This window comes from Lepidochelys olivacea (genome assembly GCF_965140295.1).
Source record: "Lepidochelys olivacea isolate rLepOli2 genome assembly, chromosome: 2".
NCBI classification, from domain to species: Eukaryota; Metazoa; Chordata; order Testudines; family Cheloniidae; genus Lepidochelys; species Lepidochelys olivacea.
In genome coordinates, this window is record NC_140412.1 from 262222684 (window position 1) to 262366862 (window position 144179).

General features: G+C 42.6%; 1 protein-coding gene across 9 annotated transcripts; it reads left to right on the plus strand.

The window, feature by feature from the left end:
* The first annotated feature begins 36306 nt into the window (after positions 1-36306).
* On the plus strand, positions 36307-118646 carry NKTR (natural killer cell triggering receptor). 9 transcript variants are annotated; one of them, XM_084619187.1, is made up of 17 exons: positions 36307-36371; positions 41044-41138; positions 65666-65740; positions 69151-69258; positions 71296-71340; positions 73242-73329; positions 83289-83318; positions 85250-85395; positions 90033-90255; positions 90978-91136; positions 94326-94413; positions 98793-98938; positions 107771-110731; positions 111010-111105; positions 111784-111843; positions 112517-112615; positions 116053-118645. In XM_084619187.1, the coding sequence occupies exons 2-17, from the start codon at positions 41081-41083 to the stop codon at positions 116129-116131; spliced, it is 4461 nt and encodes a 1486-aa protein (XP_084475313.1). In that variant the 5' UTR covers positions 36307-36371; positions 41044-41080; the 3' UTR covers positions 116132-118645. The 9 variants fall into 9 exon arrangements, with proteins under 9 accessions (XP_084475313.1, XP_084475312.1, XP_084475308.1 ...); XM_084619186.1 differs by lacking the exon at positions 36307-36371 and adding an exon at positions 37919-38271; XM_084619182.1 differs by lacking the exon at positions 36307-36371 and having other exon boundaries at positions 112520-112615; positions 116053-118646.
* The last annotated feature ends 25533 nt before the right edge of the window (positions 118647-144179 follow it).

A 144179-nucleotide genomic window follows, 5' to 3' on the forward strand; every position in this document is an offset into this window, starting at 1 on the left:
CTGGCTATTGCATTCCTCAATTTCAATTTTAAGCTATGCGTACCTTTTGCTGTGCTCTATTACGAGTAACTGTATTTCACTAGTGGGTAAGAGTAATTTCTACATAAATTGAACCACATCTTGAGAAGGGCTGTGTCCCCACCCCTGCCATCAAGATCAATGAGAATTGAAGATTAAAAGGAGGATATTAATATAACAGGCATCATGAAAACTTGGTGGAATAAAGATAATCAATGGGGCACAGTAATACCAGGGTACAAAATATATAGGAATGACAGAAGGTTGTGCTGGTGGAGGAGTGGCATAAAGAAAGCATAGAATCAAATAAAGTAAAAATCTTAAATGAATCAAACTTTGCCATAGAGTCTCTATGGATAGAAATTCCATCCTTGAACAATAAGAGTATAGCAGTAGGAATATACTACTGACCACCTGACTGATGGTGGTTGTGAAATCCTCAGGGAGATATGAGAGGCTACCAAAGCGGACAATGCAATAATAATGGGGGATTTCAACTATCCTCATATTGAGTGGACACATGTCACCTCAGAAGGGATTCAGAGGTATAATTTCTAGACACCAGTAATGACTGCTTCTTTGAGCAGCTAGTCCTGGAGCCCACAAGGGGAGAGGCAATTTTTTATTTAGTCCTAAGTGGAACACAGGATTTGGTTCAAGAGGTGAATATAGCTGAACCACTTGGTAACAGTGACCATCATTAAATTAAATTGAATGTCCTTGGTGGGGAGGAATACGAAAGTAACCCAACACAGTAGCATTTATCTTCTAAAAAGGGAAACTACACAAAAATGAGGAAGCTAGTTAAACAGAAATTAAAAGGAACAGTCACAAGAGTAAAATGCCTGCAAGCTGCATGGAAACTATTAAAAAACATCAAAATAGAAGTTCAAACTAAATGTATATTCCAAATTAAAAAAAAAAGCAGAGGACCAAAAAAAATACCATAGCTAAACAGAGTAAAATGTGATTAGAGGCAAAAAGTCAAATCCAAGAGAGGAAAATAGGAGCATAAACTCTGGCAAGTCAAGTGTAAAAGTATAAGGGAGGCCAAGAAAGAATTTGAAGAGCAACTACCCAAAGACACACCAAAGGGAAAAAAACAAACACACACCACAGCAAAAAATGTTTTAAGTACATCAGAAGCAGGATGCCTGCCAAACAATCAGTGGGGGCATTGGACTACATTGGCCACTTAGGTGCTAAAGGAGCACTCAAGGAAGACAAAGGTATTGTGAAAAAAAAAACCTAAATGAATTATTTGCATTGGTTTTCTCCCCCACATCTGCTGCAGTGATCTCCATATTCAAGCCATTCATTTTAGGTAACAAACCTGAGGAACTGCCCCAAATTGACTTGAGGTGTCAGTAGAGGAGGTTCTGGATAAAACTGATTAAACAAACAGTAATAAGTTACCAGGACCAGAGGGTATTCACCCAAGAGTTCTGAAGGAACTCAAATTACATTGCAGAATTATGAGCGGTCATATGTAATCTATTGCTTAAATTAGCCTTTGTAACAGATGACTGGAGGATAGCTAATGTAATGCTGATTTAAAAAAAAAAATACTACAGAGGCAATCCTGGCAATTACAGCCTGGTAAACCTAACTTCAGGCCCAGGCAAATTGGTTGAAACTATAGTAAAGGGGCGGGGGGAGAACCCCCACACACACAATGAGGAGTCGTTGTGGCACCTTAGAGAGACTAACAAATTTGGTCATAAGCTTTTGTGGGCTATAACCCACTTCATCAGATTCGTGGAGTGGAAAAAAAAAAAGTAGGTAGGTATAAATATACAGCACATGAAAAGATGGGAGTTGCCTTACCATGCGGGGTGGTCAGTGGTAACAAGGCCAATTCAATCATGGTGGATGTAGCCCATTCCCAACAGTTGACAAGGAGGTTGAGTATCAGAGGGAAAAGTTTTTGTAGTGACCCAGCCACTCCCAGTCTTTATTCAGGCCTAATTTGATAGTGTGAAGTTTACAAATTAATTCCAGTTCTGCAGTTTCATTGAAGTCTGTTTTTGAAGGTTTTTTTTTTTGTTGAAGAATGGCCACTTTTAAGTCTGTTACTGAGTGTCCAGGGAGATCGAAGTGCTCTCCTACTGGTTTTTGAAGGTTACAATTCTTGATGTCCGATTTATGTCCATTTATTCTTTTGCATAGAGACTGTCTGGTTTGGCCAATGTACGTGGCAGAGGGGCACTGCTGGCATATCACATTGGTAGATGTGCAGGTGAACAAGCCCCTCTTGGTGTAGCTGATGTGGTTAGATCCTATGATGGTGTCCCTTGAATAGATATGCAGACAGTTGGCAGTGGGGTTTGTTGTAGGGCTTGGTTCCTGGGTTAGTGTTTGTTGTGTGTTGTGTAGTTGCTGGTGAGTGCTTACAGACAGCCCCTCAACCTGAAGCAAATAAGGGCTGGCCTGTCTCCCAAGATCTGAGAGCGAGGGATTGTCTTTCAGGATAGGTTGTAGATCCTTGATGATGCGTTGGAGAGGTTTTAGTTGGGGGCTGTAGGCGATGGCTAGTGGCGCTCTGTTACTTTTTGTTGGGCCTGTCCTGTAGTAGATGACATCTGGGTACCCTTCTGGCTCTGTCAATCTGTTTCTTCACTTCCCCAAGTGGGTATTGTAATTTTAAGAACGCTTGACAGAGATCCTGGGGGTATTGGTCTCTCTCTGAGGGATTGGAGCAAATACGGTTGTATCTTAGGGCTTGGCTGTAGACAATGGATCATGTGGTGTGGTCTGGATGAAAGCTGGAGGCATGTAGGTAAGTATAGCGGTCAGTAGGTTTCTGGTATAGGGTAGTGTTTATGTGACCATTGCTTATTTGCACTGTAGTGTCCAGGAAGTGGATCTCTTGAGTGGACTGGTCCAGGCTGAGGTTGATAGTGGGGTGGAAATTGAGGAAATCCACCAGGATTTCAACAAGGGCCCCCTTTCCATGAGTCCAGATAATGAAGATGTCAATGTAGCACAAGTAGAGTAGGGGCACTAGAGCTGAGGAAGTGTTGTTCTAAGTTAGCCATAAAAATGTTGGCATACTGTAGGGTCATGCGGGTACCCATAGCAGTGCTGCTGACTTGAAGATAGAATGGTCCCCAAATCTGAAATAGTTGTGGGTGAGGACAAAATGTCACAAAGCTCAGCCACCAGGTTTGCCATGACGTTATCGGGGATACTGTTTCTGACGGCTTGTAGTCCATCTTTGTGTGGAATGTTGGTGTAGGGGGCTTCTACATCCATAATGCCTAGGATGATGTTTTCTGGAAGATCACCAATGGATTGTAGTTTCCTCAGGAAGTCAGTGGGGGGTCTCAAAGATAGCTGGGAGTGCTGGTAGCGTAGGGCCTGAGGAGGGAGTCTACATAGCCAGACAATCCTGCTGTCAGGGTGCCAATGCCTGAAGTGATGGGGCGCCCTGGATTTCCAGCTTTAAGTAATCAGACACATAGATGAACATATGTTGGCAAGAGTCAACTCAGTTTTTCAAAAGGGAAATCATGCCTCACTAACTATTAGATCATGTGTCTCCTTTCTGGGGTTTTATAAAACTTAAAGCATTATCTTACGATTATTAGTAGCATAATTCAACAACTCAATCTTATAAGGTTTTTTTTTTTAATATTGCTTACACATTTGGCATCCAAAATAGAAACAAAAGTAGTAACACTGCAGTTTTACAAACCCAAAACAACATTGCCCATTTAACTCCATTTTATGCTGTTACCTGACATACAACATTATACCAAGCACACATTTGAAATCTTTTTTCTACAGCCTTTTATACTTTTACTAAAACAATTTTACACTTTTGCGCAAGCATACCTTTTACAGTCTAGTTAACTGTTCTATTTGGTCTAGCGTGCCTTGATTCATTTGTATTTTCATATCCCAATCTGTATCATTTCACTTTATTTTCCTCAAATTTGGCAATGTTGATCTAGGGTAAGTCAAAGGTTTTAGTTATCTGAGGGTGGCATTGATATTGTTTGTACTGGAAATGAGTTATATCTTCACGAGTCTATTACATTCCTTGGTCCATAGGCCAGGTTATTACTGTATGACCCTTTTTCTTTCGATACCTGCATGCGTTGGTTTAATTCCTACCAACCCTTTTTTTTAAAAAATTGTAAATTTATGGTGAGGTTACCTCCTTTTTAATCCAAATTTCCATTTCCTTCTGTGATAAAGGTGCCCTGTTCTTACTGTTTCCATTTCACTTTGGGTATTCACCAAAATCTATTTCCTTCTGGTTTTATTTTCCAGGTGCAGGCATATATTACCTGGTACACTTTGTTGTGAGTGTTTTGCATTAATACTGTGTGATGCCTTAGTTTTCCTACATGTTGCACCAATGCTTAGGTGGTAGGAACAAGGGCGTGTGACTTGCTAAGGCCCTTGAGGACAGGTTAAGCTACTCCAGTTGCCTGCATGTAAGCTATAGAAGGTGCTCTTCATAACCTAAAACCTAGGAGGGGGGATGTGACCAGGTGACACTTTCCCTGGGAAGGGAGCCAAAGACCAGGAGGAGGAGCAATGTTGGAGGTCGGGTCACTAGAAGCTGGACAGTCTGTGGTTGGGAAAGAGGCAGGGAGTCCAAGATGGATTTGGCTAAAAGTTACCAATTCCCATGCCAACCCGTCTGTTCCACCTTGTGTACCTGTTAATTAATAACCCCCTCGTTTCACAATGTTGGCTGAGAGTTAGGGCTGACTATGGAGTTGAAGCTCAGGGCCAGTTAGCTTCCCCAGGAGCCACACCCAGGCAGACTCACTGCAAGGATGCCAAATGCCCAGAGGTCAGACACAGGAATGCCAAGAGCACTTAGGCTTTTTTGCCCTGGCAACAGTGTGAGGGGAGGCATATCTTACCAGGGTTTTGACTGGCTTTTTAGAGAGCATTAGCCTGCTGACTGTGACAGACTGTTGATTATCTACTCCTTAGGGACTAAGATTACAGAAATCTTAAATTTAGATTTGTTGTATGTATACACACTGAGAGATTACAATCTGGAATTAACCATTTTATATGTTTAGGAACATTGTGATGTTTGTGTGTTGATTTGGTGACATTAACTCATGGGGACAATATGTAATACATGGAAGGATAAACATATGAGGTATAGCATCTTAAAGCACATTTATGTTAGGGTACTTTTGTTTGGACACTTTAAATACAGATGTATTACCATACCCCAGTAAACATGTGTTATGTGCACCAGTTACATTTTTATTGACACATTTTCGTATGCTTAGTGATATCATACAATTTTACAGTTGATTCTGTATTTATGGCTGGAATTTTAATTTTATTTTTAAACTAAACCCCTTGAATTCTATATTCTTGGGGTGCTTTTTCCTGATGGTGTGTCTTAGGGGTTTCTTTATGTGGGTCCCACAAATCCCCAATTTTGTTAATTGCTTGGGATATGTTGTCCCCCAATGCATATGCACCATTTATTACACTTGAGGTCCCAAACACCTTTTGTTAGTGGATTATATTCCCTCTTAACTACTAAAGAGGGTTTTCCTGAAGGTTCTTGCCACCGTTTTGCAAGAACATCTTAGATGTTAATCCCTGTACCCACACAGAAATACATGCCTTATTGGTACATGAAGTGTCCACATTCCCCCCGAGTGTTTTTTATGGCCTCCAAGGGAATGACAGATTCTGTTACCACAGAGTTCCAGGTTTCCCCATCTTCTACAGTTTTCCTTCTTATCCCCTTTACTGAGTTTAGCAACTTGATATTCCTTTGAGTTGTGGAGAGTTTTTATACTGGAAAATAAGTTACCTGGATACAATTTTTTTATTCTTTTACTTTGCTTTCTTTTAGCCTTTTCCCCCCTTTGATCCTAGTGAAATAAATGTTGCTAGAGTAATCAGGGAAACAACTCTAACATGACTTTTGTACAGGACTTTCACAGGTTGGCTTCAAGTTGTTGCCCACAGTAAAACTTACTCTGGCTAGGAATTTGATTAAATCTGCACTGTTATCTATCCCAATACTGGAACAGCGGACCCTCGCTAGAGCACACATCGCTATAGCACGCATTTGCTTATAGTGTGGTTGTGGCGATGGATCCCAAGTTTAAATTGGGATCCCTGGTAACCTGGCCCCTGCTATAGCATGGTCCCCGTGTTAATGCAGTACTGCACATGGATCCTGAACCCCACATTCTAGTGAGGGTCTGGTGAATTTAGACTTTCCAAAAGTCTCTTTAAAAACTTTCCCGTCCTCAGAGAATTAAGCCTGGAGGCCACTTTCAGATTATGAGATTTTCCTATACTGATAGTATATCAAAAGCAGGAAGCCTACTACACAACCTGTGAGGCCACTGGGTAATTAAGGTTTCCTTAGCACCTTGGAACACCCAAGAAGAATGAAGCCAATATAGAAGAACTAAAGAAATTTGCATTCATCTTTACAGGTAAGAAATTCTAGTAAAGATTAGTTTACTAGAATTCTTTCAAAGGACTAACAAGGATATAGAACCCTTATTGAAGGTTTTTAGGCAAGGTGAGCTGTTATAGGATGAGAGAGAAAGTCCTTTATGGATCAATAACTGATCAAGAGAGGAGACAAAAGGCAAAAATAACTTATTAATTTTCAGAATGGAGAGAGTTAAACAGTGGTATTTCCAGGGCGTCTGTACTGGGAAAAGGCAGTACTGTTAAATGATCTACATATAAAAAGGCAAACAATGAAGTGGCAAATTTTTGCCAATGATTTAAAATTTTAAGATAGTCAAGTCCAAAACAGACTTTAACGAGTTGCAAAGGAATCTTACAAAACTAGGTGACTAAGCAGATGAAATTCAATACTGACAAATGCAAAGTAATGAATATTGAAAAAACATAATTCCAACTATACATATAAAAGAATGGGGTCTAAATTAGCTGCTAGCATCCAAAAGAAAAGAGGTTCTGGAATCATTGTGTATAGATCCCTAAAAACAGCCATAACTAAAAAAACACTACAGGAAAAAAATAATCAAGGGTCTGGAACAACTTTATATAAGAAAAGATTAACAAGACTAGGACTTTCCAACTTGGAAAACTAAAAGGGGAATACAATAGAGGTCTATGAAATCCTGACTGTTGTTGAGAAAGAAAGTTATTTACTTCCCTGATTTCCCTGAGCAAATACAGCATGTTTTGAAGGTGCCTTTAGGAGTGCTACGGAAAAGGAGAGTGAACTACTCGTGCTGCAGTGGGGGCCATATACATGTCTATTGAAATTATTTGGAATGCATGTGTGACAGAGAGGTCTGCTCCTTTATAAGCCAGGTGGACTTGAGTCAGGCAGCCCTGTCCTTAAGGTGGAACCCTTTTAAGAACAGGTGTTTAGGTTTAGTAGAGGGGGATCATCAGACCCAGCTGAGAAGGGGTCAGAACTCAGCTGGTGGGGAAGGGAGAGCTACAGCTACAGTGCAGGTTGGCTCCTGTGACAGGCCCTGTAGCAGAGTTTGAGAGAAGACTTGGTCTCCCAAGTGGATAGACTGTGGGATGATTGGGGAAGAACTACGAGAAGCAGAGAGGCTCCGGCAAGGAAGCTCCAGGGAAAAGTAGCTGTTGGATTTATGCTGAACTGTTGAATTTTGGGATTTCCTGAAGATCATTTGTGCAACCAGTAAATGGTTCCCTGAAGAAAGGGCCTGAACAGACTCTAGGTCTGGTGTTAATGGGCTGGGGATTATCTTTTTCTGTAAGGTGGGAAACGATTGGTCACGTAATCCGGCAGTTCTGCCCAGAGACAAGAGAGTATATAAGTTCCTCACAGCCTATAGGGTGCTGTCCATCATGGTGGCAGCAGTGTCCACATCGGTCATCAGTAGTCGTGAGCAGTCTCCCAGAGGCAACACATCAACTCATCTCTACTTACCTGAGATTGAGGGATTGTGGTTCAGCAGCCGATCTGATCCATGTTCCTCCTGTGCACATCACCAGGCACAGCAGAAGGTCTGGTTGCTCCATCGCACTAGAGCTGAGGTAAGTGGTCAGACACGACCCTCCCTCCATGACTGAGGTTTCATCTGTAATGTCTAGATTTCTTGACTGTTAGTCCATGACATCTGTAAAGGCTAGAGGGCCTAGGTTTCATGCCCTTGATTCCAAACCACCGAGTATTCTTTACTTACCTGTACCTAATAAACTGTCTTTTTGTTCACCTTTAATCTTGTTGTTCTGTTTCACTGAGACTATAGGTGACAGACCTTAATCAGGGATCATCTGAATTTCCATCATTAGCAGGGGTCCTTTAATACCCTCCCTTTAATTCCCTTTTTCCCCTAACAGTATGTCGTCATGATTTGAAAAGGAGGCAACTCCTCATTACTCACAGTGCCATCCCACAATGCCCCACACTGACAGTTAAATCAGTGCAAGCACTCCCGGTGAGGACCCGCACCGCTGACACAAGGAGTATAGCGTAGACATGCAAAAGCAGTTTAATTACTGTGGTAGCTGTAAGTCTATGTAACTTAGGTCAGCTTAATTTTGTAGTTTAGACTTGCTCTTGGTGTAAGGGACCATCTATCACAAAGATTCTCACCATACAGGTGAGCCTAATCAGAGTACCCAAGGGGACTGTCTGTGACTCCATGTTTAGGCAGTTATAGTGCCTGAGGAGTTTACACTTAATAATTGATTGGTGAAATCTAAGTAGAGCTCACAACCAATTTGGGGTTTGTGCCCTTGTCCATAACAGTCTGACCTGAGGTTGGTACTTACATTCTTGAATCACTGCAGGACACCTTGACACTAACCACACTTTTAGACTTGGCTATAATAAAAATGACTGAAGTTTGAATATGAGCCATCGACATAATCCTCATTGACTAGTGGTTTTGCTTTGTTTGAAAAACAAATTAGTTTTGATTTAACACAATTACAATAGTTAGAAATTGCATGAAGGCAATATCTTCTATACTCCACAGGCTACGTAGTTCCAGATATTTTCTCTTACCTTTTTTCCCCCCAATCTTTCTTTAAAAGAGATTGTGTTCATACATCATTAAGTATATTCAGTTAAATTTACTAAAAAGTCAAGACATGCAAATGTTATAGTTCTGATAATGTAAATCAGCATAGTGCCTAGAGCTACACCAATTTACACCAGCATAGAATCTGACCCAGTGCAGGCTATTCCTTTCTTCTGTAAAGTTTAGTTAAGACGTTATGTTTTATAAACCTAATCCAAAGCCCAATGAAGTCAATGGACAGTGTCCTATTGACTCAGTGGGTGTTGGATTAGGCCCTTATGGTATATTATCTCAGTTCCCTCTAAGGAGAGAAGCAAGTGCTGTGGGTGCCAATAGGAAAATGGGAATTCCCCCTTACAAATGGCATAAAGTCCCTATTTCTAGCCCTGCAGAGCCATGAAATATTAGACTTCAAAAGCATGACATTGATGTAGGGAACACCTGACTCTGGCCCAGGACTGATTCTTGCCTGTCTTGGTCCTTGAACAGGTGTAATTTTGGGAGGAAATTCCATAGGTGTGAGAAGGAGAGCAAGAGTATAACTGGCTTCAGAAAAGAACTAGATAAGTTAAAGGGTAGTCCATCAATGGCTATTAGTCAAGATGGTCAGGGATGCAACCCTAAACCACTGACTGCCAGAAGCCTGGAATAGAAGACCGGGATGGATCACTCCAAAATTGCCCTGATTTGTCTACTCTCTCTGAAGTGCTGATACTGGCCACTGTCAAAGACAGGCTACTGGGTAAGGACCATGGTCTGACCCACTTTGGCAGCTTTTAGGTTTTTTTGTTTTTTAAAAGGGCACCTATTTGAAGCTCCTCATGGGCTTTGAGCATTAGAACAAGTGGCTGGAAGATGGATTAACAGGTAGAGTTCAGGTGAGACAGTCAAAGATTAGTGATAAATGTATTTATCACATGGATATCATCTCTGTATATTACATAGGTAGCTAGGTAGTAGACATAATTTCAAATATATCAAAGCATTGTGACAAAGTTCCTCCTCTACTTTGGTGGGTCTTGCGCTTATTGGCAGATTTGCTCGCCTTGGAGCTTCACAGCAGCCCTCAGCTTGGCCGTTTTTCTGAACCCACAATCCAGTTTGACGACTGTGTCTGACCAGGAGTTGGGAGGTTTGGGGTGGGGGTGGGGGAAACCCAGGCCCGCCCTCTACTCAGGGTTCTAGCCCAGGGCCCTGTGAAATGCAGCTGTCTAGAGTGCCTCCTAGAACAGCTGTGTGACAGTTACAACTCCCTGGGCTACTTCCCCATGGCCTCCTCCCAACACCTTCTTTATTCTCACCATAGGACCTTCCTCCTGGTGTCTGATAATGCTTGTACTCCTCAGTCCTCCAACAGTCTGTGTTCTCACTTTCAGTTCTTAGTGCCTCTTGCTCCCAGCTCCTCACATGCGCACCACAAACTGAAGTGAGCTCCTTTTTAAACCCAGGTGCCCTGATTAGCCTGCCTTAATTGATTCTAACAGCTTCTTGATAGGCTAATTAGAACACCTGCAGCCAGTCTGTCTTACTTGTCTCCTGAAGGTTCCCTGGGTAAGGTACCTACTTAACCTGGGGCTAATATATCTGCCTTCTATTACTCTCCTGTAGCCATCTGGCCTGACCCTGTCACAGTATGTAAGGCCTCAATCCCACAAAGACTTGCACACAAGCTTAATGTTATGCATTGAAAATAGTTCTCTTCAAATCACTAGGACTACTCACGGTGTGTAAAGTTAAGCATGTGTCAGGCTTTGCGGGATTAGGACCTAATTCTAGGTCTTTCAGAAATGACATGATGTTGAAAGTGTGCATTACTGACCTTACCTGAAACTTTGTGCTGATGTTCTCCTAGTAATGATGGAGCATTCATAAATTCTAAGATCAGAAGGGACCATTGTGATCTAGTCTGACCTCCTGGAGGAGCTAGGGTAAATTCAGGTTCTAGGTCTTCAACAGGTCTTTCAGCAGCTCCCATCTTTCTTTCCCATGCTGCCATTTGAGATACCCAGAGCTAAGGCTATTGTAAGAAAAAGGATTAAGAGACTGGAAGCGTGCATACATTGGATGCAGGAGACATTTGTTGAGTGCTGTGGTCTGACAGACAAGCACAAATACCGAGGCCAGTGCCTGATCGTATTACAATGATCATTTCTGGTCATATTCCCTTCACCATTACTTCCCAAAACATCGTTTGAGACCAACCACAAAATAAAGGAGCTGGATCTGCATATTTTCCACAATCTGGAGATTTGGCATATCAGTTTCTTAACCTGTTGGATAGCCATTTGTTATTTTATTATTTTTACAGCAACCAAAAGTTTTCTAGGTGCTCTATGGAACACAAAGACAGACCCAATCCTTGTCCCAAAAATTTAACCTAAGGCCTTAATCCTGCAAACACTTACAAACTCGCTTAACTTTATTTATTTGAGTAGTCGCACTGAAGTCAATGGATCTATTCACAGACAGAATAAAGTTACTTATGTGCATAAGCATTTACAGAATCAGGGGCTAATTTTAGACAGGATGCAGCAAGTAAAATTAATAAGTTCTGCAGTTACTTGATCCACTGAGGCATGTTGAGTAAGAAATTATTAAATATATGCTAGATCTTCTTGCATATGGTTTGTTTTCTGGATTTACCTGGATTGTTTCCATGAGCCTATTCCCAGTGCTTAATTTGTAATTAAAGAGATGCCATGGCTCAAGCAATTTTTTTTTATGTTCATAACTGATACAGCAAGCCCAGAGATGCCAGGGCTATGAAGTGCCAAGTCTAGAGGTAGCAGGGCTCAGCCCTGGCACAAATTAAGCCCTGCCTGTTCCTCTATCACAACATATTATTTAAACCCTGCTGCTGCAAAGCCTATACAATGTCCATATCCGGGATATTTTGTGAATCTCTCATCTCTGATTTAATGAGAAATTTGTCCCATTGATACAGGATGTTACCTTACAGCTCATTTCCCCTCTCCTTCCCCATTTTATGTGATGGTTCTTTCAAACAGAAAGTTAGGTATTCCATATTACTGATTTGGAAAGACGTACTAGTCACCTGACGATGCATCTTGGACCAATGTAAAAGTCTAGTTAGTGGACTGGATCAGATCCATGGTCCATATAGTCCCATATCCTGTCTTCAACAGTGGCCAGTACCAAATGCTTCAGAGGTGATCCATAGTAGGCAGATGTGGGATAACCTGTCTCCCATGAAGGATTCATTCTAACTTTTCATTCATGAACAGCAAATGCAGACACTCTGTGCTCCCTGTTTGTTCTTCCACTTCCCATTTAACGAAGTGAGACTAGACACACACCACCTATATCAACTTACTTCTCAGTACACCCCCTTATTTTTAACCCTCTACCATCTCCTTTAGTCTAGGACTCTCAGATGAACATCTGTTTGGAATATTTTAGCAGCTGTGAGCACTGTATGCACTACATTTTAAAAATACATACTTGTGAGCAATGACCCAGCCATCGTTTGTTAGTATTGATCATCCAATTCGAAGTTACTTAGTTTGTGAACACAATGCCATATGGAAGACAGAGGAAACAGCAAAATATAGAAATCTCTGCTTTCCAGCCCAGACCCAACTCCTCTCTTCCCATCTGACAGTGGCAAAGTCCTCTGATCTAGGGGTAAAGGACTAAATCCAGTTCCTCTACTGGTTGGCCCTTTTAGAAGGGTTTGACTCCCAACCAAAAATCACATTTATCTTCCGCAATAAATTACATTGTTTGTTACAATGTAAGGGCACAGAACAAACAGGTTTCCCTGGCAGTTTAAGTGAACATAAGTTACGTTTACCAGCTTGGTTAACTGCAGTATAATAAAATCAAGCATGCTATGTCAGTTAGCTTTATCAGCATCAACAAGCTGTAATATTGGTTTTTGAGGCTTTGTGTGAAGTTAGTCTGAAAAAAAAAAAAATAATCTTGAGTCACCAGACATCTAGGGATCTCTATGACTTGTTTGAAGAAAAGAAGAATGTGCCTCATTCTTTCCCCACGAAAACCTCAAGATTTTTCCAAGGTGCCTTGAAGCATCTCTCAGCAGAGGTAACACCTCTGGGAGGAATGGCCCAGTCCATACTGTGACCTGGAAAGTGATATCGTAACAACCAGGGTGAAAAACAGATGCCTAAAATGGCTCTTGTCCAGTTTTCACGATGCAAAGCAGCAACCATTGCTAGGACTCTTTGAAGCTCTGCTTCTTTGTCCACCGTGGATGGGGATTTTTCTTTCCTCCGTTGCCCAAATCATGCTACACACACTAGGCCTGGCTCCTACCCCAACTGGTAATCTTGCCTTCTGTGCCAACCACTGGGTGTCACTGCCCACAGCCAGGTTCATGACAGATGGTGCCTTCTGTTATAGTACTGGTATTTTTGCTTCTTACACACTTCTGACCATGATTGCTTCCTGATCTGGCTTTTTGGAAGGCCTAAAGCATGTACACTTTGCTACTTTGTACCAGCATGGAACACTATAATTAAAAGGAGGTTGCAGTGACCTTGGTTCCCAGGCATCCGAGTGTCCCCCGCAGCACTGTTAGATAGCTCTCTACTGACCGAATGCATTTAGACATTATCTGTCTCCTCCACAGCCAAAAAGCTCTCTCAGTTGGTTTCAGAAAGCTGTCTGTTTCTAATGTTAACTTTCCTCCACCTGGACTCAGGGCAATCTGTTCCCACTCGTCTCCAGAAAGACTCAAACTGGCGACGCTAATAGTACAAAACCAGTGTTCTATAGAGCTGTGTAGAAGATTATAAGATTTTACACTCATTTAGCACCTTCCTTCCTAAAAGATCTTAGCGCTTAGATCTCCTGGAGAGAAACAACTTCTCTTAAATGCAGTCTCATTTGTAATACAACAGTGCACAAAAAACACTTTAGGACTGGAAGTGAACAAACAAACATGTCCAGTTAAAATTGCGGAGGGAATTCCAATAAGCAGAATGTTGTTACTCACATTGGAATCTGGCAAGGACACCAGAGCAAGCATCCCTATCTGTCTGAGGCTATTTGACAAACATAAGCATTCATTAACTTGTGCATCCCATCTGAAAGATGGCACCTCTGGCTGCTCCCCCTGACACCATGCTGGGGCACTGCTTCAGTAGAGACTCATTGAGAAGAGCATCCCCCTGTTGAATCATCAACCCCCCTTTGAGTTTCCTTGGAGGTCTGCTTTACAAGCACCATCCTTGTTTGTTAGCTTGTACAAGTTAACAGAGTCCCTGCCTATGCTGGAATGTCTCTAAATAGAAGAAATGATTTGACGCAGTGAAAAGACAAAATCCTCTTGCAGCCTTTTATCTACGTTTCACTCAAGAATCAATGTGTGGTGCTTTTATCTGAAGCATTGCAGGAAGTAAACATACACAGGCTGTCAGACACATGGGTCTTTTCAACAGCAGTTCAGCAGACTTTAGCTCAATCCTGCAAAGTACTCTCAACTCCCAGTGCAGCAGCCCCTTAAAGGAAAAAGCTTTAGTTTAACAATTGCAGTGGCCGCTCTGACTGATCAACTGAATTGCAGTCCAGTTTACAACTACTGTTACCCTTATGGAATAGGTGTGTCATTTTTACAATTTCCAGATAAGGTGTCTGAAATTAGACCATGCTCCAGCTGTCAGGGAGAGAAAAGAGAGGGGGTTACGTGGCTCATTCCTGGACTTAAGCTCGAAAATTTGAATCCTAAGTGCTCAAAAACAGATATGAAAAAAAAGAACCCAGCATTTATCATTGTTAAAGTGTCATGATTTTTAAGCCAATCTCACGATTTACTGGGATCTGTCTTGTGAGTTTTAAACACTTGGGGCTGTCAATACTGACAGTGAACATTGGGAGAGGGTATGCAGAGTTCAGGGGACTCATCTCTTTTATGAGAATCAGTTTGCCACCTTCTTTGCTGGGGGGAAAAAAGGAGCAGCTTTACAGCAGGTTTTACCATCTGCACAAAGTGACATCTTAATAAGACGATGTGAAAGGAACTAGTTCCTGGGAGCTGGGCATTACACCCTACACGCGTTACCCACAATACTCTAGCAAATGAGTTTCCTGACGCAAATGCTCATGGAATCAACAAACAGACTATGCACAGAGTGAAATTTTCGTGGCTCAAGACTCCCCATATCACTTATGTAAGGGCTCCTTGGAAGATCTGCCTGCTGAGTAGCCACACAGGGGAACGTGCACACCCTCTGCATGCTACAGAAGTGTTCTCCATGCCTACACCTAACAGAAGGCCACTTTGTGGGTACTAGGCTGGGATGGGCCAAGGAAATGACCACAAATCTACACTTACATGGCTCATGCAGCTTCAGCATCACATGCAAGCATGCAGTTCCTGTGAGCTGGAACAGCAGTGGAGGACTCCTCAGTCTTCCTGCACAGAGCCCAGGTATTTGGGACCTAAGTTCCCTCTAAGCTGCGCATCCAGAAATAAGAGTCGAGGTCACACAGTCAAGGTACAGACCCAATACCTCTGACCTGTATGTCTAATCAAAACCAGCCAACCTAGTTCAGTGTTTGGATATCAAATACCAACAATTAGCTGTTCATGAGCAATATACAGCCTGAGACTGATTTTCAGAAAATCTTCTCCCAATCATTTCAAACAAAGCAAAATGGAAAAAAAATCTCAAAGCCCCACAAATAGAAAATGAGAATACACCCATTGAATTCAGCATTTGCTTTGCTCAAACTTTTCTATGTGCTGCCCTAATTACCATGTGTCCCACACTAAGTTTTCATATTAGTTCTGGAGTTCTCCCGTTTGATTGTGCTTGTTCAGGACTCTTCCTTTGAGTGGTTTGTTCCCTAAGGATGCTGCAAAGGTGCACAATCATTTGTTTGATCCTTTATTTTGCTGTAACTGGGACAGAGAAATGATGTGCAGAGAGAAGTTTAGTGAGTCTGTGGCACAGTTCCAGTTCAACAAATGCAAGGAAGCAGAAAATCTTCTCTAATAGTAAGTGTCATCATGCAGCTGTTAGGGGACAAATCTCCTATGGAGGGAGCCTTTGAGGAAGCAGAAAGATTGATTTAGTACTCTGGCAAAGGAGAGAGTGGGAAGAAACTGGTAGGATAAACCAGAAAGAGGATACAAAGTGAGGTATAGGCAGATGTTTTAGTGGGTGAGCAATTGTTTTTAGTACATACATTGGTGTCAATTATGGGACATATTCTCTCATTTACATTGCAGTAGGAATTTGACCCAATGGTGTGCCACCACCAGGGAATCTGGTGCCTTGTCAACTCCAGGAGGCTGAGTCCTATCTGGAAAACATCCGAATCTGAACAAATAATGGGCCCGATCCAAGGATTATTGAAGTTGATGGAAAGACTCCGGTTGACCTCAGTGAGTGTTGATCAAAACTTTGGCCAGGATGTTTAGATCAGACTTAGCCATGACAACATCCGATTCTGAAAACATACTTTAAACCTGCTTCTCTTGTACTGAATGCAGATGCTGGCTACTGACATTCAAGCTCAGTTTAAAAGAATGTGGGGAAAATAGCCAAGGAACTGAATATTCCTGGCTTCCTCCTACAAATAAATCACTGGCTAGATAATTTAAATTTGGACTTTTTTTGCACGTAGGGAAGCTATTTATCTTAGCCTTGGTACAGCAAACATGTCTCCCACTCCTAAAATAAATGCACATAACTTAGAAGTTGGTGAAGTCTCTGCAACAGAAAGATATCGGAACATGTTTAGAATATGTGATTAAGGCTTTGGGACATTGTTCACTTGAATAAATGAAACACCGTAGAGGCAAAGTCTATTCAACTTCAGGATATATACAGTCTGATATTGTATTTATTTTTATTGCTGTTCCACCATTATATCATTCAGACACATCTAGTGACATCAAGTTTTACAGATCTGGCTATATAGTATGATTCCAGTTGACACTGATAACTAGATGGCTGAATTTCCACACGGTTTGTTCTTTAATACACCGTTAGCACTTCATTTATCACTGGTAATAGTAAAAAGTCTATTTATTCATTATTCCTCTCACAAGGACTAGTGGGTACCTCCAGATAAATGTTTTCCAGCATAACCAAGACTGCCTGTAGGGGACTATAACGCAGCTAATATCTCAATTGATCTATAATCACCTTTACAGAATAGCAGCATTTATCTTTGACTGACAGAGGCACACTACTCAATCAGGATACCTTTTTGAAGTGTATGCAAAAGGCACAGGTTACCTTCAGCTCTGTGTTTATACTTGAGTCACTAGCTCTTATTGATGCTACAGAAATTATAGCCAAATAAAGGATCCAGGCCATGGGATTTTTCACTTATTACCAGCTGAATTATGATAAACCCATGGGTTAACACATGGTTAGGGCCAATATCTTTCCTCAGTTACACCAGTGTATACCTGGATTTACACCAAGGAAACTGAAAGTCCCTTCTTGCAATATCAAAGGTCCAGTCCTGCTCCATATGTGGCAAATCCTCATCCTACTGAAGTCAAAGGGAGTTTTATCATTAACTTCAGTGGGAGCAGAATCAGATCTATGTGCATAGTGCAAAAAAATAGTTACAATTAGAAACCTCATTACTTAGAAAATTGCCTCCATACTGTAATTTGATTAGAGTGAAAGATGCTGTAGCTACTGCCATAGAAAATGCAATTCTATGTAAAAAGTACATTTGCAATAGATTTTAAAAGCCTTAGCAATTATTGCTCATTTATAACAAATGCAGTCTGCGGAAGGAGACTGGCAGGATTGATTACAATTTCTTTGGCATTATTAGCATTGCGCTATGTTGGAACAAACCCACAGAAGCCCAGACTACATTTCAGATGCTGACTCTTAAGTTGGTTGCATATATTTTGGGATCCAGAATTTACAGTGTCAAGTAAATACCAGTCATCTTATCTTCCCATTTAGATTTTATTTTCAGCTTCTGCTTAATCAGACAAATTGTTCCTATGCACGGACATAAACAGGTTCTCACTAGAGCATGTTGCCAATTTTATGTTTTTCTGCCCCCCAAAAGGATCTTTTAGTATCAAATTAAGTGCAGTCAAGGCTTCTGAACTCCCTGAATGAGTATTTTGCTATTGCTGCAAAATATAGAAATTTTCATTCCCAAACAGATCAATACAGTATCCTGCCTCTGACAGTGGCCATTGTTGAATGCTTCAGAAGACCCTATAACAGGGGTTCTCAAACTGGGGGTCAGGACCCCTCAGGGGGTCACCAGGTTATCACATGGGGGGGTCACAAGCTGTCAGCCTCCACCCCAACCCTGCTTTGCCTCCAGCATTTATAATGGTGTTAAATATATTTAAAAGTGGTTTTAATTTATAAGGGGGGGCATCACACTCAGAGGCTTGCTACGTGAAAGGGGTCACCAGTACAAAAGTTTGAGAACCACTGCCCAATAGCCTCCCTGCACACACACTTTCCACACCTAATTGTGTTCACTCCCTATAGCAAAACAAAGACTCACCAGTGCAGCACCTCCTGCTGGTTGTCTTGGGAATTAGCTCTTCCAACCCAAAGCACCCTCTGCAGGCCAGTGTCTCACCTGTCACTAGCCCCCCCATGTCCCTCCCAGACTCCAGTCCCCCTTTACCTTGAGGTGCTAACCCCTGGCAGTGCCCCCACACTCTGGGTCTCCCCTCCCCAAGGGAACCCCCAACCCTATAAACCCACCTTGCCTCAGTGGCTACTGCCAGTCATCATCTAACCCCCACTCCCTGGGGCAGACTGCAGTCTGTAATGGCCACACATCATTGGCAATGGGGTAGGACCAGCTGCCTCTGCCTATTCCCAGGCTACACCTTTGTAGCCCTAGTACCTTTTCTGGCCTTTAGCAAGGCCTGCAGCCTAGGACATTTTCCAGGCTGGAGCTCCCCAGCCCTTGCCCAGCTTTGCTTCACTTTAGCACCTTGCTTCCCCCAACAGCTAGCCCTTCCCACTCCAAAGCTAGAATAAAGCTCCTACAGCTTCTGGCCCACAGCCTTCTTATAAGGGCCAGCAGGGCCCTGATTAAGCCAGCCACACCTGTGGTCAGGTACATAGTCAGCTTCCCCCAGCTGTTCTTAATCCCTTTTCCCAACCACAGCCCTCTCCAGGGCTGCTTTTACTATTGGCTCTCCCAGGCTGTTTTAACCCCTTCAGGGCCGGAGCGGGGTGACCAGCCCGCTCCACTCCCAAACAATGGAAAACACACACACCCCATAGAATCATAGAAGATTAGGGTTGGAAGAGACATCAGGAGGTCATCTAGTCCAACCCCTGCTCAAAGCAGGACCAACACCAACCATCCGATGAAGTGAGCTGTAGCTCACGAAAGCTTATGCTCAAATAAATGTGTTCGTCTCTAAGGTGCCACAAGTCCTCCTGTTCTTTTTGCAGATACAGACTAACACGGCTGCTCCTCTGAAACCATCTGATTGTTCACTCCCAAACAATGGAGGAGAATAGGCGCATACACACACACGCTCTCTCTCTCTCCATATCTAATTGTTCACTCCAAAACAATGGAGGAGAACACACACACACTGTGCAGAATCATAGAAACGAAGGACTGGAAGGGACCCTGATAGGTCATCTAGTCCAGTCGCCTGCATGAACACACACACGCGCACTCTGCTTACAATTGTTCACTCCCAAACAATGGGATCATACAACAAACAACAATAGGAGCATACAACAAACTGATTATAATTAAACACTAGTCTTATTTATTCATATTATTATTATTAATAATGATAACTACTACTGTCAAATGGTTGCACACTTCACTGCTTCTGTTGGACAAGTTCACTGCACATGCCATGGGCTTCTAGTATTCCTCCATTCCCCCCAGAAGCTCTCTGTATGCGACCCTCCCCTCCTTCTCTAGTTCAGAGTCTCCCTGCAACTCTTTTCCCCTGATCCATCATGCCAGGGGCTCTTGCATGTATGTGTCTCCCCCCTCATGCATCATTATTATTATTTTTTTCCTGTCTGGGAGATGTCACTCTGGTGCCAACATTTGAAACTGTCTTGGTAGGATGGACAGAACTTGAGATGGGGCAGGGTATTGTTATGCTGGAAGGTATTGCTGGCGGATATCAACTTGTTCTTTGATCTGTGGATAATTACATCCAATTATTATTTATTTATTGCAGTAGTGCCAGTCAAACTCTATGCATCTACGAATGTACAAGGCCAGAAGAGTCTAATAGGTCATCTAGTTTGACCTCCTATCACAGGCTAACAACTTTTGCTCAGTTACCCCTATATTGAGCCCAATAACTTGTGTTTGGCTAAAGCATATCTCCCAGAAAGGAATCCAGGCTTGACTTCAAGATATCAAGAATGGAGAAACCATCACTTCCCTTAGGAGTTTGTTTCAATGGTTAATCATCCTCACTGTTAAAAAATGGTGCTTTATTTCTGATTTGAATTTGTCTGGCTTCATCTCCCAGCCATCAGTTCTTGTTCTGCCTTTCTCTGCTATGTTAAATTGCTCTTTAGTACCCAGTACTTTCCCCCTGAAGGTATGCCATCAAGTCACATCTCAGTCTTCTTTCTGATGACCTGTAGGTTAAGCTCTTTAAGCATCTCACAGTAAGTCTTCTTCTACAGCCTTTGAATCGTTTTTGTGGCTGTTTTCTGTACCATCTCTAATTTCTCAACATCCTTTTTAAAATGTGGACTCCAGAATGGTACGCAGTAATCCAGTATCAGTCTCACCCATGCCATCTACAGAGGTACAATCACATCCCCGTTTCTACTCCCTGATCCCCTGCTTATACATCCAAGGATTGCATTAGCCCTTTTTGCCACAGTATAACACCGGGTGCTCATGTTCAGTTGCTTGTCCACTATGAACCCTAAATCCTTTTAATAGTTTCTGCTTTACGGGATACAGTCACCCATTCTGTAGATATGACCTGCTTTCCTTGTTCCTAGATGTATAGGTTTGCACTGGGTTTATGAAAATGCATTTTGTTTGAATGGGCCCAGCTTATCAAGTGATTCAGATCGCTCTGTATGACTGACCTGTATTCATCATTACTTACCATTCTGCCAGTCTTTGACCTAGTGGAACGCCACTAAATACCTTCCACAATACCTGTGGAACGCCACTAAAAACACCCTCATTCGATTATGATTCCCCACTGAGGACTACTTTCTGAGCTGTCAGTTAGCCCATTTTTAATCCATTTAACTTTACTGATATTGTATAGGGCTAACTTTTGTATCAGAATGTCATGCAATACTAAGTCAAATGACTTACAAAACTCTAAGTATATCACATCTGTGCTGTTCTTTTTCAATCAAACTTGTAATCTCACCAAAGAATGAAATCAGGTTTGTGTGACAAAATCTATTTTTCATAAAACCATGTTGACTGGCATTAATTATATTCCTATCCTTTAACTCTTTATCACTTGGATCCTGTATCAGTTCTTCCATTATTGTGTCTGTGATTGATGTCAACCTAGCCAACCAATAGTTATCCAGGTCATCTTGCTTGCTCTTTTTGAATATAAGCACAACATTAGAACTCTTCCAGTCTGTTGGAATTTCTCCTGTATTCGAAGGTTTATTAAAAATTAACATCAGCGGGCTGGAGATCTCTTCAGCCACCTCTTTTTGGACTTGTAGCAGGGTTGGCTGCCATCAGAGCGCCCCCTCATGACCAGACATCTCTGTGGAGCCATGTGGCTCCTCAAGCAAACTCAGACTCAAAAAGCAATTCAAACAATGCCCAGAAGGGTCTCATTTATTTATTCCTCAGGTGCCTAATGGCCCTCTAGTTCAGTGTCTCTCCCAGTAGTGCAACACAAAGTCTTTCAAAACAAAACACAAACTCATGCAGTCTTCACCCCAGTTTCAACTGGGCATAGCCCCATCTTCCCTGAGGGCCTGCCAGTCTCTCCCCTACTTCTTGGGCAAGCTCTCTCCTTGTAGGCCCATCTCACGTCCCAACCTGAAATGAGTACCCCTGCCATTGACCACCATAAATATTACACACTTCCTTTATGTCCAGTGACTCCATGGCCAGAACGTGTTATTTTTATACATCCAGGAAACAGGGGTGGAAGATGTAAAATGGATACACCTCCCACATATTTTAAATTTTACAAACTACATATTGCTTGCAACCTGCCTGGCCCCATGTAAGAAATGATTCAGTTAAATTATAAGGCACACATTTGATTATGCCAGGATCTGGTGGGAGGCATATTTCATAGACACAGAAACTGTAGAGGCAAGAGGGACCCAGTGGGAACCGTACTGGGTGGCACTGGAGCTGGGAATCTCCCTATGGAATCCTGCAGACATTATTAATATATCTGTAAATACTGTACTTGATTCACTGAATAATAATAATGTTTCTCAATAAATTGCTTGCAGCATATATGGCGCTAAATTTGTTTTGCAATTAACTCAGGGAATAGGAGAAATAAAGAGGGGGGGAATGGACAAGACTGTTACACATCACACTGATTAATAATTGATAATAATGGAGAAGAAAATGTGCAAAGCTAAAGGTCCTGGACACTAGGCACCACGTGAATTAATAATTCAACTGTGCCAATTATAACTGCTATTCCTAGATGGACAGGGATTCCTAAAGAGTTGGTGTATGTTAAAAGCATGCATACAATAGAGAGTGGGACATATAAACAGCAGTATCCCAGAGTGAAGATGGCAACACAAGGAGGAAATAAAATAAACACAGCCTGCTGTAAACAAATGGTTTACAGATGGTTCTGTGAATTCTTGGCAAGATGAACTTGACCACAAGCAAGAGAGATTGGGTTCGACTAGTCAAAGAGAGTGAAAAGGTGGTAAGGCTCAGAAACAAAGTATGTGTTCTGGGATACCACAACTTTTCAGTGGGGAAAAACACCATGATAGGGAAGTCTGGATGGATTTTGTCTGAACCTCATGTCCCTGACTTGGATAGGAACCAAAGTTGTCTTCTGTCTTTACATGAACCCGGACCCCATTGTGCTAGGTGCTGTACAAACAGAGAACCAAAAGATGGTCCCTTGCTCAAAAATCTTACATTCTAAATATAAGAAAAGAGACAACAGCTGGACATAAAGAGACAGACTGGGGAATTCAAGGAAACAATGAGACAAACTGTCTAATCCTGTTTTGAGAATAAATTAATGCTCACTTGTGTTGTCGCTCTGTGGCACACATCACTCCCACAGGTTTAAAGTTATTAATCTTCATAATATCCTGTGGCACTGAGTTTCACAGGTTAATTATATATGGTATAAAATAATCTCTCTTTTGATCTGTTCATCCACAGGACAGTAAAAGCAAGGGCAACAACAATGCGAGCTTCCCCCATAAAAGTGCTTCAGCCCTGACATAGCCTCCTGATATCAGATAGCATTATTGTTTCTATTCTCTCTCTCTTCTGTGATTCCCAATTAGTGGCCATGGTGGTAATGGTTTTTGTGACATGGACAATTGTCCACTAAGATCTGGGGAAAGACCAGCAAACTCATGTTATACAGTCCACTGAATAGTTGTCAGTAATAACTTACAGACACTTGAGCTTGATTTGAATCAGCTGCCTAGGGTTGACAGATTTTATTTTCTCTTACCAACCCCAAGTTTGGTGTCACTGAAGGTGACATTCAAGTGCCTTTCTGCATCTTGGTTGCTCAGGTGGAATGTGGAGACAGCTGTTTTTTGAGGGTTTGGTTGGAATCACAATAACCAACGCATTCCTCCAGTTTTTTTCAGATCTTCTGTGATGATGCATTCCTCTTGGGTGAAAGTGCTCGTTGGGATGGCGAGCATAAAATCATCTGCATATCCAAGTTTCCATTCCCAGCTCGCTGATATAAATATTAAATAGTGATGGTGCCAAGACAGATCCCTGTGGGAGCCCATTATTCAATAGACAAGACTTGCAGGTCTGTTAAATGTACACAAAACTTGTGGTTGGTGAGCATAACTGTCAGTAGGAGCAATGTTGTTCTGCACCACACTATTTTCAACACCTTCAGAAACAGGCTGTTCTGCCAAACTGAGTCATATGCCAAGGACAGGTCCACATACGCTGCAACTGTTTTGAGCCCACCTTGATAGCCGGTTTTGGTATGGGTCATCAGTGCAATTATCTAATCACAGGTGCTTTGTTCTGGTCTAAACCTGGATTGCTCTTTAGGGATGTGGGCATGAGGATTTCCAAAAATATCTTGGAAAGGTTGGCTTGTAGCCAACATATAACGAAGACCACCACCAACATAAAGGTTAGGAACAATATTATCCACAAATTAGCTCGTACCAGTTGAGGACCAGATACTCACACCTTGTGGACAACCACATTGGCCTCGTCTTCTCAGTAGATGAATATTGCATGCCAGTATGAGCAGGTAGCATACGTATTAAACTTGTCCACATCCAACTGGACACTACTATGACAATTGTATATGACATGGTCTATACTGGCAATTTGACTTCCCATCCTCATACATATCTTACAACCATCCCTCAGAAGAGAAGCAGCAATAATATGAGAATATGACTGTGAGATAATGAACCAGGACGTGCCCATCTACAAAGATATCTGACCACTTCTGTGATGCCACCTTAAGTCCAGTCTAGTTAGCAGCCAGAGCTCTTAAAACCTTAGAACAACTATCAAAAGACAAGAGATGGAGACTGCAGGAAAACAGCAGGGTCAAGAATCAAGACCTGATCACAGATCCTATAGACCAACCACCTGGCTTCACCAAGCCATGTAAAATATGGATCATAGAGAACCACATCAGAACCTCGTACAGATGCTGCAATTACCTACTGTTGTTGGTAGTCCATCGCTGCTGCTGCTGCTGCTGCTGATATTGTCGCAGTTCTCATATATGGCTACGCAAATGATTCCGCAGTCCGAACCCTGATGCACAGAGTCAGCCGCACTGAGGGCATGGGCAGTCTGTATCTATGATGTTTGAGGATGCAGATCTGTGGTGCCTTCCACGTGCAGCCTGGAGATGATTTTGTCGATCCTGCTCAAACTTGTCACATGCTGATCTTGTCAGAGACCGCCAGTGAGTCCTGTTCTGAGCCATTTGCTCAAGTTCTTTCAGATTGATGCCAGGCCACTGGAGACTGCTCTTCAGATTATCTTTGAAGTGCTTATATGGACAACCCTTCTTTCTTTTGCCCTGACTCAGCTCCCCATACAGGATCTATTTTAGGAGATGGTGGTCTTCCATTCTGATGACATGTCAGGTCCACGTAAGTTGTGCTCTCCATAACATTTTGTTGAGTTTCCTCTCTCAAGGACCTTAATATTGGTCACTCTGTCCTGCCAACGAATGCTCGTTACTGAGCGGAGGGGAGCGCATGTGAAATTGCTCAAGCTGTTTAGTGTGACATCTATAAAAAGTCCACATCTCAGATCCATACAGGAGAGAACTTAGAAGCACAGCACTGTAGATCTTCAATTTGGTGGAGAGACAGATGTTGTGTCAGTTAAGAACTTTTGTTCGGAGTCGGCCAAGGGCCTGGCTGGCTTTACTAATTCTGGAGGAAATTTCCTTATCAAGGGAACCATCACTCGAGATGGTACTGCCCAAATACTTGAACTGATTTACATTTTAAACTGTGTGCCTTGGATGAAGAGGGCTGGCACTGGGGCATTGGAATGAGGTACTGGTTGGAACAAGACCTCTGTCTTCCCAAGACTGATGGTGAGGCCAAAGAGCTGGGATACTTTAGAAAATCTATCAACGATGACCTGAAGGTCGTCATGTCTATGGGCCATCAAGGTGCAGTCATCCGCAAAAAGTGCCTCGACGAGAAATCTCTCCAGTGTCTTGGTCTTAGCACTGAGTCTTTGAAGCTCAAAGAGGGAGCCATTGAGTCGGTAGTGGATGTATATCCCCTGATCCAAGTCCCTTGTTGCGTGTCTGAGGACACAGGCAAAGAACAAGTTGAACAGCACTGGAGCAAGTATGCAGCCTTGCTTCTCTCCATTCAAGATTTTGAATGCATCAGAAAAGTCACTGTGGAACAGATGGATGATTTGTATGAATCTTCTTGGGCAGCCCAGTTTATGTAGAATAGCCCATAGACCCTCTCTGTTGACCATATCAAAAGCTTTGGTCAAATCGATGAAAACTGCATAGAGGTCCATGTTCTGCTCTAAACATTTTTTCTGGACCTCCCTTATGACAAAGATCATGTCCATAGTACTATGACCTGGTCTGAAACCACACTGCACTTCTGGCAGAATCTCCTCAGATATGTTTGCGATGAGTCTGTTCAGTAGAATGTGAGCTAGAATTTTGCCTGTTGTACAGAGGAGAACAATGCCTCTGTACTTTCCACAGTTAGCTTTGCTGCATTTGTTTTTGAACAGTGATACAATAATAGCATCTTTGAAGTCCTGTGGCATTTCTTCTTCCTCCTAAATGCTACTCAAGATGTCATGAAACACCTCAATAGCCTTTGGGCCTGATCCTTTATACAATTTTGCTGGAATATCATCCTTTCCAGATGCTTTGCCAGAGTTCAGTTTTTTGATGGCTTTTATAACTTCTTCAACTGATGGAGGGAGATCAAGATCCTCTTTGATGGGTTTCTCAGGTAAATGATCAAGGACATGCTGATTGACCGTGGATATCTATTGAGTAGACTATTGAAGTGTTCAGCCCATCTCCATATGATTCCCTCCTTGTCTTTGATGAGGGTTGTGTCATCTGCTGACTTCAAGAGGGCTGTGCCAGAATTAGATGGTCCGTAGGCTGCTTTGAGAGAGTCAAAGAACATCTTTGCATTGTTTTTTTCTGTGTAATGCTGGACTTCTGCAGCTTTTCTCTTCCACCACTCAAACTGCATTCTCCTTAGTTCAGACTAGGCTTTGCACTGTAGTACTTAAACCTATCTTTCTGTGAGATGGAAGTGAGTTTATTCTGCTATTCACCAAATGCTTTCTTCTTGTCACTTAGGAGTTTGGAGATGTCCTTGTTGTTCTCATCAAACCATCCTGGTGTATCCTTTTCTTTGGCCCCAGAACTGATTTAGCTGTGTCAATAATCGCGTTTCAGCTGTTTCCATTTTTCTGTTGGGTTGCCGGTGATTGGCAGGCATGAAAGAAGCTTGTCATCAAGTGACTGCTGAAAGTGTGCCTGATAGTTGGAGTGCTTGAGCTTTGCTATGCTGAAGGCTGTTCTATTAAGTTTGGGACACATGTGCTGTGAAGAGTCTATATGCAGGTTCAGCATTGCTCTTACCAATTTGTGGTCTGTCCAGCATTCCACACCAAATATAGCTCTGGTAATTCTGACATCGCGGATGTCTCATTGGCAGGTGATAACATAGTCAATCAAGTGCCATTGGTTGGAGTGTGGGTGCATCCATGTCATTTTATATTTATAATTTTGCCTAAAGATAGTGTTAGTGATGAGCAGACTGTGTTCTACACATTTACGCAAGAGGAGGAGTCCATTGCTGTTTATCTCTGCCACTCCATTTCATCCTATCACGCCTCTCCAGTCACTACTGTCTCTACCAATCCTAGTGTTAAAGTCTCCCAGCAGGATGAGCTTGTCATATGCAGGAGTTGATCTGATGATGGAGTCCAGGTCAGAGTAGAATTGCTCCTTGCTTTCCTCTGTGCTGGACAGTGTAGGTGCACAGGCACTGATGATAGTGACATGCCGTAGAGGATTCAGGGGAAATCGAAGTTTCATGAGCCATTCGTTCAGGCCAATAGACAGGTCAGGAAGTTGTTTCAGAAGTGAAGGTCTTATTGAAAATCTGACTCCATGGATCCTTTCTTCATCCTCTGCTTTTTCTTTCCAAAAGAAATTTTAATTGCTTCCTAGCTCACTGATGGAAACTTCTCTAGCCAATCTAGTCTCTTGCAGTGCAGCAATATCAATATTATAGTGGACAAGTTCTCTGGAGACAAGAGCTGTTCTTCTCTCAGGCCTTTGTGCATTGCCTCCATCCACAAGAGTGTGGACATTCCATGCTCCCAGAGTGAGTCTTTTCTTCTTTATTAAAAAAAGAAAAGGAGTACTTGTGGCACCTTAGAGACTAACCAATTTATTTGAGCATAAGCTTTCGTGAGCTACAGCTCACTTCATCGGATGCATACTGTGGAAACTGCAGAAGACATTATATAAACAGAGACCATGAAACAATACCTCCTCCCACCCCACTCTCCTGCTGGTAATAGCTTATCTAAAGTGATCACTCTCCCTTAGATAAGCTATTACCAGCAGGAGAGTGGGGTGGGAGGAGGTATTGTTTCATGGTCTCTGTGTATATAATGTCTTCTGCAGTTTCCACAGTATGCATCCGATGAAGTGAGCTGTAGCTCACGAAAGCTCATGCTCAAATAAATTGGTTAGTCTCTAAGGTGCCACAAGTACTCCTTTTCTTTTTGTGAATACAGACTAACACGGCTGTTACTCTGAAACCGTTCTTCTTTATTGTTTTTCAACCGCTGTAGGATGATCTGCCAGCCATGGTAGTCTGGCCAGATGTTATGGGGCAGGCAATGTTTTGGGCACCTTTTCTAGGCCCGTCCCTTAAAAAGGGTGAGCAGTGCTATCCTAAAAAGGGCTGCTCAGTAATCTAGGATGCTGATGAACGTCTCTGCTGCCCTGGGGACAGAGCTGAATGGCCTAAGGCCGCCTATGTGCAGGATTGTGGCTACAACTGCCAGTTCATCTTCATCTGTTGCTTTTCCAGGCCCCCATCGCCACAGGACTTGAATTAATGATAAAATGATGATGATGATGAGATTTGATAAGATGTTAATAGGATGAGAGTTGGGAGAAAATCTGTGCAGGAAACTTTTGAGTGAGAAAACCGTTGCACACTCTCTCGGCTGTGGAAGTCAGATTCCAGCAGCATGAAGAATCGTTATGGCTGGGGACTTCCTTAGCTGCAGTGGGTAACCAGGACATCTTCCATGCCTTGTCATGCTCTACACGCGCCACAGCATGTTGCTGAACCACCTACATGGCCATTGAATCACAAATTGATTTCCCCCACCCTGTCTACCAGAACAGTCTTCACATGCTAGAAAAAGGCAGTTTCCCTATCTCGCTAAGGGCAAAAGACCCATCAGCTGCCCTCATGGTGTATGAGGTATATGGGGGATATGTGGGAAAGGTAGCACCTCTGTTGGAGGAACCTGTCATGCTCCTTAGGGATTAGTTCATCTGCTTTGGCCCTCACCTACACCCAGCTCTCACCTGTGGCTCCAAGTAGCTGTTTGCATAGGACAGTGGCCACACCCTGGTAAACTGCTTCAATGAGTGGGCTAAACCAGGTGAGGATAGCCAATATAATTACCTACTACACAAATGGAAAATGAAGGACAACTGAATATGACAATGTGGAGAAGACATCCAAACCATGGAACATCTAGTGAACTCTAAGATCCTTGTCTGGATGGACAGCCTTGATTCATTCCATGTCAACAGAAACCGCAGATTAGATGAAAGAAAAGGAGTACTTGTGGCACCTTAGAGACTAACAAATTTATTTGAGCATAAGCTTTCGTGAGCTACAGCTCACTTCATTGCCACAAGTACTCCTTTTCTTTTTGCGAATACAGACTAACACGGCTGCTACTCTGAAACAGATTAGATGATAAACCTGGATGTTGACTTTTAATGTTGCTTTTCAAATTGCCGTATGAAAGAAAGAAAGAGCCAACCCCAAAGTCATTTAGTTTCCTTTAAAATTCTGAACTCCTAAAACAAGAGCTGGCAAGGATATTTTTAATTAAGTTCCTTTTCATTATTTGAATTTGCTTAATGGATAACTGCCTGCTGGCTTTTTGCTCTTAACTGCTTGTTTGCTCAGTAGCGAAGCATTTGCTAATTAAAGTACTTTTTAAGTTATTCTGCACTGCAATATTATCATTCCAGAAAGAAGAAATTAAAAAACTGGTTTTGCATGACTAAACAATTAAGGGCAACACACTGAATTCTGCTTTGATCTTCTTTGTTATGCAAGTTTTCAGATTTAGCTATGAAACTTCTACTCCTATTGTCCGGTATGTTCTCTCCTTGGTATTCTGTACTTTCACTGGGCCTCACTGAGAGTTCTAGGTCAGTTCCTCACTTGGTGCAGATCGACTTAGTTCCACTGAATTCAATGAAGCTATATTGATTGATATCAGATGAGGATCTGGCCTTTTATGTGTAGAGCAGCTACAGAATATGCAGTTATGAACCAGCCTCATATACATGATTTGGGCCCTACACAGATACATTTCAGGTATTGTAAGGCCATGTCCAAACATTTCCTTGTCTGCCCTATGTAGCTAAGAAGCACTCCAAGTGCAAATTCTATATGGATCATTATGCGGCATCCAATAAACAAACCACAAGCACAGTAGGCTCAGAGAAGTCTGTGTAATACCACATATAATTCAGTAAAGTTATCTAACTGCAATGGAAAATTTAAGAGCAAGCACTATTTGACAAGTTGCTGTTCTTTTTAAATTTAACACAATGCTTTTTTTGTACAAAATTTCCAAAAAGATGGAAAAAATTCCAGAAACTAAAACTATTTAGCTACCCTCCTGCGGTCATATCTAAATCAATGGTCACCAGATCAAAGGCACTTCCTACAATGAGGAATAGCTTTCAAATTTAAACCTACTAACCCCAGCTGTTTTGGCTGCACAGCTGTTCAATAAATGGTGGAAAGGTATGTATTATAATGGGGAAAGTGTAATTTTTGCACCCTCCTTTTCTCAAAAATAGCTGAACCGAGTTTGTTCAATCTCTCAAAAAAATTCACCTTCAAGCACATTTGCCAGTGGGACTACTCTTGTGCATGGGTGTTTGCAGGACTGGGGCCTAAGCCTGGAAAATTTCAACCAGAAATTTAATGTTTCAGGAATTTATGACAAACAAAAACAAGATTTATAGCACAGACAATTATGCAGCCTTATCTGTAGAGATGAACCACTGAGTGTACTCTCTTCCTCTAGGAGCCTGGCCCTGTGCCCATTGAAATCAATAGGGCCCCGGGCTTTGTTACTAATTTCAGTGGGCACAGGATCAGACCCTAATTCAACTAAAGCAGCATCTGCAGTAGCATCTAGCATTGGAATAACATGAACAAATAATTATTTGCAACTGGTGTACATATTTCATGATCTGGTTCAAAAGAATGGCCTCAAAACTGCTTAGCAAACTTTTTTCTTCATGTAACATATTTTCCTCCACTGAGCTGCATATTTATCAGCTTCTGTCCTAGATTTGATTATGAGAGTTCATTTCTCAGAGCACCAGACCTTCTTAATTTAGTTCTTTATTCAAGTAATTGGGGCTTGACATTTTTTTTTTTTAATGGCTGGAAATCCTTTGCTACCTGTATTAAGAATAATTAGCATATTTCCAAGTCTTTTATGTGTGTGTTTTTAATTTGTTTGTTTGCTCTTAGCCAAGACTTCAAGTTCGAATAAAATTGGAAGATCAGATAATGTAGGAAGGGAGAAATGAATTAGTACAGATGTACTTCAGTTATGAAGAAAAGAATAATACCCAGTGATGTTTGTTACTTTAGGAAGATAAAGGAAAGCAAAGTGATCGGGGTTCCGATCCTGGTTCAGCCACAGATTTCCTGTGTGACCTGGGGCAAGGCATTTAATCACTCTGTATCTCAGTTCTCCATCTATAATACTGGGGTAATATTGCTTCCCTACCTCACTGGGATTGTTGTGCAGATAGATCCATTAGGGCCAGATTTATCATATTTACTCATGTTTAGTGAAATGATACTTTGCAAGTAGCCCCAATGGTCTTACAAACCTGTAAAAGTACACAACAATTGAATCCCCAGTGGGACTACAGTGCATAGTAATGTATCACTAAACATGAGACAAGATGAAAAAATCTGATTTTTTGTTTAGTGAGGTGCTCAGAAATAGTGGTGAAGGCCATAAAGCCTGTACATAACCAAAATCCAACAAATTCTGTCACACTTTTATTTTTGACTTCTAAAGTATCTTTTTGTTTCCATCTTGCCACTGTTCACTCCTAGTATGTTTGTTATCTAAAGTTGCTAGGAGATTTCTGAACCCTCCTCTCCAATGTGAACTTCAAAACAGTTCTCATCTTCAGGCTAGATTCTACAATGGGCTCTCATTTGTGCTACCTTTGAAGAGCATATGGAAGGGGGTCACCAAGTGCGAAGGCAAAAGCTCATCTCTCAGATGGTGTGGTTATTACTGTGAGTATATTTCATCAGTGCTCAGAGCTCTGCCCTGGTTACTTCTTTCTGGGTGCAATACAAGGTGTTGGTCACTGTAAGAATAGGAATCAAGATACTGTGATGCATGTGACTGTACAGATGAAATGATGGAATAAATATGGGAGTCTATGCTTATACCTACATTTAGTCTCTGAGCATTCCCATTATGAAGCAGCTCTTTCTGGACGTATGAGTGGGCTGATACGGGAACACACAAAGAGAGGACTAAGAAGATAAGAGTTGGCAGTGGGGTTTAGTAACAGCATAGTATATAAACGTAGGGCCTGTCTAGACTCGGGAAACTTGCACTGGTGTAACTACACCAGTCAAATCCCTAACGTGAACACAGTGTTTTGGGTATAAAACAGGGCTTGTAACCTACTGGAATAAGGTGCATCAGTAGAAGCTTCATCTTGTACTTGTGCAGAGCACTTACACAGGGCTTTGCACACGTACAGCTATGTTGGTACAACTCACCCTCCCCTCTCCCCACATTGACAAGATCATAGATCTCATAGGAAAACATTAGGAACAATACAAGCAATGATACATTCAGGGCATGCTGTATTTTTGGTGCATGGATGGTAATGATTTGTAAAAGTGCTTATTCTTCCCAAATAAACAGCCATAGACAAAGAATAAGGGACTCAACTGGCTCTATTTTACACCAACAAGGCATGATCCTCACGCAGGCAACAGTGGCAGCCCACTCATTTAGGGGAAAAGCCCCTTGCAATGGATGAGAGGAAATGACACGTTTCATGACACTGCATGCATGTGTCCTCTTCCCAGATCTACTATTAATTCCCTAGTGAGCATCATATTGACCAACGTTTTCAAATTAATTTCAGGGAGATTTGTGGTGGTACTTAATTTGCTAATAAGTTCAAGAAGGAAAGACAATCCCATGTGCTTCCTGGCCTCCCTTGAGGATGGCGGGGAAGGGGGGAGGGGAACTAGCTAGGAACCTGTTTAATAATCTGAAGAACTCCCTGGGACATTCTATACCTTGGGGGAGCATGCTGTAATCTCCCTATTCCTCATTTTCATATAATCTTGATCTTACGTATAAAGCACGCCTTGTAAGGTATCATGGGAAAGGTTATGATCTGCTAAAAGTCATTTCTCTATCCATAGATGTATATCATTAATGCATATGAAGTTATGAGAATTGTGTAGTATGGTTATCACTAAAACATGCTGTAAATTGGGGGAATCAGCCAGATATTAGGTCCCCAAAGGCAACAGCAAGGAAAGTAACCAAAGCCCAGGCCAGGTGTCAAACAACCCATCAACAGCCATTGTCCAGCAAGGGAGCTACAATGCAATGGCTCACCTGCATGAGGCCATACCAGGGGAATTGCTCAACCTTACTTGGAGAGACTCAGTAATGCTCACCTGACTCTGAACGGGTTGTGGGGCAAAGCCAAGAGGGAGGAAAGGACCTGATAAAAGGAAGAGATGTTTGCTGTGCTCTTCCTCTCTCTTCCACCTCCATCTACAGGCTGGACCACACCAAGCAACTGAAGTGCTGATCAAAGGGGAGAGCCTGACTAAAGAGCAACCAGCCAGCCTGTGGTGAGAAGCATCTAAGTTTGTAAGGACACTGAAAGTGTTAAGATCAGCTTAGAATGCATTTTGTTTTTATTTCATTTGACCAAATCTGACTTGTTATTCTTTGACTTATAATAACTTAAAATCTATCTTTCATAGTTAATAAATTTGTTTATTCTACCTGAAGCCGTGTGTTTGGTTTGAAGCATGGTAGAGACTCCCCTGGGGATAACAAGCCTGGTACATATCAATTTCTTTGTTGAATTCACAAACTCATAAGCTTGCAGTGTCCAGCAGACATAACTGGACACTGCAAGATGGAAGTTCCTAGGGTTGTGTCTGGGACCGGAGATATTGGCTAGTGTCATTCAGTTGCAAGTAGCTGGGAGCAGCTTACATGCCAGAGGCTGTGCGTGACCAGCCCAGGAGTGGGGGTTCTCATAGCAGAGCAGGGTAAGGCTAGCTCCCAGAGTCAAGAATTGGAGTGACCTAGCAGATCACCAGGCCAGATAGAACCAGAGGGGAACGTCACACTCTCCCTCCTCTCCCCTCCCCACCATTAGTGTGAATTGAAACAGAGTGGTAATAGCTGGGTATACAGGACTGACCCTTGGCCTGGGGCACGGACAAAATGGAGGGAGAGGGGGGCAAAGTACAGGCTTTACTCTGTCTCTATGTACATGTGTCTCATGGGCGGGGGAGGGCTGCTGGGCAAAGTAGCTAGTGCAGTGCCCGAGACAGAAGGCTGGACCAGCGGGGGGAGGGAGGGAGGGGTGAGCCTGGCAGTGCAGGGTTGCATGGGAATGGGAAGAGGACAGTAAGTCAGCCAGCTGTAATTATTGGGGTTACTCTGTACCCCAACCCCCTAGAGTGTCAGTAGTATGCCCAGTGTATTGCGTCTTGGAGGCAAACACTGCAGGTGGTTCAGCAGCTTGGTCTTACAGACACTAGCCCTGGTGGATCCCAATTATCACTCAGACACATGGCTGAAGGAAAGGTTTTTACTAGGGGTGGCAGGACAGGGAACGTTGCAGACACCCCAGATACAGAGGTTTAAACAGCTACAGTTCAAAGTGAGCAAGAACAATTCCAGACTGGGCTCAGGCCAGCCCAAGGGAGAGTCAGGGCTCTCCAGGCCTAGAGCTTGGGGTATCCTCTCCAGTCCAGTCTCTATTCAACGTTTGTGGGTTTCCAAGCCAGGCTTTAGTGTCTCTGCTTTGGGTCCTTTGCAGTGCTTCCCTGCCCAGCTGCTGCTGCTCCCCCATAAGACCCACACAGACCTGTACGTGGCTGTGATGGCCTGCAGTCACACACACCCTGGTCCACATGCAGCTTTGTCCACAGTCCCCAGGGTTTCTCTACAGCTCCATGCTGCCCTATGGCTCTCACACCCAACAGAGCCTAGCTGCGCCAGGGTTCAGGACCTTACCCTTCCCTTGGCCAGGGGAAAGGGATGTGTAACAGGGAAGGGGCTGGTGTAGGTTGACCAGATAGCAACTGTGAAAAAAAGGGACAGGGGGCAATAGGCACCTATATAAGAAAAAGTCCCCAAAAACAGGACTGTCCCTATAAAAACGGGACATCTGGTCACCCTAGGCTGGCGGGAAACACAGACCCTCCTTTGCTGAGGGGATTTGCAGTCCCTGCTTTGCTGATCCATCAAGCAGTTACTGGCGTTTATGGGGCCGCTTCGGGGGTGAGGGGAGGGGGAGGAGGAAAGGGAACAAAATGATAGGGGCTGCCAGGTAAGATCGCAGCTATTGCTACCCCCACCCAATGGGCAAGGGGAGGATGGCCTGCCAGTTCCCCCAGGCACCCCCAAGTTCCCAGTGGGGGTGATGCGCCCTTCCAGCCACCACTGAGGGGGGAGGCGGGGGCCACCCCCGGAACCTTCCCGTAAGGAGGGGGCAGCAGGGCAGGGCGATCACTCCCCCCAAATGCCCATAAAGGGTGTGGGCCCTCCACCCTCGCTCCCACAGAGAAGGGGCAACAGGGAAGAATCTTACCCCCCACATCCAAATTTCCCCCCAAGGATCATAAGAGAGAAGGATCATAAGCTCACTGCCCCCCAATTTCCCCCAAAAGTGGGGGTGGAAAGAAGGGGTTGTGTTTGTAGGCGAGGAGAACGAGCCCAGGCCGGGGGAAGAGGTGGGGCACGAGAAGGGGCGGCGAGTCTGCACCAGGGGAGGGGCGCTTAGGAAACCTGCCCCCAGCCACGCCATCTCCCTTTACTGCATCTCGCCCCCGGCCCTGCCACTGCTCCCCGCAGGGGGCGGGAGCGACCCTTGGGCAGAGGCGCGCGCGCGCGCGCGGCGAGCGGCGGGGCCCGGGGGGGGGGCGAAGCGCGAGCTTGCCTCTGGCCCCGGGCGCGTGCGCAGGCAGGCCGGGCGCGGGAGCGAGCGCCGCGCCCGTGAAGAAGGAAGGGGGCGGGGACGCGCGGGAGAGGGGAGGGGAGTCAGCCCGTTAATGACGTTTGGGGCCGGTGGCTCCGGCTGTGGCTCCTCGCACGGGCGGGGGGAGGAACCGGGGAAGGGAAACAAAGCGAAGGAGAGGCCAGGTAAGGACGCAGCTGCGGCTAATCTCCCCCTAATGGGGAGGGGAGACCTCCTAGTTCCCACGGGGTCACCCCCCTAATTGCTGGCGGGGCTCGGGCGGCCTGTTAGTTCGCACGGGGTCGCCCTTCTAGTCGCCACGGAGGGTGCGGTCCTCGCTCCCCCTTCTTGTGAGGGGGAGACAGCAGGAAAGTGCCCCCCCATTACTGTCGGGGGCGGGGTCTTCTCCAGCTCCACACATGTTCCCATGGCCGGGGGGGGGGGGGGCAGCAAGGCAGGGGCTCGCTCCCCCCGGATCCCCCTAAGGGGTGTGAGAGCAGGACAGGGTCTGGTTCTTCACTCCCCCGGAGGGAGCAGCCGGGGAAGAGCTTCCCCTGCCCCCCCCTCCCCGACACACACACACACACACCCAAACTTCCCCGAAGTGGGGGTGGGGCAGCAGGGGCAGACCGTCCCCCCCTCTCGGCCCCCAGCTTCCTCGCTCTCCCCCATCCCCAACTCCCGGGGAAGGAGGCGGGGGCAGCAGCCGGAGCCCCTCACTCTTCCTCCACAATGTCAGCGCCGACGTGGGAGCAGGACCCCCCCCCCCAAACTACTTCCCGTGACGTGGGGGCAGGAGTCGAGGGTCTTCGCCGCCCCCCCCCCCCAATTCCCATTGGCCAAGCGGTGCCTGCTCCCCGCTTCTCATTCACTGGGGTGGGCTGGGGCAGGGCTCAGGGGCCTCCCCCCCCCCCTCGCCAGGGGGAGGTGCTCGTTGTGGTTCCCAGTAAACCTTTACCGAGGGGCGGGTCCCCACTGCTGGGAGGGGAGGGGAGGGGAGGGGGCGTGCGGCGGTGACACTGTCGTTGTTTCCGGCCCTTCTGGGGGCGGGGGGCGCTGTCGGGCCGGGTGTTGGTCGAGGAGGAAAACGAGCCCTGCGGGGGCAGGGCGTGCGTGGAAGGAGCGCTGCTCGGGAGACAGCCACCCGAGCCACCTCCCTTCCTCGCCCCTGCCCTCGCGCTGCCACATCACGGGCCGGGCGGCAAACGGGACGCGGGCGTGTTCTCGCGGGATTACAGCGTGGAATCCGGGCGGGGGCGGGAGTGGGCGCGCGCGCGCGCGCGGGGGCGCGCGCAGTGCCTGTGACCCCGAGGGGACGCGGCGGAGTGGGGCCAGCCAGCCAGTTCATGTCAGCTAGATGGGGCCCACGGGGTCACTCCCTTTTTCCCAGTGGGGAGGCCTGTTCGTTCCCACGGGGTCACCCCCTAATTCCGATTGGGGGTCACCCCTCCAGTCACCACACAGAGGGAGGGTGGGAGTCCTATGGAAGAGGTATTGGGAAAAGGCCCTTCTTCCTCCCCCCACATGACACATTCCCATAGGAGGTAGTTTCAGAGTGGTAGCCCTGTTAGTCTGTATCAGCAAAAAGAAGGAGGAGTACTTGTGGCACCGAAAACACTAAATTTGTTAGTCTCTAAGGTGCCACAAGTACTCCTCGTTCTTTTTTCATAGGAGGTAGTGTCTTCCCCTAGCTCCATATGTGCTCCTATAAGGGGAGGGGCAGTAGGGCAGGGCACTCCCTCCCTCCTAAATTCCCCTGAAGGGTGTGTGGAGAAGAGTCCTGACTCTCCCTCCAACTCCCACAAGGTAGGAGCAGCAAGAAATTATTTTAACCCCCTTGTGACAGGATGTAGTCCCTAGGGGTGAGGAAGAGGCCAGAGAGACCTTGGTAGGTCTCGCCCCACATCTCCTGCCTTGTCAATCATGCATGAAAGAGGGGAAACTGCAGTGGGGACAGGGAGGAGCAAGATCGCCCTAAAGCATCAGACTGCAGGAGCTGTTGCCGATGGTGCAGAAGGAAGACTTAGGCAGGAGACCTTCTCCATGACCCCAAGAAGAGTACAGTGGATTCCCAGGGTAAGACAGGTAGGCTGAGCTTGCCACAGAGACCCAGTCAGAGCGATTTGCCCCCCAAACCCATAACTTAAGTGACTGGGTTGTTGGCAGCACTGTAGACTCGCTACCTCCCTTCTTCTGAGACCCTAGGGAGAGAGTATCCCGAAAAGTGTGGGGTGTTTGTGACTTCCATTTTGATCCCAAGCGGGAGAGAGTTAAGGAGGCTAACAAAGGGACACTCCCCCTCCCCCCCTTTGTGAATAATAGGGAAGTGGGGCTGGTGGTGTGACCACACATGTAGATAACTGGGTATGGTCAGGTTCCCTGAGTAAGGAACAATCAAGGACTCTGCTGTATCCCCCTTTCCACCATCCAAATTATTCAAAATGGGGGGAGAAGGACAGCAGTAGGGGAAGATATTAACTCCCAACATATTTAATCCCTCAAAGGGGGCAGCGAGGACAAAGCATAACCTCCCCAGAAACCCAGATTCCTTGCTCCCCCCCCCCACCCCCAATTCCTAAGGGAGAAGGAGGAGGGGTCGGCAAGCAGAACCTTCGCTCTTCCTCCGCAGTGTCTTTACCAAAGTGGGAGCAGGGTTCCCAGACTTGCCCCCTATTGCCACTGATGTGGGGACAGGAGTCTAGGGTCTTTGTTCCACCCCCAATTCCCAGTGATCTAAGTGGTGTCTGCTCCCCACTTCTAATTCACTGGGGTGGGTCAGAGGGCAGGGGCCCTCTTGGCGCCTATTTGCCAGGGAGAGGTGCTCTTTTCTGTTCAGAATAGTAAACCTTTATCTGATGCTGTGTCTTATCTGTGTACAGCACTAGTGATTGCTGTGGGGCAAAGAAGGGTGTTGCTGTGCCTGGGGTTGGCAGTGAGACAGTGTGATTGTTTCTATCCCTTCTTGGAGTGGGAGGGGTCCAGCCTGCTGGGGGAAGGGTGGTGCTTGTGTGGGGGAGAGGCGCTGACCTTGAGTGATGTCAGGTGGGACAGCACAGGAGACGGGGGTGTTTGTACATGAGGAGAATGAGCCCGTGCCAGGGGGAGCATGCAGGGCACTAGAGGGGGCAGTGTGTGTGTGAATGGGGGAGTGCTGAGTTGAAACCTGCACCAGCAATATCCATTTATTACCCCTTCCCTTTTACTGCCACATCATGGTGAGGGTGGAAAACATGAGATGGGTATTCTCACAGGATTACAGTTGGAATCTGCTCTCTCCTCTCCTGGTGTGCTCAAGGAGGAGGGAGTGGAGGGCACGGCACGTCCCTCCTGGGTACAGGTGCAGGGTGTGGTGGTGAGCCCAGTGCCTGTGATGAGAGGAGAGTGTGTGTGGAACAGTGGGGACACACAGGAGTGGGAGGTGGAAGGAGGACAGGGGGTTAAGTCATCCAGTTAATGGTGTTTGGGGCTAGTGGCTGGAGCTGCAGCTCCTCATGGGGGGGAGGGGGGAGATGGGAATAAAGTGCAGGAGCTGCCATGGAACGATGCAGCTACTGCTAATTTTGCCCGGTGGTGGAGGGAGGCCTACTAGTTCCTATGGGGTCACCCCAAATTCTCAGTGAGGCAATGTGACCATTTCAGCCAAAACTGAGGGTTGGTGCGGTCATCACCCCCACCTTCCTGCAGGGGCATGCAGAGAAATTTAACTTCGACCCCTTTCTGTAGAACCCCCTCCACCTCCAGCAGGAGCTCGCTTTTCCCTCCTCTGCTCCCCCTTGCTCCAGGAGGCGCTTGCTCTCCTCCCAGCAGCCCAGGCCGCCACCATGGGGCTGGAGAAGTTCTGTGCCGCTGATGATTATTGGGGCAGGGGCGTGTCCCTTCTTCCCTCCTCCTTCCCCTGTGCATATCCCTGCATTTCTGTAAGGGGGAGGCAGCAGGAAAGGGCCTCCCCAACTCTTCAATGACACATTCCCAAGTGGGGCAGTGTATTCCCTAAGCTCCATACACATTCCTATAAGGGGGGACAGCAAGGCAGGGGGCTCACTCCTCTCAAATTCCCCTAAAAGGTGTGTGTGGGAGGGACCTAACTCACCATCCTACCTCCTACAGAGTTGGGGCAGCAGGGAATGATCTTAACTCCCCTCCAGATTTCCCCCAAAAGGGTGCAGCAGGGTAGGAGTTGAACTCTCCCTCCAAATTCACCAAAAAAGAGGGGGATAGGGAAAGATCTTAACCCCACACACACCCAGATTCCCCCTAAAGTATGGGAAGCAGCAGGGAAGGACTTAGCATCCCCATGTACCCAGATTCCTCGCTTCCCCACCCCAAATTTCCGAGGAAGGGGCAGTAAGCAGAGTTCTCACCCATCTTTTGCAATATTTATACCAAAGTGGAGCCAGTTTCCCAAACTTGCCCTTAGTTCTGAATGATTTGGGGGCAGGAGTTTACATTCTTTGCTCCTCCGAATTTCCAGTGATCAAAAAGGAGTCTGTTCTTCCATTCCAGTTCTCTGGGGTGGGTAAGAGGGCAAGGGCCCACTTCGCTCCCTACTTGTCAGTGAGAGATACTCATCATTATTAATAATAATAAACCTTTATTTCATTTTGTCTCATCTCGTTAAAGCACGAATCATTATTGGCTGCTTTTGGAGGATGGGAGATGTGGGGTGCTGTTGTTTTCAGGATTGGAAATGATACAATGTTGTTGTTTCTGTCCCTTCTTGGGATGGGAGGGAGCCCTGGCTCAGTTTGGGGACTGTAATACAAGGACTTGACTAGAATAGGGTAGAGTCCCTCACTGGGGCGGGATCTTAAGATGTACTGCATGTCTCCTGGTTTATTCTTTCTCTTCTGTGTCAAGGTGGCAAGGAGGAGGGGGGCTGGAGCTCCCTGCTGCCATGGGGGCTCAGGACCGGCCTCAATGCTTCTTTGATATAGAAATAAATCGGGAACCAGGTAAGATTTGGGGGCTTTGTGTGACAACTATTTATTTATTTATGTTTGCTCAGTTTTCTGCTTTAGATATTGGATAGGCTCTTACCACTGATTTAGGCAATCGGCATGTTTCTTGTGGGTTTGATCAATTGTACCTAAAATACTTAATATTTCTAGTAGTTTAATATTCTTTGAAATTTGATGTTGTGTTTAGAATGTCTTTCATAGTACTGTGGAATTTTTCTTTAACCAGGTTTTTCCCTACAAGGGTTTGGTAGGGTTAATAAATGCTCAGTACTTGGAAGGTGAAAAGGACTGTATGGTATAAGTGCTAACCAGTTGAAATGAATACAAATATAGCATCATGTGTGTGTTGTTGTATCTTCAAGATTGTTTGTACAAACAAAACAAACTATAGAAAATGGATAAAACTGATGAGGGGATTGGGCAGGATGATGGAGCTTTATTTGTTACAGTTCTTAAAGGCACTTATCACTTATATGTAAGTGCCATTAGTGGATGGTCTAAAACATCTCTTCCATACCTAGCTCATGGTTCCCTATGAGAAGCAGTATAGTCTGCCAGTATTGGGAGGTCTGAGTTCCAGTCCCAGTTATGCTATGTGAGTTGCTGCACAGTCTTCACCGTCTGTCTCAATTTCCTGATCTGTAAAGTGGTAGTATTTGTGTCTACCTCACTATTATGAGAATTAATGTTTGTAAAGCACTTTGAACTTGTAAAGTGCTGTTCAAATGTTGTGTTACTACTGTTCACTGCCCCAACACACACCGAAAAATAAACATTTTAGAGGGCGATGGCTCCTTTTACTTTCAAGTTTAGACGTATCACTGAAATAAAAGTTTCTCTGTTTATACTGTCAAATTTCTGCTATACTCGGGTGTATATTGAAGCCATTTTGCTTGCTTTCACTCTTCCATAAACTCTTGCGGGGGAGGGATAGCTCAGTGGTTTGAGCCTTGGCCTGCTAAACCCAGGGTTGTGAGTTCAATCCTTGAGGGGGCTATTTAGGGTTCTGGGGAAAAAACTGGGGATTGGTCCTGCTTTGAGCAGGGGGTTGGACTAGATGACCTCCTAAGGTCCCTTCCAACCCTGATATTCTATGGTTCTTCAGGAGCAAAGATTAACTGTTTTCAATAGCTTGTTACAAGAATAAGCTCACTGCAACATAACTCACAGCTGTATTGTTAGAAGTTTATACTACTGTACATTTTCTAAACTCTGTGTCTGAATAGAAATAAAAAACAGAGCTTCAGTTGTAATACAAAAGTCACAATTCTCCACAACTTTAAAACCGCTCTTGTCATAGAATGGGAGCATTCAAAAAATCAAACTCAGAAATAGATTGTGGCGGGAAGGTTACAATTCTGCATCTTTGGTTTCCAGTCTAAATGCCAGGTTTCAGAGTAGCAGCCGTGTTACTCTGTATCCACAAAAAGAAAAGGAGTACTTGTGGCACCTTAGAGACTAACAAATTTATTTGAGCATAAGCTTTCGTGAGCTACAGCATCCGATGAAGTGAGCTGTAGCTTACGAAAGCTTATGCGCAAATAAATTTGTTAGTCTCTAAGGTGCCACAAGCACTCCTTTTCTTTTTGCAGTCTAAATGCGTTAGTTAAATGGATTTGCACAAGAAAGAAACACGATGCAATTTCCACCCAAAAACTTTTGCTTATTGATTCTAAGTTCTCTTCCCTCTTCATTTCTCCTATCCTGGGATTCTATTTTGGACCTCATCTTGTGTGTTTTGTTTTTGATCCCTTCCCCTAATTTCCCCTACCTTGTTCAGTCTTCTGATCCCAACTCCACCTGTCTCTTGTTTGCTTTCTGGCCCCGTCCTCAGCCATTTGTTTGCATCCACAAGAGGAGGTAGACTGCCAATGTGGCTGTCAAGCTAATGGAGACCTAAACTGCTGCTCCTCTCGTAGAGATTACTTCATATTGCTGGTGCAAATGGAGGAAGGTTAGGTATTAATCCATTCTCATTCAACTCAGATGTTTGGCTGCACTGAGCAGAGGTGGGGCTTTGACCTCTTTGAGTGGTATGATGTAACTTGTTCCATCTTTAAAGTTGAACAATCCTCACAACTGCACAACAATTTTAAAGCTCTGCTGTATTTATTGCGATTGGTTAATATTTTCCTGTGCAAATGCAAACCATGCTGACTTATAAATTGTGCTAACATTAAGATCAGGAATGATGTATAATGTGATTAGTCTGCACTATATATTGGTACGTAATTATTCTTTTTGAATTTATCACTTAATTGTCCTTCAGAATGTTAACCTTTTAAAATGAAAGCTAAGTCATAGACCCATAGGGTTAGAAGAGACCAAAAAGGTCATCTATTCTAACCCCCTGCCAAGATGCAAGATTTGTTGTCTCTCTAAACCCGTGGTCCCCAACCTTTCTGTGGGAATAGCATATTCCTATTTCCAGAAGACTGTGGCGGGCGCCAGACACCTTGCTGCTGAAATGCCGCCGAGAAGCGGCTGCGGCAAGAAGTGTCGCCGCAGAGAGACGGCAACGCTTCTTGGCGGCATTTCGGCTGGCGGTTCTCCAGCGGCCACGCTCAGCGGCGGCATTTCGGCAGCGTGGTGTCCTGCGGGTGCCCACAACTGCCCCGGCGGGCGCCATTGAGCCCACGGGCACCGCATTGGGGACTCCTGCTCTAAACCATTCAACCATACGCAACACCCTTATAAAAATGAACGACACTAGTGCTTCCTAGCAGTGAAGATCCCAATTGCAGTATTGGTGTGTGAGACTGTTATGGGCTATTATTTGAGATTAAATAAATATTGCATTTATTTCTAATACCATGTCACCCTTAGAAATCCAGTACCTATTTATTCTCTGTACCCCTTTTTATGACATTCAGAATCTGAATTAAATGTAAACTACACAGTGATGTCTGCCTGAATCTGCAGATGGCTTGAAACAATGGCTCTCAGAGATATGCACTGCCCTGCCTTGTTCATATCAGTGAGATAGTAATTCAGAAATTTGATGACTGTTTAAACGTCAACATTATCTGCTTAGCTGTGGATGATTTTAGAAAAATATCAGGTTAGTGTGCTTATTCATCATTATTGGATATAGCAGAGATGTTGGAGCAGGGTGTAGTGACACACCTAATTATTGTCAAAGGTTGCTGTGGTGGAGAGCAAGAAATCACTCCCTACCCACAAACATATATAGATATTTTAAAGTGATCTCTGCCTTTGCTGAAAACAGGGAGGATAGGATGAGAAGCATCCTTTGCATGGTACCAGAAGTCTTGGTTGCCTTCTGGGTACTAAAACCTATAATAACTTCCCAAGCTTTCCTGGGTACCCAAAGCCCCAAACTGTCCACACATTCGAAACCTTCAGCTTTCCCCTGACATATACTACAAGGCAGTTACTTATTGTCATGATAACTGCAGCAGTTTAAGATATGGGAACAGTATAAAACAAAAATTGAGTTTAATATAAAAATAAAGGATACTGTATTGATTAGTCTGGAAGGCAATGTGGTGGGGATAGAATTTGAGTGGGGTTCTCTGCCACGCTATTAGATCTATTATAGTACACAGTACATTGGTGGGAGGGCCTTGATCTCCTATTTAGATAGATAGTATGGCTCTGTACAAGTAGCTATGTCCTATTTTTATTTTAGCTACAGGATCTTGAAACGCAGCTTTTTAATCCATTTATTTGTATTGTGCTGTGTGGTGGACTTTATTAGCATGCTTTGGAAATTAGTGTTTTTTCAGTACAACCTGAAACTGTAGTTACTCAGAGTAAGTTTTCTCTGGTATGTATTTCTTTTTTTCAGTACTAATTGCAAAATAAATTGGAAATATAAGCAAGTTTGAGAAATTTGCATTTGACAGCGCAGAGAGCTGTTAATGGTGTAGTGTATTTGTTCTTGGTATACTTTTCACCTTTTTTGCAAATGTCATGGAAAAAACACTTTTTAAATAGTGCAAAATATGTATTTATAGGGACAGACTAGTTGCAATACCTGTTTTCCCAAATAGTCTGGTACCTGTTTTCCCAAATAGTCTGGTATACCAGCACATGCACAGTTGAATAACTCCATTTAACATTGTGGTGTTCTAGATTGTGTTTTAAACATGTCAAAGGTTTGCAAAGCTCTGGAAAGGAGTGTGTGTGTGGTGAGGTTTTTCTTTTTTTATACACTCACAGGTTTCAGTAACTTATATGGCAGGGCAGAGCAATGTTTCCTCTGATTTATTTTTCCCCCGAGTGGTGAATTTAAAGCTGAATAAGCCCAAACTTAATACTTATGACCACAATCCCTTCATCCTCAAGAAAACATACTGTATTTGCTATTCTTATTTGCTCTGTCTCACTTCTGCTCTCTCCCTTAAATTCTACTGAACTTTCCTTATTAATGTTCTCTTTTCTCAATCTCTCTCCCATGTGTTTTCTCTTCATTCATTCCCTCACTCATAGTATAGTATGAAAGAGATGGGATGGGGCGGTCTCCTTTACGAGCTGACTTGATAAATCTTTGGGGCAAGCACGATATCTTTCATTGTTTTATATAGAGCTTTGCTCACTGTTAGTGTTTAGTGAAAGACCATAGAGATCTGAAATGAAGCCTAAAGCAAATTGTGGTTAGGAACACAGCAGACTGAAGGCACCAAATTAATCAGAGGTTTAAGCAGAAACTAGGGCTTGGAGAAGATTGATTACTATGGTCTCCCACCTAATTTATTCAGTTATTCAGCAAAAGAGTAATTATTGACAGTCCTAATCACCTTCAGGTAGTACTCAAATACATTTATGTTTGTGGGCAGCACAGAAGACAGACACATTTATTGGGGATGGGGTTAGCGCTGAGGAAGGAAGAAGTTTTTGTGGGGCTTGAGGGAGACAATTTTTTTTTAACTAATAATTTAAATAACAAAGCTATTCATTTCTCTTAATAGAATAAATTATTGTGTAAAAAGAAAAGTAGCCACCCTTTCACTTTTATTGCAGTTTAAAATTTTTTGTTTTGGTTAAACTTTTATTCCCATGAATTTCAAACTGTGAATTTGTGATCATGCATCTTTTTTTTATTAAATAATTTAAACTTAGCTTCAAATTGTGTGTGGTCCTCAGGCTTCTGGCATCATTACACACTCAATGCAGCAGAGGTTGTATACCACTGTCTTAACATTAGGAGCCTGTACTTTATTATGAGCCTCCTATTAATGGTAGTATGAGTGTGCTGTAATTTTCCCAGTACTCTGTTTGGTCCAAAAAGGTTTTGAAAGGTGGGTAACAGGAAGATTTGCAGCTTAGATTGGATGAGGGAGTTCACTTGGAGAAATAAGCAACTAGATCCTCAACATTCTTTCTTATGTATTTATATTACTATAGCACCTAGGAGCCCTAGTGATGGACAATGACCCCCATTGTGCTGTAGGTATCAAGTGAAAGATCTGAAGGACCACCTAACTAAAACTGGCTGAAATATTCATTGCAGATTTTTTTTGTAAACAGTTCATATTTAACTAACTTATTTTTACTTGTTCAGATAGGCTTTATATGTTGTTCACAAACTGTTCATAGTAAATAATCCTTCAATATCGATAATTTGCTATTCAAGCTCTGTGGTTAGTCCCCAGAGTCGTGGCATGTTTTCTGTTCTCTAATTGGATGATCTAATATTTATAACAAGAAGAGAAGTTAAATACATTTTTGGGGTGTTAATTCAGTCCGAAAGAAGGAGGGAGCACTTCAGAAAGTTGATAGGCCTAGGAAAATTGAGGACACTAAACATTTTCTTACCTATTTTGCAAGAGAGAAAGCCTTGTATATGGCTGTGGACTCTAGGTTTAAAATGGGTTCCTTCCTGTCTCAGGGAGAGAGAAAGATAAAAGCTAAGTTTATTAGCTATCAAACAGATTTCACGTACAATTTTCGCTTGTTAAATTCATACCAGTAATTGTGTGTACATTTATGTGTATTGTCCTAGCTGTGAAGGTTGCTGTAAGATCCTTGTCTGACTCACTTATTTGCCTGCATTGGTGGGGGCTCTTTTTTTCACATTGACAAGTGGTAAAACCTGTGCAGCTTGTATGATATGTTACCAGACAGATGAGTGCTGAGGACCCCCATCTGCCCCCCGATGGATACCTAGATGTATACAAAACTGCATGATGCACAATCAGAGTAAGGTATATATTTAGATAAAGCAGGGTGAATTGTAGCATAGCTTATGTGGAAGAGAGCTGTCAGGGTCCCCTCCCCACTCTGAACTCTAGGATACAGATGTGGGGACCCGCATGAAAGACCCCCTAAGCTTATTTCTACCAGCATAGGTTAAAAACTTCCCTAAGGCACAAATCTTTCATTGTCCTTGGATGGGTACTGCTGCCACCACCAAGTGAGTTAGACAAAGATTCAGGAAAAGGACCACTTGGAGTTCCTCTTTCCCTAAAATATCCCCCCAAGTCCCTTCACCCCCTTTTCTGGGGAGGCTTGAGAATAATCTACCAACCAAATAGGTAAACCAGGTGAGCACAGACCAGACCCTTGGGTTTTTAGGACACTAAAAACCAATCGGATTCTTAAAAGAATTTTATTTAAAAAAAAAAAAGTAAAAGAATCACCTCTGTAAAATCAGGATGGAAGGTAACTTTACAGGGTAACAAAAGATTTAAAACACAGAGAATTCCCCTCTAGGTTTAACTTCAAAGTTTCAAAAAACAGGAATACACTTCTCTCTAGCAAAGGGAAAATTGACAAGCTAAAACAAAAGATAACCTAACGCGCCTTGCCTTGTTTACTTACACTTTTTGTAATATCAGAGACTTGTTTCAGGATTGTGTGGAGGAGATGGATTTCCCTGACCGGGTGCCTCTCTGCCTCCCGAGAAAACACACACAAAAACTACAAAACAAAAACCTTCCTCCACAGATTTGAAAGTCTCTTCTCTCCTTTTTGGTCCTTTTGGTCAGGTGCCAACCAGGTTATCTGAGCTTCTTAACCCTTTACAGGTAAAGGAGGGATTTTATGCTACCCTTAGCTGTATGTTTATGACAAGAGCCTTTTTCATTGTCACTGTACGTTGTGTTAGGTCAAGCTTATCCTTTGACACAGAAAAGATGTACTATGAGCACACTCACCTGTGTCTGTATGACTCCCAGAGCTACCTTCACAAAAGGAGTTAGGTGTCTAAATCCCACAATCAGGCTCCTTTGGGATTCACAAAACCCCTGCTCAGCTGCTGCCAAACCCTGCAGGTGCCTACATTTGCTCAGCGTATACATTTTTGCAAGTAGACGTTCCCTAGGCAACTATGTTTTTTGCCTCTGGATATGTACACTGCAGCCTCATTCTCGACATCCAGACACCTAAGCCCCAGTGTGATGCAAGAACTAGGGGAAGATAGGTGGCGGAATGCCTAACTCACTCAGAGTACGCTTACCAGATCAGGCCCTCGTAGGTGAATTTGTACAAAACATACAGGGGGAGCGAGGAGAACTTTTAGCCTAGTAGTTAGGGTACACACCTGGGATGTGGGAGACTCCCGGTTCAAGTCCCCCTCTGTCCGAGGTGGAGAAGGGATTTGAACTGGGATCTGTCACCTCTCAGGTGAGTGGTCTAGCCTTTGGATAGCAGATATTTTGTTGTGGGTGATCCCTCAGTCTCTCTTGTTGAAGCTGTTCTGCTGTGGATAAATAATTAAAAAGCCAGTGGAGCAGGAGGACTCGATCCTGGGTGTCCCACTTCCCAAGTGAGTATCAAGCCACCAGACTACAGAGTCAGTCTCATGTTTGTGCTTGCTCGCACTCTCTCTGGCCCAATGACTTTTTAAATTACACCACTACCCCGATATAATGCGACTCGATATAACGCGGGTTCGCATACAACGTGGTAAAGCTCCGACACGCTGCTCTGAGCAACATGTTAAGGGGGCCGGGCTGGGGCAGAGGGGTTGGATAAGGGGTAGAGGGTCTCGGGGGCGGTCAGGGGCTCCTCTCCCCCCCCCCCCCCGGGTCTGGGAGGCAGGAGCTGTGGGGGGGGGCACTTTTGGGGGCCCCGCAGTCCCAGAGTGGCCCGGGGGATTAGTGGGGGGCCAGGAGCGGCCCACTCCGCCTCCCTTGCCCCGGCCCCAGCCGTGTCGCTTGGGGGAGGGGGCTTGGGGGAAGGGATTCCCCCCGTGCTCACCAGCAGCAGCGGCGGAAGCAAAGCAGCCCCACCCCAGCCCGCTCCACTCCGCCAGCTCCCAGCAGCAGCACTCCGGTTCCCGCCGCCGGTGAGTGTGGGACCTTTCCCCAAATCCCCCTCCTCCCCCAAGCGACACAGCTGGGGCCGGGGCAAGGAAAGCGGAGCGGGCTGGGGCCGTGTGGCTCCGCTTCCTGCCGCCAGTGAGCGAGGAGGGCATCCTTTCCCCAACCTCCCCTCACTCACCGGCGGCAGGAAGCGGAGCGCCGTGGTTGGGAGGTGGCGGAGTGGACTGGGCTGGAGCCGGTGAGTGCCTGTGAGGGAGAGGGAAGCGTGGATAGGGGTCAGAGCAGTCAGGGAGCAGGGGGGCTGCTTAGGGGGTGGGGTCGATTAGGGACGGGGGTCTTTGGAGGGGGCGGTCAGGGAACAAGGAATGGGGGGCCAAAGCAAGTTCGATATAACGTGGTCTCACCTGTAACACAATGAGATTTTTTTGTCTCCCGAGGACTGTGTTATATCGGGGTTAGAAGTGTATTTATCCACTGTGGTGAAGGTGTGTCTCAGATGAAGGGGGGCTTAAACCAGGGATCTCCCACATACCAAGTGAGTACCCTAACCGCTAAAAATTATGAAGAAGCTGCTTCTCCTCAAAACTGCACGGGCACCTAACTCCAAGACAGGTTTTGCCGCTGAGAATCTCCAGCAGAGGGAGGCACCTCCCTACAGCCTGGATTTAGGAGCCAAACTCCTTGGGAAGGGTGGGGCTTAAGACCCACACCTTGCCTTTGCATCTCCCATTGGCTAACTTAGGCGGGGAGCCACCTAGAATGCTCATTTTTGTGAATCCTATTCTGAGGGACCTAGCCCTTTCCATCCATTATATATGGAGCCTAGGCACCTAACTCGGGTTTTGTGAATCCCAGTGATTTTCTGGCCCATTAAAAGTTAGGCCTGGTGATAAGCCTAGCGATGCTGGGTAAGTTCCTTTGTGAATCTAGTCCTCAAAGTCATGGCAATCCAGCAAGCAATGCTTTTGGAAGGGTATGTGGCTAAAAGTACTGCTGGGATCACCTTACCCTAATTCTGAATGTCGGTTTTAAATTATACATTATAATATGCAAGAGCTTCAGGTAAAGCAAAAGTTTTCCTGACACCAGATGATCACTTTTTTACTTATTAATTAACCCAGAGTATGTATTAATACCTGTGGGGGGAGAAACAGCTGCGCATATATCTCTGTCAGCATTATAGAGGGCAAACAATTTATGAGTTTACCCTGCATAAGCTTTATACAGGGTAAAACGGATTTTTTCAGGGTTTGGACCCCATTGGGAGTTGGGCATCTGAGTGTCAAGGACAGGCACACTTCTGTAAGCTGCTTTCAGTTAAGCCTACAGCTGTTAGGGGACGTGGTTCAGACCTGGGTCTGGGTTTGCAGCAGGCCAGCCGGGTCTGGCTCAAACCAAGCAGGGCACTGAAGTCCTAAGCTGACTGGGCAGGAAAGCAGGATCAGAAGTAGTCTTGGCACATCAGGCAGCAGCTCCCAGGGGGTTTCTGTGAACCAACCCATCACAGTGGCGCAGCGAGTAAGGTCTGTGCACGGCTGATTGCTTTGAGATACTGGTACTGAGTTTTAAGTGTGGTGGCTGGAGAACAGACAAAGTGGTTACTGGTTTGTTATTTTCTGTTTGCTTATTTTGGGTAAGGGAAGTAGGGACCGAAAAGGAAGCAAAATAAGTAAAGAATGAAGATCAGAACAAGCTAGAGTCGCAAAGGTTGCAAATTACCCAGAAAGGCTGAACACTGGGCACTGTGAAAGTCTCTGTTAACTAAGAATCCCCTGAGCTGAGTGCAACCCAGTTTCAGTGAACTGCAGAGGGATGTGGCCCAGCACAAGGAAGCAGGAAAATAACTGCCAGTGAAGTAGCTAATAAACTAGAGCTGGCTAGACTGGAAGCAAAAGAGAAAGATAGAATTAAGACAATTAGAAATTAATGCTGCGGAGGCAGAAACAGCCAGGGTGGAAGCTGCTCACAAGAGGGCTATCGAGGCAGAAGAGGCTGCCCACAAGAGAGCTATGGAGGCCCAGAAGCATCAACTGGCTGTTATGGAGTTTAAGAGACAAATCCCTCCATCTGCTGGCTCCACTTCCCCAAAAATCCACAAATGGGAGCGACTATGTCCCCAGTATGATGAATTCAGCAATATTGCTGAATATTTCATCACCTTTGAGAGACTCTGCACCCTCCGTGCGATTCCTGAAGACCAAAAGATGACCACATTGATAACAAAATTGACTGGCAGAGCTCTGGACATATTCAATAAGATGCCTACTGATGATGCTTCGAACTATGGTAAATTTAAGGAACTGGTTCTGAACAGTTTCAGGTTACACCTGAAACCTACAGGGTTAAATTCAGGAGTCTTAAGAGGGGATCTGGATTGAGTAATATGGCTTATGTAAATGAAATGAGAGATTTGGTGGATAAGTGGGTGAGGGGGAAAGGCATTACAAGCTTTGAAGGAATATGTGATCTGGTAACTCTGGTTACTTTGCCCCGGGGAAAAAGGAGGCTGGGCGTTCGCCTCCTCATTCCCCTGTTACTTGTCCCAAATTTCCTGTACAAGCGGAGGAGCCCAAGAGGTGCTGTCATTGTAAGTCCACTGAGCACCTGAGGAATAAGTGTCCCTTGCTGAGTGGAAACAAGCAGCAAGAAACACATGAACCTGCTACTTCTCAGACCTAGGCTGTGGCCTCTTTCCACAAAGGATTTGTAAAGCTTGCTTCCACACAATCAATCAATGAGCATATGCATGCTGTTAAAATCAATGGGGAAGTAATTGTTGGTTTGAGGGATACAGCTGCTGAGATTTCTGTGGTCAGGAGGGACCTGATCTAGGAGAAGCATTTGTTGCCAGAAAAAATGGCAGAATTAGAACTGGTGGGGGGTTACAAAGTCCTTGCACCTTTAGCTAAAGTTCACATGCACACTAGTCATTTGCAGGCTGAACTGACTGTTGCAACGGTAGTACGCAATTTTGCACCATTTCTCCTGGGGAATGATTTCTTTAATGTGGCAGAATCTGTCCCAAAGTTGGTTAGCAGTGAGAAGGAATCTTGTGCTAAAAGCCCCGGTGGGGGAGAGCGTGAAGTCACGTGGACTGCTGGGGGGAATAGGAGGGTGTCTCTTAGATTCCTCTGTAGCAGTAAAGAATGCAGCTGTAGGGGCAGGAATGGTCCTAACCAGCTCCTGTAGCCCCGGGGCTCTAGGCAAGTCCCAGAGGGAGGGGCTGAAGGAAGCCACCTCTTGTCCTGTAATCATCTCCCCAGAGGAGGGGAAAGTACCACTTTGTAAAGGGTGGCCACCCCAGTTGCTGCCTGCCAGAAAGTTGCAGGTCAGCAGGGGGAAGGACCTGCCTTGGGGTGCACAGAGATATGTGTCTTGAAAGTGGGACTTGGGGTCCTGGTGACCGCTGTGGTGGGTACAGACCCCAAGGGTTCTGTAGCTGGAACCAAGCCCAACCTGAGTGAAAAGGGGGGAATTTTACTGGCCAGTGAAGGGTCTGTCTTAGCTGGTAGCTGTGAACCCACAGCTGGACCAGAGTCACCTTCCCTTCTGGGGAACACAGGAGTGTCTGGCCCAAAGGTGAGCCCGGAGGGTGAAGCCCAGACGGAAGGTGCGGGGGAGCCGGAGAGCCCACCCACCTTTTGTAGGGAGGATCTTGCCCAGGAGGAGGGTGAAAAATCTGCTTTTAAAATGCTAGACCCCTCTATTCTGGATCAGGTTTTAAGGGAAAAAGGGGTCAGATCTCCTGGAGGAGGGAGTCCATCCAATTGACCTGTTGGGAACAGCAAGTAGGGTGCCCAAAGGGGTTTTACCAATCCAAGGTACCCCATTGAAAGATGATGTTCTTGCAACGCTTGTAAGAGATAAAATTGTCTCTCCAAGACAGGAAGGGAAAAATCTCTGCATGGGTGAAACTTCACAAGGGAGTGGGGTCCAGCCCAGAGAAATTCCAGAGGGAGGGGCCGAGGGCAGGCATGGTTGCAGTACACCCCTTCCTTGACACAGCCTCAAACACAGGCCTGAATTAAAAGCCTTCTCCAAAGAGGCAGATGAATCTGCATCAGAGTGTCTATCAGAGGGCACAGAGAACTGGGAAAATGCAGTAGACAGTAAACAAGCCAAACTGAGTGAACAAAATCTGTCCACCTTAGATTTGCTGTTAACCTTGTGTCTTCTGCTAATTCAGCTATGGGATAAAACAAAGGAATTCATATTAGTGGTTAACCCTTCAAAGATGTGGGACATACCTGATTTGTGGAAGAAATTGTTGTACACGCTAGGGATGGTGACAGGACAGCCTCACAAGCATGTTACTTTTCAGCCTATACCTATAAACAGCCTGGAAGCTTGGCACAGCTGCAAAAGTATAACAGGCCCATGCTGCTATGTAGAAGGGGAAACTGAGGTACACTGCCTCATGGCATTGGTGGCTAAATGCCAAGACACCTACACTTTAACAGATATTGCTGTCCGCATTCTGTTAACAGTACTACACGCCAACTGTTTTCAGGCATCTGGGGACCAGGAACCCCAAAACTGGCTAGGACCCTTAGGAATGACATCGTATGGTTTAAAGGTACTGAAAAGGAATGTGACCAAAGACAAACAGGGATTTTACGTGTACTGCCTCCGCCATGGACAATGTCCAAGTCTCTGTCAGTAAGCTCAGGAGGAGGGTGTGACAGTGCCCCCATAAGGCTTTATGGAAATATGCTTATGAATATATATGGAATATGTTCTATATTACATATGCCATGTAACATATCTATGTAAAGGTTATGATCTACTGAATCTATTAATCCTATTTGTATGCATGTATCATGTTTGTATTCGAAGTTATGAATATTGACCGTGTGCTGGCTTGATTTCTAAATAACATTAGTAGAGCATTTGGTCAGTTCCTGGAGAAAGGAATTTGCAAAGTTAAGTGCCCAATCAAGAAGCACTTAAGGAACAATGCATCTTGGAATGCTCCAATCCACATAAGTCTTCCTGGAGACATTCAAGATACCACGTGGGCAATGACTTCTGCCTGTAAGAAACTGTGAATTATGCATGGACATGTGATTTGCCCAGGTGACTCCAGAACTCCATCCTGGAGCTGGACTTTGCATAGGAGAGAGGTCTCCACCCACAAGAGAGAATCTGTTTAAGCCTGTGGGGGACCCCTCCATTTTGTCTTCAGCTGGCTAAGGAGATAGCCTCTCCACCCCCAAGGATAACTGGAACAAAAGAAAAGGAGGACTTGTGGCACCTTAGAGACTAACCAATTTATTAGAGCACTAAATTGGTTAGTCTCTAAGGTGCCACAAGTCCTCCTTTTCTTTTTGCGAATACAGACTAACACGGCTGCTACTCTGAAACCTGGAACAAAAGACAGTAACTACAGGGGGTGAGAGTGGTTGCTGGACCCAGACTAGAAGGAGATTAGTCTCTAAAAGGAAGCTTACTGTAACTGGTGAGGTTTTATCTGTCTTCAGTTTTATTAGACAGAGACTTGTGTGTTCTATTTTATTTTGCTTGGTAATTCACTTTGTTCTGTCTGTTACTACTTGGAACCACTTAAATCCTAGTTTCTGTATTTAATAAAATCACTTTTTAATTATTAATTAACTCAGAGTATCTGTTAATACCGGGGAGGGGGAAACAGCTGTGCATTTCTCTCTATCAGTGTTATAGAGGGCGAACAATTTATGAGTTTTCCCTGTATAAGCTTTATATAGGGTAAAACAGATTTATTCAGGGCAGTGGTCCCCAACCTTTCTGTGGGAATAGCAGATTCCTATTCCCAGAAGACTGTGGTGGGTGCCATATACTCCGCCACTGAAATGCTGCTGATAAGCAGAAGCGTAAAGAAGCGGCTCAGCCGAAATAGTACCGAGAAATGGCAACGCTTCTTGGCGGAATTTCGGCGGGCGGTTCTCTGGCGGCCGCAGCCATTTCAGCGGTGCTATGTCCTGCAGGCACACAGAACTGCCCCGGGGGCATGCTGCGTTGGGGACCCTGATTCAGCGTTTGGACCCCATTAGGAGTTGGGCATCTGAGTGTCAAGGACAGGCACACTTCTGTAACCTGCTTTCGGTTAAGTCTACAGCTGTTAGGGGATGTGGTTCAGACCTGGGTCTGGGTTTGCAGCAGGCTAGCGGGTCTGGCTCAAATGAGGCAGGGCACTGAAGTCCTAAGCTGACTGGGCAGGAAAGCAGGATCAGAAGTAGTCTTGTCCTTGACACTCAGTTGCCCAATTCCCAATGAGGGCCAAACCCTGAATAAATCCGTTTTACCCTGTATAAAATCAAGCCAGTACACTGCCAATATTCATAACTTTGAATACAAAAATGATACATACATACAAATAGGATTAATAGATTCAGTAGATCATAACCTTTACAGCAATATGTTACATGGCATATGTAACATAGAACATATTCCAGTTATGTCCTATATATGTAACATGGAACATACGTCTCTCTCATATATATATTCATAAGCATATTCCCATAAAGTCTTATGGGGGGCACTGTCACAAAGTGGTCACGCACTAAAATGCCACTCTCCACATATTGAACATGTTTTGTGGGCAGCATGCTACCATATATGTTTTTTTCCTGCACAATTCCAGTCATGCCCAGAAAGACAGCACTTTGCAACATCTTGCTGCTGCTAAGAACTCTGTGATATCCTGAAATTCCTTCAGGCTGTGAGGCTCACTAGTGGGGATTGCACAGCTATTAAATACCTCTTTGTATTCAGCTGCCTGTAGGCATGTCTATACAATGAGTTAGTGCATGGCAAACGGGTTTAAATCTACAGTGCTATAGCATGCTGGGCACTAACTCTTGCATGAACCCTGCTGCTGTACACTAAAAGTTCCCTCATATGCTTCATGTACTGCAGTCTATCAAAATACATGAGGGAACTTTCAGTGTGCAGTAGCAGGGTCCACACAGATAGTAATTGCATGGCACACTGGAGCTCTGTAAGTTTTCACTCCAGCTTGCTGCACACACTAACTCATCGTATAGACAAGCCCTAAAAGGAAAAGTGTCAGCTTTGTTGCTGAGCCGTACAATTAGGAAAATGGCAACATAGGAATAGAACAGGCTGTGAAAGAAGCTGTACGTACTCATCTACATGGATCCCAGCAGAAAATGTGTTTTCTCTAGTTAGTGTAGGTTGGACTTTAATAGTTAAAAACAGGCTTTTTTGGTCACAGCATTGGCTACACCATTAAATTGTATGTAGGCAATTGATATACTTTTTCAATTGGGTTGTGGGCTAAAGACAACAATACATCTGTGAAGTAGTTTTGTTTAAAGAACTTTGTAAATGTTCTTATTTTCCTACTCCTGGGGGAATTCTGTACCATTGCGCTCACAAATAATTAATGAGCTGTGCATACTTTTAATTTTTTGTGCAGAAAATAGCTTCTGCTGGAAAGTTGCTAAAGTTCTGCCTTCTGCCCACCAGAGGGCATTGTGGCAATAGAACAGAGCAGTAGCTCCTGGCCAGCAAGGGAAGAGAGAGAGCCTGCAGTGCCTTCTTCGCAGTGCCTGTTGGGCCAGGTCAGGAGACAGGGGCTATAGCGGAGGGGTGGGGAGAGAAGACAGCATGGGAATGCTGGGGGAGGGAGGGGAGAGTGTGACAGACCGGGGCTAGTGGGGGAGGACAGACTGGGGCAGAGGCTGAATGGGAGTGGAGGCACAGGGGGAAGGAGGTGCAGGGCCACATGAGGACAAGGGGGTGGCTTAGTGAGGGCACAGAGACACATGGATAGGGGGTGCAGGGACACATGGGGAAGGGGTGTCTGGGGGTGGAGAGACACATGGATGGGGGTGCAAGGACACATGGGGGTGGAGAGACACATGGGGACAGGGGCACATGTGCTTTACTGAATGGGAGAGGCTATGGGTCAGCCAGGGTCTGCATGGGGGAAGCTCCCTAACAATCCCTCCCCACCCCCCAAAAACCTGTTCCATACTTTTCTCACCCATACCCAACAACCTTCAAAGTTCACACCCAGGCTTCTTCCCAGCAATTACTTCCCTCTCCCTCAGCTCCTCCATTACCCCTGACTCCCCCAAGCCTTTGCACTGCTTCTGAAGGGTATGGGAAATATGGTTCTGTATTGTAGTTTAAATGAGTTATTACTCAGAGTTCTGTTAAATTAATATGCCTAGTAAGAAATATATTTGTCAAAACGCATTTCCTGAATCTTTTTAGCTGTCTGTATTGTTACAGACATACTTGCTGACATATTTTGAAATAAATTACCAACAATAATTGAAACTGGTATGATTATATTGTGTTATTTTGACAAATAAAATATGCAGAATTTTAAAATATCGTGCAGAATTTTTAATTTTTTGGCACAGAATTCCCCCAGGAGTATTTTCCCAATGGCTCTGTGAAGTGGGCAGGTAAATTTCTGTGCTCATTTTATGGATAGTCTGAAGCAAATAGTCCTTAAGGCCAGCATTTTCAAATGTGCATTTAGATGCCTAAAGTTATGCAGTCAGGTTTGAAAATTTTGGCATAGTTGACTTGCCAAGGGCCACAGGGATTCATAGTCATAGCAGGGACTTTTAAGCCACTAGACCACTTTTCTCTATGTAGTGCAGTGGTTTGCAATGTGAAACACCATCTCAGTTTGTGGCTGAGGGTAGGATGTTTTTCAAAAAGCAGTCAGCATTGGTGTTGGACTGTGAGTCAGGTGAGCTGGATTCTAGCTTGGATCTACTATTGACCTGCTCTGCGACCTTGAGCAACTCACCTCATTTCTCTGTATTTTGGTTTGCCTTTCTGCAAAATGGGGGTAATGATATTTGTAAAGTGCTCTATAAAAGCTAAGTATTATCACTTATTATTTTGCATAATAAAACCAAGTTGATAACAGGAACCTCCAGACATGGATTTCTAATGATCTGGAGCACAGTTGGTTGTACTTAGTTTGCAGATAGAGGAACAAGATTTCTGACCACTGATTTATTGTTTTTTGTTTTGTTTAACTACTGTGTCTATAATTTTTTTGAGGGAGGGATGTTCTTTTATTAATGAATAATTGTTCAGCACGCTGAGCGCTTTTGCAGAGTTGGGATCATTTGTTCCATTCTTATCCTTATGGGGAGGCTGTTCTTTATGGGTCACTTGGCTCTTTATGGCATTTGCAGTTATAAGGTCAGCAACCTAAGAATCAGTGCAGTAACAAATAATTGCTCTTGAGTATCTTCCTGCATGCTGCATCAGCACTTGTAAGGTCAGCCTCGAACCCTGCCAAAGCACCTATGCATCTTGTCGAGGATGCGTTCAGAATCCATAGGCAAAGAAATTGTCCTAAGGACAAGGTTGTAAACCATAATCTTAATGGCCTCTTCTTCTCTAGAGAGTGTTATGCTGGAGATGATATCAGCGTCAATCATGGCAGATTTAAATCCTTCTAAGATCTGCTCACAAGGTCCATTGGATTTCAAATTTTCCACAGTTGAAGAAAAGGCTCATAAGTTTAAGATCTTGAAACTTCATCAACCAGCAGACTGACCCTGCCTTTCAATGCAGTCCTTATGGATCCTAACAAGGGTTTATGGATAACACTGTCCATCCCACTAGTTTAGCAGAAGACAGACTTGTTATAGCAAGTCCTTCTTTGAGGATTGGATTCCCCCTTCTCCCCCTCCCCCCAACACCCAGACTCCTTTTCTTCTGATGTCCCTGGCAAATGAAAAAAACAAGATCAAAACCACCACAGGCTACAGTGGTGTCAGGAAGAAGGATCTTCTACAGTAAAAGCCATATTCAGCTACCATTTATCTGTTGTGTGGCAATCTGTCAAGCTGTATTCTGGAAGAACTACAGGAAGAGGTAAAGGAGATAATATCTGGAAGGTCAGAAAGCAGTGAGGCATTCTTCTAAGAGCAGTTTACATTGCATCAGACACGTAGCTGTTTATTCTGGAGCTATCATCATAAAATGAGCTGACAGACTGGTGCACATCAGTTAGTCACTGGACACACAGGTGGAAGTAGAGGAATCTGGCTTCTTCAGAACTTGTACAGTCAGACTTGGGAGAAAGCAAGGGACCCTGGATCAACTTTGAAATGTGTGCACCTGTGTAAACAATCCTCTAAAAGAAGAGCACCCTTTATTTACCACAGTTCATGTCAGCTTTCTCCAGCACTGGACTGTCAGAAAAGAATTCAGAAGGCAAAAATTGAAATTCAGTAAACAGACCCACAGGTTGTCGTCTTTTGTGACCTTAGAGCCATCTCCAAACAAAACCTTTGAAAATGCACTTGAAAACCCTGAACCAACCATTGCATTTTTCCCTTTATTTTCTCCATCTGCCCCCTTTTTGGGGACCCTTTGTCTTGATTTTGGTATGTCAGAACTCCATTTATCCAATCTAATTGAGACCAGGCCAGAACAGATAATCAAAAATTCAAATAATCCAGAGAATGGGAAAGCACGAAGCTGCAATGCCATCTAGAGGTCACAGGAGAGTTCACCCACTTCTGGACCTATGTGTGCTCATTGTTCATTTAATACAGAGCCGGATTATGGAGGGTTGGATAAATGGGGTTCTACTGCATTGTGGATTAGCCCAGGGGTAGGTAAACTTTTTGGCCCGAGGGCCACATCGGGGTTGCGAAATGGTATGGAGGGCTGGGTAGGGAAGGCTGTGTCTCTCCAAACAGCCTGGCCCCGCCCTGACTGCCCCCCTCAGAACCATCCAACCCCCCCTCCTCCTTGTCCCCTGACTGCCCCCTCCCGGGCCCCCCTGCCCCAACCATCCCCCCCGGACGCTATCCAACCCCCCGCCGTCCCCTGACTGCCCCGAACCCTATCCACACCTCTGCCCCCTGACAGGCCCCCTGGGACTCCCACGCCTATCCAACGCTCCCTGTCACCTGACTGCCCCCCCCCAGGACCCCACCCCATCCAACCCCTTTGCTCCCTGTCCCCCCTGGGGCCCCACCCCCTATACAAACCACCCCTGTTCCCTGTCTTCTGACCACCCCTCTCCCCCCAGAACCTCTGCCCCATCCAACCGCCCCCTGTCCCCTGACTGCCCCCTGGGGCCTCCTGGCCCTTATCCAACCCCCCCCCCCCCTTTTACCCTTACCCTTACCATACTGCTCAGCGGCAGGACAGGCTTATTTGAAAGCCTGGGAGGTGGGTGGGCGCAAGCTGTGCTGCCTGCGTGGCAGTGTTGCTGCGGGGGAGGGGGGACAGTAGGGGCCGGGAGCTCAGGGGCTGGGCAGGACAGTCCCGTGGGTTGGATGTGGCCTGCGGGCCGTAGTTTGCCCATCCCTGGATTAGCCTGATCTCTGATAAGTGCGTAATTGAAATCATTCAGAGAGGCTATTCTATACAGTTCCACTGCATACCACCAGATTAATACATACTCCTTTTTCAAGGATCTCTATTTGATAAAGAATCTGCTAGGGGACAAATTCAAACTTCTTCTACAACAGAAATGGTCCTTCAGAAGCATTGAAGAAGGGAGTTGTTATGCTTTCATTATCTTCTTATAGGTAAGAGAACTGGAGGGCTTTGTCCTATTCTGGAGAGCTCTCAATAATTTATCTGAAAATGCAAATTGGGTATTATGACAGCCTCAGCTATAGGAGCTCTAAATCCATGGGATTGGTTTGTGGCATTGACATCAAAGACACCTTTAGCATTACCTACAGTAGAGAATTTTGCAGGACTAAGTACTGTAATGTTCCAGAAACTCCTTAGTTTTGCAGGGCTTGGAACAGCTGAGCTTCAGTCATTCCAGACTCAGTCACTTGTTTGTGAGTATGGACAGAGATGCTGCACACACTGTTCAGATTGACCTCACAGTACAGGAGCGTGTTAAAAATACTGCTACCAGCTTTGTTCTTGTTGAATCTCCTTTAGTTTGCTGGTTGAGACAGTTTCAACACCCCTGCTCTCTCTGCTCTTCGCAGTATCCCTCAACTATGCCCTCCTCTGGCTCCTTGAGTCATTAGCTGGTGAACCTCAGTGGGTTACTGGCAGGGTAAGGAAAGTTTGTATGTCTTTCTTCCATCTCCCAATATTAATGTTGAATTCCTAGAAGGGTAGAGAAGATGCTTGCCCTTGACCCAGATCTCCTTCTGGCCTCGGGGTGTGTTCTACACTGCAATAAAAAACTCACAGCACCGAGTCTCAGAACCTGGGTCAGCTGACTCAGGGGCTTGGGCTGCTGGGCTGAAAATTGCAGTGTCAACATTTCCTCTCGAGCTGGAGCCTGGGCTCTGAGACCCTCCTTGCGGGATTTCAGAGACCAGACTTCAGCCCAAGCCTGAAGTGTTTAGCTCCGCAGCCCAAACCCCAAAAGCCCAAGTCAGCGGGCCTGGACCAGCCGCGACTCTGCTGTGGGTATTTTATTGCAGTGTAGACATACCCAGGGAGCCCTGGAGCAGATATCCTTCCATCACAGTTGCCCATCCTGGCTGTTTCAAGTTGACTGCATCCTGTTCCTATCCCCAGCTATTTTCACTAGCTTTGGGGGAGATACAGGGAGAATTGTGTTTATGGGGAAAGAGGGCTGTCTTTGTTTGCCATAGTTTTGGTTGGTCCAGTGTTGTGGATGGACGTGAGACTGTTTGTTTTAAGAAATGAATTTTTAATTTGTGGCAGGGCACTTAAACCAGATAACAGATGATGTGACGAAGCGGGACTGTTCTTAATGTTTCCTCTGAATAGTGTGGGGGTGCCTCGGTTTCCCCTATGCAGTTCTTGAGTATCTAGGTGGTGGGATAAGGGTGTATGATCGTTGCAGGGCAGGTGTGTGCAGGGGTCCGGACACAAAGAATGGCCGACACCCTGTTTCCTGGCAACTGATGGCCTGGCCCTTCCCCCCTGCAAGGTTACAGCTAAAGGGGTTGGAGAACAAAGGAATCAGGTGACCTCCTGGCCCGGGAAAGAGACAAAGCCCGGAGGAGGAGGGGCTGGAGAGAGTTTGAGTTTGGGGCTGGCTGGGGACATGGAGTGAAGTGCAGACATGGTTGTCTGGCTCACTGCCCACCAAAATGGACCCAGCTGAGGGGTCCTGTTCTCTGCACCTACAAGCTCTGTGTTAGACCATGTTCCTGTCGTCTAATAAACCTTGGCTGGCTGAGAGTCACGTCTGACTGCGAAGTTGGGGTGCAGGACCCTCTGGCTTCCCCAGGAGCCCGCCTGGGCGGACTCGCTGTGGGAAGCGCACGGAGCGGCAGAGGATGGTGAATGCTCCGAGGTCAGACCCAGGAAGCTGGAAGTTATGTGAGCTATGTGTCCTGCAGTCTGCTCACAGAAAGGAGACTTCCCCAGAGTCCTGACTGGCTTCGTAGGGAGCAGTTCCAGAGCATCGCCCGGGGACTCCGTGACAGATGCTTTTTAAAGTTTTGTTCAAATCAGTACAAGGCTTTGTTATACTATGCCCAACATCGTGACTTTTTAGCTCCTAGAACAGGGCTCATCTAAGGAGGAGACTTACTTATGTCCCAATTCTTCCCCCATGTGTCTTTAATTATACCCTTGTTATGCACTCTTTTAAAAAAACAATTTTGGGACAGAGTTACTTCAACATTTAAGAGCATCTTAACATTTTATCTGGTAGGGGAAATGTGCAATATTTGTTTTTGCCTTTATGTTTGAAATGCTGCTTGAATGAAACTGTTTCCTTGCTGGGTACCATTTACATCTATGCTGCTACAAACCATGGAGTTTTTTTCTATCTTTAGTTATTTAAGTACTTTTTAATATCTGTCTACAACTATGAAGAGCCACTGGTCTGACTGTAGGTGTTCCAAACAAAGTAAAATCATGGTGTAATATTGGAAGCTGATGAAGAAAAATGTTCAAAATTTGGGATATACAGTAGTTGAGTTAGATTCATTAACATATATTCTAGTGGTACTATGAGGATGGGTAGTCTTTTTATTCTATTATAAATTCTCAATTTTGAGCTCTAATATTCATAGAATTACCACACCACATCAGACCAATGGTCCATCTAGTCCAGTATCTTGTTTCTAACAGTGGTCAGTACCAGATGATTCAAGATGGAAAAAATGCTGTTGTGGACAATAATGGAATAATTTACCTCCATAGGAAGTGTTTTTCTTCTAGAAATATTTTATTTATACTATCAAATGTAACTATGGATGTTGATTTTTTTTTTCCAAATCCATTTAAACTCTTGACCTCCGTGGTGTCTTGTGATGATGAGTTCCACAGTTTAATGTCAGGTTTCAGAGTAACAGCCGTGTTAGTCTGTATTCGCAAAAAGAAAAGGAGTACTTGTGGCACCTTAGAGACTGCTCATGCTCAAATAAATTGGTTAGTCTCTAAGGTGCCACAAGTCCTCCTTTTCTTTTTACAGTTTAATGTGTTAAACAAATTCTTTTACACATCTCCTTGGCCCTTGTCATGATGCCGTAAGGGAGACAGTTCTCACGAAGGACGTGGAATTAAAAATAATGATAATGCATAATGATGGTTAAGATTAAACTAACCAGTAAATGTTACATACAAGACTTTTACAAGTGTTCTTAACTAAGCAAAATAGTTTATTAACTAATGTTAATAAAAATTGCTAAAAACATTCTAGCTAGGATTAATATTAAAAAAAGGGCGCTTAACCAGGTTCAGGAGCAGCTTCTGGTCCTGTGAAGGGAACTTCAAGCAAATGGGAGGGAAATTCTGCTGAAGTGTGAGCTCATCTTTCTTTTTTCCCCTCCTCTCTTCCTTGACTGCTGGTGGGAGAAGGGAGGGAGGTGGGGCATTCCAGTCTGTCTTGGATGAACCATGGTGCCCACACTAAGGTAGAGAATCTCCTGACTTTCCAAACCAGTAAATTATTGGGAAGACATTCTGACAATCAGAATTAAAACTTAATGAATTTCTTAGAAAGGAAGTTATCTGAAAATATTCCTAGATGCCACAGTATAGAATAATTTCAGTGTCAATTTCAAGAGACTTTTTTCATGGCAGGACAGTAGAACTAATTCCATAGTAACTTTTCAGCAAACTAGGAGCAATACAATCTTTTGCTGCTTTTACAGTCAGTGTTGAAGTGTTACTGTTTTATACCACTAGAGGGTACTCTTTAATAGGTTATCACAAAGATCTGTATAACATTTGACAATGATTTAGTTTTTGTGGTTTTTATTTCACAAGCTATAATAAAGTCTATCAAGTGAATTTTGTTTCGCAAATTGTGCGTTTCACTATACTGTTCATAAACAATGTTTGCAGATCTTTGGTTTACAGAATGCAGTTTCAGGTAGCTTGGAATATACAAAATGAAATATGAAAACTTCTTTTAAAAAAACTTTTTGTGCCTTCGAACATATTAATATGTGCCTAGATAAAGTAATGATATAAGGCACCATAAGTTACCACTTATTCTGAGCCCTAATTCTAAGAATGCGTGTGACTGGCCTGTGCCTGAATAGGGGGATGGACTAGATCAGTGTTTCTCAGCCTTTTTGATACCAGAGACCAGCTTGCTGCCTTCCTAAACTGTGTCAGGGAAATCTCAGGGACCGGCAAGGAGGCTTCCACGGACCGTTGCTGCTCCACAGACTGGTTGTTGAGAAACACTGAACTAGATGACATCTTAAGGTCTCTTCAAGTCCTATTCTGTTTCCATGATTCTTCCATTATTGTTAATGGAAGTTGTGCAGCTCTCTTTGCAAAAAGAGAAAAGCTGTCTCAAAGCAGCTAGTTAGGTGTTGCACTCAGCTTTTTGGGCCAGAGATTGTGATTTACATCTGTACAGTAGTTCATGCAGTGGGGCCCTGATCTAGTTGAGGCCTCTGGGTGATAACGAAATATAAATAACCTTTACAGCTTCAAATTTATCTATCCTTGTACAAAGTGTGCTACCTTAAAAAATATTCCCACAGCCCCTGTGATACTGAAAATATTTATCTAAGGCATAAAGCAATTTAGGTGCCTTGTTTCAAAACCGTTGTTATAAACAAGATAAAATATTTTTGTAGATATAATTTGACCTTTATTTCTTAATTTCAAGCCAATATTAAGTGATTAGGATTTTTCATAAATTACATATGGTGAAGTTATTTAATTTTTAATTTCAGGTAAATTTTTCCAGTCACTGTTCTCTTTCCAGCCACTTATTTTAATACCACATTTTCAGAACTTGCTCAGTTCTCAGTCTACTTGTTAAAATACATTTTCAGTGAAATGGTAAATAAAAATCATGCTTACTTGTTTATTATGACAAAAAATTGGCAAACTGAAAACTTTGTAACACCATATACTTTTATTTTCTTCCAGTTGGTCGAATTATGTTTCAGCTGTTCTCAGATGTATGTCCAAAAACTTGCAAAAACTTTCTTTGCTTATGTTCAGGTAAGTAATTTTCCCCATTATTATCAATCATTTATTGTTAATTATCATTACAGTTGTTTCTTAGTATTAACTACAGCACCATAATTGGTTTGGTAGTATGTAATGTGCAGAATACCGTGAACAAAGAGCACAATTCCAGCCCCCAAAATTTAAGAATCTAAATGCATAAATGCATACCACACAGAGAACAGACAGTGGTGGATATTATTGCTGGTAGGTTTTGTGGAACAGGTGTGTTTTTAGAAGTTTTCAAGGACATTCAGAATACTAGATTGGTAAGGGGGGTTTGCGGATGGGTTATTGCCTGGTGCTTGTTAGGGGAATAAAAGATTGTGAGGGTTTGGTACCAGAGAATGGATTGGGGACTATAGGAAGGTTATGCATGGGTTTGACAGCTGAAAATGGAGATCAGAGCACTAGCAATGTAGCATTACTCACATTTATGTTATGGTGGGAATGGCAGCATAGATGAATTACTCATTTTCAGTAACTCATTGCTGTTTAGTTGAGACTGCATATACTCCTGATCCAGCTTTTGAGGGTTGAAAAGCTAACTTGAGTGGAGCAATTGACAAAAGGTGTATTCTGAAATCTCATCCCACTGTGTGAAATACATAGATATTTTTCACATATTTGAATATATAAACCTCCTAAGAAGATTTTAAGACAGTGTTTTAACATTAACTATCAGCTTTTTTCTCGCTAACAGTATGTTTATCTATACGGCCTATTGGCTAAGTAAAGTGAGACCCTGTACTCAGCTCAGGGGCATGTCCTTCTGTGTATATAATGTGATGACTTTTGAACACCACATCCAATCAATTCTAAAATTTCAGGGAATGTTGTAGGCATCAATGGGCAGAACTCTGAGTTTGGTGAAAATTGGAAAAGCCGGATTTCCACTAGTCAGTACCACAGAATGCCCATGTGGTGCTGCAGACATAAATCTCTGTCACTCCCTGCTTCTTGTGTACACACATCACCGGCAGCAGCTTAATAGGCTGCTCTTTCTTGTTGGGTATACAGCTTGGCCTACATAAGCAGAACTGTCAGGATTTGTTGGGATTGCGTTTGTGATGGAGAATAAAGATGATTCAGTGGCAGCCAGGATGTTTGGGGTGAGAATGTGTGTGAGAGTAAAAGGCAACATTGAGGTTACAAGTCTGGGTTACAAGTCTGGGGGAACAGAAGGGGGTCAAAGTGTCAGGAACTGACAAGAAATTAAGTGTTATTACATTCTCTCCTCTTGGCCCAAGGAGGCAGGAAGGTGAATTTCCTCAGCCCTATAAAGTGCTTTTAGGTTCTCATGTGGGTGGAGATCTACAAGGTTAAGGGTAGGGCATTCGGGTTCAGGGATAGACTCTGTTTCTGCCCCTCCCACCACCTGCCTGTAACATACAATTCTGCTGACTCCTTAGCAGTAACATGGCCTGAAGGGTTGTGGTGCTGAACATCAGATCAATTTTGAAATGTTAGGGGATGTTCTAGGCATCAGTAGGCATAACCCTGTTGATTTTGACCAAAGTCAATGAAAGCCCAATTTCCACTGCTGTGAAAAGAAAATCAGGCCCCAGTGTATCCATTTGGTGCTGCAGACAGAGGAATCTCTCTGGTGCCCCCTCCCAATGCATGTACATATCACAGGAAGCAGTGTAAATGCTGCTGTCTCATTGGGTGTGCAGCTCGTCCTACGTAAGCAGTAAAGTGTGCAATCCTCTAGTATTTTATCATCTCTTTTTCTGCTTTTCTGATTACTGTGCATTTAACTGCTTTTTTTTTTCTTTTAACCATGAAGAGTATTCATTTGGCCGGCAGTGTAGAATTTTTCATTCACACGATTGGATTCAGTTGCCTTTTTTTGTTTTGGAATTAAATAGACAGCGGATTAGTTAACCTGAGACACAGTGTCTTGTTGAAGACTTACTTCATTAGACAAATTCATTTCAGAGCATAGAGTTGAGCCCTAGCCATGCACACCTACTCTGTTGACCAGGTTTTTCCCCTCAGTGGGACATCTTTGCATGCCCTCTCAATAGGGAAACTCCAGCATTATTATTAATATTAGAGGTTAGCACATTTTCCAGAAACGCCAGTTGTTATCTAGAATTGTTAAATGCTTTAGGGGAGGTCCATAATCACCTATCCAAAGGTGGTGGGGAAACTGGAACATGGTCTTTAATTTTCATATTTGTGCATTACTTTTCACACTTTTTTTCTCTCTTTGGTAGGGCATGATTATACTCTAATCTTTTACAGTAAACCCTGGATTAGAATAGTTTTCTGCTGAGAAAATTGTTTTCTTCAAAAATACCCATCTCTGTTCCTCTTGGGTTCATTCTTCCAACATATGGCCCAGTGGGGAACTGATAGCTTTAAAACTTTAATTTTTTGAGCCATCCATAGTGATGCCCCATGTATTTCTCCCTCCAGTTCCTATTATTTATTTATTTATTTATTTCATCATCATCGTTATGGTAGTGCATTGGGACCAACTGAGAATAGGAACTCATTATGCTAGACACTGTACAAACAGAATAAGGGGCAGTCCCTGCCTCGAATATCTTATAGTGAGACCAAACAAGACAGACAACGGGTAAGTGAAAAGGGATAAAATATACAAGCAGAGTGAGCAATACAATGGCTACTACTATCATATTTGTTCTGCAGTTTTTTTTTTGTTTTGTGTTTTAATTCTTTGGGATTATGTTAGGAGGAGATTAATGGGTTGGAGACCATGAGGAAGGCAGTTGGGAGGGAACTGGAGCAAACAGGGAATCGGCACAGGAAGATAATGTTCAGAAAGAACCGCAGAAAGCAGTTTGACATCAGTGTCCATTGGTCCCTGCATTCTGCAGCTGCTGTGCAGGCTTCAGACTCTGACTGGATTCATCCTGCAATTTCTTTCCCATGGGTCCTTGGACCCCAAGAGGAGAGTTTCCCCTGCCCTGTTGTGGTTTTGCAAGGTGCTGGGAGGAGGCCCCATTTTACAGTAGGGGCCCAATGCACCGGTACTTGCTTGAACTGCCTTCTGTAAAGCTGCTTTGCCTATAAACTGCCTTTCTTTGTTACAAAGGCCGTTCTGAACTCTCTGGAGATGATCACCTTTTTGCAGATAGTTCCTGTCTGCAGCAGTGCTCACTGCTGCTGTCCTCCTCGGTCTGCCTCCTTAAAATACTCTTTGGTGCACTGTCTGTGCTGTGACCAGATGCTGTGGGCATTGTCGTAGTATCTGGGGCTTCATCCCTTTTTCCTTATCTGTATGAGGCTGTCTTACGTTCCCCATTTTGATGGCTTCTCTTAAGCTCTGAGTTTCCCAGAAAAAAAATATCCCTGCTTAAGGGCTTGGCAGTAATTTGACTTTTTTAGCAAATAAATTGGTGGTGGTTATTTTTTACATTTCCTTTTACCAGGTGAAAAAGGAATTGGAAAAACAACTGGAAAAAAGCTGTGTTACAAAGGCTCTACTTTCCATCGTGTGGTTAAAAACTTCATGATTCAGGGTGGAGACTTCAGTGAAGGTAAAACAGAAAATTCTTTCTCTGTGCTAAGAGATTTAATTGCAGTTCTAATTTACAAACTTAAAATTACTGCCAGAAAATTCCTTAAATGTTTTTATACTTTGTAGATATTAAAACCAAATATTACATTATTTTTCATTCTTATATATTGTTATTAAGATTACATTTAGAATTGCACATATTGTGGAGTCTTTGGAATACCATAAGAATCCCTTTAGGTATTTTTTGATACTGAGGTTCTAAATTGTTCTTGTTAGATGTTAAAAATATATAGTATTAAAACACAGATTTCCTTGCCTGAGTTGCTAACGCTATCTTTTGTTGTTTAAAGAAAACACCTTAAATCTAATTTACTTTAAATCTTTTCCTTATTGCATTTTACGTAGTGTGGGCAATGCTGGTAATGTTAACTCTGATTCTTTTGTGCTGGTACAATACTGCATTAAAGGGATGTAACTGTGTGAATAAGTACAATGGTGATAGGTGCATTGAAAATACGTATTGGATGAGCCTCCAAATGTAAATTCAAAGCAACAAGGACTTGTTCTGCTTCTTTTCCCCCAATATACACACAACTTAGGGTCCCTCCCTCAGCCCTTCCTTAAAATGTTTGCCCTCCCCAAAGTGGATTTTTCTTTACCGCTGCACTCTTACTTACTGGCCTTGCAGATTGAACTCTCTCAACTGGTAAAAGGCTGCCTCTGCAGGTACGTTGTACCAACGAAGAAGCTAGGGGACAGATATAGAGCAGGGTTGCTCTGAAAGAACTGGTAGCTACTTTTTCACTTTTGTGGCATCTGAGCCACAGCTGGGTTTCTGTGAGCGTGGAAAGCTGTCAACCTTGTTTGTTAGCTCTCTTCTCTGATACCTGCTGCTACTTTTTCCTATTTCCTCCTGTTTGGAGATCCTTAAGTACTAAGGGAGAGGAGTAGCCTTTTGAGCAGTGGTGCGCAACCTGCAGCCCGTCATGGTAATCCAGTGGCAGGCCAGCCGCGAGACAGTTTTACATTGACTGTCCGCAAGCATGGCCCCCAGCGGCCGCGCCTCACTGTTCCCAGTCAATGGGAGCTGTGGGAAACGGCGGCCAGCACGTCTCTGCAGCCTGCATCACTTCCTGCAGCTCTCATTGTCCGGGAACGGCAAACCGTGGCCACTGGGAGCTGCCGGCGTCCGTGCCCGTGGGTGGTCAATGTAAACAAATTGTCTCGCGGCCCGCCAGCGGATTACCCTGACAGGCCGCAGGTTACCCACCACTGCTTTGGAGCCTCACTTGAGTTTTTTCCAGTCCTCTCCATCCCCAGGGCAAGCTTTATTGGACTGTGAACTACATCACTGGTGCAAATGTCTGGGTTGCAGACTCCATAGCGGAATATTTAAAGCCAAACAAAAATATTTCATGAAATTAAAAGAAACTCTTCATGTAAGACTTCATAAAACTTTTGTACAAAATCTAAATGTTGGGTATTTGATATACTTGAGTGTATCCCTTTAATTCATATTACACCTCTACCCCGATATAACACGAATTCGGATATAACGCGATAAAGCAAAAGTGATTTTCTGTCTTGTCTACAACATTGGTTCTCAAACTGGGGTTCGTGACCCCTTTGGGGGTCGCAACCCGGTTATGTGGGGGGTCGCAAGCCCTGACCCCTGCGCTGGCCTGTGAGCCCCAACTGTGACGCATGGCTGCGAGCCCCGACCCCGTGTGGAACTGCGGGGCTGCGAGCCCCAACCCTGGGCTTGATGTGAAGGATGACATCAGATGCGCCCGTTCTAAAAACAATGCCAAGAATAAAACTTCTTGTGTCAAATACTGTATTAATAACAGAAATGCTCCAGGCCAAAGCAAGTTCAATATAATGCAACGCGGTAAGATTTTTTTGGCTCCCGTGGACCACGTTATATCGGGGTAGAGGTGTATTTGCAAATAGTACCTTTTAAAAATAATTTGTTACTTACTATTCTAAAACTGTTTGTTTATAAAGCAAACTTAAAATCTTCTGATAAGATTTAATGCATGCTTTTACTACATAGGTAATGGAAAAGGAGGTGAATCTATTTATGGTGGATATTTTAAAGGTAAGGGCTAATATGTCTTTATGGTCTGTTGCTTCATTTCGGAAATAAAAGAAGTTTTGATTCCCAAGATATTTAATGTGGAAAGGTCTACTTATAGGTCACCTTTTGCATGAAACTAATATTGCATGACAGTTATTTTTATATGCATGGATTTCAGATACATTTATTGAGATATTTAATGTTAACTGACAAAATTAATTAAGGCTAACTTTACTGGTTAAACATGACTTTCAGCATGGAGGTTAGGCAACTTGATTCATGAAAACTCCTATCTTCCTGCCTAAAACTGTCAACATATTCTTTTGTTTATAGAGAATGTGGTCTTTTGCAAAATGAAAAGGTAAGAGACACAAGCTCAGTAACACAAATTCAAACTCTGTTCCCTTGCACCCTCCCTAGTAAATATATGGACAACTGATAATGTATCAGTTTGTGGATGGATATCTGTATTGCTTGGAGACGTGGAGAATTCTGTATCTAACTTTTTTGAGGGAAAATTAATTATTTGGAGAATAAATACTTGGAATTATTCCCAGTTCAAAACCGTTCTTATTTCTTTAAAAACACTGTCCATTTTTTCCCTCCGAGGTTTGTATATTTAGTGTTGGTTTCTAAAAATATGTGGCTGTATTTATACTCTGTGCAAGTAATTTATTTGCACAGAATGGATAAATGTACACCATTCACCTTCTTTCTAAAGCTTTTTTGGAAAGAAAGAGGTGTGAGAGTTTGTAATGGTAATCAGTGCTTTTAGGAGACAAGGTACAGTATAATTTTTAAGTGTAAAAAATGGGAAGTTACTGTGCTATTCCAGTCTTGACACAAGCCTGTACATAAGCTGTTGGGTGTTTCATGTATTGTGTGCTGTGAACAATTCTTTGTAGTTAGGTGCATGCTGTGAAGTTTCTTTAATATGTAATAAGGAAGCATAGTTAGATGTCAGAATATTACAGCTGTTAATCAGAAGCAGCTATATGAACAGATCCCTACTCTAAAAAGTTGAGCTCTTGTTTCTAAAGAATACACTTGGATTGGTAAGTGCTAAAAATCTGGTACTGTATATTTGTCTGCATTTTTAAACATTAATGGTACAATCTTAAGTCTAATACGATTTTGTCTGTGGTAAATTAGTTGTGTAGTTATTTCATTTTGCTGATTGAAAATATTTTGACTGCACAACTATGGGTCCTCTTTACTTAGTTTATTGGATTAAATAATACATTCTTATTTTTCAACCTCTAATCTGTCTTTTACAGTTGGGTTGAAGAGGAGGACGTGTTTTACTCCTCTCATGCAAGTGTCGCTATTAAATTAATTTCCTTTCGGATTTTGAAACTTCAAGTTTGAGTTCCGCAGATTGATGTAGTGCACAAGTTAACACTCTGGCAGGGAAAAAGTTGTTTAACTGTGTCTTCCTACCTAAGTAATACTCAACATTATGTGTAAATGATAGCATTGAATATGTTCAGCCATGTTTTAGGATGGGAGAGGGAGAGTCTGTTATCAAAGTGGCTTTCTTTCAGGAGACACTGTTGGGTTTAAGTTTTTGGAAGCGTATGATGAGTTCAAGTTGTTTGGAAGACAATAACAAAACATTTTAAATACATTTATTCTTAGCAATATGGTTCAGACTGTTTCTAAAGCAGTTGTGACTTAGAAAAAAAAAAAAAGCAAACTCCTGTGTTCTTTTCTCGGTATTTCTGACTTAACAAATATAAATCTGTCTCCGCTCTTAATTTTTGAGAGATTTTGCATAGAATTCTTTTTTTTTAAAGTGTTCAAGTTTCCTTAGTGAGCAGAAGAAGAATTTCTCGTTGTACTGTCCATGTGCTGCTAAGAAAATTATACTTGTATTCATTTATGGGGGAAACTGACTAACATGGTTTTTTTTCTTCAAACAGATGAAAACTTTGTTCTCAAACATGACAGAGCATTCCTTTTGTCAATGGCAAACCGAGGGAAACATACCAATGGTTCCCAATTTTTCATGTAAGTAGATGTAGTTTGAGAGCTGAACTTTTCTTAAACAGAGAAGCGCTGTTCATGAGAAAGATGGTATTGCTAAATTAAATATATATATGGATGTTTGACTAGAATCCAATGAGTACCTGCTGTTTGTGAGCTGTTGTAATTAGGAAACATTAAATATGATAGTCTCAATTTATTTGTGTTTTTCTGGAGCACGAGAATTGATCATATATGAATGTTACTTGTTTATTGCTTGTTTTTCTAAAGTAACATTGGCCTAGACTTTTGTGTTCATTAGTGTCCCTGGGGTAGATTGTTTTTGCTTTGTGTTCTTCTTCAATATCATGCACATGAAATAAATTATAATTGAGCAACTGTAAACTCCAAACTTCAAAATTTTCTGTGAAAAAGGACAAGATGTCTAATATATAGATAGTTTAATGTCAACAGTTGCATGTGTTTTCAAAATGTGGTCTGTTTTTATGGGGTATTCGTACTTACTATTCTAGTCTATCCCTGAAGTACCTTCCTTCTGTGTTGCTGCATAGTACTGTACATATCTGTGTACAAATGGCTTTTCTGCCAACACTGGTTAAACTGGATTTAAATTAAGGGTGTTTGTTGAAGGAACTGTAGAAGATCCCTTCTCGTACAGTTATTTCTATTATAAAACACCCCAGTTTATAAGCATGCTTCTGTTACAATATACAAGATATTTGACTAAAGTACAGCTCTAACAGGAATAACTGTTCTATACTGAAAGAAATAACTAAAGTTTTGGCTGATATCAAATTTTAGGCTCACTAATATCTCTTTTAAAATTTGCTAATGTTTGACTATGCATCTACTTCACTATCTTTTAAAAATTGTCCCCCTTTTTAACATTTCATAGAATATCAGGGTGGGAAGGGACCTCAGGAGATCCTCTAGTCCAACCCCCTGCTCAAAGCAGGACCAATCGCCAATTTTTGCCCCAGATCCCTAAATGGCCCCCTCAAGGATTGAACTCTGAACCTTGGGTTTAGCAGGCCAGTGATCAAACCACTGAGCTATGCATATCTGAAAAAAATGTGGTTTCTAACTTTGGGTTTATGTTGGGGAGGAGGTTTTCATTGTGAAGTATCTTTACATTGTTATTCTTCAGAAATTAAATAGTCATATAGTTTGCTACATTAAAACTTTGTTTACTTTGCCATCTTTCTTGATGGATAAGAATGAATGGCGCTTCACTGTCTTCAATAAAAACGTAAATTGTCCAAAAGGATGCCCATTTTCTTTGCCTGAAAAGAGTTCTTCAATGTAATCTGATAAGGTTCAGATAAGAGACATTTTTAGGTCACTTCCTAAAGAATGTCCTAAAAATGGAAAACAGAAGCACAAGAGGCAATCTTTGGAAATTGATTTACTTCTGATTTTGCACTCAAACCCTCTGCTTCTCAAAGAGCTGCAGCTTTGTGGTGCCGCCTGCTGTTATCTCTGTCAGTTTGGCTGGAAGATGGCTGTGTATTACTGAGTACAGTACGTTTTATACATTTAGCTGTGTGTATATATAACATATGTTACATATATATAAAATTACATAACTTACAAATAAGTATTTAAAACAGATTAGTTCACTGTTCCTTTTAAGTGTAATATATAGTGACTTGCTTTTTGATTCTCAAGTCATAATTTTCCATTTTTGAGTTTATCTGAACTGTAAACTTGGAAATTTAATAAGCTACATCAATCAAGAAGCTACCATCTGAGGGCTCTAAAGTTTCTTTTATCTTTCCTATATTATATTTAGATATGTGTATCAAATTTTCTTAAATAAACAAGCTGAGTGTTTGGTGTGTTTAGGTTAACTTTTTTTAAATAAAAAAGAACATTAAGGTAACATTGAATACAAAATTTAAATTATTTCATTTAATCACTGAAAGATAAATATTTAAAGAAACGTTTCTATTATATTTTTCAAACATATGAAATGTTTTTAAGAGCACGTGTATTTTAAAAACTGCATTAATTGATATCACTTTTGTTTCTCTCTCAGAGAAAAAGTTTTACAGTTAAGCGTGAATCCTGCAACTGATAGCTCACAGGGCGGGATGGCTGCAACCATACAAGTTGCATTGAAACACTACACAGGTGCAGCAGTATGGCTATGCATGATCAGTTGCAGAGGCGGGGTCCTCTTTCGTAATTTGATTTGTGGTTGGGCAAGAATGGGTCATGAAAGACCACAAACTACAACCATGGCTTTCTTTTTATGCAAACTCTCCTTTATGGGTATAAACTCACAAATCATAGCAACTGCTCATAAGATAGCTTCTAACATGCACAGTTTCAGATTTAGATAGCTCGTAAAAGTAATTGTTTCCAGATTTCACTCCCAATGATTTCATCGTTTAAAAGTTAAAAATGTAATATATGAAAGTAGTTGCTCTTGCTCAGCAAAGTTACCTCAACTTACAGTATTCCTCCAGGCTTAATGCCATTAAGTTTGTACAGCCTGATTTACCCTTATTAAAGTATACAATTCTTGAAACCCAAAATAGTCCTTTCCTGGCCTCATCCTTTAAGCTGTTTGAGTGGCAAAATTAATATAATAAAATCTTAATATTAAATATTAAATAGAATGTTTGTTTTAAAATCTATAATTCCATTTATATAGCTAAAAGGTTTTAAATTCTTCAAAGATGACAAATCAAAGATTATTGGGTAGGTTTTAAAGGACATTTTCAGACTTTAAATAAAACACAGTCATACCTTTTTGAAATTATACATCCAACTTGTTGGATTTATAGAAGGAGATATATGTCAACTCTTCCTTAATTTTTGTTTTCAGTCCTGCACATACAGGGTTTGGTGCATGATTGGATAGCATATTCTGATATTGCACATATTTGTATTGATGTCAAGAGCTTTATATTTCTCCATAGGGTGGATTTGATTTAAATCAAATTGATTTTCAATCATGATTTAAATCACTGGTCAGGAAGACTTGATTTAATCATGGTTTTCTACGTAAAAGTGCACTCTTGTTGGTTGTTACAACCTAAATATATATTCTTCACAGCTCAGAGATTAGAAGCAGGTTTCATTTTTTGAAGGTACACACATTTTTAAACAGTGATTTATTTTGAAAACTTTTCAGATTAATTTTATAGCTATATCAGAAAATGAATGATTGGTTATTTCATTTACCAAAAGTAATTGAAGCAGATATTTATGAAGTCATTGGGAGGTGAACTATCTCCAGTTCAACAGGTTAATCATTAATATTTGCAGGATTTTCTTGCCATGTTGTATTAGGAGGAGACCATCACCAGACAGACATTTCAATTGTTTTATTTAACTATTCTCACCTCTATATATTATTTAAAACCATTTTTGCTGTTAACAAGCATGTTACCTCTGGAGACACAAATCCACAGTCTGAGAACTGCAAAACTAAGCATCTCTGATGGTATCTTCTAGACTCAGCACCGAGTAAATAGAAAGATTAACCTAAATAATCTATACAGAAGCCTGTGGAACCCCATAAGATTGGGTCCCTAATCCAGGAACTCATTTACAAAGTTTTTCTTAAACATTACATGAATATATTGTCTCATACTATAGAATTAGAATTAATAATCCCTATTCCATGATGAGATATCTTTGAGCTATAATGTATCTAAATTAAAATTATCTTTAGATAGGTTTTTTCCTCAAAAAGCATTTTATAAAAAAAAAATCCAATTTATATTAAAAAAAAATCTGATTTTTTTTCTTTTTTTTTTTTTTTTTTTTAACTTTTATCCACCCTGTTTCTCCAGACAAACTGAGGCCCCAGTCTGTCAAGTGTTTATGCACGTGCTGAACTCTAAAACCATGGATTAGTGCTTGGAGTTAAGCAGAAGTGTTTGCAGGACTGAAGCCTAAGTAGAAATAAAGGATTGCACAACTTTAAAGACATGGTTGTTCAACATGACTTATTTGTTGGCCTCATTTTAAGAGGGCCTTTCCTCTTATCAGGCATTAGTGCTGTTTGGTATAACTGTGGACTTTTCAATAACCTATTAGGCTGTGAATATTCTCTTGGCAGGTAGACTGGATTAACGCACAGTTGCTACTGTCCAGTATGATGCTCCATCAAATGCCCAATGAAAAACAAATTTAAGTTGAATTATTATATTGTGAGTTACTTGAAATTGATTATACTGGACACCAATGCTCTGATCTTTTAAGCACAGAATTTTACTAATTTCAGACCACTTCAGTTGTAGTTTATTGATCTGGAATGTCATGGGTGTGAATGAGTAGGGCAGAGAAACTGGTCTCTTATCAAGTACTGCTAGAGAAGTTTAAATGGAAAAGACTGAAGAAATAGGTTAGGGGGGAAAATTAAGGATCAATTTGAGAGAAGAACAAACAGGGCAAAAAAACCCTTTAGTAGAGAATAAGACATGGTCACAGAAGCGTAATGAAGTGTGCTCTGTGTCACAAGTGGTAATAAAAGGTTTTTATTGTTAGACAATTTTCTGCCATTTAACTTTGTATTATGATTATTAAATGCAGGGAATGATTTGGGATGAATTGAAAATACTTAGCTGAAGACAAGATCACATTTATTGGAATAACCAATCTTTAAATGTACTAAAAGGAGTTATTCTGTTCACCAGTGTTACTGAAGCACGTTGTTGCTTAATTAAGAAAATGTTCAAGAAGTCTTTCTATACCATTTGATTTTAAATATTCAAGGTGTTACTCCTAATATTTCATGAGACTATGGTGCAGGTTCTTAGATTTGGCTGTTACAAGTTGAAAACAAATTATAAAGCAATAGTGTAAAGCTAAAAATTACCCATTGATATTTTTCTCATAAAGGACCACTGCCAACTTCATTTTTTTATATTAACCACTTTCAGATAATTCAGGGTTCTGGGAGAACACCCTTTAAATATAGTATGTCCTGACTTTTTTTTAAACCTTGAAAAAAACAAATAAAGATTTTCCTGATCCCATGCTGATATTCAGAAGTGTTTTTTGGATGGGACAGAAATCAATAGTGGATATACTAGGCTTACCCGTCTTTCTCCTCATGGCCCAGTGCCTGCTCAGTTTTAGCTGTGCTGCTGCTGTTACTGGTAAATATCTTCTTGCAACGCCTGGGGAAGAACATGTGTGAGCCCTCCTAGAGTGGTGCATGGGCATAATGTGGTAATAATTATATTAATAATACTTGAGACTACAAGTGTAACTGACCATCAACAAAACAGTGAAACTGAGTACATACAAAATGTTATAAAATTCACAAAGGCTCTGATCCTTCAAACACTTGTTGGCAACATTACCTTTCTCATACACAGTTGGGGGAGGGGGGAAGGGAGAGTTCAAGAATCCAAAGACAGACCTTATTGATTAATTTTGGTGGGACTTCTTGAAATAGTATGATAAGCACATGTTTGATTGCAGGATCAGGCCCAAAGTAAAAAAAAAAAAAAATCCCAAACTGAAAAGCTAGAAAACACATTTTCTCTTCGTTATCGTAGTCTAGATACTATTTGTAACAATAATAGGTACACATTTTTCATATTGTGATCTGGTCAGTATTTCTTTAAACTAACCAGTTAGCCTACTGAGAATTCAGGTGACTTTTTTTTCCAAAGCTTCTTGAAGATGTGTGAAAAGTCCTAAATATTATTCCCCATTATTTTGAGTGTTTGGAATTTTTGCATTTATATCTTAGAGCTAGTTTATGAAGTTTTGAAGCCATTCATTTCTGCACTAAACATCATTTGAGGAAAAACTCTTACTTAGTATCAGTTTAATGCTGTGAGCCACGGAATTACATGTCTACTTTTTCATGCTGACAAATTAATTCCTGGTAGAATTTTAACATTTCAGAAAGTCACATTTCTGAAGCACAATGCCATGTTTTGTGACAAAAATAGAATAAATAGACATCTTTGAACTCCTGAGTGAAGAAGAAAACTCATTTTGAGGGTTGTGCTGTATGACCACTGTTACAGCCACTTCTGTATATTACTAATGACTAATTGGAAACAGTTAATTACTAAGCTTTTCAGTTAAGGTCTTATAATGTGAGTGTCCCAAATAACATTCAGAATTTTTCCATTATTACTACTTTGAAGTAAAATTTTCTATTTAATTTTATTTGTACTATTTTACAGTAATATATTAAATTACTAAATAGATCAAAGGGGATTCAGTATTTCAGTGTTTTTGACCACAGTCCTTCAAAATGCTTATACGTGCTTAATTTTAACACATGAATAATCCCATTGACTTGCACGACTCACATGAGTAAAGTTAAGCACATACCTAAGCACTGCAGGATCATAGCCTATGTGCGTAAAGGCAGAGTAAAAAAAACCTGCTCTTTGTTTAGTTGTTAATTTGTAGATTAATTTAATGAAGCAATATTTAGCTGTTCAATATATCTTCTTTATTCCAAATAGGTTAATTGTATTACTGAAATAATGTTGCAGTTTTAGAAGTATATCAAAACAAAAATGTAAAGTCATAGGGTAAAAATACTTCCTCCGTTTGCATCTTCAATCTTGATTTCCTTGTTAGATTTCTAGTTAAATGATAGCCCTCCCTTGCTTTTTAATGACAGTGTCTATTTTCCCTTTTTAAGGGAAACTTATTAACATGAGAGAGGTCTTAGCCAGTTGCTGGAACTTGTGAAAGTGTAGATTAACAGATTTCTAATGTGTTTTACTGGTAAATCAGTAGTTTTCAGTATCATATTTATATAAGAAATGTAGTAGTATGGCATCCTATAAAGTATAGAATTAGGACTTGCTTCAGTAAACCTCTTAAACACCTGTGGAACTATAAGCATCTGAGAAGTCCCATTGAAATTAGCTACTCATTTGCTAAATTATGCTTGTTTTCAGGTGCTTTGCTGGATTGAGGATTTAATTAAGGGTATGAGTGGATTCCATTTTCACAATGGTTTATCTTTGTAAATCAGTGCTCAAGCAGAGCATTTCTTTAGTGTTTAAAAACAAAACTTGTTCTAGCTTTCCAAATACCTTTTTGTTCTATAGAAAATTTAGAGCCCTCTATTTTTAAAGCATCCTTGTTTTGCATACTTTAAATTTGTATTTTAATAAAACAGACTCCATTTTGTTTGAAAATGTATTACAATTTATTTCTTGCCATTTTTGTGTAAAATTTACAGAAACAGTGTTACATCGTGCGCTCCAAAGGTAATGTCTCATTCCTCTAAGGCTCTGTCCTTTCTTCTTTTCTTCTCTTCTTGTTTTTCTCTTTCTTTCTTGTCTTTTTCTGATCATGTTATTACATGCATTGAATCCTATGTTAGTGCTGAAGTCCTTTTAAGAATACAAATAAACTTGCTTTATCAGAAGGATTCTCTTCTGTGTGGCAGTAATATTTTTAATCTATTTACTAGTTATCTTCACTGACTATGGTTACTTTTTTCTGTAAATATTAACTTGGATAATACTGTCTCTTATATGGCAGTTTTTGAAATTTGTTTAATTGTTAGTAAAATGAAGTTATGTAAAAATACAGTTCTCTATATGAAATTAAATGTTTCTTGGGGAATGAATTCTGTTCACAGCTGTGGATAGACAGAGCCTACTTCTTGCTCTTGAAAAGTGATAGTGCAAGAAATGAGACAGATGAAATTTCAGAGTATTCTTTCTATGGAAATATTAGCCGACCTTAAAAAATTAACTGAAATATAATAAATCTAATCTGAAGTAGTCTTGTGAGGAGATATTCAATGGCACAATGAACAGGCACCCAGCTTTCATTAAAGGCATATGTGTTGTTCACCTGACTTTCATTTGTGCATTTGAAAATCTCCCCCTTGACTTTTTCCTCTTTTCGTTTCATGAGCAAGCAAATGAAGAAAACCGTTTATCCATTTCATCAGGCTCAAACTGCCAGTGAAATAAGGGAGAAAAACCCTAGATAGGTTTTGCCACAATGGCTGCCCTTTTCTTTGTTAATCCAAGACTCTAAAGCCCCAGTTCAACAAAGTACCTGAGCCCATCTTAGTGCTTTGCCAAATCAGTATCTAAGTCTTTCTTGTCAGTCAGTAGTCATTAGTATATTCATTGTGTTTTAAACTGTTGCATATTATTTTCTTGACTTCTAAAAACTAAAAGTATACATTTCAGTGCTGGTTTCACTAAAGTAACCGCTTGTTTCAATTTCAATCTTTTAGAACAGTTTTATAATTAAACTTGGTTAAAATAAAATATTTACTTGAATGTAGATTGTTAATGTAATTAATTTTTTTGTTTATCAAACTACAATGGCCATAAGAGATTGCTTATCCATAGTAATATATTTCATCAAGAAAGTAAGATTTATTTTATGAACGAACAGAAGGGACACACAAAACAGGAAAATAAATTAAATGCCTTCCATGTAAGCTGCTCTTGTCTTGTAGTTACACTAGAATGATTTCCTGCACTATGTAATGTGGGGAAAGAGGGTAGTGGTGGTGTTTGGACACAAATAAAGGTGAGGCATGAATATTTTTTGTAGTTCCATCTTTTGGCAGATGTGATCCAGTGCTGCAACACCCCATTGATTTTATTGGACGGAATCATGGCCGCCAATCTAGTTTTGAACTGTCTGATTAAAAGTAACTTTTCAATGATAGTTTAAGTACTGAATCCTTGATACCAAGTCTGCTTTAATGAAACCTCAAATGGAACATCTATTGTGGACCCCCCAGGATTTGAAAAGAATTGGTGGAGGGGGCATAGAAAAGGAAAATCATGATTTCTGTGGGTTCAGGGAATAATTTGAGAAAAGAAATTCACGTACAGGTCATGTTGATACTCTGATGAGTAAAATTAATGTGATGGTGGGTTGTTGTTTGTTTTAAATGATGTCCCTAGTTGAATTTCTGTGTCTAAATAGCGCAGTTCCTCTTGCATCTTTTAATGCAGCCTTGCTTTGAACAGACTGAACTTGGATGCAAGTATTATGTCATGCTAGTGTTTTGCAACTTGGAAGTAATTTCCTTTCCTCACTGGGAGAGAATTTAAAGAGTGACTCCAATCCTTTATGATAAATTAAATCTCTTTTACAAAATTGTTTGAGTCACATCTTCTTAAATTAATATTCTGATCTTGAAGGGAAATAAGAAATGTGACAGACGTAGCTCTGTTGTACTAGATGTAGTGCAGTGACTGTTTCTCTACTGGCTCCTACACACCCAGCTCTTTCTAACTTAAATGAATGGAGGTATCTATATGAGGCATTAATCATGGATCATGTTAGCATCTGTTACTATACAGCTGATTCCCTACCCAGCAGAGCAATCTGCTGCTGTAGGGAGGACTGCAAACTTAATATGTGAGAGGCAGTATTGTAGTCTTGATGTTATATATAGATGTATTGTTTTGGAAGCTGATTCATGGAGCCAGCAAAATAGAAGGAGAATGAGAAAGTAGGAAAAATGTGCTTTCCTGTATTGTAACTCCTGTTTTTGTTTTGTTTTTTGCCGGGCGGGGGGGGGGGTGTTGGGTTTGGTTTGTGTGTTGCTTAATAGAACTCACTTAAAAATAATAGTTACATTCTTGTACTGTAATAATTTCAGAAGTACTTCACCCACTCTTTTTTTATTGCCAAATGGTATAGTTTTTTATCCTTAAAAATATTACCATGAGATGTCTTGGAGTATATATTTATACAGACATTAATACATGAAAAAATTGTTTATTGCATGCATTTAATGATTTTTTTAAAATAGGACTTGTAAATGTTGTACTCGTTAATGTAAATTATTTTTTTATACTAATGTTCACAATTCCCTGTACTTAGTATGATTTTAATCTTTATTTAGACTTTTATCAAATTTTTAACTGGATTTTTTCACTGTTTTTTGTCTTTTACCTTCACTTTTTTGTTTCCTCTGCCATTCTGCTTTTTACCTCTTCATCTGAATTCCTGATTTTTTACCATCATATCCATGTTGATGTATGTCAAATTAGAACAACAAAGCCTGCTCCTCATCTTGATGGGTAAGTCTTCTATTTTTAACTTGTACTGTTAATAAAATTCTAATATTCAGGAATAATTAGTTCACATCTCAATTTAAAGGTGGACAGAACTTAGAAACAAAAAATAATTGGTTGGTTTGATAAAAAAATGTGGCGGGGGGTTGCCATTTCAGCTTTTTTGACGATCTTTAAAAAAAAACCTACATAGTCATGAATGTAATCAAATGCTTTATTTTTAACTTAGGGGTTTTTTTTGTTTGTTTGTTTTTTTTTTAAACTTCCAGCTTTTGTTGTTAACCCTTGGGCCTCTGGGTTTAAAAATATAAAAATAAAATTATAATAAACTTATTTTCTTGTAGTGTCTTCAATATAGATAGTATCCCCAAATACTTTAGAGTCACTGCAAATATTAATTATGGGACTAGAAAATGGGAGGAAGAATTTAGAAGTCGTTGCGCTCTAATGAATAGCGAGTAAAGAATAATCCCATCTATATTGCTGATTTACTATGTGTCTTTGGGCAAGTCCTTTAACTTCTGTTTTAGTTTCCTGTCTAAAATGGTAATAATGATTACCTACCTTACTGATATGCGGTGAGAAATAAGTTTGTCAATGCCTTGAGATATCAAATACCTAAACTGAATAGTTCTCTCAATAAAGGCAATTTAGAGCCCTGCGAACACTCCACAGGCTGCCTCCATGATGCCACTCTTCCTTGACTTGTCAGTGACAAGGGCGACCCACACAGCTGTCTGCTGGGATGTCATTGTGCTCTTCTTTCAGCAGGCTGTGCCTTCCCTACCTTCCTGAGCCATTATACCCTTTTGCCAGGCAGACTGGGATCTAATAAAGGCCTCTTTTAAACACTCAATGTGTGACATGCAATTTTTGAGGGGTATATGTAAAATATTTCACTGAATCGGGTCTCCTTTAGCACCTCAGTATGTTATATCAGATAGAGAAGAGCTGCTGTTTCTAGGCATTGGGATGCCCTGTGTCTTTTAAGGACACAGCCCTGGGCAGTGGGTGCTTAGACGTATGGCCCTATGAGAGGGGAAATAAAAAAGGCCCTCTGCCAACCACCCTATTTTTGCAAACACAGCAGGAGGCTCACTCCATCAGGATAACTGTTCTCCCCCCGCCCCTCCTTGTGCCAAGGATCTGCCCTCTGCCATAGTCTGGCAGCACCTCAACCCTGGACTAAACCCCGACTCATCCCCACCCCATCAAAGGACAGTGGGGAGCTGAGGAGCAGCTTCAGCCCCAGGGCCCTGAGCAGCAGGAGAAGAGGGGAGTGCCATAGTCACCTGCATCATGGCAGCAGCTGCCTAGCTTTGGCTTCTGGTCTCTGACCTGGCCAGGGGCAAGACCTTGCAGGGGGGTGGAGGAGGAGGCAGTGCCAGCACTTAATTGAGGAGGAGCCGGGGGTCGGTTCACAAGAGGGGGCGGAATCTTGTGGCGAGGGAGGGTGCATTCCTCCCCCCCACCCCCCCCACCCCCAATTTTCTATCCAGCCCATCTCAGCCCCTCTGGTGAGAAGAGGCTGGTGCTGCCCCTGATTGTGATTAGGAGCCAAATTCTGGCCTAATAAAGTGCACATGCAAAGGTGGATTTGTCTTCCAAAGCTGCTGTTGACTTCCAGAAGAAGCTATGCACGACATGACCCTCTTTTTTTTTTTTTTTAAATAGTGCATGAAATCCTTACATTTTTGATAACATGATGTTGGGGTGTTTTTGGTTTTGTTTTGTTTTTTGTTTTTTGGGGTTTTTTTTGTTTTTTTTTGAAAGATGGTTTTACTAACCCTAAATTTTGGACATGAACAACCCGGTAATACAGATGGAACCGAATTATTCCATGTAAGAATATGACTTTCAGTCTATGAAGAAGTCAGTGGAGAAGAATCCCAGCTATACCTAAACAGTTGTACTTTCTGAATCTTGTATTTCTGCAGTGTACATGTTGTCTTTGGACTGGTTATTTCTGGTTTTGAAGTGATAGAACAAATAGAAAATCTGAAAACTGATACTGCAAGTAGGCCATATGCAGACGTGCGAGTTATTGACTGTGGGGTGCTTGTTACAAAATCAGCAAAAAATGGTAAGCAAACATGTTGCTTGAAACGTATTGAAAATTGTCTTATGCAAAGATTACAAAATTTTTACTTATTTCTAAAAACTTAGTGGTTCTCTGGCATTTTAATTTGCATTTAAAGATGTCTGAGAATTAGATACTTTTTTCTAAACTGAAGATTCTCTCACTTGAAAAAGGGCATGCCCATTTCTTGTAAGCAATGTTGACATTTATTTTTGTGAACTGCCATACTGAACTTGAACGCAGATTTCTTTCCCAGTATTTGAGAGGTGGAGCTCTAAATATATTCCTTGGTACTGCACAAACTATAGACCTTTCAGGATATCTGAGCTGTTAACATAAAACTAGTCATGAAATTAATGTTAACAGAATTTTTTTCCCCTTAAATCATCGGAGGAAAATGTATGAGGACCAAACTTTACTGGGTATCCCATAACTTGTAAAAATTATATCCAAAGCATCACTGGAAATTTGTATAGGCCGAGATTTGACCTTTCTGAAAACTGTTAAAAGATGGGGGTAGGCCTACGGCTTCTAAATATTTTCCCATCCATCCATCCCCTTCCTCTCCCACAACCAATTCTCCACAACTTAATTGAACTTAACCAAAACCACTTACCATTTTAGTGACAGTACACCCAAATATGATAGGCAGGCTTCCTCAATGCTCTGCAAAACACTTGTGCAAAATACGTTCTTGCTGGTGTCGATGAAATTGTTTTTACATGCCAAATAAACTAAAGACAGCATAGGTTTCTGAATTACCCGGAATAAACTACAATAATAAGCTTGCCAAATTGAAAAAGGACAAAATTGATTTTGTGTGTTTAAACTGAGTCCCTTTAAATTTTGAGTGAAATATAAGATTTTGTTGTTTTTTTTAAAATGGTGCAAACGTTTAAAATTGTGAAGAGTTATGGAATGAGAGACTACAGATGGGCAGACAATATAGCAAAAAAATATTTCACATGATACTGACCCCAGGAAGAAAGATGGAGGGATTTTTGAATTGAAGGGAAAGTCTTTCTTATCTGACTGCTGGTTCAGTGACTTCCTTCTGTCATCTTGTGAAGATTAGCAGAGATTTGTTGAGCCTTCCTGGCTTGGTTGGGAAAATGAACACCAGGTCTGAGAGAGAGGAAAAACACTCTCTCTTGAAGTTTCATTTTCAAAGGGTTAGAACAAAGAGACTTTTGGTCTTGTTGCCTGAGGGACAGCTTACAATATTCCTGCAGGAGGAGAGGAGGGTGACATTCCCATTTGTGAACGTTTCCCCCTAGTTGATTGGGTGTGGTCCGAGAGCAGAGGTGGGCAAACTATGGCCCATGGGCCACATCCAGCTCCTGAGCTCCTGGCCCAGGAGTCTAGCCCCTGGCCCCTCCCCCCGCTGTTCTTCCCCTACCCCGCAGCCAGGCTGCTGCGCAGGCAGTGGCTGCGAGATCCTGCTGCTCTGAGCGGCATGGTAAGGGGGCGGCAGTGGGGGGGTTGGGTAGGGGATCCCAAGGGGGCGGTTAGGGGACAGGGAGCAGGGGAGGTTGAATGGGGCAGAGGTTCTGGGGCAGTTAGGGTTCAGGGAACACGGGGAGTTGGACAGGGCGTGGGAGTCCCGGGGGGCCTGTTAGGGGGCAGGGATATGGATAGGTCGGGGCAGTCAGGGAGTAGGGAGGTTGGATAGGGTGTGGGGTCCCAGGGGGAGGTTTGGGGCAGGGGGTCCCAGGAGGGGGCAGTCGGGACAAGGAGCAGCGGGGGTTGGATGTGTCGGGGGTTCTGAGGGGGACAATAAGGGGGCAGGAAGTGGGAGGGGGCGAATAGGGGGCAGGGGGGCTGTTTGGGGGGCACAGCCTTCCCTACCTGGCCCTCCATACAGTTTCGCACCCTGATGTGGCCCTTGGGCCAAAAAGTTTGCCCACCCCTGTCCTAGAGGGTAATGGACAAATTCTATACAAGTATGAAGATGAATGATAGAGCAGACTGATGTGGTTTCTACGAGAAGAGGTGGATATTGGGACTGACTCTGAGAGTCTTGATATTGATTTTAAGTGTAACTTGTGCGTTGATCATCTAAGATGTTTGAGTCACAAAAAAACGATGAATGTGGATGGTGCTTGTTCATCTTTCTCTTTTGTCCTAGGAAGAACCAATGAGATGAAGTCACAGTATTGCAAGCTAAAATTTATTTTAAAGTAGTCAAGTGATTAAAAAAATGAATCGTGCAATTAAACAACAATAGAATACCATTTATTTTAAGTTTCAGAGTAGCAGCCGTGTTAGTCTGTATCTGCAAAAAGAACAGGAGGACTTGTGGCACCTTAGAGACTAACAAATTTATTTGAGCATAAGCTTTTGTGAGCTACAGCTCACTTCATCGGATGCATTCAGTGGAAAATACATGCGGGAGATTTATATACACAGAGAACATGAAACAATGGGTGTTACCATGCACGCTGTAACGAGAGTGATCAGGTAAGGTGAGCTATTACCAGCAGGAGAGCCGAAGGCTTTTGTAGTGATAATCAAGGTAGGCCATTTCCAGCAGTTGACAAGAACGTCTGAGGAACAGCGGGGGGGAAGGGGAATAAACATTGGGAAATAGTTTTACTTTGTATAATGACCCATCCACTCCCCGTCTTTATTCGAGCCTAAGTTAATTGTATCCAGTTTGCAAATTAATTCCAATTCAGCAGTCTCTCCTTGGAGTCTGTTTTTGAAGTTTTTTTGTTGAAGAATTGCCACTTTTAGGTCACTCAATTACAGACCTAAAAGTGGCAATTCTTCAACAAAAAAACTTCAAAAACAGACTCCAACGAGAGACTGCTGAATTGGAATTAATTTGCAAACTGGATACAATTAACTTAGGCTCGAATAAAAACGGGGAGTGGATGGGTCATTACACAAAGTAAAACTATTTCCCCATATTTATTCCCCCCCGCTGTTCCTCAGACGTTCTTGTCAACTGCTGGAAATGGCCCACCTTGATTATCACTACAAAAGCCCTCCCCCCGCTCCCCCCTGCTGGTAATAGCTCACTTTACCTAATCACTCTCGTTACAGTGTGTATGGTAACACCCATTGTTTCATGTTCTCTGTGTATATAAATCTCCCCGCTGTATTTTCCACTGAATGCATCCGATGAAGTGAGCTGTAGCTCACGAAAGCTTATGCTCAAATAAACTTGTTAGTCTCTAAGATGCCACAAGTCCTCCATTTATTTTAAATAATTTTGGATGTTTACTACATTTTCAAATATATTAATTTCAGTTACAACACAGAATACAAAGTGTACAGTGCTCACTTTATATTTATTTTTTATTACAAATATTTACACTAAAAAAACAAAAGTTTTCAGTTCACCTCATACAAGTACTATAGTGCAATCTCTTTATCATGAAAGTTGAACTTACAAATGTAGAATTATGTTAAAACAAAAACTGTTTTACTTTTGAATGCAATGTGAAACTTCAGAGCCTAGAAGTCCACTCAGTCCTACTTCTTGGTCAGCCAATCACTCAGACAAACAAGGCTGGTTACAATTTGTGGGAGATAATGCTGCCTGCTTCATGTTTACAATGTCACCTGAAAGTGACAACAGGTGTTCGCATGACACTGTTGTAGCTGGTGTTGCAAGATATTTACATGCCAGATGCGATAAAGATTCATGTGTCCCTTCATGCTTCAACCACCATTCCAGAGGACATGTGTCCAGGCTGATGATGGATTCTGCTTTATAATGAGCCAAAGTGGTGCGGACTGATGCATGCTCATTTTCATCCTCTGAGTCAGATGCCAACAGCAGAAGGTTGATTTTTTTTTTTTTTTTTGGTTGTGGTTCGGGTTCTATAGTTTCCATATCAGAGTGTTGCTCTTTTAAGAAATCTGAAAGCATGCTGCACACTTTCACGATAAAGAGATTGCACTTCAATACTTGTATGAGGTGAATTGAAAAATACTATTTGGTTTATCATTTTTACAGTGCATATAGTTATAATAAAAATAATAATATAAAGTGAGAACTGTGCACTTTGTATTCTGTGTCGTAATTGAAATCAATATTGAAAATGTAGAAAAACATTCAAAAAATATTTAATAAATTTCAATTGGTATTCTATTATAAATGTTATTAATCGCAATTAATTTTTTGAGTTAATCGCATGAGTTAACTGTTCTGTTCCTATGACCAAATATCCACACATTTACTTATTAACATTTCTTTATGAAACATTTATTTGTTAATATGGCAAGCTTTTCATCTTGTTCATATACTATAATTTGTTTATTGAAATATTAAAAAATCCTCCTGTGTTATGTATAATTGAAATGTTGGTTATAAAGTGGTACACTCTGTTTTTTAGGGTAGAGAGATGTAAATTGGAGAGCTGTATAGTTCACTTGGTAGAAACTGAAGAATTTTACCACACTCATCCTTACTCTGATATAAAAATTATTATACTTCAGGTTAATCATTTCATTGATATTTCATTCATTTAATATGTATGGTCCGAACACTTACTTAATGTAATTGCACATTTAAGTGTCCTGTTTCTTTTCTGTTGTGGCTAATCGGGAAATAAGGAAGCTGATGATTGTTTATAGTTTACACTCTGCTCTTTTGGAGAACCATGTTTCTATAATAGTGTCGTCTTAAGTTTTAGAGAAAAAGAGGAAAGCGTCTACTCACTCAGAAGCTTCAGATTCCTCCTCTAGCTCATCAACCTCTTCAGAATCTTCATCGGAAAGTGAAGCTGAAAATGAGAAAAGTAGAAGAAGAAAGCGCAAGAGAAGAACTAAAATAAAACAATCAAGAAAGCGAAGACGGGAAGAGAGAAAGAAAGAGGAGCCAAGGTGCAAACGGATATCAAACCAAAGAGGGTGACTAATCTGTTAAGAATCCCAAAGAAATCATGTGTGAAATTACCATGTTAATTATATAGGTGCTTTATGGAAAACATTATTAAGATGTATTTAATTCTGGAAGTTTGATTTTGTTCGTCCTTTAAAATTAAAGTTTACTGTAGATTTAATTAAAGATATTTTACTAAATATAGAGAAGCTATTAATAACTTAACTAATAAACTGCATCTCTGCACACTGACAGCCATTTGGGACATAATATATTTACATACATTGGGAAGGAGAAACTAATGCATGGAGACAACATTTAATTATTTGGGATCATTTTTAAAGTAGAGGAAAATTTACTGTACTGTATTAAGGATGCTCATATTAAAATGTGATATTTATTTTCAATTATGATTTACTATATTTTAGAATATTAAGATACCTGTTGACACTGTAATAAGTTAACTGATGATCCAAGAAGGAAATATAACTTTTGTCTGTTAAATGTGAAAGGAGCCTTGTTTCTCTAGTTCTTTGATAGCTTGACTTGTAGATGTTGGCATAAAATTAAATGAGTTAACAATGTGATAGAAAAATGTGATGAGTTAACAATGTGACACATCCTTAGTGTTGGATATGTCACTTACGGTTATTTTTTTTAAATCAGTTTTGAGAATCTGTACGTCTTTCAGCCTAGGTTTAGATAATAGTTTTGCTTTGTAAATTGCTTTCTCCCCCCTCCCACCACCCAGCAGCCATTCTGACAAGAGTGATGTAAATGAGAGAAAATCAGTTGACTTGAGCACAAAAAGGGACAAACCTGTGGTTCGACCTGAAGAAATTCCCCCAGTGCCTGAAAATAGATTTTTGCTGAGAAGAGATGTGCCTGTTGTCAAAGTAGAACCTGAGCCGTAAGCTGTAGATTTAACCTTTTTTGTTACACTATGGTATTAACTTAGTGGGGATGTTCTTTCCATTAATAAAGGATTTTCCGTACTGACTCTCGGAGGGCCACCCAGTGGTGAAAGTAAGGTTCTTAACATTAAGTAACTTAGCTGCTTGTAACATTTTCCACTGGAATTTCCACTTCAGCCTGTGTCTCTAATCTCATCAGATCGAATCTTATGTAATAACTTGGGCTGTCGATTAATCGCAGTTTATTCATATGATTAACTCAAAAAAATTAATCATGATTAATAAAATTAATCATGATTAATTGCACTGTTAAACGATAGAATACCAATTGAAATGTATTAAATATTTTTGAATGTTTTTCTACCTTTTCAAATATATTTATTTCTATTATAACACCGAATACAAATTGTACAGTGCTCACTTTATATTATTTTTATTACAAATATTTGCACTGTAAAAATGATACAAAAATACTATTTTTCAATTCACCTCATACAAGTACTGTAGTGCAATCTTTTTATCGGGAAACTGTAACTTACAAATGTAGATTTTTGTTGTTATATAACTACACTCAAAACCAAAACAATATAAAACTTTAGAGCCTAAAAGTCCACTCAGTCCTACATGTTGTTTAGCCAATCCCTAAGACAAACAAGTTTGTTTACATTTACAGGAGATACTGCTGCCTGCTTCTTATTTACAGTGTCACCTGAAAGTGAAAACAGGTGTTCGCATGGCACTTTTGTAGCCAGCATTGCAAGGTATTTACGTGCCAGATATGGTAAACATTCGTATGCCTCTTCATGCTTCGGCCACCATTCCAAAGGACATGCTTCCATGCTGATAATGCTTGTTAAAAAAATTAATGCACTAGTTAAATTTGTGACTGAGCTCCTTGGGGGAGAATTTTATATCTCCTGTTCTGTTTTACCCACATTCTGCCATATATTTCATATTATAGCAGTCTCGGATAATGACCCAGCACATATTTGTTTTAAGAACACTTTCACAGCAGATATGACAAAATGCAAAGAAAGTAGCAATGTGAGATTTCTAAAGATAGCTACAGCACACAACCCAAGGTTTAAGAATCTGAAGTGCCGTCCAAAATCTGAGAGGAACGAGGTGTGGAGCATGTTTTCAGAAGTCTTAAAAGAGCAACACTCAAGTTGTGGAAACTACAGAACCTGAAACACCAAAAAAGAAAATCAACCTTCTGCTGGTCGCCTCTGTGTCAGATGATGAAAATGAACATGCGTCAGTCCGCACTGCTTTGGATTGTTATTGAGCAGAACCCATCATCAGCATGGACACGTCCTCTGGAAGGGTGGTTGAAACATGAAGGGACATGTGAATCTTTAGCACATCTGGCAAGTAAATATCTTGTGATACCGGTTACAACAGTGCCTTGTGAACACCTGTTTTCACTTTTAGGTGATGTAACCGAGAAGCGGGCAGTGTTAACACCTGCAAATTGTAACCAAACTTGTTTGAGTGAGTGATTGGCTGAAGTGGGACTGAGTGGACTTGTAGGTGCTAAAGTTTTATACTGTTTTATTTTTGAATGCAGTTATTTTTTTGTACATAATTCTACATTTATAAGTTCAACTTTCATGATAGAGATTGCACTACAGAGCTCGTACTAAGTGAATTAAAAAATACAATTTCTTTTGTTTTTTACAGTGTATTTGTAATAAAAAATAAAGTGAGCACTGTACACCTCGTATTCTGTGTTGTAATTGAAATCAGTGTATATGAAAATGTAGAAAACATCCAAAATATTTAAATAAATGGTATTCTATTATTGTTTAACAGCACGATTAATCACTTGATTAATCAAGACTAATTTTTAATTGCTTGACAGCCCTAGTAATAACTTTACATTGTGCCACTCGTGAAGGATCCCAAATGTGTTACAAACCTAAATTGAAATATAAACAATACAAATAGATTACTTCATCCATTGCTTCTGTATGAAACCCCAGGATAAAATGCAGTAATTGTTTAGCAGTGCATAGCAATATAACAGAGTAGTTTAAGAGGGAAAATGAAGTATTAACTTTACAATTTAAACAGTAAGAGGAATTTGATTTCAGTCTTGTGATCAGTTGGAATTTGGTCAAGACCCTGATGTTAATATGCTTCTCCCTATTTTCCAAAAACGCTATCTTTCTAGAGAAACCAAATAATCATGAATTTGTAAAATAGTTTCAAATTAAATATAAAAGAAATATTATACAAAGTTCAAATGCTCTTTCTATAGCATACTCTGTGTAATGGGCTGAATGGCTTAATATACAATACTAGTCAATCATCTACAGAGCCTGTTTACATTCAAACAATGTTCATGAACATAAAAAAGTTGACAGTAAGTCCCTGCTTGGAATGATAAATCATTTCTTCAAGCTTTGACAACTATTCATTTCTACTGAGCATACTGAAGTGTATTTATAGGAATGTTGAATTGCCTTTCATTGCTAAAAACCATTAGAACTGGTCAGTTGTCCATAGGTGGCAAACTAGTGATGCCCCTTAGGGCTTGTGTACATGAATATTTAGTTTGTGGCAAGCTGGGGTGTAATTCTATCCCATGCTAGCTTGCTGCACGATAAGGGTCAGTGTGGACCATCCTGATATGCACTTACAGTTCTCTAGTCGGTGTGCATTGTCAAGGTACACATGGACCTCAGTGTGTGGCAGGTGCAGTGTGGGTTAGAGTTACACCCCAATTTGCTGTGAACTAAATGTCTGTGTAGACAAGCCCTTAAAGTAATATATTTGTGGACGCGGAGATCCAGGCATTACTCAGTGCACATACGGTTAGCAGACAGGAGATAAAAATGACTGCGTCCTAGAAAAAGGGTGCACTGTTCTAACATCATTTTGCAAGTTCATTAGTAAGTCAGCATTATTTACTGTAGATAGTCTAATCTTGTTAGCTAGGTGAAAATTACTATATGGTAGTGATCCACCTTTCATAGGGAAGCTATCTATTCACTTATTTTTTCTTTCTCTCCTCATAATATTGCTTTCTCAGTACACTGACTTTCAGTCTTTCTCTATTTGTTTTATTGGACCTCTTGTTAAATATTTTGTACATTATTAGCTTAACAATGATCTATGAGGAACAAATTCATATTTTTATTACTGGGTTACATTAAACCCATTTTTTCTTCTTATTTTAGGAAACTTCTTGATGTTGCACCAGTTTTGACTGACCAGAAGCCGTCAGTCTCTAAATCTGGAAGAAAAATTAAAGGAAGAGGAACAATCGTATGTTTATATTTCTTTCACCCTTTCCCCTACCCACCCTTTCTTCCCAGAGTTTTAAATAACTCGTATGGTTTGCATGTGATTTTATTGTAACTGAGGTTGAAGGACCATAGCTTACTTGGTTGATGTGTTGAAATGTTGCAGCAAAATTAAAACTGTATTTGTAAAACCCTCACATTTTTATAGCTCTTACACTAAAAACAGGCTTACCTATTAGATTGATGGGAAAAGCAGGATGTTTGCCCCTTCGTCATGAGTGGGTATTAAAATCACTTAAGGATGAAATACTTAGAGGGTAAATAATGCCCGCTAGATTCATCCCATAATCGCCGCTGGATCCCAACTTATGGCACCCTGGACAATAGACTACAGAAGCAGCCAGACACAATGACAATAGCTGCTACTTTTCTCCATTTGTCAGGGTGCCCCACAATAGCCTTAGTTGAACCCCAGGATTGTAAGGTGCAGAGATAAGGAAGTACTGTCTCTTTTGCCTTTTGTTATGATGGCTGTTGATCATGTCTCCAGTCGTAGTAACTGTGCTCTTCTGATTACTGTATATACGTAGTCGAGAAAGTAGAGTGACATTGTTGGGGTCTGAGGATTCAGTGGTATGGGGGAGGGATCTTTGGATGTATTAGCCTTTCAGTCTCTGTTTTGATGGGTTTGGGTAGCCAAAGTAAGAGACATATGTAGTTGTAGGTCAGTTGGTCAATATAGGTCTCATCTTAGCTCCACTGTGCAATGAGTTACATGAGCCACAAGGGAAGTTTAATGTTGTTTAATGCAAGGTCAATATCTCATAGTCACATTCACCTATAATTTAGTCATGAAAGTTGAAAAATTAGAAGGGGGTTCAGAGGAGAGCTGAAAGAATGGTTTGAGGTCTAGGAAAAACATGTTTTATAATGAGACACAGAAGCTCAAAATACATTATTTATCCAAGAAAAGTTTTAGGTGACTTGATCACAGTCTACAAGAGCCTATGTGGGGAAAGAGTGGTATGATAGAGAGCTCTTTAATCTAGCAGAAAAAGGCATAAGAAGTTTGTTAGAACTGAAGCTAGACAAATTTACACTAGAAATCAGGTGCAGATTTTTAAGTGAAGGTAATTAGCCACTGCAGCAATTTGCATAGGGATATGTTGGATTCTCCATCAGTAAATCTCTAAATCAATACTGGATATTTTTCTAGAAGTTATACTGTCACTCAGACAGAAGTTCTTTGAATGGCACCATGGTGCATATTATGATCACGGCAATATCTATGAGGCCGTCGGCATGCGTCCGCCCTTGTGGATCCTCCCATTTGAGGCAAACAAACTTTTTAACCTTGGAATTGTTGAGGCCCTCTACTCCTTGAAAGATTCAAAGGTAACTGAGTATACTTTGAGTCTTTATGACTCAGCTCCAAGAATGAAGTAGCCGCAGCTGCAGCCGTCCTTCAGACAGCATTCTTCTGCCCAGTATTACCATTGGCCAGAGACGCCATCGCAGATGACCCTCTGCCTCCTCATCTGTTGCCTCACAGTCTTGGGCTTCCACCAGACATCAAGTTTGATGCCAATGTTGAGAGCCTAATAGAACCACTAAAGGATTTTTTACTTTCTAAGATTCCCCACCCCTTTGGAAAGTGCCTCTTTTTTTCAGGAAGCTTGGGCTGGGATTACTTGGAACCTGTGGGTCCTGAATGTTGTAAGAGACTCCCTTTTTCAACTCAGACCAGTGGAGGGAGTTGCCCTTGGAGTTCAGGGCTGGGGTTTTGATTTCCATTACTTTCTTATCCTAAAGAAGAAAGGAGGTTGGTGGTCCCTCCTGGACCTTTGATATCTCAACATCTATATCCATCATTTCAAGTCCAGGATGGTGATTCTACCCTCCATAATTCCTTCATTAGGTCTTCAAGACTGGTTTGGAGCTCGTGGCCTGCAAGCTGCCTATTTACATATAGCCAGCAAGCCCTACAAGAAATCTGGGATATTTCCTATGGGACATTTAATTACCAGTACAGAGTCCGGCCCTCTGGTCTTTCCGTACTATGGGTGTTCTCCAAGTGTTTGGCAGTTATAGGAGCTCACCTAAGAAGACAAGGAATTCAACTCTACCTTTACCTCAATGACAGGCTAATTCGAGGCAGATCACTCCAACTGGTCATCTTTTCAGTTCAAGTAATTCACACCTCTTTGCCTCACTGTGCCTCAAGGTCAACAGACAAAAATCTACAATGATTTGGACTCAGAGCATAGAGTTAATAGGAGGACTGGTAGACTCCAGATCAGTGGAGAGTGTACCTTCCACAAAATAGATTCCAAGCAATAGTAGGTATCATGAGCCAACTTCAGGATCACCCAGAATATCAGTGGAAACCTGCCTCAGGCTTCTAGAACATGCAGTCTCATGTACCCATGTGAAGTGATTGCCAGACTTCACCTATGTTCTATGCTCGTTGTATCTACCCAAGAGACACTGAATGGACATAGTGATTACAGTCCCACAAGACTGTTCGTTAAGCTCGTGGAAAGAGACTCTCTTCAAGTTTGCAACAGAGTATCCTATCTATACTTCTCTCTACCATGACTCTGATGGCAGACTCCATCACTCAGAGATGGGCAGCTTGTCGAGGTCACCTTAAAATTCAGGACCTATTGTCCTCTTTGGAAGCTTGCTTCCATTTAAATATCTTAACGCTCAAAGCTGTCCATCTCACATGCAGAATATTCCTTTCTCTACTCTGGAGAGCCACAATAGTAGTACTTATAGACAACACCATAGCTATGCATTATATATCCAGACAAGAAGGAGAAAGACTGTGTCTGTGCTCTGTCAGGAGACCATTTGACTCTGTAATTGGTGCATTCTGACTCAGATCAAACTGGTGGCTCTCCACCTTTTCAACTTTCAGAACACCTTGGCAGATCAATTCAGCAGGCATCCTCAGATAACCAGGGCGTTCTATCAGACTTCATCCTGTAGAACATTGTTCACAAGTGTGGATTCAAATTTTCAACCAGACAGACTTACAAAGCTAAATGGAAGATTGTCTCAGAGTTTTAAATAAACTACTGCATTCATCTCCCAGTTTTCTTTCCCAAGTCTCACTTAACTGTGGGAGAAGCTAAACTTCACACAGAAAGGGCACTGTCTCTTTACAATGACAAGATAAAATTGTTCAGGAGCACCGCCCAGATCATTTGTGGCCTTTGCTGATAGAGCTGGGGAGTAACCTATATACACTCATGTTATCTAAGGAGGTCTCCGGCTGTATAAAGACACGTTATGAGTTAGTCCGGTTTGATCTAGCTAGCCATATTGGAGCTCATTGCACTAGAGCTCAGACTATCTGACAAATGGCCCTATGTCTGTAATTTGTAGAACAGCTACATTGAGCTTGGTCTGCATATTTACAAGATGCTATTCCTTAATATAGGCTTCCAGATTGGATACTCATTTTAGAAGAGATGTACTGCAGTCAAATTTAAATAGGACTTCTACCACCCTCCTCCAAGCAAACAGACAACTGCTTTGTTAGTGAAATACATGTAGACTCAAAGAAGAAAGGTTTGTTATCCTGCAGTAACTGTGGTTCTTTGAGATGTGTTGTCTGCATGGATTCCACAACCTTCCCTCCTTCTCTGATCTTATGGAATCCTATTGCTCTGGGTTCTGTTTTGGCAAAGAAACTGAGAGAGTTGGATTAGCTTAATCCATTATGCCGTTCGATTGGGGGCCCTCAAGTGAATACTGCTGACCAAGCAAATCAGATCTTATGCACAAGGGACACATATCCACATGGGTTCCACTTTTGCTGCACAACATACGTTTAAGAACGACACTTACTATACGGTAAGTAACTGTTCTTTATGGGCTTTATGATGCAGAGATTACTGGGTGAAGTTGTCTGTCCTGTGTTATTGAGGAGGTGAGACTAAGGCCATGTCTACGCTGCTGCGATCGATGCAGCGGGGGTCGATTTACAGGGTCTAGCAGAGACCTGCTAAATTGACCGCAGAGTGCTCTCCGTCGATTCTGGTACTCCACCGGAAAAAGAAGATTAATGTAAGTCAACAGGAGAGCGTCTCCCGTCGATGCAGCACGGTGTAGACACTGCAGGAAGTCGACCTAGGCTACGTTGAGTCCAGCTACTTTATTCATGTAGCTGGAGTAGCATAACTTAGGTCGACTTACCGCAGTAGTGTAGACAAGGCCTAAATGATCACCATGGTCGCTTGTGGCCTTAAAATCTATGAATTTATGGAAGAGACTCCTGATTTTGCTTGTGTTATTGAGACCTGCTGAATGATACTTTTGCCTCAGTTCTCTCCTGCAGGGTACTTGGTTTCCTTTTTGCCTTTGTTTAAGCCTGCTTTTGTACTCTTCCAGCGATACCACACACCACCTCGATCACGATCCTGTTCTGAATCAGATGATGATGAGAGCAGTGAAACCCCTCCTCATTGGAAAGAGGAGATGCAGAGGTTAAGAACATACAGACCACCCAGTGGGGAGAAGTGGAGTAAAGGAGATAAGTAAGATCTTTACTACAAATTTTAAGTTGTTATATGTGTTATTTGTCTTGTAAAATGAGAAGATACTCTCTTCAAGTTCAGAATAATAAAAATAGAAAAGACTTATTCCATAACCTTTCCGTATTGTTACTATGCCATGGTCTCTCTTGGAAGCACAGTCAAAAAGAAATATATCAGATCTTGTAAACAGTCCTTATACAGTTATAAATGTTTCAACAGAAGCAGCTCTATGAAAAAATTCTGATGACTTGGTAACTGTGGTGTGAATCTTGTTATACCATCAGAGTATAGTCTTATTCGGTTTTCTGCATTTATGTATCTGATGGTTATTGAATAATAGTAACATATTTGTCATAAACAAAACATCCCAATTGCTATGAATTCCTTCGGCCTGTTAATATATTGTAAGATTGTTTGGTAGAGAAGCACAAAAAAAGTATGAGAAAATGGTTAAGCTTGGATTTCAACATAGCTTATGAATCTATAGTTCTCCTTCAAATGATTGTGCACACTTACATTCCAATGCACGTGTTCATGCATGCAGTGCACTTGAGTCAGAGACTTTTGCCAGCAGTCCCACTATGCAGTGCATGTGTCTCTGTTCTTGTTCTCTCAGGCAAAGACATAAAAGGGGCCTGGCCACCTCCCTCTCAGTTCCTTCTCACTGCTCACAGTAAGCATTGGAACTCCCTGTAGTATTTGCTTCAATTAGCCAGCATCTCTAAAAGATATGGAAAAAATCCCCAGGTGTGGAACCTGTGGGGCCGTTATCCCGGTCACAGATAGGCACAAGAGCTGCTTGATTTGTCTGGTTTAGATGAGGGACAAATGCTCTATTTGTACCTCCTTCCCCACCAGGACCAAAAACAGAGGAACTTTTGACTTAAGGTCCACCTTGTGAAAGAGGCCATGCATCTTGCATCATAGTTGAGCCCTGACCATGAGGCAGGGGACTCGGATTCAAGCAGAAGTGCCCCTCCAGCTCCTCCTGTTTCAAAACGCAAGTCCGCTGACAAACATCATGCTTTGTCTTCTCTGTCAGCTTCAACAAAGCGACCTGGGCATTCCAATGCTAATAAGACCTCAAAGTTTTGGTCTTTCCCCAGAAAATCTTCTGGTAAGTCCTCTGGTACCCATTTGAGGCTTCACAAATGTAAGTGCTCACCAGTTCCATATGAGGGAGCACGGTCAAGTCCAGTGTCTTCACCCATGATGGGTCTTTTGTTCTCGCTGACTAATATATATTGGTTAGCATGTAAATATTGTGTGTGTGGTATGCATTAAGCACAAATACTGTAACAGTGATATAACCTAAACAGGCCTTTACCATAATCTTGTTCACTTCCTATGCTAAGTGTCCCATAACACTTTGCATTTGCTGAAATCAGCATTTGTCACAAGCAGATAGGGAACTTGTCAAAATCAAGATACATTGGTTCTGTGTTTCAGTACAAGCTATGGAAATACCTTCACAGATCAGTACCTGGAATGCTAGTACCCAAAACCAAAGTAAGGAGGGAACAGAATAACAAGTTAGGGACGTGGAAGAAAGTGATGGGTTGGATTTTGGTGACGTGTAGTAAGAATGTGTAACTTGTAAAATCATATAAATAATACCAGCTGAAATGTGTAACTTGGGGGGCACACCTTCTGCATAAGATGAATATAACATTGCTTCATAGGACTGCTCTTCAGAGACTGGTATCCTATAGGACCTTTTTCCTGTACCATGTTGTTAAACTTGACTAAGATTGGTTATTTGGTTTCTTGAGTATATTTCATAATGAACCAAAATGTGGTCATGCAATTGACTATACAATTTATCAGCTCTTTTCAGCTGTTTCAGTCTGCCTGTGCTCCACTGTCACTATTGACACACTTACCTGAGGTACCTTCCACCATGTAGGCCTTGTTGTCCTCAGGCGATCTCCTTTGTTTTTCCCTGCCAGACTCTCCTCTTCTACAACCAGTGACACTGTCTTCAGGGCCATCAGCGTACCTGGCACTGTGGGCACTATCTCTGTTACAGTCATCTGTATGATGACTGTATGCAAAACCATACTCTGAAATGTCCCTAGCGTCTGTTTGCCAGAAGCTGGGAATGGGCGACAGGGGATGGATCAGCTGATGATTAACTGTTCTGTTCTTTCCCTCTGGGGCAGCTAGCATTGGTCACTGTCGGAAGACAGGATACTGGGCTAGATGGACCATTGGTCTGACGCAGTGTGGCCATTCTTATGTTCTTACGAGTTATGCTGGCATCATTGGCATGGATCACTTCATCTACATTCTGCCAACCCTTGCTTTCTTTGGAGCCCAATGTCTCTCATATCCAGGCCACCTAGAACACCAATGAGAACTGCTCCTCCATATTCTGAGATGGCTTACATTTCTTCTGACTCAAAAAGAGAAGAATCTGTCTCACCTTTGGAAGAATCTGTTGTCCTATAAGGAAATCCCTGCCTGGGGTCCCCCTTACTGGTCTTGTGCTGCTCCAAGAGACTCTAGATTTCCCTCACTCTAGAAAGAAGTCTCCTACTCCCTTGCTGCCAAAAACCTCTACTCATCGTCCTGCTACCATCCCTCAACCTGCTGTGCTGAATCCCATGGAAGAAGAGGAGGAATTAATGGAAGAATCCTTAGATCTTTCTTCTCCTATTTCTTCATCTTCTCCAGATAAGGCAGTCACACCAGAGACTTCATCTCCCCTCCAAGGACTTCAGAGTTTTTCACGACCTGATTAGGAGGGTTGACACTTCTCTGGGGGGGGTGGTGCAGTAGAAACTTGTATAAGAGAATCCACCACACTGTCCTAGTTACTTTACATCCCCCTCCCCTGGGAAGAGTTGCACTTCCCATCAATGAAGCATTACTGTAGGTAGCGAGAACTCTCTGGGAAACTCCAGCCTCTATACCACTTATGGGCAAGCTAGTGGACAGACAATACCAAATCCCTCAACAAGATTTTGACTGTTTCTTTACCCATCCAGTTCCTGAGTCTTTGGTGTTCACAGGTGCTAATGAACAGTCCCATCAGTCTCACCCTTAGGCTACTCCCAAGGATAAAGAATATGAGAGGCTGGATTTATACAGCCCAAATATTTCTTCCGCTGCCACACTTCAAATAAGAGTTGCTAATTATCAGGCTGTTTTGTCAAAATATAACTTTATTAATTTCTTTGCAATTTCTAAATTTGCTGACAAGCTGTCAGAGGAATATAAGGAATGGTTTTTAGTGCTGGTTTCAGGGGCATCTTACAGGATGCTGCTGATACAGCTTTGTGTTCCAAAGGCATTGCAATCTCCATGCTGTGTTCTTTCTTGCTACAGGTTTCTGGCATTTCAAGGTTGCTGCAGAACACAATAGAGGACTTGCCTTTGGAGAGTTCTGAACTGTTTGTTGCTAAAACAGATGACGCTATGCACACACTCAGGGACTGTCATGCAACACTTGGTTTATTAAGCATTTATACTCTGGTTACCAAGAGGAAACTGTTTAGGCCCCAATCTTACTCCAGATCCTCTTTCCAACAGAGGTCATAGTATGCGTTCAAGAGAAGGTCAAGCCCTTCCCGACATAAGTAGCCATCTTAATCGGTGGGAGACCCTTCTCACGAGGCAGCTTCATCCTCCAAGCAATCATTTTGACTTCTTAGTCGAGGACAGCACACCAACTACATCTCCTCCCTGGATCGCACCTGTCCGGCTTTCAGTGTGCTTGGGAAAGCATCACCTCAGACAAGTGGGTGCTCAGCAGAGTGAAGGAGGGATATGTTCTCCAATTTACCTCCCTTCCTTTTCCCAACCCACCTTCCCCGTACCTTTTCAGTGACTCGTCTCACAAGACTGTTACTTCAAGAACGCCAGTCTCTTCTAGAATTGAGTGACAGAAGTTCCTTACCAACACAGAAGAAAAGGTTTCTATTCCTGGTACTTCATGGTCCCAAAGAGATCTGGTGGCCTTCACCCCGTTTTAGATCTAAGAAAGCTGAACCATTTCATCTTAAAAAAAAAAAATCAAGATCAGGCTGTTTACCCTCACTGCTTTTATCCCTTCCCTGGAGATTGGTATGCAGCACTCAGTTTACAAGACACTTACTTCCACGTTGCGATAAATTCCTAACAGGAAGTACCTTTGATTCTTAGCAGACATCAATCATTACCAGTATGCAATGCTTCCCTTCGAACTGTCATCAGCTCCAAGGGTCTTCAAGTGCATGGCAGTTGTAGCAGCCCATCTCTAGTGCTGGGGTGTTCAGATATTTTCTTACCATGATGATTGGCTAGTTCGTGGAGCATCAAGCGACCAGGTCCAAAACAGCATTCTAATCAGGCAGTTGTTCTCCCATCTGGGTCTGAAACTAAATTTGGACAAATCACAATTATAATCAACGCATATCCTTCATAGGAGCAGACTTTAATGCCAGGACAGCCAAGTTTTATCTTCCACATAAAAGATATCAGTCTTTAGCCTTCTTTTCCAAAACCCTGAATTCCTCCTACCCAATGACAACAGTGTATGCCTGCCTTCAGCTCTGGGCCACATGGCTTCATGCATGTACGTAACTCTGCATGCCAGAATTCACCTTACCTATCTGCAGGCCTGGCTCCATTCAATATATAGTCCTTCCCAGAACCCTCTGGACATACGGATTTGCGTACCTGCTGTGAGTGCTTCAGTCTATCGTTTGGTTGTTGGATCCCCACAATGAGTGCAAAATTATTCTATTCTTGTCCCCAGAACTGACTATGACTCTGATAACAGATGCATCTGCCGAAGGTTGGAGAGCCCATCTCGGTCAACTCTGGACACAAACTCTTTGGTCACTCCGGGAAGTTTCACTCCACATAGATGTGTAGAGCTACAAGCTATTCATTTGCCTACAAGATGTTTATGTCCACCATCGAGAACCAGGTGGTACAAGATTTTACATACAGCACCATCGCCATATTTTAGCTGAAGAAGCAGGAAGGTGGAAGATTGTCCCAACTGTGCCAGGAGGCTATGCTCCTATGGAATTTATGCATTCATCATGATGTTTCCCTAGAGGCCTTTCACCATCCAGGATTAAGAAACACACTTGCAGATTCCTTCATAGACCAACATAAGTGGTCAATCAGGAAAGATGTTCTCTTCCAGATTTTTTCACCAGTAACACATTTGTTTGTAACCAACCTGAACAACAAGTGTATGAGATTTTGCTTCAGGATGGGCTGCAACCCAGATTCCATCACAGATTCTGTTCTTTTTCCATGGTCTAGTTGTCTTCTATGTGCATTCCCTTCAATTTCTCTTATTCCGAGAGTATTCAGAAAACTGAAAAGTAACTTCAGTCTTGATGCACCAGCATGTCCAAGTTAGCATTGGTTCACAGCCCTTCATCAGCTCTCTGTTTGACCTCCGTTAACTTTGCCTCTAGTTGAGGATCTGTTGTCTCAGAACCAAGGTAAGTCTCTACATCCAAACCTCCAATCTCTCAATCTCATGACATGGATGATCTCTGGTTGAATTCTCATGAGAAATTGTGCTCTTAAGAGGTTCAGACCATCTTTGTGAACAGCAAAAAGGAATTCACTAGAGCCACATATGCAGGAAAATGGAAGAGGTTTTTGATTTGGGCACAATCTTAACATTTATCACCCTTCACACAGAGGCTACATATGTACTGGAGTACTTGTTGCCCCAAAATGGTCAGGCTTTCAGTTAGTTCTGTGAGAGTTCGCCTGCTTCTGTTTCTTCACTATATCCACCAGTAGATGGGGGTTCCATTTTCTCTAACCCTCTCATTTCCTGCTTTTAGAATCATAGAATCATAGAATATTAGGGTTGGAAGGGACCTCAAGAGGTCATCTAGTCCAATCCCCTGCTCAAAGCGGGACCAATACCCAACTAAATCATCCCAGCCAGGACTTTGTCAAGCCTGACCTTAAAAACTTCAAAGGAAGGAGATTCCACCACCTCCCTAGGCAACGCATTCCAGTGCTTCACCACCCTCCTAGTGAAAAAGTTTTTCCTAATATCCAACCTAAACCTCTCCCACTGCAAGTTGAGACCATTACTCCTTGTTCTGTCATCTGCTACCACTGAGAACAGTCTAGATCCATCCTCTTTGGAACCCCCTTTCAGGTAGTTGAAAGCAGCTATCAAATCCCCCCTCATTCTTCTCTTCTGCAGACTAAACAATCCCAGTTCCCTCAGCCTCTCCTCATAAGTCATGTGTTCCAGTCCCTTAATCATTTTTGTTGCCCTCCGCTGAACGCTTTCCAATTTTTTCACATCCTTCTTGTAGAGTGGGGCCCAAAACTGGACACAGTACTCCACATGAGGCCTCACCAGTGTCGGATAGAAGTGAATGATCACGTCCCTCGATCTGCAGGTAATGCCCCTACTTTTATACAGCCCAAAATGCCATTGGCCTTCTTGGCAACAAGGGCACACTGTTGACTCATATCCAGCTTCTCGTCCACTGTAACCCCTAGGTCCTTTTCTGCAGAACTGCTGCCTAGCCATTCGGTCCCTAGTCTGTAGCGGTGCATGGGATCCCTGAGCGCGGGGCCAGCAGCCGGGATCCCCCCTAGTTCTCCAGTAAAATGTTTAACCGATAGAATTTTAATCAGCTACATGAGTAGGATTTTTACATGCTATGTACATCCCTAGTAAACATCAGTTAAAAATAGTATGTTTGTTATAAAATTTAAAAAGTTTTTTAAATTAAGAAAACTGGGCATAGCAGTTTTCTGAAAGAACTTGTAATTCAGAAGCTATTTTGGTATTCTCAGTCCTTGCATAATAGAGATGACTGAACTAATCCATATGTGAATACAGCACTGTTCCTTAGTATGCCAAGGAAAGTTACCAAAGAGTTGCGGAAATACGCCTTCAGAAGAAAAATGTTTTGTACAAAGAGCCACAGCCTGTCTTCACTTCCAAGCCCAAGAACAGCTAGTGTTACAATCAACCAAACAGAAGCTTAAAGCATATGATGAAAAAAACAGCAATAAAATTTCTCTTACTGTATATTGCTTCGGTCAGAAGTGCATTCACCAATCCAGAATCTGGATTGATAGAGGAGCTCTGCTTACTGGCACATGCACAGAGGCAGCTTTTTGACATTCCCCCTTCCCCCCTTTTCCTTCCCCAGCTGGAAAGATTCCTGCTGAGGGGTGCTAGTCTAGTGGCATGGGCTGGGAGGCATCTTCAAAGTTTTTGTGAATAATACTGGAAAACCTTAGGGTACAATTCTTGCCCCACTAAAGGCAAGGAAAGCTTTTCATTGACTAAAGTGGGGGCAGGATTTCAGTTTAGTCTTGTTTAAAGTAATGGGGAGAGCAGCTGGCTTGGACATAATTTTTTTGAAAGGTCTATTCAGTGTTTACCCTCCTATGCCTGATCCTGTACCTGTACGAGATCTCAGTCTAGTCCTCTCCAAATTCATAAGCCCCTACCCCCCTTCCCCCCTTGAGTCTCTGGCTACCACCTCATTACCGTTACAGTGTATGAAAGTAGCCTTTCTGGTGGCAGTCACTTCTGCTAAGAGGGTTGTAGAACATCATCATTTTCTTGCTGATCCTCTTTTCATGGACTTCCATTAAGACAGTTTCCTTTAGATCACACCCTAAGATCGTGTCAGCTTTCCATTTGAGTCAATCTATTCATTTGCCAGAGTTTTTCCTGAAACCTCTCTTTTAAAGCTGAGAACACTTTGTACATTGGATGTTCGTAGAGCTTTGGTGTTCTACTTGGATTTCACTAGAGTTCTCCCAGGCTTTTCACAGCTTATGCTGAGCAAGTTAAGGGTTAATCAGTGTCAACTGAGTGAATCTCACATTGCATTTTTGACTGCATTAAGTTCTACTGCAATCTTGCTGAAGTCTCTCCTCCACCAGGAATGACTTCACTCCATGTCTACTTCATCAACATTTCTGAGCAGTGTTGCATTTGCTGATGTCTACAAGGCAGCAATGTGGTTGTCTGTCCATATTTTTTGTGCTCATTACACCATCTCTCAAGCATCTCGTGACAATGCCAACTTTGGCAAGCCAATGTTGCAATCTCTGTTCAGATGATCTGAAGTCCCTCCACCTGTAAGGGAACTGCTTATGCATCACCTGTAGTGGAATGTATATGTGCACAATCACACAAAAGAGAAAAAACAATTCTTCTTTGAGATGTGTTGTGCACATATACATTCTAGGACCCTGCCACTTTCTCTGCTACTTTGGACATTCTGTTCCTTCACATTGTTGTACAAAGAGGGAGGCAGTAGCCATACCTGTTTCATGCCCTCACCCTAGAGCACGAGGAGAGCAGAGCACGTGCTCCACCTGGTGATACTCCTCACAAAAGTCTGACTCGAGTGCACTGGGTGCACAAACACATGCAGTGTATATAGGCACAATACATTTAAAAAAACAACAGTTACTGTACTGGTAAGCTACCATATTTTTTTTTTGGATGGTGAGATTGTGCACTATATAAGCCATTTACATCATTTAGTTGATCTGCATGCTGTAAAACTAATTATTTTAACTGATATTTGATAGCTACTTCTCATCTGGGAGATGATAGCTATCTAATAACTTCATAATTAATAAAGCCATTTCATATGTGAAAGGGAATTTTTTATAGTATAATAGGCTTTTTTAAAGATGTATATGTACTCTTGTGACAGAAACCCTTATTTATTACCAAATATAACATTCTCCTGTACCTAGTTTCATTCAGCACTCTGAAGACCCAATTGTATTGATATTCTATATTGGATGTAGAAAATAAGCAAACTAATTTTTAGGGAATTTCCTTTAATATTGTGTACTTTTTTTTTTTTTAAGGTTGAGTGACCCATGCTCAAGCAGATGGGATGAAAGAAGTTTGTCCCAGCGATCAAGGTCTTGGTCACATAATGGCTATTCTGATCTCAGTACCCTGAGGTATACCAGCCACCACAAAAAGCACCGAAAAGAGAAAAAGAAGACAAAACACAGAAAGAAAGCCAAAAAGCAAAAGCATTTCAAGAAACATAAACAAACTAAAAAAAAGAGACCCTCACCCTCATCAGAGGTAGAATCCTCTCGTTCTTCTATCAGGAGGACAAAGTCATCTCGGGATCGTGAGAGGAGGTCTCCTTCCTCATTATCTTCTAGACGCTCATCCAGAAGAGACTGGTCTAAATCTGACAAAGATGACCGGAGTTCATCAACTCTGTCAAGCAGAGACTCTCGATCATATTACAGGTCCAGGTGTAGATCCAGATCTAGATCAAGATCAAGGTCTTATTCCAGAAGAAGTTCTAGATCAAGAACAGCATCTAAACTGTCTCATTCTCGAAGCAGATCAAGATCTAGCACTAACTCCAGGCACCACAGGACAGTTTCAAATTCACCACGAAATACTACGGCAGAATTGAATGAAAATAAGCCAAACAAGACTGAACCTGTAAGAGCAGTAATACCACAGAGTGATAAAGTTGTAGTACAGCCTGTTGTAGCTGAAAATATTCCAGTTATACCTTTAAGTGACAGTCCTCCACCTTCTAGGTGGAAACCTGGACAAAAGCCCTGGAAACCATCCTATGAGCGAATTCAGGAAATGAAAGCTAAAACAACCCATGTAATGCCTACCCAAAGTAGCTACAATTTAACAAATATTAAAGAAGTTAATCCTTCCTCCTCCTCCTCCCGTAAGCGACAAAAGAGTTCAGATAGTGATCGAAGTGATTATTCAAGGTCTCATAGTGAGAGAAGTTCGGATAGTTGGCTAAGATCAAGGAGCAGGTCTTCCCGAAGCAGATCCTACTCTAGATCTTATTCAAGATCAAGGAGTCCATCTAGTTCAAGATCAAGATCTCGGTCAACTGGCAGATCTCAGTCACCAAATAGATACCGCAGTGACCAGTCAGGTTATAGTGGGTCATCATCTTATTACTCTCTTAGTGATGACGATAGACATGGAAGCAAAAGGAAATCTGAATCCAGTGAGCAAAATTTCCAATCATTGAAGAAAAGGCAAGAGAGTAGCTCTGAAAGTAGCACAGTTGTCAGGAAGAGTAAAGCCTATGATGAGTCTTCTCAAGGACGAAAAGAAAGTGAGAGAAGATCATCTTTAGACTTTTCTACAGATAGCGAGCATTCTGTTAAAATACAGCCAGTCCAGGAAAAAGGAGGACATTCTCAACCAGAAGAAGACAACCAGAAAGAGAATAAAAACAATTTGACTGCTGACAGAAGTGAGGAGAAATCTAAGTCTGAATGGGACAGTGACCATTCAAAAAAGAAATCTTCGAGGGAGAAAACTTCTGAACAGCATAGAAGTGGTTCAAAGACAAAAAGAAAGACTTATTCAGGCAGTAAATGGGACTCGGAATCAAATTCAGAAAGAGGCGAGACTAGAAATAGTAGAGAAGATTCTAGGCCCTCATCCAGTAAAGAGGAAGGTGAGGCCACATCAGGATCTGATACAGTGCTCAGTCTTACCAAAAGCAGGGTGAAAACTAAATCAAATTCTTCAGAAGGTTTTCTGGATTCTTCTGACCATACTTGGAAAACAAGCAAGCAACAGTCCTCCTCTTCTGCATCTGAGAAATCCCACTCCAGTTTGCCAAATATTAAAGGAAAGTCAAAAAAACACAAACATGGGTCCAAAAAGAACCTCAAAAAGTCACATTCCAAAAAAGCCAAAGAGAAATCAAAGGATAAAAAAGAGAAGAAGCATAAGGTTCAGAAACAAAAAGAGCTTTTTCACTGGCAGCCTCCACTGGAGTTTGGGGAGGAGGAAGATGAGGACATGAATGAAAAGCCTGTTACCAGAGATGATAAAAAACAAAAGCAACTTACCAGGGACAGTAAAGATAAAAACCAAAAAGCTTATGAAAACAACAAAATGTGCAAAGATAAAACTGGAAATGGTGAAAAGTCTTGTGAAGATGAGAACCTCTCAAATAAAAACACTACGTGCGATACATCGCCAAATCATAGTCACCTTAATAAAGACAACAGTGATCACAACTATTCAGCCAGTACATTAAATTCAGAAATAAATGTGGCTACTTCAAAGAAAGGTGTTAAACATAGTGAAGAAAGTAAACAAAATGGATCAGAGGATGTTATGCAGACAGATGATAACATGGAGATTTGTACTCCAGATCGTAACTCTCCTGGGAAGGTAGTTGTGGACGTTTTGTCTCCTGTCATCCTGAGTGCTAAATCTCAAAATTTAAATATTAATGCAAACAAAGATTTACAGAATGAGAACCCTGGACCAGATACAGCCGAACAAGGAAACCGTATTAAACAACTGATCAATGTTAAAGAAGTCAAAAAAATAGGAATACAAGACAGTAGCTCCGTCACCATGGTCGCTACTGTGGAAAACACTTTGAAAACTGAAATAACTGAAAATATACAAAGCAGTATGATAGATAATAAATGGAAACCGTTACAGGGTGTAGGTAATCTACAGTCTGCTACTACTAGTAGTGCTGCAGAAGTTACAAACAGTACGTCAGCACCTGACTCTAAGCCACAAGGTTTAAGAATAGAAATAAAAAGTAAAAATAAAGTGAGGCCCGGATCTCTGTTTGATGAAGTTAGAAAGACAGCACGGTTAAATCGGAGACCAAGGAACCAAGAGAGTTCAAGTGATGAACAGTCTCCTCCAAGTAGAGATGACAACAGCCAATCCAGGAGTCTAAGTAGGTCACGAAGTAAATCTGAATCTAAATCCAGACATCGAACAAGATCTCTATCCTACAGTCACTCAAGAAGTCGATCACGAAGTTCCACTTACTCATATAGGTTAGCAATTTGTTATGAATCTCTGTTTTAGTAATCTACAGTTTTACTTAAACAGTAAGCAAACAAATTTGAGATAAAAGTGCAAGTTCTGTGTTGACAGGATCTCTCATTTTCCAACAGTAATGTGCTAACTAGAAACTAGCAATATATCTCTTCGCTAATTTTCAGTAAAGCATTTTATTTTTCAAGTTTATTTTGAAGTGTTAATTCTGTTTCCGTCACTATTCATTTTAATAATAATTCAGTATATGCTTTTCAAAGTTGTTTATCAATTATAGATCAAGAAGCTATACAAGAAGCCGAAGCAGAGGATGGTACAGTAGAGATCGGTCAAGAAGTCGAAGTAGATCTTACCACACTTACAAGAGTCATAGGTAAGGATACGATTTTGTCAGGAAGGTCACAGAAGTCATGGGTTCTGTGACTTCAGTGGATGTCAGTGACATCTTTGGCTTCAGCCCTGCTGCAACAGCAGGGCTGGAACGTTTATCAGGCCCCTCTTCTCTTTCCCCACGCCCCTGGTCTGGAGTAGTGTGGCTTTCAGCTCTTTGCCCCCCTCTTGGAGTCTCGCGGCTGAAGCGGCTCTCAGCCCCACCCCCTGCAGCGGAGCTTGGGCTGTCAGTTCCCCACCCACCAGCAGGTCACAGGCTTCTGTGAATTTTTGTTTATTGCCCATGACCTGTCCATGACTTTGAAAAATTCCTGTGACAAAATCTTAACCTTAATCATAGGTAAGTTTCTGTGATCGAGATAAGAACGCCCTGAGTATGTGTTTATCACAAACTACAAATCAGACACATCCTAGTAAGTTAAATTACTTTTTTTGATGCTGAGTTGTAGCTATGCAAGTGCATCCTGGAAGCTATCTACTCTGAAATATGTATGCTTTTTAAGAATAGAAACAGACTGTAACTGCTTATTTTTGAAGAATATGTTTAAATGTCATGCAATGTGGACAAGGAATATCCAAGCAAGTCACTTAAAATTTTTTTCTAATTCAGTACTTGGTCTGAATTTAATGATTAAAATGTATTTCTTTGATTGTGTCACAGTCGAACTTATAGTAGAAGTCGATCCAGAAGCAGTTCATATGATCATCACGGTCGATCCAGGTATGGATTATGATACTACACAACCACTGGGAACAAAGTAATTTTTATAATGAGCAAATATATTAAGACAGTGATATTGTTCAAAGTACATCTTTATAGTAAGCCATAATATAGCAAACTTAATTTCCTGAAATTAAATCAGGTTGTTTTAAAAGAGGAAAAGAGCAATCAGAGTGTCCAGATATCACAGGCATGGGCATGGTATTAGGCCCTGAAAAGAATTTAATTGATTGGTGCCCTTTACTGCTGTTTTCTACTCTTTTGTCCTCCGTTTTAAATCCCCCCCAAATTTTTCTGTTGTTTATTTTACAAGAGTATGGTCAAGGAGGGAAGTCAAGGCTTGATATTCTTGATACTTTGTGCAAAATTTGTAGACAGGTTTGTGTAATACTTTATTTTGTTTTAAAATATATTGAATTATTTTTTAAAAGTAAACCACTTATTTGGGTAAACCACTGCGTTGTGAAGAAACTTTATACTCTTCCTGATAAACATTTTATTACATTTACAATTATTTTGGCTTATTTGCCAAATCTTTCAAGTAGTAATAGAAATGTAGCAACAAAAATCTTTCCTTATATAAATGTCATCACAAGAAACATCCGAAATTCTAATTTTTATCATTTTAGAAAAGAACTTTCCAAAGTCTTCAATTATTTTTTTCCTGTTAAAGTAGGTCATATACTTATGATAGTTACTATAGCAGAAGTCGAAGTAGAAGTCAGAGGAGTGACAGCTACCGCAGATCTCGAAGTTATGACAGACGGTCCAGGTACGTAATTTTTCAGTGCCACAACTTCATAAACTTAACTGTACACAATTAATTTCCTTAGGTGCTTTATTGGAAGTTTATAAGGAACAACCTTTCAACAGATGCAGTCTTTTTCAAGTATAAAATGTACTGTTACTAGCAAATTTGTTTTATGGTAAATTAAGAACCAGAAATATAAAAAGATAACACAAACACACACAATCCCTACTTCAAGAATTCCAAAGGAAAGAGGAGCACAGAGGAATTTAAGAGAAGAGATAAATCATTGTACTATTATATGTAATCCATTGTGTGTATGTGTGGGTATGTTCATCTCTACACATGCATATACATATTTTTTAAAAATCTGTCACTTAATTCCCATTGGCTAAATCAGGAATAGTAATTGCAGGATTTAAATTTAACCATGCTTGTGCTTAAACGCCATAGGTATAAAGGACTGAAAACTACCCTGAGTGTCAAGATTCTACTGGATGGTAGATCTTCTTTAGCTAGACCTCAATGTCAGTACAAAAAACTTGTGAATGGGAGATGAAAAATAACTATGCTAACAGGAATGACAATCGAAATGATGCTTCCTGCAATGTAATTACAGCTACAATTAAAGTAACTGTGAGTGTAATTACAGTTACACTTCTATAGACTTCGGCTACATTCTTCACAGTCCAATTGCTGTTAAAGGTGACATTCCTAGCACATGTTTAAAAAAGAACCGTTGTCTACAAGCCTAGTGCTTTGCTGGTATTGCTGTCTGTACAGTGTGGTCCATGGTATAAATTTGGGACTATATAGCACCCTCAATCCACAATGGAATTCCTTGGGAGGTTTGCACAAAGATCAAGGGTGGAATATGATCTTTTGGTAGTAACTTAAGTTTTAGTTGTTCTCTCAACCAGCATCACTTGGTGGGAAAATGTGTCAGTGTTTAGCATTATCACTGTTTCTCTTCTTTCTGCATTCTCCTTTCATTTTCATTCCCCAATTTTCTTGTTTCCTCTGTATTTCTCTACTTGTAACAATTCCGTTTCTAGCCTGTGGACATTACTCCCACCCCTTCCCCATCCCAACCATTGGTGACATAGGGCTTGTCTACACGGTGCAGTAATGCACACCAGTGAGGTATGAATTCTAACATTCACCAGTGTGTTGCATGCTAACTGGCCTGTGTAGACCCTGCTGGTGTGAGCTCAAAGTTTCCTACTGTGCACTAGAGAACTTTTAGTGCACATCAACAGGGTCTACCTCAGTCAGTTAGTGCACAACACTAGAATTGACACCCCACTGGTGTGCATTACCACACTGTTAAAGTTAAGTTTCATTATGCATTAATGTTGACATCCTCATGAGGATAATGGAGAGTGGGAAGTAGACCCCTCTGAATCATTGTTTCAGGCTGCCTGCAAACATCAGGAAGACAACATTGGATCAGGGTACATTTACTTGCATTTGGAAGGTTTTCTTCACAACCAAAAGGGCCAAAAAAGAACATCAAGCAAGTTGCATCCTGGCCACTGGCCAAGTATTCAACACTTCTGGTTTATACAGCCCGGAAGTGCCTATTCTCATTTTGATATGCTGATATTTCCAAAACCTAGTTTTATCATTTCAGGAGGCCCAGTCTTGCAAACCCCTACTCACTTGTTGATTTGATACTGCTCACATGAGGTAAGGGTTTTGCAGGATTAGGCCCTTGGAGAAAACACAAGTAAAAGAACTGTAAGGATCCATTCAAAAAGACTCTGCCTGTTCAGCCTGTGCTAGCTCACTGAACTGAAGCAAAACAAAATATATTTTTTAGTTCTGCTTCCAAAATTTAGTTACTGTGCATGATATCCTGGCCACACTGAAGTTAATGGCAAATGCCCTGTTGACCTCACCGCAAACAGGATTTCACTGTGGAAATTTAGCAACGTTTTGGATGTAACAAATAGGCTTAGAAATGATGAAGCTCTATCAAAATGATCACATTTTCAATGGAATCATAGAAGATTAGAGTTGGAAGAGACCTCAGGAGGTCATCTAGTCCAACCCCCTGCTCAAAGCAGGACCAACCCCAACTAAATCATCCCAGCCAGGGTTTTGTCAAGCTGGGCCTTAAAAACCTCTAAGGATGGGGATTCTACCACCTCCTTAGGTAACCCGTTCCAATGCTTCACCACCGTCCGAGTGAAATAGTGTTTCCTAATATCCAATCTCGACCTCCCCCACTCCAACTTGAGACCATTGCTCCTTGTTCTGTCATCTGCCACCACTGAGAACAGCCAAGCTCCATCCTCTTTGGAACCCCCCTTCAGATACTTGAAGGCTGCTATCAAATCTCCCCCTCGCTCTTGTTTTCTGCAGACTAAATAAGCCCAGTTCCTTCAGCCTCTCCTGGTAAGTCATGTGCCCCAGCCCCCTAATAATTTTTGTTGCCCTCCGCTGGACTCTCTAGTTTGTCCACATCCTTTCTGTAGTGGGGGCCCAAAACTGGATGCAGTATTCCAGATGTGGCCTCACGAGTGCCGAATAGAGGGGAATAATCACTTCCCTTGATCTACTGGCAGTCCTCCTACGAATGCAGTCCAATATGCCGCTAGCCTTCTTGAACACAGGGCACTTGTTTTGACTCGTATCCAGCTTCTCATCCACTGTAATCCCCAGGTCCTTTTCTGAAGAACTGCCGCGTAGCCAGTCAGTCCCCAGCCTGTAACAGTGCATGTGATTCTTCTGTCCTAAGTGCAGGACTCTGCACTTGTCCTTTGTGGAACTTCATCAGATTTCTTTTGGCCCAATCCTCTAATTTGCCTACGTCCCTCTGTATCCTATCCCTACCTTCCCCCGTATCTATCACTCCTCCCAGTTTAGTGTAATTTGCAAACTTGCTGAGGGTGCAATCCATCCTATCATCCAGATCATTAATTAAAATGTTGAACAAAACAGGCCCCAGTACCAACCCATGGGACACTTCGCTTGATACCAGCTGCCAACTAGACATCGAGCCGTTGATCACTACCTGTTGAGCCCAACAATCTAGCCAGGTTTCTATCCACCTTATAGTCCGTTCATCCAATCCATACTTTTGTAACTTGCTGGCAAGAATACTGTGCGAGACCATATCAAAAGCTTTGCTAAAGTCAAGATCTATCATGTCCACCTCTTTCCCCATATCCACAGAGCTAATTATCTCATCATAGAAGGCAATCAGGTTGGTCAGGCATGACTTGCCCTTGGTGAATCCATGTTGACTGTTCCTGATCACCTTCCTCTCCTCCAAGTGCTTCAGAATGGATATACATTGTGTTCCTGTAGAAGTTTCCAGAGATATTTTTTTCTCCTCACCTACACTCATCTCCTAAGATTTGGATTGCCACAGTTTTGAACTTGAAACAAAAAGATTGAAATCTGATTTGTAAGGAGTTTTAATCTTTTTTCTTTTCTTTTTTTTTAAATTGTAGGTCTTATGGCTCTGACAGTGAAAGTGATCGCAGTTACTCTAACAACCGAAGCCCCAGTGAAAGCAGCAGATCTAGCTGAAAATGTCTCCTGAGCAATGTAGATTGTATTTAGTAATTCTATGTAAATGTTGTAATACCTTTGTTCTGTCAGTGTCACAAGTGAAAGTGAAGGATGTTTACTGAGTGAGGTGAAACTTCCTTATTAGCAGTGGATTCATTTGACTGGCTGCATTGAGGAATGGACATTTTGAGCACAACTCACTAAGGTTTTGGGTTTTTTCCCTTATGTCAAATGCTACTGTAACAAACTATGAAGACTAACTTTATTTGATTGAATCACATTTTCCAAGCCATGAAATTACATTTATATACATTTGCTGTTATTCCTTTTCTGAGTGCAGCAATCTGTACTGTCTCAAAATATCCCTATAAATACCGGAGGGCTCTCAGCCTATTATTTTGAAATAAATGCTGATAACTATAAAACTTTGAAGAAAAATATTTGTAAAGGCTGCCATCTGTATATTTTATTAAAATGCTAATTTTTAAAAGCTGGCTGTCAGTTCAGTGGTGTCTTGTACATACTTCTTATAAACCATAGATTTGATTAACAGTAGCAAGGTGATGAAAACAGACTGCCACACTGTCTTAACACTCAACCCGTTTGTACCTTGCTATTGCAGAGGTATGAGGAAACGGGTGAGATATTGTATACCATGCCGATTGTAATAATTAGGCACAATGTGCAAAGAAAAGGGTGATGAATCAGAGTTCATTCTTAATATCCAACTTGTTGTCTAAGAACTTAAATGTTTTTAAGTGATTTTCTTTGTGATAATTAGCCCAATGTTTAAGACCCCAGGAAAAAAATTGCTTCTAGGCAGTCCTATTTCAATTCATGCTGCTGTGCGTGGAGCACATCAGTTTGTCTTTGAAGTTGAACATTATAAATCTTTGAGTCACATTACGAGTCCATGAAAATAGACATGAAAATTAGTTTTGACAGATTAAATCATAATGGCCCATTCCAAAATGTTTGTGGGTAAAACATTGTCTTCTAAGTTAGGATGTATCTCTTCTATCTTCGGGAGATATCATTGTGTGGTTCTTGGACTATTTATTAATCTGTAATATGGCATTGCTATAAAAGTGATATGCTTAATAAAAAGTATCCACAGTACTTTGGAAGTTTAATACCAAAAGTAAGTCCACATTATGGACAAGTGGTTTGCAAAAGTTGTGTTGAATAATTTTTGCGAAACTCTGGTTCAACTGATTTAAAATTACTTGTAAATAAATACATTTTTCATTGTTTAAGAATTTGTATACTAAGAAATGATTTTTTTTATTGAAATGGCAGTAATAAACTCTGGGTTTATAATGGAAAAGCTGACAAATATAGCTTTAGCAGTGCTAATGAGTACTGCAATGTACTATAGTAGCTTGCTTTATTAACTTTCTGTAATATTTTGAGATTGTTTACTTTTCTCAAATGTTTTGCAATAGTGAAAATTATTTTTTTTATCTCATCAGGAGCTTTGAACTGTAAAAAGTTGTCTTTTTTTCTTAGTTAATACAATAATTTTTGATAGTATTAAATTACTAAAAATTAGTCTTCAGGCGCTCAACTGAAACATGCAAAGGAAATTCAAAAAGAAGCTTGAAAATTGAATGTCATACTCCACTTACCCTCTGTGCATAGATAAGAGGGGGCATTTAGTTTGCAAGGTCCTGGGATACCTAGAACTGAACTAATTGAGATCTGAATATCCAGTTTTCAAACATAGGTTCAAATCAGGTTCTTAATCCCAAAAGTTAAGATTAAACCCTTCTAACACTTATGGTAGCTTTAAAAGAAAAAGCACACCCACAGTCTTTTAAATCCATATTTTGTAAGTTCTTGAAATATACATTCAACTGAAGCTAAAAATAGTTGTGTTCTAGCAGGTCATGCAGGTTTACAGAAATTTTTCTAATAAAGTTGCAACCTGCTAATCAGAATCATGAATGAATATGTCATTGCTAACTCAAAACAACAACGTTATTTGGTGTAGATCCATCATTTTAAATGCAAAAGTAAGTGAATATGTCACCTTATTTGCAAGGGATTAATTCATATTAAATTTTCACTTTATTTTGAGTGCTAAACATGAAATAAGGCATCCAAAATCTTAAACACTGCCATATCACATGGGGTAAAAACAAAAAGTGTTCCCAGGCTATAACTTTTGTCACGTTTCACGCTAGAGTTGACTTTTAAAGCTAGAAAAACGGGGTGCAGTAGAAATACTGTCAACTAATAATTATACCAGTCCAAAGCATACTGCTAGAACGTTATATTTTTATGGTTCGCATCAGCAATTGTCAGCTTTATAAAGGGATTCACTCTGTATTTTAGGATTTTTATTTTAAATATGGTATTATGTCGAATTGTCCTAATAGAAAATGCACTATTGAGCGTTTTTATAATGTTCTGTTTACTTACTGCAAATTTGTTATTCAGAAGCAGGTGGTGGTCAAAAATATCAATAGAATTTTTGTACATATATGCAAACACTGTTTTCTTTACATTTGAAAAAATTCCTCTAGTACTTAAGAGGGGAACTTAAAGAAATTAAACGTATACTTCAAGTTCTATATCCATCTGTGTGGTTTTTTCTCTCTAAAAGACTACAAGTTGTCTTTTCTCTTCCTGATCTATATAGGAAAGGATTCTTACATCTGTGTAGTGAATTTACATAATAACTGCATGAGGAACAAATATTTTGAAAAGTTTTGAAGTGAGGAAGTGGTCAGTCACCAAATCAAGATATGTAAAATGTGCATATTCTTTGTGAAAGAATACACTTAACAGATCTTCGCTGAAATTGTCTCACTTTAAATGCTGAGCTAAATATTCTTTCCCAAATACACATTGCCACATCATTTGTGTAATACTCGAAACGTGAGGATTAGCTGTAGTCAGCAGATATAATGTCTTAGTTTGCTAAGCCATTAGTCTTTTAGAACTTCTGTTCCAGAAAAACTAGATTTTACTGGAAATATCAGCTTTGTCTTAATGGAAAGGCTAATTGCCACTGTATATAGTAAAAATGGATTTCCTGCAGGGAGTGGCAAATAATAGCATGCATCTGTGGTGTTAGATCTAGTCTCTGGCACAAGCTGGCAGACCTGTATTTTCTACATTGTGGGCCAAAACATGATCTCTGTCTTTTGGTATAAACTGCAAGCAAAAGTCAATGGAATCCATAGATCCTGTGGCCAGGCGGGACCACTGTGATCATCTAATCTCACCTCCTATATAACACAGGCCATAGAAGTTCCCCAAAATAATTCCAAGAGTAGATCTTTTACAAAAAACATCCAATCTTGATTTGAAAATTTAGTGATTGAAGATCCCTCATGACCCTAGGTAAATTGTTCCACCAATTAATTACTCTCACTGTTAAAAATTTACATTTTGTTTCCACTCTGAAAAGTATACTACTATAAGACCAGAATCCAGCCCTGCATATTTATTTCTCTTTAATCACTGTTCATAAAATTAGAATGGTACCTGGAGATAAACAGTGGACAGAGTAGGTTTTACAGCTTAAAAAAATAATGTAGTTGTCATCCAGGGATGCATTGTTAGTTTACAGAGTAACAGCCGTGTTAGTCTGTATTCACAAAAAGAAAAGGAGTACTTGTGGCACCTTAGAGACTGACCAATTTATTTGATCATAAGCTTTCGTGAGCTACAGCTCACTTCATCGGATGCATACTGTGGAAAGTTTAGAAGATCTTATTATATACACACAAAGCATGAAAAAAATACCTCCTCCCACCCCACTCTCCTGGTAATAGCTTATCCAAAGTGACCACTCTCCTTACATTGTGTATGATAATCAAGGTGGGCCATTTCCAACACAAATCCAGGTTTTTTCACCTCCCCCCCCCCCCCCAAACTCACTCTCCTGCTGGTAATAGCTTATCCAAAGTGACCACTCTCCTTACATTGTGTATGATAATCAAGGTGGGCCATTTCCAACACAAATCCAGGGTTTAACAAGAACGTCTGGGGCGGGGGGTAGGAAAAAACAAGGGGAAATAGGCTACCTTGCATAATGACTAAGCCATTCCCAGTCTCTATTCAAGCCTAAGTTAATGGTATCCAATTTGCAAATGAATTCCAATTCAGCAGTTTCTCGCTGGAGTCTGGATTTGAAGTTTTTTTGTTGTAAAATAGCGTCTTTAATGTCTGTAATCGCGTGACCAGAGAGATTGAAGTGTTCTCCGACTGGTTTTTGAATGTTATAATTCTTGACGATTGAATTGGAATTCATTTGCAAATTGGATACAATTAACTTAGGTTTGAATAGAGACTGGGAATGGCTTAGTCATTATGCAAGGTAGCCTATTTCCCCTTGTTTTTTCCTACCCCCCCCCCCAGACGTTCTTGTTAAACCCTGGATTTGTGTTGGAAATGGCCCACCTTGATTATCATACACATTGTAAGGAGAGTGATCACTTTAGATAAGCTATTACCAGCAGGAGAGTGGGGTGGGAGGAGGTATTTTTTTCATGCTTTGTGTGTATATAATAAGATCTTCTAAACTTTCCACAGTATGCGTCCGATGAAGTGAGCTGTAGCTCACGAAAGCTTATGCTCAAATAAATTGGTTAGTCTCTAAGGTGCCACAAGTACTCCTTTTCTTATTGTTAGTTTAGGGCATCATTCCATAAAATTGAAATATAAAACCCTAGAACACTCTTACAAAGTACTTTGTAAGTACCTATGTTCAAATATAGTAGAACCCCATTTTAAAGAAAGCTAAATTTGGTTCAGTGGGTTATGTCTTCATATTTCTGGCTGTTTTTATTAGATGATCAACTACATGGCATCCAGACTGCTCTAGCAATGTAGCTCTGTAGAGGATACTATCTTCAGGAATATACAATTACAGGTAAGCTTATGCTCAAATAAATTGGTTAGTCTCTAAGGTGCCACAAGTACTCCTTTTCTTATTGTTAGTTATCCTTTTTAATATGCCTAAGGGAGGAAAATAACAACTTTGGGCATAATGGAATCCATCACATGAATAACTAGCTCTTGTGCTATAAACAGTTTAAGGAGCAGCAACATAAATGCAGTTTTTCTTTTTTAAATAGATTTGCACATGAAGAGGTCTTTAGTTCCTCCAGTATCACCTTTACATGAGGGCTATTTGTGTCCTTGTTCTGGGTGGTAAGCAGCATTTTAAAATGCTCTAGCTGAGGATCATCCACTGTCTGACAGTGTATTAAATTTCTGTTGATGGCCTTACGTGGTTCATCATGATCATGCTTACCATTTGGAGCAGAACGCAGCATTTAGATGACCTTGAGCTGCAGTGTGCTGGAACCCATCTGGTGTAATTTCCAACATGAATGCTGCCTAGGATTTAATCACAAGAAGATAAAGCATCAAATTTTCCTCCAGTCATACACCAGTACCAACAACTTTTTGCACTAATATGGTTGTGAAACACACTTATCCACCTGCATTTTAGGATAGTTTTTATTTATTTATAGGAGGTTAAATCTCATATTAAAATTTTATAAACTGTTAATTAAAGGGACCAATTTCTGCCTTTAATTATACCCATTCAACCTGAAGTCAATGGAATTGCATGGGTATAACCAGCTAGAATGTGTACTAGTGTTTTATAAAGCTAAAACACTGGTACTTGGGTGGGGGGGGGGTGTATGTGTATATATATAAATATAATTCCTTACTGTTTTGCAATCTGTCATATTTAAAGCCCTTAAAGGTGATCTGCAAATGTTTTTTTTTTAATTGCACTTATTTAACATTGATAGTACCCAGGGGCAAGCCATGTTGAGCCCCCGTTATGCTAAGCGCTGCGTAAAAAATATAAAATGAAAGTCCCTGCCCCAAAATGCTTATAATCTAAAAGACAAGACATAATAGGTGGCTGAGGCAAACAAGCACATGGAGGGGACAGGTCAGTGGCCCTTTTTGTGTTTCCCATGATGTAGAAAATTCTAGTCAGGGTTTATTAAAGTGTGTTTTGGTTTTGGTCTGTTTAATTTGCCCTTTAAGGGCATCAGGATCGGCAGCTCTGGTCTTCCCTGGCTTTGCTGGAAGACTTGTTGGAGAATGTAGGCTGTTGGCACTTGCACCTTACGTGTAGTACAGCTACTCTTTAACAAAGGCTTGTTCTTCTAGGAAGGTCCCTGTGGGTGCTCCACTTTAGGAGAATCTGCACTTGTAATCGGAGATTTTTAGCAGCAGCACCTAGCTGAGTCACAGAGGCGCTGTCCCCGTCTAGCGCCGCCCCCTGACAGTTACATAGTGCTCTGTGACCAACCCCGCCTCAGTTCCTTCTCTCCCGCCCTTGGTTTGAGACGGGGCATTTGGCAGCGCCTCTGCGCTTTATCTTTATCCTCGTTTGACTTTGGAATACTAGTTTGTTAATTCGTAATTTAGTTTACTACCCTACCTCTTCCCCGTTTATTTAAAAAAAAACCTCTTAACTTTAGGAATTTAAGTTTCAGTTATTAGGACACCCGATAGTATAGAAAAGTTACCCTCCCTCATGGGAGAAACCATATTCTAAGGGGCATGGCCAGCTCCCCAGGTTTTAAATATTGCTTCATTTGCTGGTCATCAATCCTGGTTTCTGACGGGCTTTCCTTTATCCAGCAACGAGGATGATAATGACGAAGGGGAAATCTACTCCTCACATCAGTCCTTGTCTATCCACACAACTACCAGACCAGGTCCACTAGAGCACCACAAATACCACCCCAGACCTGAAATTCCAGGATGTTGCAGACACCCATCGATGCCACCACCAATGCCATTCCCATCACAGTGGCCTTACTGCGGCCCATGGGCAGCATACCACCAACTCTGTGCTAAGCCTCCCAGTTCACAGAGAGAGAGAGAGAGAGAGGGTAAGGTATTCCCCATCACCCTCTGTACCTGGACCCTTTGAACCTCCAGAAGAGGCAGTTGAGGAACTGGGTTGACTTTGGATCAAGAAGGTAACCCCAGGTACCAATTTTTCCTCCTCCTTCTCCGGATGAAGCTATTATGCCCTTGTCAAGGTTCCTCCCCCACTCTGAACTCTAGGGTGCAGATGTGGGGACCTGCATGAAAAACCTCCTAAGCTTATCTTTACCAGCTTAGGTCAAAACTTCCCCAAGGTACAAAATATTACCCCTTGGACAGGCCGCTACCACCACCAAACTAATACTGGTTACTGGGGAAGAGCTGTTTGGACGCGTCCTTCCCCCCAAAATACTTCCCAAAACCTTGCACCCCACTTCCTGGACAAGGTTTGGTAAAAAGCCTCACCAATTTGCCTAGGTGACTACAGACCCAGACCCTTGGATCTTAAGAACAATGAACAATCCTCCCAACACTTGCACCCCCCCTTTCCTGGGAAATGTTGGATAAAAAGCCTCACCAATTTGCATAGGTGACCACAAACCCAAACCCTTGGATCTGAGAACAATGAAAAAGCATTCAGTGTTTTACAAGAAGACTTTTAATAAAAAATAGAAGTAAATAGAAATAAAGAAATCCCCCCTGTAAAATCAGGATGGTATATATCTTACAGGGTAATTAGATTCAAAAACATAGAGAACCCCTCTAGGCAAAACCTTAAGTTACAAAAAAGATACACAGACAGAAATAGTTATTCTATTCAGCACAATTCTTTTCTCAGCCATTTAAAGAAATCATAATCTAACACATACCTAGCTAGATTACTTACTAAAAGTTCTAAGACTCCATTCCTGTTCTGTCCCCGGCCAAGACGACTACAGACAGACACACAAAACCTTTGTTTCTCTCCCTCCTCCCAGTTTTTGAAAGTATCTTGTCTCCTCATTGGTCATTTTGGTCAGGTGCCAGCGAGGTTACCTTTAGCTTCTTAACCCTTTACAGGTGAGAGGAGCTTTCCCCTGGCCAGGAGGGATTTCAAAGGGGTTTACCCTTCCCTTTATATTTATGACACGCCCCCCAAATCTCAGCTAGGGTGAAACACTGGCTGGGATTTCTTCCTGGAGCTCTAGGAAAACAGAGTTAATAAGACACATGCATCTCTAAATATACTACCAAGTACATAAAGACTAACAATATTTTCCACATCTCAAGGACGATTTTAACCAGTTGATTCTGGGAAACTTTCACGGGAGAGTGCATCAGCCACTTTGTTAGAAGCTCCTGAGATGTGTTGGATGTCGAAATCAAAATCTTGGAGAGCTAAACTCCACCGAAGAAGTTTTCTGTTAGTTTCTTTGACGGTGTGAAGCCACTTTAGTGCAGCATGGTCGGTTTGCAGGTGGAAACGCCGTCCCCAAACATATGGGCGTAGCTTTTCCAGAGCGTAGACAATGGCATAACATTCTTTTTCAGTGACTGACCAGTTGCTTTCCCTCTCAGACAGTTTTTTGCTGAGAAACACTACAGGGTGGAATTCTTGATCAGGTCCTTTCTGCATTAAAACTGCTCCCACACCACGCTCGGATGCATCTGTGGTTACTAGGAACGGTTTGTCAAAGTCTGGGGCCCTTAGTACAGGGTCAGACATGAGTGTCGCTTTAAGCTTGTTAAAGGCCTTCTGACACTTTCCGGTCCACTGAACAGCATTTGGCTGTTTCTTTTTGGTTAGGTCTGTCAGTGGGGCAGCGATTTGGCTGTAGTGCGGTACAAATCGTCTGTAATAACCGGCCAAGCCTAAGAAGGATTGAACCTGTTTCTTTGACTTTGGGACAGGCCACTTTTGGATAGCATCCACTTTGGCCTGTAGGGGGCTGATAGTTCCTTGACCCACCTGGTGCCCAAGGTAAGTCACTCTGTTTAGGCCTATTTGACACTTCTTAGCCTTAACAGTTAGTCCTGCCTCCCTTATGCGCTCAAGGACTTTTTGTAGATGTTCCAGGTGGTCTGCCCAGGAATCCGAAAATATGGCCACATCGTCAAGGTAGGCGACTGCATATTCTCCTAATCCCGCTAGGAGACCATCTACAAGTCTTTGGAAAGTGGCGGGTGCATTTCGCAGCCCGAAAGGGAGTACATTAAATTCATACAGCCCGAGATGTGTGATGAAGGCTGACCTTTCCTTGGCAGATTCATCTAGCGGTACCTGCCAGTACCCCTTGGTTAAGTCCAAGGTAGAGATGAACTGGGCCCTTCCCAGTTTCTCTAATAGTTCATCTGTGCGTGGCATGGGATAGTTGTCTGGGCGAGTTACAGCATTTAGCTTACGGTAGTCCACGCAAAAACGTATTTCCCCATCTGGTTTGGGAACTAGAACCACTGGAGATGCCCATGCACTTTCAGAGGGGCGGATTACACCCATCTGTAACATATCCTGGATCTCCCGTTCTATAGCAGTTTTAGCTTGAGGAGACACCCGGTAAGGTTGGACCCTAATTGGGTGAGCATTACCTGTGTCAATGGAGTGGTATGCCCGTTCAGTCAGTCCTGGGGTGGCTGAGAACGTTGGCGCGTAGCTAGTGCACAGCTCCTGGATCTGCTGTCGCTGCATACGCCCAAGGGTCATGGAGAGGTTCACCTCTTCCACACCACCAGCACATTTCCCTTCGTAGTAGACACCTTCAGGCCACTCAGCGTCGTCTCCTCCCTGGGCTGTAAACTGACAAACCTTTAATTCTCTGGAATAAAAGGGCTTTAGAGAATTAATATGATACACCTTAGGCTTTCGGTTGGAGGTGGGGAATGCTATGAGATAATTAACAGCTCCCAGGCGCTCCTGGACCACGAATGGCCCTTCCCACGATGCTTCCATTTTATGGGCCTGGAGCGCCTTTAAGACCATGACCTGGTCTCCTACTTTGAAGGAACGCTCTCTGGCATGTTTATCATACCAGGCTTTTTGCTCTTTTTGAGCATCCTGTAAGTTTTCTCTAGCAAGGGCTAAAGAGGTTCGGAGGGTGTTTTGTAGGTTGGTTACAAAGTCCAGAATGTTAGTTCCTGGAGAAGGTGTAAATCCCTCCCATTGCTGCTTCACCAACTGCAATGGCCCCTTAACCTCACGGCCATATACAAGTTCAAATGGAGAAAACCCTAAACTGGGATGTGGTACAGCTCTGTAGGCAAAGAGCAACTGCTGCAATACTAGGTCCCAATCATTGGAGTGCTCATTTACGAATTTACGTATCATGGCCCCCAAAGTTCCATTAAACTTCTCCACCATGCCATTTGTTTGATGATGGTAAGGAGTGGCAACCAAGTGATTTACCCCATGAGCTTCCCAAAGGTTTTTCATAGTTCCTGCCAGGAAATTAGTCCCTGCATCTGTGAGGATGTCGGAGGGCCAACCTACCCTGGCAAAAATGTCTGCTAGTGCCTGGCACACACTTTTAGCCCTGGTGTTGCTTAGAGCTACTGCTTCCGGCCATCGGGTGGCAAAATCCATGAAAGTCAGTATGTACTGCTTTCCTCTGGGTGTCTTTTTTGGAAAAGGACCCAGAATATCCACAGCTACTCGCTGAAATGGAACTTCAATGATGGGGAGTGGCTGGAGAGGAGCTTTGACCTGGTCTTGGGGTTTTCCCACTCTTTGGCACACCTCACAAGACTGGACATAGGTAGAAACATCCTTGCCCATTCCCTCCCAGTGGAATGACCCCCCCAAACGGTCTTTGGTCCTGTTCACCCCAGCATGGCCACTAGGGTGATCATGGGCTAAGCTCAAGAGCTTGGCCCGGTATTTAGTTGGAACTACCAACTGTCTCTGAGGATGCCAGTCTTCCTGGTGTCCCCCAGAAAGAGTTTCCTTGTATAAAAGTCCTCTTTCTACAACAAACCTGGATCGATTAGAAGAGCTGAGAGGCGGTGGGTTGCTCCGTGCCGCCGTCCAAGCTCTCTGGAGGCTTTCATCTGCTTCCTGTTCGGTCTGGAACTGTTCCCTTGATGCTGGAGACATCAGTTCCTCATTGGATTGGGGACATAGGCTTGGTCCCTCTGGAAGCGATATAGGGGATGGAGCTGTTCCTGTTGACTGTGAACCGCTCTCCGCTGGTGCACTATGTTGGGATTCAGGCTCCGGCTGAGCCTCTTGTGTAGGGTTATCGGCTGCTGCCAGTTCAGGTTCGGTGGGGCCCTCTGGTGTTGAGGTTGCAAGTACTGGATTCAGTGCTGACACGGGGTCTGGTGTTGGTTGTTTGGCTGGTTCCGGTTCTGGGACTGGTTCCGTCTGGGTCTCTGGGACTGGATCCACTACTGCTGTTGCAGACATTGGCCTGGGGTCCAGGTCCATCACCTCTGACTGGGTCCTGATAGAAGTTTCCGGAACAGAGCTAGGCCTCACGGCTTGTTTAGCCTGGTTGCGGGTGACCATTCCCACCCTCTTGGCCTGCTTCACATGATTGGCCAAGTCTTCCCCCAACAGCATGGGGATGGGATAATCATCATAGACTGCAAAAGTCCACATTCCTGACCAGCCCTTGTACTGGACAGGCAACTTGGCTGTAGGCAAATTGAAAGAGTTGGACTTGAAGGGTTGAATCGTCACTTGGATCTCTGGGTTGATTAAATTGGGGTCCACTAAGGAAGCATGGATAGCTGACACTTGTGCTCCGGTGTCCCTCCACGCGGTGACCTTCTTCCCGCCCACACTCACAGTTTCCCTCCGCTCCAAGGGTATCTGGGAGGTATCTGGGCCTGTGGACCTCTGGTGTAATTCCGGTGCAATGAACTGTAATCTGTTGGGGTTCTTGGGGCAGTTGGCCTTTACATGCCCCAGCTCATTACACTTAAAACATCGTCCAGCTGACGGGTCACTGGGGCGAGGAGGGTTGCTGGAGAACGGGGTGGTGGGACGATAAGGGGTCTGGAGGGTTCTTTGGGAGGTAGGTGGGGCTTTGGGCGGCCCCCGGTAATAGGGTGTGGTCTGGGGTGGTCCCTTCTGGTCTCCGCTCCAACTGCGACCAGTTTTCTTCTTCTCTGCCACCTCCACCCATCTGGCTCCAATCTCTCCTGCCTCAAGTACAGTTTTGGGTTTCCCATCTAGGATGTATCTTTCTATTTCCTCAGGAACACCCTCTAAGAATTGTTCCATTTGCATTAGGAAGGGCAAATTTACTGGAGATTCAACACTTGCTCCTGATATCCAGGCATCCCAATGTTTTACAATGTGGTAGGCATGTCGGGTAAATGACATGTCTGGTTTCCACCTTAGGGCTCTGAACCTCCGACGAGACTGCTCGGGTGTTATCCCCATTCTGACTCTCGCCTTGGATTTAAACAGTTCATACTTGTTCATGTGTTCTTTAGGCATTTCAGCTGCCACCTCAGCTAAGGGTCCACTGAGCTGCGGCCTCAGCTCTACCATGTATTGGTCAGTAGAGATGTTGTACCCAAGGCAGGCCCTTTCGAAGTTTTCTAAGAAGGCCTCAGTATCATCACCTGCCTTGTAGGTGGGGAACTTTCTGGGATGGGAAGTGGTACCTGGAGAAGGATTGCTAGGGTTTGTTGGTATATTCTGCTGGGCCTTTATCCTCTCCATCTCCTCCACATGCTTCCTTGCCTCCATTTCCCTCTTGTGGGCAGCCTCCTGTACCTCCTTCTCCAGCCGCATGAGTTCTATCTGTCTTTCATGTTCCCTTTGTTTTTCCTCAGCCTGCAATTTGGCTAATTCCAGCTGTAGTCGAGCTGAGGATTTGGCCATTCTAACCTCTCTGTTTTTAACTAACTTTACACCCGAGGTTTAGAAATAAACAAACAAAACTTGGCTGTAAAATTTTGCTGTGCTGGAATAGAATACCTATTCTCTGATAGTGATTGTCAGCCTACAGAAAAAGACAATTCCCTTGTCTCTGCTCTGGGCCCAAATTAAAGCAAAAAACCTCCAACTACTTGGAAAACTGCTTACCCAGCCCAAAGAAAAAAAAAAATTCTTTTCAAACCTGTACTCCTTGTAAAACAAAAAAAAATCAAAATCCTAAAAAAACCCTGCCACTTTTGTCTCCAGGCAAATGGGTAGAGCACACACCCCCTATTTACTTTTAGGAAGAAAAGAAAAAAAAACCTCTGGGTTGGAAGACTGTGAATTTCCCTGCAGGAGTTAAGTACCCTGCCTCTAGGCAAAGAAAACCTGCAATTTACAAGATAATCCCCTTTTGTCTCTGCTTGGCCACAAAGCAGAGAGAAACCAAGCTGCTTTCAGTTTCAAAGCTGCCTTCTGGACTTCCTAAAAATTCCTTTTTAAAATCTGTATTTCTAGTTCAAAAAATCTCAACTGGATCTCAAAATGATTTCAGGTTAATCCCACCACTGTGCCACCATGTCAAGGTTCCTCCCCCACTCTGAACTCTAGGGTGCAGATGTGGGGACCTGCATGAAAAACCTCCTAAGCTTATCTTTACCAGCTTAGGTCAAAACTTCCCCAAGGTACAAAATATTACCCCTTGGACAGGCCGCTACCACCACCAAACTAATACTGGTTACTGGGGAAGAGCTGTTTGGACGCGTCCTTCCCCCCAAAATACTTCCCAAAACCTTGCACCCCACTTCCTGGACAAGGTTTGGTAAAAAGCCTCACCAATTTGCCTAGGTGACTACAGACCCAGACCCTTGGATCTTAAGAACAATGAACAATCCTCCCAACACTTGCACCCCCCCTTTCCTGGGAAATGTTGGATAAAAAGCCTCACCAATTTGCATAGGTGACCACAAACCCAAACCCTTGGATCTGAGAACAATGAAAAAGCATTCAGTGTTTTACAAGAAGACTTTTAATAAAAAATAGAAGTAAATAGAAATAAAGAAATCCCCCCTGTAAAATCAGGATGGTATATATCTTACAGGGTAATTAGATTCAAAAACATAGAGAACCCCTCTAGGCAAAACCTTAAGTTACAAAAAAGATACACAGACAGAAATAGTTATTCTATTCAGCACAATTCTTTTCTCAGCCATTTAAAGAAATCATAATCTAACACATACCTAGCTAGATTACTTACTAAAAGTTCTAAGACTCCATTCCTGTTCTGTCCCCGGCCAAGACGACTACAGACAGACACACAAAACCTTTGTTTCTCTCCCTCCTCCCAGTTTTTGAAAGTATCTTGTCTCCTCATTGGTCATTTTGGTCAGGTGCCAGCGAGGTTACCTTTAGCTTCTTAACCCTTTACAGGTGAGAGGAGCTTTCCCCTGGCCAGGAGGGATTTCAAAGGGGTTTACCCTTCCCTTTATATTTATGACAGCCCTCACCACCCATGATGGGGAATGACTTTAAACAGTTCCAGAATTGTTTGAGGATCACTGATTCATTAGAGTTTATGTTGGGAGAAGTTGCAGAGTCCCAACAAAAGCTGTTGGACATCCTCCAGACTTCAACTTCTTCCAAGATTGCCCTACCAATATGTGAGGCTCTCGTGGACCTGACCAAGACCATCTGGCAGACTCTGGCATGGAATTTTTGTTCACATCCCAAACCAAACTCTCTGGTGGTAGAGGCCATGAAAGAAAGGGTCAGACGACAACACTCCTGAACCACCCCACATGACGGGGACTGGAAGCAGTTGGACCTTTTTGGACATAAGGCCTGCTTGTCAGCAGCCTACAATTTAGGATTGCCAATTGCAAGGCATTGATCGCCAAATATAATTACACAAATTATTCAAAAATGTCTGAATGTATTGGTTTTTCTACCTGAGAACAAAAAAGAGCAATTCAAAGCAACCGTCTTGGAGGCCCACCTTCTTGCTTGAACAGCCTTACAAGCCTCACTGGACTCTGTAGACACAGCAGCACGTTCCATTGCCAGGGCTATAGTTATGCAACAAGCTTCCTGGCTCCATCTCTGGGTTTCCCAAAATTGGTACAATCTACCTTCAAGGATCTTCTGTTTGAGGGCCCGAAGCTATTCGCGGCCAAGACGGATGAGTTGCTTCACTTTAAAGGACTCCAGGGCTTCCCTCAGATCCTTGGGTATTGACAAACCTACTCAAAAGGAAAAAACGGGGGAAATATTACTCAGTGTAAAGAACCTAATCTGTGCCCTACCCCCAACCTCAGAGGCAATATGACCTGCAGAGGCAGAGATCCAATAGGGGAGACCACTCCCTTCTCAGCCCTCGACATCCCAACAGCCTCCCTCTAAACAACAGTTTTGAGGGTTTGGCCAAGGACCTGAAACATCTCCCACATCTTCTATTGCTGGAATCATCCGATACCATCCACCCATTCAGAGACTGTCTGACTCCATCCACCCAATGTGGCGAAACATCACATCAGATAAATGGGTACTAGAAATCATCGAGACTGATTATTCCATCCAATTTACCTCCATCCCCGCAACCCATCATCCCTCCCCGTCCCTCTCCAGGGACTCTTCTCTACATCTACTACGACAGGAGGTAAACCATCTCAAATGCCTGGGCATAGTAGAACCAGTACCAACATAACACAGAGGGAAGGGTTTCTACTCCCATTATTTTCTCACCCAGAAAAAAACCAGAGGATGGAGGCTCATTCTCGACTTAAGAAGACTCAACAAATTCCTGAAGACCCAGCAATTCAGGATGGTCACACTAGCAATAATAACTCCAGTACTGTAACAAGGAGACTGGTTCTCGGCCCTCGGTCTACAGGATGTATATTTCCACATAATGATACATTCTTCACACAGGTGGTTTCTCAAATTTGTTCTGGCAAAGATCGCTACCACTACAACTTATTTCCATTTGACTTGTCTACAGCTCCACAGGTATTCTCGAAAATCCTCTCGATGGTGGCGGTTCACCTCCACATACAAGGGGTCATAATATTCCTCTATCTGGACGATTACTTACTCAAAGCCTCAACTCAGGAAGAGACCCTAGAAGCTACCCAAAAGACAGTAGCTCTCTTCATACAGCTGGATCTAAAGATAAACCAACAAAAATCAGTGGTCACACCTGTGCCGAGACTGCAGTTCACTGGGGCCTACCTCGACTCTCTGGAAGCTACAGCCTCTCTGCCCCAGCACAGATTGCCCACTCTAGTCAACCTAATTGCTATAACACAAGCAGCCCACAGACACTGGCCAGGATCTTCCTCCACCTCTTAGACCATATGTCAGGAACGACATTTGTCATCAAGCATACTAGACTACACATGCAATGCAAGCATGGCTCAGGACAGTATATGTTCCACATAGACACAGTACAAACAAGCATCTTACAATGGCAAGCAAGGTAAAAAAAATAAAAATAAAAAATCATCTCTCCATTGGTGGACTCAACCACATAACGTCTATACAGGAGTTCCCTTCGCACAGACCCATCCAGCGATGATACTCACAACAGACGCCTCTCTGCTGGTGGGGAGGGGCGGCCACACCTGTGCAACCACGTGATCCAAGGCTGTTGGTCCCCTTGGAAGCAACATTACACATAAAGCTCCTGGAGCTCTGGGCAGTCCTCAGTGCATGTTCACATTTCCTACCCATGATAAGGGACAAGGTCATAAAGGTGCTGACAGACAATGCCACTTGTATGTTTTATATAAACCACCAAAGAGGTAAGCCCCAGTCCTGAGCACCCCCCTCAAACCCAGAGCCCCCTCCACCCCAAGCCTCTCATCCCCAGCCCCACCACAGAGTTTGCATCCCCAGACGGAGCCCTCACCCCCCCTGCACCCCAATCCGCTGCCCCAGCCCAGAGCCCCCTCCCACACACTGAACCCCTCTACCCCAGCCGGGAGCCCCCTCCTACACCCCAAACCCCTCTGCCCCAGAGCCCGCACCCCAACCCGCTGCCCCAGCCTGGAGCCCCCTCCCACATCCTGAACCCCTCATTTCTGGCCCTATCTCAGAGCCTGCACCCCCAGTTAAGCCCTCACCTCCCGCACCCCAACCCCCTGTCCCATCCCAGTGAAAGTGAGTGAGGGTTGGGGAGAGTGAGCAACAGAGGGAGGGGGGCTGGAGTGAGTGCGGGCAGGAACTTGGGGAAGGGGCAAGGCCTCTGAAGGGGCGGGGCTAGCATATTTGGTTTTGTGCATTTAGAAAGTTGGCAACTCTACGCCTGACAAGTGGGAGAACTGGGGGCCCTCATGGCATATCCCCCATACACAATTTTTTTCAAAAACAAAGTTACCCTATGACTACATTCCAAGTTCCTACCTAAAATAGTTCCATCATTCCATTTGAATCAACCCATCCATCTCCCATCGTTCTTCCCAAATCCTCACGGGAACAAGCGCAATGCTTCATATTCTGGACATCCGAAGGGCACTAGCTTTTTACATTGAAAGGACAAAGTCTTTCAGAAAGTCACCAAAGTTTACTTCTTTCCATCACAGAACAATCTAAGGGAGACGCTGTATCCAGACAAAGGCTGTTGAAATGGATCTCCAGCTGCATTGACTTTTGCTATCGCCATCAATGGCTCCAACCCTCCCTGGGGACCTGGACACGTTCCACCAGAGCTCTCTCTACATCAGTCACCTTCCTCAACAATGTGCCCATTGTGGACATCTTCAGAGCAGCAACCTAGGCACCAGCTCGTATGTTCACACAGCACTATGCCACAGAGCAGCACTCGACATCAGTGGTTTTATCATCTGCCACGACTGCAACGCCGAAGCCCCTCCCTTCCACTGAGGGACACGGCTCTACCGTCACCTAAAGTGGAGCATCCCCAGGGACATCCCTTGAAGAAGAAGAGAAGATCACTCACCATGTGCAGTAACTGAGATTCTTTGAGATGGTTGTCCCTGTGGGTGCTGCACTACCCTCCCTCCTCCCCTCAACTTCGGAGTTTTCATGCTAGTGACTCTGCAGTAGAGAAGGAACTGAGTAGGAGTTGGTGTCACAGCGCTATGTACCCGCCAGAGATGGTGTGAGAGGGGATCAGCACATGTGATACCCAGCCAGGCACTGCTACTACAAATCTCTGTTTACAAGTGCAGGAGCACCCACTGGACAACCATCTCAAAGAACCTCAGTTAATGCATAGAGTGAGTAACCAAAGGGTTAATTGTCACTGAAATTAAAGTTCACCCCCCCAAAAAAAAGTTTAAAAGTTTTAAACCATATTTAAGGGAAATGTTAATGATTCCCCCCGCATCAGCAGTAGATCTAGGCATTTCTCATTAGCTTTCATCAGTCATGGAGCAATAGATCATCACACCCAGTAGAGCAGATTTCCCCTGCATACCCTGTTGTGAAATGGGATGGACCTGTGGCTGGGATTATTAAAGGAGCTGCTAGGGTTTAGGATTGCAACTCCCCCTGAATTGTTAAATGCGCTTGCTCTAGTTTGCTTGAACGGCTGAATTGTGAAACCTTTGTGTTGGTGATCATCACTTACTGATGGGTGTCAGTCCATTCCAACCAAGTGCTCACTCGTATGAGTTAAGGGCTCCTCGAGCTGCCTCACAGTGACAATAGGGACCCTGTCATGAATCCGGACCATCTTCTCTGCAAAGTAAGATGAAAGCTCCTGATGGCAGGAAACATTAGACTGAGCCCTGGGGAAGACAGCTCAGCTTAATCAGATGGCTCCCTGTCTGTGGCTGTTCTGGTGATAGGGAATTCACAGCTGTTATGTAACAGAGGAGAGACGAGACCTCCAAATCCTCACCAGAGCCCTGGCCTTCAACTGTAAAATCTCTCAGTTCTGCAATCGGTGCTCCCTGCCGCTGTTCCTGTCCCCTTCCCTCTCTCTGTCAATGTGGCCTCCATTACCGTAGTATCTGCACAATCTTTAATGTATTCGACTTCACAACACCCCTGTGAGGTAGAGAAGTGCTATTTATTGTTCCCTTTTTACAGAGGAGATACTGAGGCAGAGACACATTGTGTCACATACCCCATGTTCACACAGCCTGTGGAAGAGCAAGGAATTGAAACCAGGTTTGTCCAAGTCCCAGGCAAGGACACTAGACCCTGCTTCCTCTTGTGCTGTATCTGTCTTGGCATCCATAAATCATGGTGTCTTGTGAAGACCACATCAAGGCAGGGGACATCTGAGAGCTAATGCTTTGATGACAACAGATGTTTCTAATGCCCTTCCAGTCCATCAATTCACTGGTGCAGTGGCTGCCCTAGAGAATTTGGGAGTCCAGCAAGATCTATAAGTCTCCAAAGGCAGAGGGGTGGTTGAAAGCCCTGTGCTACTACCTGGTGGAAGTGATCATTAACCCTACGATTTGGTCATGGCAGTCACAGATTCTGTGCATTTACCGGACCCCTCGGTGACTTCTTCCGCTTCAGCTGTCAGCAGCTGAAGCTGGGGCTGGATGGCTGGAACCAGGACCCTGCAGCTGCTGCCCTGCAGCTTGCAGGCGGGGGGACTGCAGCCAGGCTGGGCGCCCCTGTCCCGCAGCTGCGGCCAGCTCTGGAGCGGGGATTGTGCGTCCCTCCCATGGCTGCATCCCCTGCTGCGCCCCAGCCCTGCACTTTGGCCGGGGGCTGCAGCTGGGGCCGTGCTGCAGCCTGGCCATATGCCCCAGTCCTGCAGATTCTGCCAGGGGCTGGAGCTGAGTCTGGGTATTGTAGGGCTGCAGTGGGTGCTGTGTGCCCCATTCTCAGCTTCCCAGAGCCCTGTGCCTTTGTCCCGGCTGCCGCCCAGGCTTGGCAAGGGCTACAGCTGGGCTGTGCACCCCTGTCCTGCAGCTGCGGCCAGCTCTGGACTGGGGGCTGTGCACCCCCCGTGGTTGTGCCCCCGGCTGGAACTGGGGCTGTGCCACCCACCATGGTGGGGGTCTCGGCCTGTCAATCATGCCCTGCCCCCCCCCATGGGACTCCATTCCTCTCCCCATACTTAGCCGTGCCCCCGGTTAATTTTAGTATAGTCACGGGCAGGTCACGGACTCCCTGAATTTTTGTTTATTGCCCGTGACCTGTCCGTGACTTTTACTAAAACTACCCATGACCAAATCTTAGGGTTAGTGATAATTAGACCGGAACAAGGTGCTGCTCCCTACGCTCCCAATATGCACATCTATAACAAGGGGAAGATTTAACATCTCTGTGCATCTAGGTTCAGAGACCTAAGGTAGAATCTCCTTCCTTAGAGGTTTTTAAGGTCAGGCTTGACAAAGCCCTGGCTGGGATGATTTAACTGGGAATTGGTCCTGCTTCGAGCAGGGGGTTGGACTAGATGACCTTCTGGGGTCCCTTCCAACCCTGATATTCTATGATTCTATGATTCTATTGGATCAGACCCTGGTCCAACTAGTCCAATATCCAATCTGACAGCTGCCAACACCAAAAAGATGCTTCAGAGGACGGTGCACAAAGCCCAGATGTAGGCAGTTACGAGATAATCTGTTCCTGGAGAAGTGTAACCTGCTATAGTTAATGCATGTGGGTTTATATCTCTTTTAGAATCACTGTCAATAATCTGACATAAGAGATTCCAAGGAAACACACCAGAGATGTCATCTTTATGGATACTGCAGGTTGTCCACAGACCTCTTTGATGACTTCAGCCCCAAGGTTGACAGCAGATCAGGATTACAATTTGTAAATGTGAAAGTGTAAAAATAAGTGAAGATTGCTTACCTGTAATCCTCTTTGTCATAGCACTTTTTTTTCATTTTACCCAGCAACTGGAATATGGCCAATACACTGAGGTAAACACCTCTGCTTTTACAAAAATTGCAATGGGATCTTTAATGACCTAAGTGGCTTGAAATGTTTTGTTGGCTGTATCCCTAATGCAGTCTACTTTTAGTAACAATTAACAATCAAGTTCCTGCCCCATCACTATTATTTTCCATTTTGGTGAAGTAATAGACGTTGTCACTTGGAGCACAGATTCTAAGGGCTTTTAGTCTATGTTCTGAATTTTTTATTTGCAAGCAAACACTTTTAGCAGTTTTTGGAGCCCAAGTGAATACAGACTTGGATACTAAAAACTCAGTGTTCATTAGGTACATTTCAACTCTTCAACTGTTCTGTTTTTACAATTGTTTTTACAGAGACAATTAAATAGCAAAAACTAGATTGGTCAAAAGAGAACCAATAAATGTTGTTTAATGATTTAGGATCATACTTTCCCCTGTGTGCAGAAGAACAAGTATTAGGAGGCAGGAAATCCAACTTAGATCTTTCTAGTGGAGGATGTCAGGGTTGTCACCACTGTTGCAAATACTTTGTGCTAAAATTGTCCTACACTTAAATAGTGATGAGAATATGCATCTAACCTTGGGTTCTTCAGATGGAACCTCTACCAACATAAAACTAGAATAGGCCCCTGCTTTGATATTATGGTCGTGCCTAGGGACCGGTCAAGGACGGGCCAATTGCCCTAGGTCCTGTACACACACAGAAAGAGACAGCAGCATAGAACTCAATGAATTTAGTGAACTGCTGCAAAGCCATTGTAGGTCCCAGATAACCCCTATTATTTTCCTGTGGTTAAGCAGTGGCTTTATTTTAATTTATTTACAACTGATAGGACATTCCCTGAACAAATTATAACATTATTTAAATATCAGGTTTGAAGGGCTTGTGTCCATAAAGATTTGTTTTCTAACTAAGGCTCCCAATAAGGAATAATCAACTGTATTTCCCCCTCTCTTTCTTCTTCCCTCTGAAGGGACTATGTTCCATTCATCTTGAAAATGGAAGAGCGCCCAAAATATGTGAAGTGTTTTGGGTGAAAAGTCATAGTATGGAGCAGCAATGGTAGGAGGGTGTAACTGTCCCAAAAGGAATGTGGTACTGTGAAAAGAGTGCATTTTTCAGCAACCAACACAAGAGAAACCAGTATTTCTGAGCATACACTAGCAGCTTTGCTTTCTTTTGCTACTTCATTTCAGCCAAGTACTTAAATATTTGCTTTAAGTTAAATGCCATGCCCCTGGGTGGATTGCCAGCAGCAGGGATCGCACTGATACTGCTAGTTCTTAAAGCATGAGCCTCTATTGCAGGCCTGCACAGCATGCAGCCCCTGGGCCTGCGGGGGGTGAGTAGGCAAGAGGCGGGGTGGGGCAAGCCAACGGCTGGCAGGGTGGTGAAGAGGCCAGTGGAGGAGGGCCAGGTGAGCGGGCGGCGGGGGAGGGGGGCTGAGGAGGCGAGCCGGGCAAGGGGGTTGGGAGGAAATGACGAGCCGGGCGGGCAGTGGTGGCACTATCGGACTTACCACGGCGCCCCTGGCGCCGGGGTCCCAGCCTGGCCCGCTCTTCTCTGTCCCCCTGCTCTCTCTCTCCTGTGGGGGCAGAAGCTTGATGCTGCCGGCTGCTGGGGCTCCTGCTGCAGCCGGGTTCTGCTGGCAGCCAAACTCCTCCCCCACCTCTTCCCCCAGCGTGCTTCCTTCCCTCCCCTCCCTGCCACCGATCAGCTGTTTGCCAGCAGGAGGGAGGGGGAAGAGCGGAGCCTCAGCACGCTCGCTGCTCTGGGGAGGAGGAGGGGAAGAGGAGGGAGCATGGCCTTGGGGAAGGGGCTGGAATCGGGGCATACCCCCTCCAGCCCCTGCTGGGAGCACCCCCCATGACCCCAGCCCACACCCCCCGCCCACCCTGACCCCTGCACCCCCTCACACTGGGTGGCCGTTTGGCATTTGTACTGCGGGGGCTCCAGCTATGTGCCGCAATAATGTTGGAGCAGTTACTCGAAGAATTTATCGGGAGACAAGTAACCAAACATCACTGCATTATACATCAGCCGGTTTTCTGTAACAAAGTCTTAAAATCTGAGCGTGTAATGTCAGTGGTACTTTCCATTGTAAACTACATCTGTTCTAGAGGACTGAAACATAGGACATTTCGAGCCTTTCTTGAAGGGGTAGATGCCGAGTGCAGCGACTTAATCTACCATACGGAAGTGAGGTGGCTGAGTCGAGGGAGAGGGCTCCAGCGTTTCGTTGCTTTGAAAGAGGAGGTAGTAAAATTCCTGGAAAAAGGGCCAATAAAATTCCCAGAGCTTGAAAATGAGTCCTGGAGTCAAGATCTCTTTTTCTTTTGTGATATTACAGCACACCAGAATGATCTCAACATTCAACTTCAGGGGAAAAAAAATCAACCTATATTTCAAATGTGTGCAGCAGTGAAAGCTTTCAAAATGAAATAGAAACTTTTCAGAAGTCAGCTGTCAAAAGGCGAAATGTGCCACTTTCCCACCTGTGCACAGCGTATCCCTCAGCACAAACACGCCGCGTTAGGAGCAAGATACGCAAAGCACACTAATCTTTTGATTGAAGAATTTGACAGAAGACTTACTTTGTCTAAAGAAGAAGACGTCCAGTTGAAGCTGATTCAAGCTCCCTTTTCAGAGGAAGTGCCACTAGATTTGCAGCTGGAGGTTATTGAACTTCAGTGTTTGGCAGTTTACCGAAATAAGCACAGAGAAAGCAGCCTGCGGGACGTCTACAGAAGTCTGGACAATGAAAAATACAAGAATCTTATCGAAGTTGCACTGAAAACGTTCAGCATTTTTGGAAGCACTTACATATGTGAACAAACATTTTCCATCATGAACACGAATAAAAACAAGCAACGTTCTTCTCTGACTGACAACCATTTGGAAGACATTATGAAAATATCCACTTCAAATATGTCCCCTGAATACGACAAGCTTGTTGCCAAAAAGAAATGTAATATCTCTCATTAAATTTGCAAGGTAATTATGAAAGGTACAAATGTTTTCTTTCAACGGAACAGCTGCTTTTCATTTTTCCATGATTCATTAAAAAAAAAATTAAAAAATTGTTTGCTTTAATTGAAAAATTCTTAATAAAGTATCACCCCCACCCAATCTTCCTTTTCAGCCCACAGCTGTTTCGGTGGGGCGGCGCTGGGGAAGGAGGGTTTGTTTCCGCGGGGTGGGCGGCGCGGGGGAGGGGGGTGTTTCCGGGGGGCCGGGGGGTTTCGGCCCTCAGCTGTTTTCTTTGGAGTAATATGGCCCTCTCCGCTTTACGAGTTGTGTTGGCCTGCTCTACTGCATGAGCTAAAAGACTCAGCTCTCTCTTATCCAAGGTTGTAGCTGGCTCATCAACCTCTATATGTGGCCTACCCACCACTAGAGGGGGACAGAGCACCACCCTGAGTGGCTATGGGTAACATAAGCGCATACATAAGCATAGCAAGAAAGCCTATTACAAAATTCATCACATGTATGCAGAGTGCAGATTCTACCAGCTCATCACTCATTGACATCTAAACAATTTTCATCACAGCACTGAAAGACACTTCTCAATGGGAGCTGTTTTCCTACTATGGCCCCAATCCTGCAACGAGATTATGTCCCAGCACCTCTACGTGAGTGGAAAGGTATGACTGAAATCATCTCATGGCAGGGTCAGGGCCTAAATTTTGGATTTTTACTCCTATCTCACTTCCGCTGCAAAGCTGTTCAAAAAGAATATGCAAGAATTACTTAATAATTGTGTGTGTGTGTGTGTGTGTGTCTGTATAACATATATCTTTTTGCAGATACAGACTAGCACGGCTGCTACTCTGAAACCTATATATAATATATATACTTTCCCCACTCTCTTGTTTCAAAATGGCTGAAGAATTTTTGTTCTAGCTTTCCAAAAAACAACCCGCAAAAATTTGTGTGCCCATGACACAGAAAAATTTCAGTCTGACGGGGAAACATTTCAATAAGTCCTCAGAGACTAAAGACAGGAGTTTAGAATGGCAACTGCCATGCAATCTTAACTATAGTGGTCACTACATTACAGCAGTGCTCTGGAAATGAGATGTGTATGTGTATATGTAAATAGTTAACAGATAAAATGGCAGTAGGTGCCACTTAAGAATATGTAGCATAGTTCCTGAGTTATGTAGGACGAATAAATCTTGTTATGCACTACGAATGGGTCTTTCTAGCAACTTATTTTAGTTTCTAACAGCTACTGCATCCACTCTAATAGACATTGAGAGGCATTTTTAAAAATATAAAATGAGGAAAGTTGTGGTTTGCCTGTGAGTGTGACTGGTTGCTGCATTAAGGCCCCAACTCAGCAAAGTATTTAAGCACATGCTTAATTTTAAAGACATGGGACCTAAGCATGCCACAAGTCCCACTGTCATCAGTGGGACTTTAGCATATGCTTAACTGCTTTGCCGAATAAGGATGGACTTGAGCACATGTTTAAGTGCTTTGCTGAATTGGGGAGTAAAAAAGGAAACAACAAAGATCAAACCTCTTCATGACAGCAAAAAATGGCTGTTAATTTTAAACAGCAGGATGGCAGAACATCAAGGACACTTAATCTAATAATCTGTGTGTGGCTGGGATTTAAGAGTCCAGGTTCATTTCCCAGCTGTGCCACAGAATTCCTGTGGAACCTTGGGCAAATCATTTAATCTACCTTATGCCCCAGTTCCCAATCTGTAAAATGGGGATAAAACATCCCCAGCTCACAGGGATGCTGCGAGGATAAAATCCATTAATGACTGTGAGGTGCTTGGATACTCTAGAGATGAGGGTATATAAACAGAAGCAGAGAAAGAAGATCCTTTCTGTTGGTCAGCAATTGTGAATTTGGGGACATGAACTAGTGCGAAGCTACATAAAATACAAGCTGCTTTGTTGTTCCTCTCCCCCTCCCACGCCCCCGCCGCATGGCGCAGTCTCTGATTTGCTCTGTGCTGGAAGGAGCGGTATTGTACACAGATGTCTCCTTTGTAGTTAAACTAGTGGGAAGGAGAAGACAGTAAAAGCTCAGCAAATAAAAGCTTTGTCAAAACAGCTATAAATGTGAACAAAAATATTTTTTAAATGTCTTAATGTTCAAACAGGCACTCCTCCAAGCCTGGAGCTTAATCCTAGCTCATTTTGTTTCTGCTCTGGAGATGCCTTTTCTAATAGATTCCTAGATTTTAGAGCCAGAAGGGATCATTCTGATTGGGTAGTCTGACTTAATGCAGAACACAGGCCATAAGCCTTCCATGAAATTAATTCCTGCTTCATGTCCAGTAGCAATGGTTGAACTAGAGCAGATCTTTCAAAAAATCCAATCCTGACTTTCAAATATCCAGTGATGAAGAATCCAGCACCACCCTTGATAAATTGTTCCAATGGAAATTACCCTCACTTTAAAATTTGCACCTCATTTCCAGTCTGAATTTGTCTAGCTTCAACTTCCAGACATTGGTTCTTTGTTTGGATCCTCAGAGTCTGGACTGACTGATGGCTGGAAAATTTCCAATGCAGAAGTTTTTCAGTGGAGAAAAAAAGAAGAGCCAAACTTTTGGCAAGAAATTTTCCAATTTTTCCACTAATTCAGCTCGTCCCCTCGCTATGACCTATAGATTTGAATGCCTAAAGGCAGACCTGTGCTTCCTGAACTTGGCTTCTCAGGGTAAAAAACAATCATTAAAAACTCTTCAAATAGAAAAGAGAACCTGCAATCCTAAAAAGCTTTCAATAAATCCAACCTGTTATTGGATACATCCGCCCCAGTCTCTGGCCGCCAGCTGGTAGGCACAATGACATACACACAACAGCCACTTAAAACTAAATCAGAGCTGCTGAGCACCTCCCGCTCCAATGGGTGTTGAGTGTAGCCAGAGGTGCTAAGTGCATCTGAGAATCAGGCCGCTACAACAGTAACTCTCCCCTTCCAAAAATAAAACCTCTCCCCTAGCAGTTTTCACCCCATAAAGGGAGAAGTGTCTGACACTACATGGAGTCCACTGGGGCCATCACTCAATTTTATGTGGAAGGGGCTCAGATGGAAGCAGGATAAACCCCTACGATAAGATATGACTCCAGAAGAGTTGGGAGGTCACTGCTGCCCATTCAGACAGCAAGAGTCTGGGCCAGCCTGAGCTGTGATTAGCAGCAGGGGGAGGACAGACTTGACATTCATGGCAGCCTTTCAGATTGCAATGACATCTTCCCAGGCTTGGGCCATAATCTTTCCGTTTGTATAAACATTGGTGATAACTCCCCCTCGCCTGCATGGTCAGGCTGGGGCTGAGCTGTACGCCCGCACATGGGAGGGGGAGGACAACACCAGCCGCTTGCAGGCCTGTCTGCCCAGGCAACGAGGCTGTCTTGAAACAGCTTTCGAGAGCCTGATTCTGAAAATGGATTCAGGTAAACCAGCTATGTCAAATGGTGTCACCGGAAATCACCAGGTCCTTAGAACCCTTTCCAGGACATGGGCGTGTTTTCTGTGCAGATGGGGCATCAGACCCATGCGAACCAGCCTTGGCCATGGCCTCTGAGGCAGCTGCTTTCCGTACCCCTGGGTGCGAAGCCGGGGAAGGGAGGAAGAGGCCATTATAAACTGTAGGCCTTAGACTATAGAGGTGGGCTTCTCCTGAGTCTATCTCAGCAACATCCTACAGGACTTTGAATAACCCAGCAAGGCTGCATCATTTATCCCAGTGCTTTGCCCTTCACCCCTGAGGATCCCCATGGGCTGTAGGGACAGGAACGAATTAAGCCACCATTTCAGAGAGAGGGACACTCGCCAGTGACTTGGCCAGAGTATCAGCCTGACAGGAACAGAACGAAGCTCTCCTGATTCTCTGTGCTGGACTGTGTCTCCCCTTTCTCAGAGCCTCACCAGGCTGAGCACAAGGCTCGCTTATGAACTCAACACGTGCTACATCCATGCATAGAAAACCACCAGGGATTCAACCAGTGTAGCCAGCATGTAAGGCAAAATAAGCCTGTGGCCCAGCCAGTGCATCAGACCCCTGCAGAATGCATGATCTGATGGTCCCATTGCTCAGAAAAGGACGGTGGCACGTAGGGCTGTAACCCTGGGAAGGCAATGCCTCGCTCTGGTGGTGGTCTTCTAATATGCCTAACGCCAGTGGATCAAGGCAGATGGGTTGCATCATTGTAAAGTGTGAGTGCCTGATAATTTTATGCTTTTTTTTTTTTTTTTTGCCTCTTCCACAAAAGAGAGATTAGAATGAAAATTCTTCAGGGCAGGAACTGCCTCTTCCTTTGTATTTGCTGTAGCTACCTGCTTTCCAATCTAAAGAGTGATAATAAAGAGGCCAAGAGAATTATTTTGTTGGCTACCCCGGCTGGCTCTGTAGCCTGCCGAGGTCATAGAGCCATGGCAGAATGAGCTGGATTCCCTGGTGGCTCAGGCACCATTAACACTTTCCCTCACCGTCACTTGCACAACTTGGCTGCCACCATACAGCCCAGAGGAGGCTGCGTTTCAGTGATGTGCCTCTATGTAGCTTACAAAGCACT

Excerpts from the sequence above, each read along its gene's own strand:
- NKTR (XM_084619187.1), top strand. The coding sequence starts at position 41,081 with ATGGGGGCTCAGGACCGGCCTCAATGCTTCTTTGATATAGAAATAAAT. Across the intron at positions 85,396-90,032 it reads TACAAAATCAGCAAAAAATG|TTTTAGAGAAAAAGAGGAAA; the intron begins GTAAGCAAACAT and ends TGTCGTCTTAAG. Across the intron at positions 111,844-112,516 it reads GATCATCACGGTCGATCCAG|TAGGTCATATACTTATGATA; the intron begins GTATGGATTATG and ends TTCCTGTTAAAG.